The 121896-nt window shown below is 40.5% G+C and overlaps 1 protein-coding gene across 6 annotated transcripts; it reads right to left on the bottom strand.

Moving 5' to 3' along the window:
* Positions 1-1457: 1457 nt before the first annotated feature.
* Positions 1458-110574, bottom strand: IMPG2 (interphotoreceptor matrix proteoglycan 2). 6 transcript variants are annotated; one of them, XM_077482496.1, is made up of 21 exons: positions 110283-110574; positions 106757-107002; positions 58642-58808; positions 52120-52151; positions 51656-51679; positions 42765-42797; positions 36188-36237; positions 35075-35163; positions 29543-29701; positions 29276-29334; positions 29109-29129; positions 22918-23171; positions 17809-17894; positions 14791-17436; positions 13384-13603; positions 11958-12168; positions 11143-11331; positions 10355-10556; positions 9148-9227; positions 8504-8576; positions 1458-8094 (listed from the first exon to the last, which is right to left on the bottom strand). In XM_077482496.1, exons 1-20 carry the CDS (start codon positions 110359-110361, stop codon positions 8537-8539), a joined length of 4887 nt encoding a protein of 1628 aa, XP_077338622.1. In that variant the 5' UTR covers positions 110362-110574; the 3' UTR covers positions 1458-8094; positions 8504-8536. The 6 variants fall into 6 exon arrangements, with proteins under 6 accessions (XP_077338622.1, XP_077338621.1, XP_077338623.1 ...); XM_077482495.1 differs by having other exon boundaries at positions 29543-29704; positions 110283-110573; XM_077482497.1 differs by lacking the exon at positions 29109-29129 and having other exon boundaries at positions 29543-29704.
* Positions 110575-121896: the final 11322 nt, after the last annotated feature.

Below are 121896 nucleotides of genomic sequence, written 5' to 3'. Positions count from 1 at the left end.
ACACCAAAACTTGTTACAAACTGATAGCTGAAAGAAGATGAACTTTAATGTGAACCTGACATGTATGGTTTAAGTACTTTACGTTGTTATTGGGTACATATATTACATTATTACAGTGTTTTCTGTATAGAGTCTTTAATGTAGAGGTTTTGTTTATGTGCATTGATTCATTTTTTATCTTTTGTAAACACTTTAAGAAAGCTTCATTGTAATTTTCTTTCAAGATTAGGTCAATATTATTTTGATCCATTGTCATGGGGCCCTTAAATGGGGTGGGACCCATAGGCCGGTGTCCACTCTGCCTATTTGGTACTCCAGCAATGACCATGTAAAGCAGATGTTCCATTAAAATTTTGAGTACACTTTACTGACAACCCCAAGTCATCAAATACATATAGCCTAAAAAATACCTTGGCCCAGGCTTCTGACGCTGTTGAGAGGTAAGGATGATATCCCCACCCTTAACTGATGATTATCGATTATTAGAAAAGCTAAGAAGATGAAAACCCAGAAGAATGCACTCCTGCATTGTGCTTGGAACTTCTTACTAGGAAGTTCTTACTGTGGCACATATTTGAAGTGTTTAGATATTTATTCCATGCTAATACTCATTACTTAATTGGTAGCCAATTGGTCTTTACAAGAAGCATAATGTTTTGCTATTGTATAATTTGTAGTCATAATTACCTTTTAAAGGCAATGTATAGTCTATGTTTAAAGCTTTTTAAACATACAAGTGAATGTAAAAAATGTAAACATAAAAGTGAATGTAAAAGCCTGGTTTTATTGACACTGTACAATCTGTAATTGCATATGTACACAGAATTGTCATATTTGCTGTTAGATCTTGTGTGGATGGGTATTGTTTTCAAATACTGCCTTTTGCAACTTAATGCAGCACTGCTCCAACGGATGTGTTTAATTTCAGAAAAACGCTGAGCAAATTCAGGAACGCTATAATATCTTGAAGTAAATCATAGCATATAAGTAAAGAAAAGGTTATTCAAGGGCAATACCAAATAGCTTTGTTTGTTAGAAGATTAATGACACCATCAATTAACATTTCACAGGTTGCAGTTCTGCAGTTCAATTATGGGTCATCTGTCTGTCTGATGTAATATGCTTAAAATGCCACCATGCTTCCTATAGATCCAGTAATCTATTTCAACAGGCTTTGTGTAATCTCCTTTACGCAAAACTGGCTGAGCCATGGAAAAAACGATAAATGTGGTGAAATGTGTTTTGCAGTTAAAAACGAACGTGTACATATTTGTTACATTTTCACATAATATTTAACTGATATTTACTCTCTCTTTATTCTCATCTTTGCTTAGCCTCTTACCTTAAATTTAAATTAATAAATTCATGTTAATTATGTAGCATATATTACAGATTTGAACTTTGTTTAAATATAAGTCAGAATGCTCAATTAGTTGTACAAACTGAAACACACACAATTTCCTAATAAGTAAATATATTTGAAACAAATATCAAAATACAAAAACAGAAACAATTCAGCATGTTGTAGATACATATTGAAACAACCTTGTAACAAGACATCAGAAAACTTTGCTATTGAATAAGCCATTGGGTGACATTCATCAAGTAGTTGCAGGATCTGGTTGGCTTGCCATCATTTACACTAAAATTATATACAGTATCTATTGTATGTCATGCTTACGTATTTGAATATTTGTGGGCCTGGATGTTTAGCTGGCATACTAAATGTATAAATGACATTTACTTTGAATTATGGCATTTAAATGCTTTAGATATGACTCAGTGTGAATGCAATATAATGAAAGAAATAAACCCACAGCAATCAATGATAACTCAGCCTTTAAAATTGTAAAGCAGGCCATACATGGTGTGAATTTCTTTCCTGCAATCATAGGTTACAGGAAAGAAATGTGCACTATTCCCCTATCAGCACAGACAGTGTTGAAAGGGGAATCAGCAATTGTCTTCTCCCAGCAGGTACGGGCAGGGGAAGCCATCCCCGCTGGGAGAAGACAGTGATTATTGCTAGCCGCTATAGCAGCAGCTAGTGATAATCGCAAGAGAATCCAGCAGGCTGGTTGTACCCAAGTTAATTGATCAATCAACTTGGTACAATTAGCCTGCCCGTTAATGGTTTGTTAATTCCACTAGAAAACTCAAATGTAATATTTATCAATATTCTGGGTTACTGTACAACAGCAGCAGTTATCATACTGATATTATATAATACGAAATAAACTAGAAATATATGAATCCACTAATGAAAGCCAACCCACCAACAAATGATTAAATTGTATAACCAAAATCACAATTTTAAAAACAACTGTCCCTAATCAGATGGTTTGGAACAACGTTTATATTAACATCAGGCTTTACCCCATAGTCCCCTTTGCAAAGGCAGTGAGAACTTCATGCTACTGTTATGTACATTGCTTGATGGACTGAAGTCCACCCTAACAGATATAGTAGCGTCTACATTACCAAAGAATGCAATTTGATCTCAGGCTTTCTGGCTGCTGGAGCTGAAAGTGAAATTCTATCTCATTGTTTTTAGTTTTCAGAAAGCCATGAGTATAAAACAAATTATCATCTGCATGTGTTGTGGGGAGTTAATTATGGTAGAAAGTGCCATATTAGATTCTAATTTATTGCAAATGAAAGTTCCTCATGAAGTGCACTCTCTATATATACAAAACAAAAGAGATGTTTACCAATGCAGAAGGCACACCTTAAAGGTTACTTATCACTTAGCTTCAGTGGTTAATATTTTTTTTTCCCCTTCAAGAGTCAGAACCTTAATTTTCTCCATTTCCCATACATTTTTAATTTTCAAGTCCTCTCTTAAAATCCCCTCACGTTCACCCTATGAAATGTATAAACCTCTAATTCTTTTCAGTAACACCCCCCTGTTCTTCACCTCACAGTTCAGGGAATGTTAACTGTTAATGGTACCATTCTGTGGGCAACTCCCTAGTTTAAAATTGTCAGTGTCTTGGGATGAATAATGTATACTTAAAGTAGAACTATAGGCAAAATGTTCTTTTTCATTTTGGATAGAGCAATGGAGGGTTACAACTCCTGTCAGATTATTTTTTACCATCTGGGTACCATTGAGGAGATTTTCCATCACTTCCTGTCTCGTAGACAAACAGGAAGTGAGAGGAAATCCCTGCAAATAAGGGAATTCCTTCAGCCCCCCTAGGTCATGAGAACTTGTGTCCCCATTAATATCCCTTTCAATGATAATGGTAAACAGGACAGATATTTAAAGCTCCTTAATGAGGCACAGACATCAATAAAAATGGGTTGGTGTTCTAATTCCTAATTCTAATAAAAAATCATTGTGTCCACTTCCTTTGTACTCTTCTCTCCTGATTAAAGTGATAAATAATATATAAACTCGGCCATAACAATTTTCACCCCTCCCCCTCCTCTAGCTAGACAGCACAAAGCTAAGGGAGTTTAGGAACTATATATATATTCAAAAGTATATAAGCAAAGAGCGAACTGCAAAAACAAAAGCTGATTTATAGAGAGTTTATCTTGTATGTTCTTTGAATTCAAAAAAGTAGCACCATAGTAGAACAGAAGAGAGATTCTAGTTGAACGTAATAAGGGTTATTGTGCTGGGGGTGCATTATGACTTTTTTCTCAGTTTTCCCTTCTCAAGTGCTAGCAGCCCCTTCCATATTCTTCTTTTTCTCTTCTTCTAATCTGGTGGACTTCTTCAGCCATTGAGCAGCTACTAATGATGCATGTTCCATGCATAAATGCTAAAGTTACCCCAGCACCCTCCTCCCACTCTGAGAAGAGTGTAAGCTGTACATATGATTCAAGCAATGTACATGCAAATAAGATTGATTACAAAAATAGGAAAAGTAATTTTTTTGACAGTATGGATGAAGGGTTGATTTATGAAAATGTTTGTTAACCCCAAAAAATGGATCCTGCTCCTTTTTGAAACAGCACAGTGCTTGTGGTGTGTACGTTAGATCCCTGTAACACCTAAAAAACCTAGCTGATCCTGCCAGTTTCTCCCCTTTCCTATGTAAACTGACCACGATAATCATGACTGCTGAGCCCTGACAGCGTGGTCAGTTTATGCGCCTCCATCATCCGCAGCCTGCTCTTCTGTGTGTATGTCCTCCTCTGTCCTCCCCCCTCCCCTCTCTGCATGTCACTTAGTGCCAGTGCCAGTGCCGCCCCTCCTGCTGCAGGAATAACAAATTTAGCTGTATTCAATCTGTTCTGTCTCTTAATGCAGTGCCCCCGTCTCTGTGCTTTATTAAAAATATTCCTCTTTTACCATATCTCACGGCAACTCCCGGCGATCACGTGACCGATCCGCATCTCCTCTCGCCCCGCTGGCATCAGTAGGGGAATCGCGGCCCACTGCTTCTGTCAGACAGGCAGAGAGGAAACACAGCTGGTCACATGAGCGCTGGGTGCCTCCGTGAGATACGGTAAAGGAGACATTTTTTTAAATAAAACACAGAGACAGAGACTGCATTAAGAGACAGAACTGAGTATGTAAATTTGTGAAAGTGGGTTAACAACCACTTTAAAGGCAAATAGGCTATTCACTTTGCAAAAGAACCTACACTTTGGAAGGACATTTTCCACAAAATTTTGTAAATGTGGTGAAACTCCACTTTGCAGAGAATATCCAATCACAAGCAAGGAAAAAAAAATAAAAAAAATTTTACTTACACATGATAGAATGATGGAAGTCAATCAGAGCTTCACCTTATTCGCTAAGCTTTGGGGGAAATTATCTTGCAGAATGCAATTGCATTTGCAAAATTAAATCCATGCGGCTTTAGTAAATCAACCCCAAAGTCCCTTCTACAAACAAATTGGATCCCCTAAGAATTTTTTTCAGCTTTAATTGTGCTAATAACGTAAGTGCACTTTTATGTCTTCCCCTGTGTTGAGCATTTTGCTAAACGTTTATGCTTATCTGAACTACATGGCTCCAGTGGTCTTCACTTTACTTGCACAGCCTCATCTTAAAAATCATTACAGCTGGCCAGTGCACCAATTCTGCATGTATTCTGTAAATTCTGTTAATTTTAGTGGTAAAGGTGCATTTTCTCATAGTGCTGTTCGTAATTGGGGGAGCCCACAGTGCCTAAGCACAATGAGCACACTGGATGGCTGAACAGATTTGAAGAAGAAGTTGTGTGTGGCAGGTAGGTTGTACTGAAAAATCCCCAGAGCCTTATGGTTTAGTTCATTATATGCTATCAGCAAAATGATCTGCACTGGGAGGGGCCTCAAATAATTACTAGTCGTAAAGTGCACTTATCCTTTAAAGGCAGATAAGGATATTTCCATCAGCAGCATCTTCTATCACTATAAGGGTTTGAGTCATAGCTATTATTTGCCTATACTGGAACACTGCAAGGGAATTTTAAAGAAAAAAATAAATATTAAAAAATACAAATTGGGTTGGGCAGAAAGAGAGTGAAGAGAAAGAAGGTCCTGGCTGCTGAAAGAACACAACGCAATAGCCACTGAAATTAAGTGACATGTATGCAACAAAAAAACAATACTATACATTCTTATAGATCTTTACACATATATTTCAAATTGCCATTGTCTATATTTTTCTATCTCAATATTCTTAATTCTCAATATATATTTCACATCCTTGTGTATGGGAGTACCAGGTCTTCCAACTCAAATTTCCATTACAGATGATGCATTCCAACATGTCAACATTAATAAAGTGTGGCACAACACCTAATTTATGTCAGGGGTTTTGCTTGCCATGAAAAGTCATGGTTAAGTGAGCTCATTATTCTGTATGAAGTGTCTTGTAAAACAGGCAACATATTATGCACCCTACATTATACGCACCTGTTCAAACAAAGGGGATGATTTATTAAAGGCGACTAGGCTGTTCACTTTGCAGGTGAAGTTGCACTCTGCAAGCAAATTTTTCCCAGAGCTCAGTAAATGTATTTTTATTTTATTGCAGGTATTTGTATAGTTCTTTACATATATATTGTACATTTACATCAGTCCCTGCCCTCAAGGAACTTACAGTCTTCACTTTGCAAAGAATTCCCAATCACATGCAAGAAAAATAAAACAAACAAAAAAATAAATTTTTGTTTGCATATGATTGGGTGATGGAAATCAGCAGAGCTTCACCTCGATCGCTAAGCTCTGGGGATAATTTCCCTTGCAGAGTGTAAATGCACGTACAAAGTGAACAGCCTTTACTCCTTTAATAAATCAACTCCAAAATGACATCTTTTGATGGCGTATATATATGAGGGACAAGTACTGACCTACAGCAGGAATACCAATTCATACATTTGCCCCTCAGTAACAGCAAATTTGTCTGTGTGAAGCAACTTCAATCTCAGGTCTTTAGTGTGAATATTAATTGCCACTATTTCCTGTTTATGGTCTTGGATTATTAAAGCCCACCTCCAACTAAAAATACATTTTTGTTTTGGATGGACTGGGAAAATGTTATAGTTTATGCTGTGTTTATACTTCTGTATATGCCCCCTTGGGAAATTTTCCCTCACTTACTGTATCTCTGTGACATTTATACAGGAAATGGGAGAAGCAGTTGTCTTCAGGATAGAAAGGTATAGAAATCAATTAAAACAGTGGAAGAAAATCTAACCCTTCTTTATTCAACTAAAAATATACCATATGTATTGGTGTATAACACGCACAGGTGTATAACATGTACCCCAATTTTAGGAGGGAAGTTTAAGGGAAAAAACTTACATTTTAAATAAAGAACTTTGAAGCAAAATTAGGGTCACAGCTCATCAATGCACCCTGCTCGGTGCCCATCTGCAGCCTCTAAATTGTTCAACAATGCAGCCTGTTCAGTGCCCATCTGCAGCCTCTAAATTGCCCATTAATGCAGCCTGTTCAGTGCCCATCTGCAGCTTATAAATTGACCAACAATGCAACCTATTCAGAGCCCATCTGCAGCCTCACCTTTCCCATCATTTCAGCCTTGCCATTGTTGGATTATCCCTGCTGTCTACAAGGGAAGACCAAAATTTACAAGGGAAGATAAGGAGAGCAGAGCAGCTAAATTACACAGTGCCGCGATCTCCTGTGTACCAGGAGCACCGGTTACACAAGGAGTAGGGAGATTAGGGATTAGGGAGATTAGTCACCATTTCCTGTCTTGGCAGAATGTAGGGGAAAAGCTCTCCAATGGGGACCCAGATGGAAATAAACAACTGACAGAGGCTTTAAACCTTTCACCCTTTTGTAAACAAAAAATTAAAAAAGCTTTGTCTAGAGATGTGTATTTAACAATGCTTGCTCTGATTTGTTTTATGTATCATTTTCCAAAACCTAGAATTATTTCAAATCAATTATTAGCTCAAAACAGCCCTTGAACCTTACAAAAATATCTCTAGGAATTCTACAATTAGTCATTCAATCAGAATTAACACTTCATCTGAATACATACATTTCAGCAGTTTTACATAACACACACATAATTCCATAATCAGTCATTCTGATTCACTGTAATAAGTTATTGTTCCAATCCTCTTTTCTTCAGCTTTTATGCTTCAGCCATTGTCAGTCATGTTGCAATAGACCCAAAAAGTTCCCAAGCCATGGGGAATATCACGATCACAGCACTGGGAATTCAGGTGGGGATTCCTTGCCACTGGAGACCCCAAGATATTAACCAGAATGCAGTTGAATTTACTACCAACTACACTTAAATCGATCTCAGGTTTCAATCTTGACAGCAGCAGACCTCTTGATCATCCGTTTCTGCATAAAGTTACATATAACTTTTCGGAGAAATGTTGAGGTTCTGTACTGTGGTTGCAAAAACAACTACACAATACAAGAAAAGAAAATATACAAAAGTTGATAGTAGAACAATGTAGTTAAAAAAAAAAAACTCAACAATAATAATTTTCTTCACAATCTTCATATAAAGTAATCTGATACAGTCTTCAGAATTTCCTAATTTAGTACTACAGTATGTACAGTTGGGAATACATTTCTTCTGAATACAACATGAGGTAACACATTTCTAATGAAATGGAAAAATGTTTTCCTCCGGTCCTCATAGCGTTCTACATCACTCTGTAATAGGAACAAAGCAAACACATTCTTGTCACACAAAAGAACTGATATTTAGGCCAGATTATGAAAAGAGCAGCATGTTTTGAACACAGCACACAGTCCATTTTATAAAGTATATTTACTGTTGATTAACTATTAAAAAAATAAATAAGCAGAACTTAATCATAGGTTATATAACCATTTAATATTAATGGCGGCTTTTGATTATTAAAGGAGGTTAGGTGATTTAGCCAGTTACCTTGTATTAAATATTATCTGAAATGTTTTCTGAATTACAAGCTAAATTTAAAAAATAACACCTTTTACATAATGTCATTCATGCATTACATGGAACACTGGGCTCATACAGTATATAAAAAAATATGTGTCTGGATGTTAGAAAATCAATTCTACCCCAACAAAATATTACCTTTTTTTCTGTAAGATGAGGAAATATGAATAGTTAACTTGTTGGATTGGCATTTTTGACATTATCCACAGACCTGGTAATTAAAGAAAAAAAAAGAAGATTACAATGGATTTAGGCTTACTAGTTATAATATTATATTTATACAGATTGTAATGTAATATTAGGCGTAACTCTGTTGATGCAATACATCCCAATAACACAGCAGCTGAAGCTTTTGGATAATTAGTTACATTTTACTATTTCTTCCTTTGCAAGTTTAAATTGTTTTTGTGATTCATAACTTTAGCAAGCCTGTAAAGATAGTTTGCTAATATTAATGGGCTTTATCTATTATCTAGGAATGAATGTCCTCATGGCTTGTATGTAAACCTGAACATAGACCTACTGGGACTGCTAGAATACAACAAATAACTGACTTACTGACAATTGTATAGGCTACTTTCCAATGAATACCCAGAACACCATTTATTTTCTCTTCTTCTAAGGTATAAATATTGGCATGTTCTACATTGTATATTGTATGGTGAAAAGGCCTAAGCGATCCTTTTTGTTTTTTTACATAAACTCACAAAAATGAAATCAAACATAGAAGGCTTAAAAACACATTTACAGACATATTTCAAAGAATGAGATGAATAGCTTACATTTGATGCTGCCTCACAAACTCAGCAAACTGTCGGTCTTTTGCGTAGAGCTCTATTATTCTTATCCGGTCCTGAATTTCCTATAAATATTTAGTCAAACATTTGTAGGGTTAATTTTGGCACACTTTACTGCTGGGCCACTGTGATTACTGTAAAATACTTATTAATTATTGGGATAAAATAGTGATAAACAACTGTTCTAAGCATGGATTTGAAATCAGTTCACATAGCATTTATTAATGATTTTCTTTGCTAACTCTATAGTTTAATAATTTTTAAAAGAGAAGTATGGCTAAAGTTTTTGGGGCATATTGTTCTTGTGGGTCACAGGAATACACCTACTTGCTAAGTGCTAAGGCCAGCAGTCAACTGACATCACAGAGCCACTCCAGGCTCTGGAAGAATTCCAACTATATTGTCTGGATACACCCAGATGTCTGATTGACAGCTGGCTTTGACTCTCAGCACTTGACTGAAAGTCAAAGCCAGCTGCCAGTGAGCACTGCAGGGGCAGAGCGGAAAGTAGTGACTGACAGTCACTGATCTCTGCTCTGACAAGATAGAGAACTGAGAAATCAGTGGTTATATGAGCACGTAAAGCCCGGCAGAGGATAGCTGCAACATTACAACAATGCATTAGGGTAAGGTAAGTATGTATGGTTCACCTTTAAAGAGACAGTATCACCTTGCCCATTTGGGAAAAAGTGACAGCGTCTTTGTAAAGAGCTTCCCAAGCCACTGATACTCACCTTGCCAATGCTACTCCGCTACTCTTTGCTTTGTTGCAACCAACATTAAAATCGCCAGTGTCAGCTGTAGGAAATAATACAACACTATCATGTCAAAGTGCCTGAGCCTAGCAATTTGCTGCTAGACTTGTGCACTACTTTATGAGAAAAGAACACAAGCTCCCGCATACCCAGAAACACCAGAATTGTCACTGGCTAAAGCAGAGGAAGGAGCAGCAGGGGTGTGCTGGCAAGGAGTATAGGAGGTCGAGGAGAGACTATTATAAAAAGACACTGTCACTTTGTCCTGAATGGAAAAGTTGGCAGTGCTTCTGCTAGTAAAGTTTATAGCTAGTAAACTCCAGTGAGGGTGCAACTTATTTAAGCAAGCCAGTACTTTGTATTTATACTATTAAACATAATAACAAGTTGCTCGCAAAGAAGGCCCCAAAACAAATACGTTTTTGCATACAATATACCTCTTTTGTGAGTTCACTGTTTTCATAGATATGTCTGATCTCTTCACTGCTGAAGTCTGCAGAAGTCTCTGGACTGGTGGAACTGGTCGATGGAAGCTGTGGGTATCGCTTATAATAGTGACTATAACCTGTAGTGTCACTCTCATACATAGGGTTATATTTCACAGCATTCTCAATAGATGACAAACTATCAGTCTGTCTCCTGAGGATTAGAAAATATACAATCAGTGTTTTACAAATATAAAATAAATGCAATGGTCTTATTTGTATTGTTATCATGTTACTTAAAGGTATTTTGGCATGCAGCAGCTCTCCAATCATATACTCTGCATGTATTTGCCAAGCAGGCAGCACGGTGGTTTAGTGGAGGTCCTTGGTTTAAATTTTAGCCAGCACACTATCTGCATAGTTTGTAAATGTCTTGTGTGTTTATGTGAGTTTATTTCAATTACCTTCCACGCTCCAAAGACATGTTGGTAGGGAAACTGGCCATAGTATGTTTGTACAAATTGGCTATGCACACATGTTATCGCATTCTACTATCAGTTCCAAGCCACCCAAGAAATTGGGGTGGATTGAGGAAAGACTTTGAGACCTACCATAAAAAACTCACCAAGAATTTTTTTTACAAGGTATCAGACATGGTGCCCAGAGTGTTAGTCTAAAGAATTCTTGAGAGTCAGATGCAATACATATATACAGTACATCTGCCATGTCTGCCAACATCTGGATTAATGCTTCATATATGGAATCCTGAGTATGAGAAGCAATTGATTAAACAGGCTCACCCGCCAGATTCCTCAGAATCTCCCTTTGTACTTTGAACTCGAAGTGTCCTTGCTAAGAAAAATATAATAGCTGAAGCCACAAGAAGAAAACCTGCTACTGAAGCAATAGCAATGCCAACCACAAGAGGTTCTGAGACATATTCCTCACAGTGTTCTCCTCGGTACCACCAGTTTTCTCCAACACGACACCTGAAACGAAAGGTAACAGTTGTGTTTACAGTCCAAAAAATATATGGATGTGTGTATTCAATTTTAAAAGGCAACCAAGATAACCTTGAAAAAAACACTATCTTTGAGCATTCAACATCCTTCAATTTAGCAGTCCTTGCTCCTATTATCATTAATAAAGTTCACATACAAAAGAATGATGTTGGTGCACTCTCACTGTAAACTTTACATTTTCACACAGGTGAGCTTAATTGAGGTCACAGTGAGGTCATTTACAAAGGCCAGCTTCAGAGTTCCTGTACAGCAGAGCTTAGGCTGGCAGAGGGAAAAGGAGCACAAGGAGTCAATCTGGAATGCTACATTACTCATGTCCCAATAGTGAGCAAGCTGGTAGAAATATCATGCAGAGAAAATTCAGGTCTTCTGTCCTGCCATACAGGACTGTGTTGTGTGAATCTCAAAACTGGGTGAATAGATATACAATTTTTTTGGCATGTGAAACAACTTTTTTTGTGTGCCTGGAGTTTAGCTTTAAATATGATGGATTTGGAAATGACCTAGATTAAAAACTGTTGTCACTGTTCTACCTAAGTATCTGTAAACTGTATAAACATATTAAATGTTTTATTTCTAATCTAGGATGTTACCTGCAAATAGCTCCTTGTCCAGGAATAATATCACATTTGCCATCATTCTGACAAAAATCTATTTCCAGATCACAAATGCTCTGACAAGGCAAGCCATCAACGCTTACATATCCTGGGTTGCAAACACATTCGCCTTCACCAGTCCATTTGTTAATGAGACATTCAGAGTATTCATTGCATGCTTGGAATTTGCAAGTGTCAGCTACATCTCCTGATTATGCAAAGGAGAGAAAACATACATTTCAGTTTTAATGAGTTTCACATAGTTTAAGCATGTGTCTATTGTTGAAAATTCCCACTTACTTCCCTCTGATGGAGTGAAACAGTAAAAATTTATTTTCAGTAGAATGAGTGAGAAACTTTTTTAGGTTTTAATTACTAGCCATCTTGTCCCAGCAACACTTATTTTACCTCATTTCTTGTTCTAGTAATATTTATTAGTGTTACTTTTGATTACCAACCTCCAAATGCTGTGGCCTACTGTAGACCACAGGGACAGAAAATGAAGAGAGATCTTGTCAACACTATCCAAAATCAAAATAAGTTTTGGCTAGAGTTGGTCTCTCAGCAGAAACATTGTATTTCTACCTATTTTAATCAGGCAGTGCAATTTGACCAAAGCACAGCAATTTGACCAAAGCACAGATAAGCATCAGCAGCGCAATAGAAAATATAGGAATATATTACATGATGAAGATTGATAGAACTATAAGGGGGAAGATTTACTAAAACTGATACACACAGAACCTAGTGCAGTGTGCATAGTAATCGTTCAAACTCTAACTTCAGCTTGTTCAATTAAACTTTGACAATAACACCTAGAAGTTGATTGGTTGCACATTTGCACCAGATTCTGTGTGCACCAGTTATAATAAATCTCCTCTACATACGCTGATAACTGGTCTCAACAAAAATAAGGATTTTCAAATGAAAGCCATGGTTACATTCGTTTATCAAAAGTTAAAATGGAAATTATTCTTAGCAACTAAGAACAGTTTTTGTCCAAAATAATATTCCATTCTGATGAGCCGTAGAGGAATGATTTAAAAGGTCGGTCAAACTAACGCTGATATTTCAGATTCTGGTAGACCTAGATGGAGGAATTATTTGCGAAAAAAAGAAAAGAAAACGGCCTATAATTAATGACACCGATAACCACACAACAACCATTACTAGGTTCTACTCAAAGATTAAATGGTAATATGTATGTCTAAATACACCCACATAAAACTAGAGATTGGCAAAATTAGATATTTACAGTCAACCGCTACCTCAGACCCATTTGCCTTTTCCCTGCAGCTCTCTCATATAGGGACAGAGCGAAGTGCCATTAGAAACTCTTGCTGGAATAATGGGAACTGGTGATTCTGCAAGTATTAAGTGAAGTTACAGCTTATCAGTCACTTTGTAATCATTGTGACAATACCTGATTCAACATCCAAAGAGTACTTATCGATGGCTAGGTTCATAGTATGGTAAGCCGTGTTGCAGAAGTCCTCAAGAATGATGTAAACAGCATTTGTAACATTGCGTGGAACAGGTTTTGCAAACTTCATTCTGCTGTTTACAATGATGCTGCCATTTCGAAAATTCATTATTTCAAGGTTCTGAAACCCAGTTAAGTTGGACTGCAGATAGGGAACCAGCTGAAACAAAGAATACAAAAAAAGTAGTCTGTACAACATGCATTTTTCAACTTTTCTTCTATATTTGTGAAATGCATAGCTGCAGGAGACTAGGTAAGCAGATGTTTTTTTCAAGACTTAGTAAGCTGAGACTTTATATCGAAGCACACAAACTAGATTAATCTACTAAAACTGCACACATTAGTAATTAACTCTAGATTCCTACCAGCTTCTGTCTTGGAGACAACAAAAAAAAACAATTTAACTTGCACTGCCAAAAATGCACAAAGTAAGAGATACATGAGAATAAGGACGTCATTCAGTAGCTCCATATTTAAAAGAGAACTACATTACAGTGAAAGTTAGGGTCTTTCAGCTTAATAATCTTAATATATCTTATAAATGTGTCCAACAAAAGCAGTTATTCTGTAAAAGAAAAGTATTATATGTAATATACTTTTATTATAATTCCACTCTGCTGCTACAGCTTGCAAACAGTGTAACAAAACATCCAGATGACTGTTTTTCTCACTGGTGGCTTATATCTAGCAAAGACAGGTTGACGGGACATCTCCTGAGAGGTAAAGGCAGAAAAACATCCGAAAATAGAAATAGGCACCAAAGAAAACTTATATTCAGTTTGTCCAAAAGATGAATATTTAAGGCAAACATGAAAGTAAAAAAAAAATGCTGGCTTAAAAAGCCAAAGCTTACTTAATGACCAAATAATCAATCTCATTTTCAGAGATATTACACTTTAAACATTTCTAGAGGTGCAAAAAAAGCTCCTAAAAGTACAGCTATTCTTGTAATAAAAAATTGCATTATGTGAAAGAGCAATTAATAACATTTCAGAAAATGTCATAAATGTACAAAAAACTTAAATGCATGGTATTACGGTGCTAAAACAAGCAAAAGATGGTAGTATCTGTGCACCTAAATCTTTTGAGTACAGGAAGTCATCTGTGTGTTGGGTAATACCATCCTCCCCCACTCCACCTTCATTTTAAATATCTTTAGTTCAATTAATATTCTAAAACAATTACATACTGATTACATACAAATGTTATTAAATACTCTTTCAGAAATACTCTTTCAGAATACCAGTTTAAAAAAAAATGTAATTTCTAAATTACATCTTTTTATAAATCTATTTCAACATTTATAAATCACAATCACGTAACATATCATTTAGAGTTAAAACTTACCAGTTCTAGAAATCTTTGTTCCAAAGATTTATATTCAGGAGAGTGTTTATTAAACAAATCTTCAGAAAATATCATATTAGTCACACGCAAACTAAAAAACACCACAAGTGCTCGTCTCTGTGTAGAAACATTCATGCCACTCTCATGAGTAGAGAAGATTACACCTGACAAGTCTGTAGAGTCCCCCTTATTTGCCACCATGCTTCTCTCTTCAGGACTCATGTCTGGGTGAAAATAAACTGTACTTGTGTAATCTAACTCCAGGGAAATGTCCTGTACATCAACCGTGACCCCTGCATCTTGTATCAGTAGACTTGTTGGGACTACAGATGTTCCACTTGGACTTGACTCAGACTGCACTAGATCTGAAATGACTTCTCCTCTGTCTATCGTAGGAATAATGTTAGGTATATTGACTTCACCTACAGATTCAGAGTCACTGTCTGGATGTGTCTTTATTATATCCAATGGTATGGTATTTAACAGCTCATCCTGTGGTTTACTTGGTGGCACTGAAGTAAAATACAAATTACTGTCATTAGTAAGATCAGTTGTTGACATCGAAACAATTTTGTCAGAACTGGTTATAGTTTGGCTGCTATTTTCATTAGATGTTGGGACTGAACTAAGGTTTTGAACAGGGATATATGGTTGTAATGGTTCTATTTCATTAGAAAAAGAACTTTTTGTAATGTTAGCATTATAGTCCATTATGAGGTCTGTATGGGATGGTGGTTCTGCTGTTTGAGCAGTACTAGTAGTGCCTTCGGTATGTGAAGATAGATTTTCCAATGAGTTATCAAAGTGGCTGTCTACTTCGTTAACTGTATTTCCATTTGTAACTGAAGGTTGTGGTGTTTGCACAGATAGCTGAAAATTCAAGTATTCTGAAGTTGACAATACAGGCGAAAGGCTTTCTGTTTTCTCCAACAGGACAGGCTGATTTTTAATTTCTTCTGTAACAGCTGTACTAGGAGAAATCTCAATGTCTTTTGAGCCCTGGCTCAAAGTAGAGAGTACCTCAGTGATAGACAAACTTATATACTGATCAACTGATTTATCAGTAAAAGGTTCTTGAATAAGATCTTCATAACTTCTTGTTACCTCCGTTAAATCTATATCTATTGATTGTTTATTTAAGGGTTTAAAGGGTTCCACTGTTGTTTTTGTCCATGCCCATGTCACAGTTTTTTCTTCTTTGGACAACCCACCATATCCTGAGCCTGAACCATCATCAGGGGTAATACTATTTTCAGTGATGAATTTTGTAGGCAGTAAATTATCTTCCACCAGAATGTCCAGCTTGCTTTCAGCAGTTATCTGTGGTATTAAGTTGTCAGTGTTTGCTGCAGTTACAGGTGATAAAAAGCTGTCACGGTTTACTGCAGTTACTGGTGATAAAAAGTGGTCACCATTTGCTGAAGTTACTTGCGATAACAAGTTGTCACTATTTACTGCCGTTACTTGTGATAACAAGTTGTCACTATTTTTTGCCGTTACTTGGAATAATATGTTGTCACTATTTGCTGCAGTAACTTGGGATAATACGTTGTCACTATTTGCTGTAGTTACTTGGGATAATAGGTGGTCACTATTTGTCGCAGTCACTTGGGATAATAAGTTGTCACTATTTGCTGCAGTAACTTGGGATAATACGTTGTCACTATTTGCTGTAGTTACTTGGGATAATACGTTGTCACTATTTGTCGCAGTCACTTGGGATAATAAGTTGTCACTATTTGCTGCAGTAACTTGGGATAATACGTTGTCACTATTTGCTGTAGTTACTTGGGATAATAAGTTGTCACTATTTGCTGCAGTAACTTGGGATAATACGTTGTCAGTATTTGCTGTAGTTACTTGGGATAATAAGTTGTCACTATTTGCTGCAGTAACTTGGGATAATACGTTGTCACTATTTACTGTAGTTACTTGGGATAATAAGTTGTCACTATTTGTTGCAGTTACTTGGGATAATACATTGTCGCTATTTGCTGCAGTTACTTGGGATAATACGCTGTCGCTATTTGCTGCAGTTACTTGGGATAATACATTGCTACTAATTGCTGCAGTTACTTGTGATAATGAGTGGCCACTATTTTCTTCAGTGCTTTCAGAATAAATTGGTGAACTACTCAAAGTAGGTTCACTCAATGCAGGTTCTTCTGCAGCTACTGCAGATGTCACAATGTCTGAATAGTGCTCTACAGCTGATGAAATAGTAACAGTTAGTGGAGGATGGGTGGTGGTAATAGAACCGTCCTCCTTAGACAATGATATATCTTCAAACACAGATAAATATGAGGTGCCAATAGTAGTATAAGTATACAAAAAGATATCATTATCCCCAGATTCTTCTTGAATGTCTGAGTCTTGTACTGAAGCAGTAGCTTTATATATTAAAGGTTCCTCTGAGCGGAGAGATGTACTTTGCACAAAGTCTGAAGCAGTTGCTTGCGTAGTAAGCATATACTCAGGACTTGTAGAAGAGTGATCTTTAATAACAAAATCTTCTGTAACAGGGATTTCTGCTTCCAACGCATTCTGGGTTTGTGAAGCCAACTTGTCATGAATTTCTTCCACTGGATAAGTTTTCCTTATAGTTGAAAAATCAGTGGGGAGCCATTCAGCTTGCAGTGCATTATTCTATAATCAAATGAATGATATGTTAAAGGAGTGTGAAAAACATGACTATACTAAAATAATAAAGTGATAACATGGGATCTTTACAAACTAACACACATGGGCGGTAAAAAGTAAGGAAGGGTAAAATCTTACATTTTATCAGCCTTCTCTATCTTTATGAAAGAGAACTGTGGGAATTAAATTTGACTATTGTTCACAGCAACAGATCATATCTCTAAAATTAGGGAAAGTGCAATTATGTGAGAATGTTGGTGCACAAAAAATGTTATTTTGCATCCTTTCTGTTAGATATTTTAAAAGTATTTTTTTTTCTTTAAGTACTGCATTTTTAGAACCGTAGTTGGATCATAAATCAACGGGTAACATACTTACAACATCTGCTGTAGAAGGAATGGGAAAGGTTGGTTTCTCAGTGACTATTGTCCATTCTTTGTAAATATGTGATGGAACAGTTTTTACTAAAGACATAAGAAAAAAAAAGTTGTAAAACATAAATGCGTGTCAGTGAATATTATACTGTGACCTAAAAATTCTGTTTACAAGATAAATGTACAGATAAATGTTAAATGCCCCTAATATTTATTTTTCTCTAATGATTCCAGTGTTCTTGAATAGCTGCTGTATTATCATGTATGAATAAAGACAGTATATTCATTTATTCTCATTTTTGGCACAGAGTATTGCATTCTTATGCTATGTACACTTGATCGGACATTCCGACAACAAAAACCATGAATTTTTTTCCGACGGATGTTGGCTCAAACTTGTCTTGCATACACACAGTCACACAAATGTTGTCGGAAATTCCGAATGTCAAGAACACGGTGATGTACAACAAGTACGACGAGCCGAGAAAAATGAAGTTCAATAGCCAGTGCGGCTCTTCTGCTTGATTCCGTGCATGCGTGGACTTTTGTGTGTCGGAATTGTATACACACGCTCAGAATTTCCGACAACAAGTCTTCGTGTCAGAAAATTTGAGAACCTGTTCTCAAACAGTTGTCAGAAATTACGACAGCAAATGTCCGATGGAGCATACACACGGTCGGAATTTCCGACAACAAGCTCACATCGAACATTTGTTGTAAGAAAATCCTATCGTGTATACAGCCCAATGGAATGGAGGCATGACAGTAATGTTAAGTTGTTTTGTTTTTAATTCCCTGAATGAGCCAAGTCCTCTTTTGTCTGTGTCTCACCTGTTCCCCATCCTAGACAGTGGGAGAATTTCAGCAAACAGAAGCAATCCAAATGCTTTCAATCCAGAAAGCACTGGGCAGGACTAGGTATGGCCTGGCTACAAGCTTGTGAATCAGCAGTGACAATGCTAATAGCCATGTCTCCTGCAGTTTTTTTTATCCCACTGTAGTGCAAGCTGGCACAGCCTACATGAGAGTGGCAATGTTGCTCTAAGTTCATGAGCAGTGCAGAATCATTACCACATAGGGTTGCCACCTCATCCCTTTAAGGCCCCTTTCACACTGAGGAGTTTTTCAAGTGCTTTGGCATTCAAAAAAGTATCTGAAAAGCTTATGACAACTGCTTCCCATTAAAATGAATGGATACTTTCACACTACGGTGGTGCACTGGCAGGGAGGTGAAAAACTCCTGAAAAGCAGCATCTTTGGAGCATGCTTGGAGTGCTAATAAAAGTGCCTCAAAAGCACCCCTCTTCATTGAAATGAATGGCAAGCACCTCAAAATGGTTCTTGAAGAAGTTTTTGAATCATGTGACCTTCAAAAAAGCGCACAGCTAACGCCTCAAAAGTGCTTGAAAACCAGCTGAAAAGCGCCTCAAAAGCACTTGGCATTTTATGGGCAGTTTTCAAGTGTCTCATGGTGAAAGGGCTCTGAAACCGAACACATATTAATTACAGGCATACCCCACTTTTAAGTACACAATGGGGTTTATTTACTAAAGCTGAAAAGTGCAAAATCAGGCTCACTTCTACATAGAAACCAATAAGCTTCTAACCCTGGCTCATTAAATTAAGCTTTTGTAATAAAACCTGGAAGCTCATTGGTTTCTGTGCAGAAGTGAGCCTGATTTTGCACTTTTCAGCTTTAGTAAATAAACCCCATTGTGTACTTAAAAGTGGGGTATGCCTGTACACAGGTGGTAATTAAACTTACTTGGTGCCATATCTGCATTAAATTAGTCTCAGAACCTGTGACTTAATTTGTGTTCCGGTTTAAAGGGATGAGGTGGCAACCCTATTGTATTAGGGGGACTTCTCTGGCAAGCCTAACAGGTATTTGTGGGACTTTGCAAGGGAACTAAGAGAAAACTAAATGTTGCAGATGTATTTATAAATAAGTGCTACAAAACCTATTATTTTAATGGGAAGCTATAGTTATAATTAAGATAAACACATTTTAGAAAACAAATGTTTCCATCCTGCTGTGACATAAAAACAAATATACATATTAGACAAACATAATATTCTTCATATCTTTCATATCCCAGTGGTTCAGCCTCAAAATACAAATTAAATCAAAATTATAATAGGCTTAGATAGAGAGTTCCATCTTTCCTTGAGTATACAGTATACAATATGTGATTAACTCAGATAGCTGCAGATATATAGTGGAACTAATCAGTAATGAATGAAGTCTTCAGCAGTCAGCCCTCCAATCAAGGTGTTCAGAGATGGAATAGAGCCACATCCATTACATGGTGGTGGTAACACTAAGCCCTGTTACATGATCTCACTTTAGATGGACAAATTGGGGTCGATTTAATAAAGGCACATATGGGGGTTATTTACTAAAGGCAAATCCACTTTGCACTGCAAGCACACTTGGAAGTAAAGTTGCTGTAAATCCAAGGGGAACATGCAAAGGAAAATAAAAAAACATCATTTTAGCTTGCACATGATTGGATTATAAAATCAGCAGAGCTTGCACTCATTTCAGATCTACCCCTCAGATCTACAGTGACTGCACTTCCAAGCCTTTAGTAAATCAACCCCCATAGACTGTACACTTTTCAAGTGCAGTTGCAATCATTTTCTCCAGAGTTTAGTAAATGCGGCAAAGCTCTGCTGATTTCCATTATCCAATCAAGTGCAAGCAAAAATCCTGTGTTTTTATTTCCCTTGCACCTGTTTGGGTATTGTTTACAAAGTGAAGCTTTACCACAATTATTAAATTCTCAGGGAAATGTGCAATTACACCAGAAAAGTGTACAGTCTATTTGCCATTAGAAACTAAAACCACTGTTGCTTGACTTTACTGATTAGTTCTGCGAGATATGTGGAGCTGTGTCAGGTAATCTATTTAATCAAGGAGAGATGGAAGTATCGATTTGCCCCATGCTGCTTTTCTTAGAAGGTTATAAACCCTTATCTTATGATGCCTGGATGCTAGCTTTGATCAGAGTTTCCAGTATGGTGCTAATGGCAGGACAATTTAACTGTTATTAGTAGCATATTTGTAATTGGGGCCATTTACCTCACATGTGGACATGATCATGACATGATATTTACTTTTTATGATCACATTGGATCTCAGCCTCCTTTATGTACATACTATCCAATGAGTTGAAAACATTGGTGCATGCTACACCACCTGACATCAGTTACTATATTTCAGGATATGTGTGGGGGAGCTGACTGACGTGGTTATACTGTATACCACATTTTGCTTTATGCTACAATTGCTTTGCTTGATCTTTTTATGCATATTGCTTTTGCTACTTCAAGCTTTGATGCTTTTTACAAGGCCATTTAAACTCTTTTCTACTTGCACTACATATTGCTACAAGATGTGATCAGGTTGTTAATGGATAACTACGTGGACACAATAATTTGAGCACGCTATATCACTTGATATCATGTGCTATATTATCTGATGTGCCTGTCTGTGTAGATAGACATGCCTACATTGCATGTTTTGCTACTTTTTTTTGCACATTTTATGCACACAGCTTACATTTTTTTGAGCCATGATGCCTTGTAAAGTTATTTTCATTTCGATTCTGTGTCAGTCGAAATGAATGCTAGAAAGATGCAGCTCATTCATGCTTCTGTTAAACATCTACCTCAATAAAAGTTGCTTTTTTTTTTATTGCACTTGGAAGTGCAGTCGCTGTAAATCTGAGGAGTAGATCTGAAATGAGGGGAAGCTCTGCTGATTTTATTGTCCAGTCGTGTGCAAGCTAAAATGCTGTTTTTTATTTCTTTGCATGTCCCCCTCAGATCTACAGCGACTGCACTTCCAAGTACACGTTCAGTGCAATTTCAAGTGCACTTTGCACTTGTAGTGCAAAGTGGATTTGCCTTTTGTAAATAATCCCCAAAGTGCTAAAACAAGAGGGGAAACATGACAAAGAAGTAGCAAAGGTATCCTCCATGTCAGTCATAGGAATGCTTTGCTCTAAAGCAGAGGTAATCTCTGCCCTTTTTGGAGAGTCCACATGGAGTCCCTATGTTGCAGCATAGAAAGAAAGTAAAACACCACATAACACAAGGATATGTGAATGAGTAGATAAGACATCAAGAGTAAGAGCATTGTAGAGTGAATGTATGGATGTGCTGGAGTAAATGTCGTGAAGCAGCATGGCATACATGCTGCTGAGGTTAGGGTGAAAGAAAAAGTGAGTGTCAGATAAACCCAGTCAAGAAAGAACCTTATATTTTTTTTAGATATACTGCATATACCATTATGCCTTGTACACACAGTTGGACATTCTGACCACAAAATCCATCAGATTTTTTTTTTCCGGCGGATTTTGGCCGAAACTGGTGTTGCATACACACGGTCGGACAAATTTGTCGATCTTTTGGAACGAGGTGACGTTCGTTGCATACAACGGCATTACCTACAGGCTAGTAGCCAATAGTTTTGGGCTCGTAATTTAATCTGAGCATGCGTGACATTTTGTCAGTTGGAATTCTCTTCAAACGATCGTAAAAAGTCTGATCGGATTTTTGTGTCGGAAAATTTTAGATCCTGCACCCAAACTTTTTCCGTCAGAATTTCAGACGTAAAAAGTCTGATAGAGCCCACACACGATCGAATTTTCTGACAACATAATCCGATGGGACCTTTTCAGTTGGAATTTCTGACCGTGTGTACAGAGCATTAGATTAGACTAAAAGGAGTGGCTTTTTTAAATCTCTAGAAATAAAAGTACCTTTTGATGAACTTTTTAATGTCGCTCTCTGATCAACATGACAATTAGGATCATGTATTAATTAGAAAGGGTCTAGCTGATGTATGGGAATCTGTTTTTAAAAGGGGTTTTGTTTTTTTGTAAATACATCATTTTGATAGCAATTTATAAAATCTGCATGATGTTTATTCTTGACTGTTATTAATTATATTATAATAAGAAAATTATTGTAAAATATATAGTACATGCCAATTTGTTTCCCTTATATTGTTATATTTGTACCGTTTTCTTAATGCTATACCATGGTAACAATAATGGGTAAAAATAATAATAAAAACATTTTAAAATAATTGATACTTTCTTACCATTGACAAGCTGGAGAGAATCTGGGTCAAAATCAAGTGTGTTTTCTCCAGTATATATCCGTTTGTTCAGACCATCTAATATAAAATTCCTAAAGCTACTGACAGTATAAACAGCTGTTGGATTATCCTCAATATAATGAAGGGAAGTGTCTTCAATTTTATTGGAATGTAGATTCATAAGATCCAGAGTAGCATGGTTTATGGCATCTGAATCACCCTCAAAAATGACAGCATACTGAACTTCCATAGCAAGTCTGCAATTAACAAAATGTGTAAATAGATTTCTTGACAAAATATAAGACAACAGTTGTCCAAAATATTGAACTGAAGAAAACATATTTTTTTAAAGTGGACCTAAACTTGAAATGTAGGACTGCTTTTAAACATTAGTAAGGCATTAGCAATGATGAATTTTCCTAAAGTTTAAAAACATCTCAGTTAATCAAAAAAGCAGCTGCCATTGCCCTCCTCCAACCTGCCGGAGTCTTGTATTTTTAATATTGACATCAGCAGTCTTTATTAAAGTGGTTGTAAACCCTTACAAACCACTTTGACCTACAGGTAAGCCTAGATTAAGGCTTACCTGTAGGTCCAAGCAATATCTCCTAAACCTATATGGTTTAGGAGATATTTGCCCGAAAACGGGCACCGCTGTCTACGGCGCATGCGCCGTAGACAGCGGCGCGCAGGCGCACTGAGCGCGGCAGTTCCAAGAATGGAGCTGCCGCATTTGTCGACTCCCGTGCGCATGCGCGGGAGTGACGTCATCGTGGCTTCGCCGAATGACAGTGGCGGAGCTGCGAGACGCCACCAGCAAGATGGATGCGGCGGACTACAGGGGACAGCAGCGACTTCGCTGGCTCCTGTGTCAGGTAAGTGACACATAATGGGCTACTATGCGATGCATAGTAGTCCATTATGCTTTACCTTTGCAGGGAAAAAAAGAGGAAGTAAACTCATCAGGGTTTACTTCCTCTTTAACTTCTCAGTGCTTTGGGCTATGTCACCTGGGAGTACTGCACCATGAGAGCTGCTTTTTGCAATTACAGGTAGGTTTTTACATTAGATTCAATTTAAGCTTTAAATTTAGGTCTGCATTAACCACTTAAGCCCCGGACCAATTTGCAGCCAAAGGACCATGCCCCTTTTTGCAATTCGACACTGCGCCCCTTTAACTGACAATTGCGAGGTTGTGTATCGTGGCTCCCAAACAAAATTGGCGTCCTTTTTTTCCAACAAATACAGATTTATTTTGGTGGTATTTGATCACCTCTGCAGTTTTTATTTTTTGCGCTATAAACAAAAATAGAGCGACATTTTGAAAAAAATGCACTATTTTTTACTTTTTGCTATAATAAATATCCTCCAAAAATATATAAAAAACCTTTTATTTCCTCAGTTTAGGCCGATACGTATTCTTTTACATTTTTGGTAAAAAAAAATAATGCAATTAGTGATGATTGATTGGTTTGCGCAAAAGTTATAGCGTTTACAAAATAGGGGATAGTTTTATAGCATTTTTATTAATATTTTTTTTTTACTAGTAATGGCGGGGATCAGTGATTTTTATTGCGACTGCGACATTATGGCGGACACATCGGACATTTTTGACACTTTTTGGGACCATTGTCATTCATACAGCATTCAGTGCTATTTAAATGCACTGATTCCTGTGTAAATGACACTGGCAGTGAGGGAGTTAACCACTAGGGGGCGAGGAGGGGTTATGTATGACGTTAGTTTTTTTTTTTATTGTAGGTGGGTGTAGCCTGGCATGTGACATCACTGATCGTCTTTCCCTATATCAGGGAACAGACGATCAGTGACAACCACAGTAGGAAGCACGGGGAGAGGTTTTTTTTCATCCTTTGGGACTGTGACATCATAATGGGCGGGGACATCATCCGGCAATGTCCCTATATAAGTTGCTGCACGCCGCGTGCCTGTCATTGTGATCAGAGACAGCGACGAGGCAACAGCTCAAGAAAAGGAGAAGAGAAGAACAGAAGAACAGAAGGCGGCGGCGGCGGCGACAGAAGACCGGGCCACCGCTTGTAAAAGAGCTAGAAGAAGGCGCGGTGGCCCGTCAAGAAGAACCGAAGAGGGGGACAAGATGCCTGAAGTCAGAAGAAGAGGGCGGCGGTGAAGAAGAAAGCCGGGCTCTTCCGCTAGTAAAAGAGCTAGCAGAAGATAGCAGGGGAGTCTGGCGAGAAGACCCCCGAAGATGGAAGAAGACCCCCGGAGCTGTGCAATAAACTATTTTAACCCTTGTGTGTTGTGTTTTTTCATTTTGTTCACAGGTGAATGGGTAGGGGTACATTGTACCCCATACTCATTCACATAGGGTGGGGGGCCGGTATCCGGGGGCCCCCTTATTAAAGGGGGCTCACGGATTCCGATAAGACCCCGACAACCAATGGCCATGGTTGTCGGGAAGAGGCCCTTGTCCTCATCAACATGGGGACAAGGTGCTTTGGGTGGGGGGCCGTGGGCCCCCCCTTCAACAAAGCACCCCCCATGTTGAAGGCACATGGCCTGGTACGGCTCGAGGGGGGGCGCTCGCTCATCCCCACCCCTTTCCTGGCCAGCCGGGTAGCGTGCTTGGATAAAGGTCTGATATGGACCTGGGGAGGACCCCACGCCGTTTTTTTCGGCGTAGGGATTCCCCTTTAAGTTCATACCAGGTGACAGGGCCAGCGACGCCTCCTTTGCTGGTCCCGGCTACCTGGAGCCATGCTCAAAATGAGCGGTCTTTTCTCTGGGCGGGAAAAATCTGCTCATTTCAAAAGTACGGCGGACTAGCACACACACGGCTGTATTGTCTGCCAGACTAGCACACACACACGGCTGTATTGTCTGCCGACATGCGAGTCCGGTGGACAGATTGATGTGCAAAACTACTTTCTTAGTCCGGCGGACTTTTAGGTAAAAAAAGTCTGCCGGAGCCCACACATGGGCAGATTGTTCGGCGGACTTGAGTCCACCGGATTTTTCCACCGGATTGTTTGATCGTGTGTACGGGGCTTAAGTGACACCAACCAAAGGTTGTTATTTAAGGTGCATATCTTTAATATCTATCTCTATCATCATCATTTTTATGATTTTGAGATCAGAAACTAAGGCCGCGTACACACGGGCGGACTGTTCGCCCAACTTTGTCCGCTGAACAGTGTTTGGGCGGACAGTCCGCTCGTGTGTGGGCTTTCAGCGGACAGTTTCAGCGGACAGTTGGACGGACAAGGTTTTTCGGAAATTCCGAAAAACTGTCCGCTGAAACCTTGTTTGAGCGAACAGTCCGCCCGTGTGTAGGCTTGTTCCTCAAACAAAGTTGCGCGCATGCTCCGAAAGGATTTTCACGCCGAAAGCTATAATGCAGTGTATAGGACGTCGTATTTTTCGTCCCGTCGTACGTGCCGTTCACGTCATCGCGCGCGGTTTCAGCAAACTGTTCGTCCGTCGTGTGTGGCCATGTCCGTCCATGCTAAGTTTGAGCGGACTTTTTGCCGAAACTGTTGGACGGACAAAGTTGGGCGAACAGTCCGCGCGTGTGTACGCGGCCTTACAGATGTGTTGGATGCTGCAACACCCTCCACATCCTGTAATGATGAAGCAGACAGGGAGTGGAGTCACAACAAGCTGCAGAGAATGCGGTATCTCACACACAAGTAGCAGCCATTCATATGGAAGTTTGGAGACATAGCTTTCCCCATCGGTACATATTACTGTATTTTATTTGCAAGTAAAATTTTTGTAGCAACATGGTCACTTTACTGTTGCCTTAGCTGACATATTTGATACTGCATGAAAGCTGGTAAATCTATACCATATTACAGGGCCATCTTAATAGCATCAAGGGCCCCTGGGCAAAGTAATGCTCTGGGACCCCTGCAATGGAGACAGCGCAGGTAAACAGACATCAAGTAGGTAGGAGGCAGACAAGTGGAGCTTCCCCTTTTGAGTGGAGCTCCGCTTTAACTACATGAACAATCATTCTGTGCAGCAAAGAAACAGTGGGGAAATACTACATACATAAAGTAACAAAGCTGTCCTGTGCATATAATATATCTGCTAGAATGATGCTCAGGACAGTTGTAACAAGTATAGACACGGTCGCCAATAAAAATCATGAGACACCATCCAGCCTGACAGGGCCTCAGATACCCTCAACATTGTAACCCCTCTACATCTTATATACATCCAGCACTCCTAACTTCACCCAAGCAACCCCCACCCCCCCCCCCCCACACACACACACACACACACACAACACACACAAACATCAGGTTTCCCCCTAACATTGTTATCCTGTTACCACCTCCACACCCCTGGATTCTCGACCCCAAATAAATAACTCCCCATCACTCTGACCCCTCTACACCCTAGATATCCCCCAGCACTCTGACCACTCAACACCATAGATATCCCCCCAGCACTCTGACCCCTCTACACCTTAGATATCCCCCCAGCACTCTGACCCCTCTACACCCCACATATTCCCCCAGCACCTTCACCACTCTACACCCCAGATATCCCCCCAGCAGTGTGACCCCTCTACACCCCAGATATCCCCCCAGCATTCTGACCGCTCTACACCCAAGATTTCATCCTAGCACTCTGACCCCTCTAAACCCAAGATATCCACCCCCCAGTACTCTAACCCCTCTACACTCCAGTTATCCCCCTCAGCACTCTGAGTCCTCTACACCCTAGATATCCCATCAGCACCTTGACCCTTCTACACCCCGTGATATCCCCCAAGCACTCTGACCCCTCTACACCCCAGATATATCAGCATAAGTGCATATAATGTATAATACAAATTCAATGTATTTACGTCTGCAACTGCATGAAGGATTTGTCTTGAAATCTCTTATCAATGAATAGTGTGCACGGAAACAAAACAGAACTCCTATAGGCCCCAGCATCAGCTAATAAACTACAGATTTACTAGATTTAGGTGCCATAGTTTAACCACTTCTGGGCCGCCCCATTGCAGATATACTGCTACACGGTGACCTTCCTGTGCAGAATCATGTGTATATATGTGATTCTGCACTGCCACCAAGCAGTGCAGATTCAGATATTACTCACAGCAGAAGCTGATCTGCGGGTGCCGGACAAAGGATATCCACTGGCACCTGACGATAATCAGGCAGAGACACAGAACGGAGCTCTGCCTATGGAAAAAGATGTTTAACCTCTTCCCAGCCAGTGCTTTTCATACAGTAACAATGGATATTTGTAGTGCATTTAGCATATTTTTAGCACTGATTTCTGTATTAGTGTCACTGGGTCCCACAAAGTGTCAGATAGTGTCCTATTGTCCACCGCAATATCACAGTCCGAATAAGTCACTGATCGCAGACATTGCTAGAACAAAAAAATAAATAAATCAATGTAAGCTTATTGGGATTTTGCTTTCCTAAAAATATGTAGGAGAATCTGACAAAATTTATGAAGTGGTTAATAATTACTATTTTTCAACAAGCAAAAAAAAAAGGGGGAAGCAAAAGGCAGTATAAACATGGTGCTTCCTTGCAGTTAAAGGCAATGATAATAAACATATTTTTTCTTCTGGAGGTAACATTAACCGCTTCCGGACCAGCCGCCGCAGTTTTACTGCAGAAGGTTGGCTCCCCTACGCGAAACTACGTAACTGTATGTGGGCTTGCGGGGTCCAGATAGCAGGCGCGCACCTTCTGCATAGCGGGGTGCTGTGCTCGTGGCCAATGGTCACGATGAACGCCGGCCACGAGCGATCATGAAGAGGAGAGACAGAACAGAGACGAGTGTGTGTAAACACCACCAAAAGAAAGCTCTATTTATGGGTAAAAAAACAACGGAAATTGTTTGGGTACAACGTCGCACAACCACGCAATTGTCAGTTAAAGCGATGCAGTGCCAAATCGCAAAAAGTGCTCTGGTCAGGAAGGAGGTAAATTCTTCTGGGGCTGAAGTGGTTAATGAACACTTTTCACACTTACACTAGAGGTAAAGATGTGTAGGTAGAAAGAAAGGCAAAGCGGCTAAAACTTTAGAGTGCTGGAATGGTGTGTCACCTGTCAAGACTTTTCTACCACTGGCTGGGTAAATTAGTTATTATCTAAGTGGATTCTGAGCACAAAAACACATGGGAATTTTTTTAGTTTATAAAACTACTCAGAAAATAAACGTTAACGCAGCCACAATACCTGTCATCCAGTAGGGAAGGGCTGAAAAAAAAAATAAGTTGTACATTTTAAATATATAACATTGAAAAATAAAGCTATATTAAACAAATAAAACATATTTTTAATTTATAAAATTATAAAATACAAGCTTTAACAAAAGTTATATTGACAAATTGACCAAGTCATACCTTATTTTCTGTACTCTTATGCCTTTATAGCCTGGCAAAGCATGAAATACACTTTTCATCTGTAAAAGCAAAGAAACTGTTTAATTAATTTATCAGAATATATATCTTTAAGTAACAAATTATTCAAAATCAACTTTAATATATAGATTTTTTTGTTTTTAGTTAATAGATAAACAAATGAGTTGACAAAGATAGATAGATAGATAGATAGATAGATAGATAGATAGATAGATAGATAGATAGATAGATAGATAGATAGATAGATACCTCAGTAACAAACTTTTTAGTGAACTCTTTATGCTGGTCTGTGGACAAGTCACTTAGTTCAGGGCTGTACTGCTCATTAAGAATAAGGATACTAAATTCAACCATTTTGTCTGCTGGTTCCTTTGGTTCTTCCGTAACCCTGAAAATTTCATTGTCCAACTGCTGAAGAAATACATTAACAGTTAAGAGAAGAACAGTTTGTCTCTTATTTTATCCATTACAGCAAAGCAGGAAATGCCCAATCCTGTAACTCCAAGAATACCTATCTCTGTTTTGGTCATTTAAATTTGATTACATTTGGAGATTAAGTGATGTCCTTCATTTATTGGCTAGCTGATATAAAAAATAAATAAAAAAAAACAATCTTTTAGGACCGACTAGTTTCCTTCTTCAGTAGGAAGGAGCAAAATAGGTCTTGAAAGTAGTCATCTTTAATAACATCAGTAGGCCAATAGATCGTATCACTTAACCTTAAAATGTTTTGCATTAAAGAAAATTGATACTTGTGCACCATTGTGCTACTAATACAACTAATAGACTAGAATCTGTCTGTATTTGGATACAAACAGCACAAATATATTGTTTATTAGTGATTCCCACTTATCTTCAGTGAAGCTTATGACAATGTGAGGTTGATTTACTAAGTCTGGAGAGTGCAAAATTCGGTGCAGCTCTGCATAGAATCCAATCAGCTTCCAGGCTTTATTGTCAAAGCATAATTGAACAAGCTGAAGTTAGAAGTTGATGGGTTACCATGCACAGCTGCACCGGATTTTGCCCTCTCCAGTTTTAGTAAATCAATCCTAGAATGCTTACCAAATAATCCCAAATTAGAATCCTTTTAAGACCCCTTTCACACTGAGGGCGTTTTGCAGGCACTATAGCGTTAGAAATAGCGCCTGCAATCAATTGAAATCAATGGGGCAGCGCTGCATTACCGCCTGCAAAACGCCGCTATTGCGGTGTATTGCGGGGCAGTTTTAACCCTTTCTCTGCCTCTAGCGGGGGGGGGTAAAGGCACCCAGCTAGCGGCCAAAATGCGCTGCAAATCCGATGGTAAAACGCCAATGCTATTGGCGGCTTGGTGTGAAAGCCGTCTAACTCTAAAAATATGCACAGGTAATACTCGTACTTTCATTGTAAATATAAATGTTTTTTAGCTAACATCATTATGTCTTTAAATAATTCAAAATCCTTATAAGATTAATTTTATGTAGGAACCGGATATATTATATTTGCTAACAACTACTTCTTATAGATTTCTGCAACGGAGAAGTAAAAAATGCCCCCTTTAAGTCTATTGCAACTTCACATTATACTATGTACTTATCATCTCAAGGTTACATGTGTAAACTAAAATAAAATACACTGGGGGAATATATTAAAACTGCAGCAGCTGTGCATAGTAAAAAATCAGCTTGTTCAGTTAGACCCCTTTCACACCGAGGGCATAGCGCCTGCAATCCATCCCGAGGGCTTTCACACTGGAGCGGTGCGCTGGCAGGGAGTCAGGAAAAGCCCTGCCAGCAGCTTCTTTGGAGCGGTGTGTTTACCGCTCCTCCACTGCTGCTCCCCATTGAAATCAACAGGGCAGCGCGGCTATACCACCGGCAAAACGCCACTATTGCGGTGCATTGTGGGCAGTTTTAACCCTTTCTCTGCTGCTAGCGGGGTTTAAAAGCACCCCGCTAGTGGCTGAAATACACCACAAATCCGATGGTAAAACGCCGCTAAAAATAGAGACATTTTACTGCCAACACTATGGGCGGCACAGTGTGAAAGGGGTCTAAAAGCAGAACTAAACCCTACTATCTTTTACAGCCAGGGAAGCTGCCATTTTTTCCTCGCTTTCATTTGCAGTGGCCATTGTGCTGAACATGTGATCAGTTATGACATCATCCATCTGATGGCTTGACGGCTTAGTTGAGTGCATAAGCAACTGTGAAAGTCATCATTTATTGCATGCTTTGAATTTCACCGTATTGGGAAACGGTTAAATTGATGGATGTACTTCCACTTTAAAGCATAGCTATGGCCAAAAAAAGAGTGAAATATACATTATGATACAGTCTGTCCATACCATTAACACAGCAGTCTTTGTTTTTCTAAGCCTCTTCGTAACATAGTTTAATACTTGGTGATCTGGCCAGTGAGTTGCAAAGGTGACAGTTAAAAGGTTGATACAAACCATTTAACACAATGATCATCTTTTATTCTTTTATGTCAAAATCTTTATTCCAAAAAGAAAAAAAAAACTGTTGATGTAAATGCTTAATAAGTGTTAGCTAGAGCTTAGTTTTAACCATTTCCGCACCGCCCACCACATATATCCTGCAGCAGGGCAGCCCGGCTGCACAAATCACCGTACCTGTACATCGGTCCGTGCATAATATATAGTGGGCATGTGCCGTGGAAGAGCCCCCAGAGAGGTAGAACGGGGATCTACCTATGTAAACAAGGCGGATCCCCATTCTGACAGTGGACAATACTGAGATCTGCTGTTCCTAGTGATCAGGAACAGTGATCTTTGTGTTGTCCCAGTAAGCACATCCCCCACACAGTTAGAACCCAGGGAACACAGTTAACCTCTTGATCGCCCCCTAGTGTTAACCCTTTCCCTGCCAGTGTCATTTATACATTGATCAGTGCATTTTTTAAGCACTGATCACTGTAATAATGTCCCTGGTCCCCAAAAAGTGTCCCTTGGGGTCAGATTTGTACACGGCAATGTCGCAGTCCCGCTAAAAATCACAGATTGCAGCCATTTCTAGTAAAAACAATAAAAAAAATAAAATAAAAGTCTATAAATCTATCCTATAGTTTGTAGATGGTATAACTTTTGCGCAAACCAATCAATATACGCTTATTGTGATATTTTTTTTTACCAAAAATATGTAGAATAATACATATTGGCCTAAACTGATGAATATATTTGGTTAATATTTTTTTGGGGATATGCATATCCAGAGATTTTTTTTCTCAGAAAATAGGTGCAGGTAATCCCCCTTTTGAGTCATCCCTTGTCTCCGTCCCCTACTCACCTCCAAGCACTGTCCCTTGGTTCAATCTCCTACCCACCTCTCTGTACTGCCCCTTTTCAAGAGTAAAGAACCAAGTATCATGTTATGGTTCTAGGGAATTTGTTAATAACACGAAAAGCCGTCAAATAGATCCCCTGCAATCAGCAACAGTAACCCCCCCCCCCCCCCAGCAACTATAGATCCTCCAGCAACAATAAACCCTCCCCTGCAACAGTAGAAAATTCAGTGAAATAGATCCCCTGCAATCAGTAAAAAGTAACAAGACACCCCTTCCCCACAGCAGCAAAAGACGCCCCGCAACAATAGATCATCCAGCAGCCAACATCAATAGACCCTCCAGCAGCCAGCAACACTAGGCTCTCCCTCAGCTGTAGATCTCTTGCAGCAACATATGACTCCCCCCCCCCACTAACAATAGATCATCCACCAGTAACAACAGATCACATAGATCACACCCAGCAACAATAGACCTCCCCAACAACAGACCCCTGGCAGCAATTGATCCCCCATGCGATAACAGGTCCCCCAGCAACCAGTATCAATAAACCATCCAGCAAACCACAGCACCCCTAGCCATTATCATACATTCAGTGCTGGTGGTACCAGAACTGTGTTCCCCCACATTCCCTCTGAAAAAAAGCCCTGTGTATATCTATTATAGCACAAAGTGTTTTTTTTTTTTTTTTGTTGTTTTTTTAAATTGTCGCTCTTTTCTTGTTTATAACGCAAAAAATAAAAAATGAAGTGATCAAATATCACCAAAAGAAAGCTCAATTTGTGGGGAAAAAAAGACAAATTTTGTGTGGGAACAGCGCAATTGTCAGTTAAAGCGACACAGTGCCTTATCACATAAAATAGCCTGGTCATTAAGGGGGTAAATCCTTCCGAGGCTGAAGTGCTTAAATTGTCAGTGTATTATGTAAAGTCTATCAATATTTTAGTCTATCTAACACTACCCTCTCCACTGACTGATAATCCTGCCGTGGCTATGTTGCTCTTTCATAGATAGTGGAAGAGTGAATGTAGTCACCCTAAGACAGGAGGTATGTTACTGAACAATTACCATATAAATAAAAAAAAAGCTTGAAAAAAGAAAACAAATGCAGCCACCACACCCAATGTTTGGTAAACTACAATATATGACATTTTTGTCTTGGGGTTTAGCTGCGCTTTAAAGTATAACTAAAGACAAAAAAAAGTGTTCATTTTGGACAGAGTGAAGAGGGATTAGAACACCTTTATTGCTGTGTGTGGCCCCATTAAGGATATTCACCCTCTCTATTTGTCCTGTTTACCATTATCATTAACAGTGAAAGTAAAAGAAAATCCAAATTTTGTCCCAAGAAAAGTAATAGGGCGGGTATCTTCCAACAAGTACACTAGTGCTGGTGACCTCGGGGTCCCCAAGGAATTCTCTTAATTTTCAGGGATTTCCATTCACTTCCTGTTTGGCTATGAGACAGGAAGTGAAGGGTAATCTCCGCAATGGGACACAGGTGGCGAAAGAAAATCTGACAGGGATTATATCCCTCCCTTACTCTATTCAAAATGAAAAAAAAAACTTTTGCCCATAGTTCTACTTTAACCACTTCAGCCCCGGAAAGATTTACTTCCTTCCTGACCAGAGCATTTTTTGTGATTCAGCACTGCGTAATTTTAACTGACAAATGCACGGTCGAGTGACGTTGTACTTAAACAAAACTGACATTCTTATTTTCCCATAAATAGAGCTGTCTTTTGGTGGTATTTGATCACCTCTACAGTTTATATTTTTTGCACTATAAACAAAAAAAAACGATAATTTTGAAAAAAGGGCTATATTTTTTACTTTTTGCGATAATAAATATCCCCCAAAAATATATAAAAAAAATATTTCTTCCACAGTTTAGGCCAATATGTATTCTTCTACATATTTTTGTGAAAAAAAATAAAAAAATCGCAAAAAAGGGTATATTGATTAGTTTACACAAAAGTTATAGCGTCTAAAAAACAGGGGATAGATTTATGCCATTTTTGCTAGTAACGGTAGCAATCTGAGATTTTTATTGTGACTACGACATTGCGGCAGACAGATCGGACACTTTTGACACTATTTTGGGACCATTGTCATTTAAACAGCGATCAGAGCTAAAAATAGCGACTGATTACTGTATAAATGTCACTGACAGAGACGGGGTTAAACACTGGGGGCGAATGCCTGTGCCATTCTGCCAGCGTAAAACAGCGTGCGGCAGTCGGCATGTGATTAAGCTTTGAAAATTTATTTACAAGCTATGCCATGCACAACCGATCCAGATTCTGTCTGCTCCAGTCTTAGTAAAATCTCTGGACCTGTATGAATCAGTGCAGGTCTATTCCGTATAATTTAATTTTGTGATGTATAGATGGATCCCCAGATAATAGTGTATGTTTAGATATACTGTACCAAAATCATGCTATGTTCCTTTTTATATTTATACCAAACAAAAATTAAGAAAATATGTTTACTTACTTCTTCAGTCTCCGCTTGCTTCAGAAAAACAGTTGGTGAAATTTCTTTAACAGATATTTCATATGACAGTGGTACATTGGCAGCCGCATCTTCCAAAACAAAATAAACACAAAACACACATATTTTCAATAACCCCAAATGATGACACTCAATAGATATTTGGATCTAATATACTTTATGATAAAACTGTAAGTCAGTTTTTTTTAATGCAAGGGGAAATCCATCCACACAGAAACGAATGTAATTAATTTCTTTATATTAACATTTTTTTTGGCAATAGAATAGAATGTACTATATTTCATGCCAGGATGTATTCCCTGACAGGTTTGGTTAGTAGTGTTTGTTGTGTATTTTAGGACTTTGGCAGAACATAGATCCTAGAAACAATATATATCACATGACCTACTAGCCTCTGTTGGAATGGCTTTAAAATCCTTTAACAGGAGCCCTGTACAGACAGTCCTGTGTTTACTGTCAAATGGCCAACCCTTGGTGATCGTGTTATCAGAGGGTCCAACCATGCTTTGACAAAACAGGATGGTACTGTTCTAGAAGGGTAATTTTCCCACCTCCATTTTTGAGGGAGAGGTATCCTTAGTGAGGGGGGGGGGTTCCCCTGTGAACAGCTGTGTGTCTGCAGTGAGGCCCCAGGACCTGGAGGGCTAGCCACTTGTGTGAGCAGTGTACTTGGAGAAAGGCCCCAGGACCTCTGTGCAGGCTTTGTACATGGAGACCATGTGGCCTGAGTAGCTGTGCTAGAGTCAAAGAGCTGGAATGGAGTAATACTTCAATCCCCTATTTTTTGGTGTTTAAACTGCAGAGAAGGCTGTGTGATACTCTCTGATTCTGGGACCTACTCAGAAAATGCTAGCGGATAAGATTTGGAGCTCATAGAAGAGTTTTGGCCCTCTACCTCCTTCTGTCATTCCTACCTACAAACAAGGAGCTTTGCTCTTGTCTCTTGTACATCTTAGTAAATGCATATAATTTTGTATTTAAAACAGTGTCAGATTTGACCTTCATTAACAGAATGTGTAGATTATGTCATAACATCCCTCACTTTATACTACTACTATGCTATGCTATATATTCTACTATAACACTATAAAATACCTCGAAAAGTGGTCGTTTCTGGTGTTGAAGTCACTGATGTTTCATCTGAACTGAAAAACATGTAAGAAATTTGTCATGATGAAATAGACATAAGAATGACTTAGACCTTAGAAGTAAGAGGAATAAAGTATGATACTATTACAATCATTTATTGCCATAAAATTATAACTATGAAACCATAATGATATTGTAAAAATAATAATAATAATACAATTTATTATTATTTAGTATTAATACATATTTATTCCTTCGAGTTAGGGGCTAACTATTCTATCAGAATTTTCATTTTCCCAAAGGTTTTATAGCTCAGATCTGCTGAATTATTAAGGGAATGTTTTGTTATTGATGTTAGTGTTATTTTGTAGGTAAAAGCCAATTCCCACAAATTACAGCTTTTTTTAGGAAGAAGAAAATTGATCTGATTAAGGTGGAGGGCAAAATAATGACTCATAGAGGAAAATACTGATTTATGATAAATTTGGTCTTTCAATAATTAAATGCTCATTCCATGTGAACAACTCCATTCCACTGCACTATTTATTTCACTTAATTAGGGTTCAAAGGGCCAGAATATTCATTTGCATGCATAGCACAATAAGCCCCTCCAAATGAGAATGGCCTTCTGGATAATGCAGAAATTATCCATTATACTGAAACTATTGGTAGGTAGCAACCTGTCAAAAATCCACTCTAATAAAATTAGACCAGGGCAAGATAACTTCTGGATGGGAGCTGTAGACTACTGAATTTAGAAATTAGGATACTTTCTATATCTTCAGATATTTGCAGACATATATTTTTTAAGAACAGAAAAAAAGTTTGCCTATTAAATTGGAAACATTTAAAAGACAGGAATATGATATTTAATGAAGTAAGAGGTTTTCTCCTATAGCTTTGATGCCTTGGGTATAGCTTATGTATTTCTTCTGAAAAAAAAATCTTAAAAACCCAGTGTAAAACATGTAAATGCTTTGCCCAATATCTGATGTATCTTTTGTAGTCTAAAGTCTTATACCATTTAAAAAAAAAACGTACACATCTTAACAATAAGTAGTGACCATGGAATTATTATAAATAGGGGCACCGCTAAAAATAAGTAACTAAATTAAAATTCTTTATGTCCACCATGCATTGTACTTTTGTTTCTTGAGAGAGGGTTTGAAATACATAATAAATAAGAGGAAAGCCCACTTAATCTCAGACATCAAATAAAGACTAATAAAAAAAATGATTAAAACAAAACTAATCATAATGCAGGATTTAAAGAGTAAATGTAAAATGTACACTTTGAAATATGGGAAATAATTAACTATTCATATATACTTTTCCCCCTTACAGATGTAAAGAATATAGTTTATCAGTATTATTTAAGCATTTTCAGCTGGAAATATACTTTGTGAGAAGTATTTTCAGAACAAAGAGGTTATATAAAGATCTTCCTGCTTGAGGTGATTGTAGCCGTATTAGTTATATTGCAACAAGGACAATTGAGTAATGTCTGTGATACTTTTTCACATGCAATAACATTCAAATTTTTAGCACAAGCTTTTCGGGGTATACCCTCTTCTTTGGGGTCTAAGCAGTACTTGTTCTATAAAGATCCTCAGAAATCTAAACAAGCATAAGCCATTAAGCCATTAAGCCATTAAAGGCAAATTATCAAAGCAGGCTTCCTTTCCAAGTTTTTGGTCAGGCTAAACTAACTACACTATATTAAAGTGAAACTTTATTCTCTCATCAACATTGACTGTTTTTAATCTCTATCATGTTGCTAGCATTAGTAAATAGATAGGAAAGTGAATCATATTTGCTTGTTTTAAACATTTTATTTTATTTTTTTACATTTCTTTAGTTACTTTCTGGTTTCCAGGCCTAGATGAATGATGTCATACATTCCAGGAGTTTTTCAGGAGGGGTTTTCTCAGCTAAGCACACCCTCCTGCCTGCATCCTTGAGCTAAGGGCTAAATCATCTGCCCTTATTCAAGATGGCCATGGGGGCGATATGCTGGGGGGTGTTTTTAAAAATGATTGCTCTGCAAAATAAAGCATGGAGACATGGATGGATGAGTGTGAATGTTTTAATATTAGAAAATAATTAAATAGAATTTTTGGCTTGTGCTCAGACACAGAATAGTTCTGCTTTAATTTCATTGATCGTGTCCTTGGTCCTGTAAGCACTTTTACAAGCCTAAAAGCAAATATAGTAGGGTAAAATGTAGAGTAATAGGTACAGTATATATAAAGCTGCAAATGCGTATAGATAGAACTGTTTACTCTCTTATTATTCTAAGCAAAATGTACTACATAAATACTCTTGTACATTGTATAGCTAGCTACACATGTATTATGTGCGTATTGGTTTATAATTATGTATTATCTCTAGCACAAAGTAGACATGCCCAAAAACACATTACAACAAGCTGCAAAGCCAGTACTGATGCCAGGAAAAAAGCAACATAAAAAACACATTTTTAGAAACCTTTTGCCAATGCAAAACATTTCTAAAAGCGTGTTTTTTATGTCGCTTTTTCCTGGTATCAGTACTGGCTTTGCAGCTCGTTTTTTTAACGGCCTGTGTGCCTGAGGTCTTACAATTAAATCCAGATTGCTGTTCAACAACTGACAGAAAGTATACTGCAATAACAGCCATCCATTTTTGTTTCTATTGAAAAGCCACATCAATATGTTCATAAAGACAAAGGACAAATATACAGTACTATACAAATATTTTAAAAACACTCAAATCAGACTGACTATATAAAGATAAAGAAAGTTCAGAGAACTAGAAGAAAATAAATGGGTTAGACCGTCCATAGATATTATTATACTTTTTGCTGTTGTTTGTGCATTCCCACTAGCTATAACTGGCAAATACTGCAGGTGTAAAGGAATTCTAATGATTACATTTATAAACTAGGTACAGATTAAATCTATTTACTAAATAGGGAATCTGGATAAATAATGAGGATAAGCAGTGTAATTGCACTAGGCTAGCAACTCTGCATGGCATCCTTTAATAAGTAACTACCCATAGATATAAGACACTTAGAACAAATCTGGCTGCTGCCATAATATGTCAGCATGATTGTTAGTTAATAATTTAACTTTTAAAAACTTGTTTGGACAGCAGACATCAAATGTATTAGTCATATATTTTATCAAAATAATAGGAGAATTTAATGCATATGAAGTATAATCACTATGGGGTTAAAGTGGTTCTAAAGGCTCAAGGTATGGATGAAGGTAAAAAACCTTCTTTGTGAAGACCCCCAACCCAATACTTACCTGAACTCCATTGTGTTCCAGCCCTGGCTCTCCGGGGACTCTCCCTCCTCATTGGCTGGAGATTCAGAGCAGGTAAGTAGGACATGTTTGTTATTTTTTTTTAACTGCATTTAACCACTTGCCAGCCGTCTAACTTAAATATATGGCGGCAAGGTGGTATTGCTGCACTGATTCATGTACCTAGTATGTGATCTGTCACTTCCTGGTTGGGGGCGTGTGGGAGCTGATCTGCGGGTACCGCAGACTCGATGTCCACCGGCACCCTCTGATCATCCAAGGCAGATTGCTGTTCTGTCAGTAGGGAAGACATGGAACCTGTGTCTTCCCCTAGTAAAAGCAACTCCCACACTGTAAAAAAAACACTGGATAAGCACCCAGTAAACCTTTTGATCGCCCCTGATGTTAACCCATTCCCTGCCAGTGTCATTAGTACAGTGGCAGTGCATATGTTTTAGCACTGATCACTGTATTAGTGTCACTGGTCCCCAAAAAGTCCCACTATGGGTTGCTGATCGCTGCCATTACTAGTAAAAAAAGATATAAACAAGAATCAAAATTTCAAGTCCTCAGCTACTAGCCAGGGCTTAAGGATTACTCGCCACTAGTTGTCCCACCAGACCCCAACCATGCCCCGCCCCAATCCCACCCCTTAACACGCCCTCATAAATTATCCCATGAAATTACACAAATGTTTTATGCAGAATTAAGTTACAAAAATAAATATTAACAAAAACTTTATCAGTGCCCCTCAGCACAGTCTCACTAGTGCACATCAATACAGCGTGCCCAGTGCCTGTCAATACAGTGTGACCAGTGCCTGTCACTACAGCGTGACCAGTGCCCATCAATACAGCGTGACCAGTGCCCATCAATACAGTGTGACCAGTGCCCTTCAATACAGCCTCACCTGTGGCTGTCAGTAAAGCCTCACCTGTGCCCGTCAATACAGTCTCACCTATCCCCGTCAGTACAGTCTCATCTGTGTTCATTAATACAGCCTCACCTGTGCCCATTAATACAGCCTCACCTGTGCCCGTCAGTACAGTATCACCTGTGCCTGTCAGTACAGTCTCACCTGTGCTCATCAATACAGCCTCATCTGTGCCTGTCAGTACAGTCTCATCTGTGCTCATCAGTACAGCCTCACATGTGCCCATCAAAACAGCCTCACCTGTTCCCAGCGCCACTCATGTCACACAGTCCCACCTCCTCGCCAGGCACTGCGCACGTCACACAGTCCTGAGGAGGCAGGACTGTGTGATTAGAGTGGTGCCGGGAACAGCGCAATTCAAATGAAAGCTGTTGCAGCGGCAATCCCCGCTCTCTGATGATCGGCCAGCTCGATTATTCCCCTGGCCGGGAGAATGGCTCCCGTTCAACCCCACCTGCGGGTGGTGCACGCCCCCCCCCCCCCCCTCCTCCGAGGCAACCCACGCTCGCCAGCCCTCATTTTCCACTCGCAAAATGCAAGTAGGCGAGTGGAAAATTTGGGGGCTACCATAAGGTACTGCATGGCTGTATGGAAAGAATAGGGAAAGTCGACTAACTACATAGGAAGAGATTCATTTATATTATTGGAGGGCTATTTTAGCTAGTTTGGCTGCTGTCCCATCCACAGGAATCTTTATTTTGCTGCAAGGCTTTCCATATAAAAATGTAGGCTTTTGTTGCAGGTAGGTGTTTTCGGGGTTTAACTTTAATCTATTGTGAAGATTCTCAGCATCTTTATTAAATTTGTCTCAAAGCCTTCTCTGCCAAAAGCCATCAATTATTTCTTTGTTGTAATGAAATCATGTAATCACTTGAAATTACAAATGATTAGAAATGGGCAGCACCTTTAAATATCCAACTACAGTGAGAGGAGCACACATACCCCCCAACCTTCTGATATGATAAAAAAAAAGGACACCCTTTATCACACAGAATAGCCTCAGTTATATGGACCAAAAGAATGTAATATGTAGAAAATTATTGACTAAACCAAACAAGTGTTTTTTTACTTCTCTTTTTCCTTTAAATTGGCTTTTCAAAATAACAAATGCATAAAAAGTTTAGTGCAGCATAACACTTTTGGTAGTAAAACATTACATTTTGTATAGAGATGTATAAATCAGACCAAAAAGAGGAATACTTGAGGCCACGCAATGGAAAGGGGGGTTTGGTCTCAAAAGAGGAACAGTCCCCCCAAATGAGGGACAATTGAGAGCTATGAGCACATATTCTCCATACCGGGAGTGAAGAGAACAAACTAAATGAGGGATCCATCTAGACGTGCATTCTGCTTGCACCTTTGACTCTCTTGTATAACACATAATGTAGGAATGGACAGTCATGCCCACATTGAGTATTTTGTGATTGCCAATGAGTGCATTACAGCATGGACATCATCATTTATGGTTCCAGTCAGTTAGGACATTGAAATAAACCAATCGGTAGTACATGCCTTAGTTTTATGCAGAGACAGTGCATGCTGCAGACAAACTAAATGTTTACACTGGAATGGACTTGTGATGACAGCTCTCAAATTACAGAACAGAAAAGTTGGAGGTAATAGGTTATATTTGCATTTAGTTGGTACTCCTGTATATATTAAAAGTTCTACTGTGGTTTAAAAGTACAGTTATCCTTTAGTGTAAACATTTTGCTGGCAACACAACTCTAAATGCATAATGATATACATACAACCCATATGTTTAAAAGTGCATACCAAGTTCCAGCGTGGAAAAAAGCGGCCAAAAGTTAAGAGCTTCTGAAAACCATTGTTGCCTCCTGCTGTTTAGGCTGCTCTAGTGGCAACAGTCCAAGTATCATTTGAACATGCCAGAATCACAGCTATTGAACAAACAATGTCTAATGTCTATGGGCACCTTATACAGCATAGGACTCCACTGGCTTTAAAATCCATCATTATGTTAACACATTCTGATTTTTACATAGATACTTCCAAGGACTGTACAAAGTAATGCTTTCAATATTTCGAGTGTATGGTGAGCAAGAGGCTCATTCACACATATGAGAAAAGCATACAAAAAATGCACTGGTTTTGCATTGTTTGAGCATTTATGATGAAATGGGAAGAATTTCATCTTCAGGAATAGAGTATACTAATAACCCAGAAGGGAGAAATATGTAATGTACGGTAATGTGAGTACAGTTTTATGCTATCAGATATACATTAACACTGCATTAAATGCATGCCTGTGTGAATGAGCCCCAAAAATGTACTTGCTAAAAGCACTCTAAGATCTGACTGTATATAGTGACTTCTGGTAACTAAAGTTCCTGCTTACCTGCACCGGTGGACCCACGGAGCAAAACCTTTGCTGAACATTGGTTAGAATAAGACAGAGAGGGCTAAACTTGGAGGTGCAGCAGTGGTTATATTCAGTATAACAACAATAAATGTATGTTAAATGTATAACAGTTTCTAACAGCTTTCAATATCTTAAATATTATGTTGCAGTTGAAATATCACCAGCATAAAACTTATATGCAGTGAGATACTTGATTGCCATTAAATAAAATGAATCTGCCACTAAATGAGTGATATTAAAAAAAGGCAAGTACGTACGGTAATTAACAAAAGTAAAACTCTAAAGGCATTCTCTCTATTATACACATATAGTATATTTAATGTATAACATGTTGCACAACAAATACAGAGCAAATATATCTCCTCAATAGACCTAAAGGGGGGTTTCCCATGCTAAACCCTAATACGGGATAGGTACAGGGATTGGAAACGTCCTTATTCAATGCAGAAAGCACAATGATCAAGGCTTTATATCTCTTCTGCATTTTCCATGCTTCCAAACAACTAAAATATTTAAAGCAACCCACCTTTTTTACAAATGGTAACATTTTTTACAATTTTTTACAATTGCTTGCTTGTTTAAGTATGAATAAGCTTGGTTAAAGTTTAATTCCAGTCAAATTAAATAAAACAGGAGTGCCAGGACTCTGCGACAAAAAGGTGTGGTGCAGTCATGGCTGCCGATAGGGGGGAATGGGTAGTCCTCACATACTTGGCTTGGGACCCATAATGTCAGGAGGTCAGTGTCTGAACTTCAGTACTCCCTATCTCCATGTATGATCTTTACATGGCTCATTGACCACAAAGAATGGATGTGTGGGTGGAACTCATACAAGCTCAATAGAGTCTGCATGCCAATCAAAAAGCAAAGCGGCCCACACAGAGATATGTCCACTCCCTAGGTGGTTGCCAGGACTACATATGTGGTGTCCTTATGGTATGAGGCAAGGGCAGCTTGCAGTTTGAGGCTAACTAATAAGTGACCAACTTGTAAGATAAGTCAGAGGATATGGAATATGGCACTTGCCCTGTAGAGAGGGGCTGTCCTATCTAGCAAGTGAAAACTGGATTTACTGCCACACTTTACTCTGAAAGCTACCTCACTGCTATTTAGTGAGGGGAAAATGGATATTAGGGAGCGTGGGGCCCTATCAGGTAGGTTGTATGGTGTCCTATGTTTTCTTGAGGTGGCTCTGGCTGTGCACAATAAAACTGCTGAAAGTAAGACAAAGCAGAGTAAGGAGAAGAAGGGTCATTAGTCTGCTGTTCTTTACTGTCCAAAAAGCAGGCTAGAGATGTGTCCATGACCAAAGCAGGGGTACTTGTTCTAATGGCATTTTTCAAAGCAGAGATTTCCCCCCACTATGGGAAAATCTTCACTGCTTTCAGTTGTATCTCAGTGAGCTTGCTTACAGATGTGCCCTCAGCTATTCACTAATCATCTAAAAGCAAAAATTATTATTTTTTTCTCAATTCTTAGTTACAGTAAGGAAAAAATATGCAAAAACAAAGCAATTTTGTGTAACACAAATTATTCTAATAACACAGACTCATCAAGCTACAATTTATTATCTATACCTGGTTCATGTAGGCAATATGTGCTGTGAACTTTTAGGCTTTTTACAATTTAGATCATTATGAAAAAAAAAGGAGAAGCAAGACTTTTACTAGTTAAAATTCCGAAGTTTATTCACAAAACAAAATTCATATATCCATAAAAACTTTTCAATATAGTTTGAGATTGCATATAAGATGCTCCTTAGAAAAAGCACTAATTCTGCTAAGCCATAGAGCCATAACTAATAGATATTTATATATTGTAGCAGAGCGTCCCAGAGAAAGCCAGGAAAAGTCCTATTCGGGGGTTTATACATCACATAGGCTCCTCTCATATACGTTCAGGGATCTCTGATCTACGATCCAGTTTGAATCATGTATCAGAGGCCAATTTAACTCACCTGAGACAGACAGCCGATGCTCGTGATCTGGGAAACACAGGCAACACTGGTTTGTGAAAGCAAAAGGTTGGTAAAAAGCTGTATCTGTGGAAGCTGACAAGCTGCAGGCTTGCTCAGCCTGGTAGTTAGGGCCTGTATATATTGTGTAGTTAGTGCCAAGACACAGCTAGGTTTTTGTTTGCCTTTTTTGTTCTGTTTGCTTTTCTAGAACACTGTACAGCACCTGTATTTAGACTTGTATATATCACCAATAAACCCCACACTGTTTGTTTGTCACTACGTCACTGGATTTGGTATCTGTGCCTGAAAGACTGCTTATCCCAGGGAGCTTTGCACCTCCTACCTGTCCCACAGGTTACTATATATATATATATGTATCGGCCATAGCCCTTTGTAGGGCGGCCTTGACTTATTGGGCTTACCGGTTACCTCCGCTTGGCTTGTTCTTCCACATCTAAGGGTTCCCAGGTTGATACCCAACAACTTGGACGCTGACACCAATAAAGTCCTTTTGAAAGGTTTTATTTTGCAGGGGTAACATCCAACAACACAGTCTCATATAGGAACAGAGGGCAAGGGTGAAGAACTCAGGCACCTTGAACTGCAGACATAAAAAAGTTTATAATACCACCCAGAGAGTAGCCACTCACAGCTGGGCACTTCACGGCTGAACGGTTCTACAGCCAGAGATCATGGCAATCAGCCTACATAACCTACATAATTAACCCTCAGAACCCCATTACTGTTCTGAGGCAAAAACTAAATTTACACATAAATGACACTTTGTCCAAAATGTCATCCACTATATATATAAAAATATAAATATATCTATATATATCTATATATATATATATATATACATATATATATATATATATATATATATATATATATATATATATATATATATATATATATATATATATATATATATATATATATATAGTATAGTATAGTACTGTATATAGTATATAAGGTGCAAGCAATAGTATTCAGTCTGCATCAGATATATAAGGCCAGACTGCAGAGAAAGATTCAACAAATATATTAGGCCAGGCTGTGTTGAAATGTTTTTAAAGGAATTATGTTGTGAATAAACTTGAATTTTACCAAGTACTCACTTTCTTGGGGTTAAGTGTGGCACATTAAAAGTCCTGTTTCTCCTATTTTTGTTGTTTCCTAAAGTCTATGGATGTGGTGCCACGTCAGTGATCTGTGCATTATTTTTTTCTATATAAATATAGACCATTGTAAAGGGTCTTAGCATTTATACTATACAACAGATGGTGGGTTATTTAGCATGGGATTACATCTTTTTGACAAGTATGGTAAATAGCATTTAACCTAAAGATATTTACTCAGTCAATTAGACTAATTTCTGCTTACATGGATTAAGTGAATGTGGCTTCATGAAGCATAATTATAATGTTGTTTAGAGCTTGTGTTTGCTGGTAACTCATGTCCCTATTTTTAAGGGTGTACTGCAAGGCATCATTATTTCATGTTTAAACAAGGAGATGGGCACACATTGAGCAATGCTGGGCACAACATACTTCACCAAATATTATTCAGATTTGCATTGGGAACAGCAAACCTGTACTCATAATGATATGCACAAAATGATTTATTCTATTTTCTGGCTAAATACAAAGCATTAAAAAAGCAAGAGTTTTGGATAGAGTAATAAAAGGTCAGACCCTTTGTCAAGTTTTATTTCTGCCTGAGATAGTCCATTCATTCTCTTTTGGGGACATGGTGGGGGTGCCCCTAAACCATTTCCATAACTGTATCCCTGCTAGGTAGATTCAGTCCTAAAATTGTCTTGTTTCACAACAGCAAAAGGTCAAGTAAAATTCTCCAAAGGTTACACATTTCCTGAAACTCTAAGATTAGAGTTCTGTTAAGTTTGAAGATCATGCCTCTCATTTTCTGTCTCCAGCACAGGAAGAGAATGGAAACCTCCCCAGTAGGACACAGACAAAAAACATAGGTAGGAGCTTTAACCTTTCCATATCTAAAAGAATATGACTTGGTTCTACATATATGTTAATTAACATTCTACAGTGTTAAGCCCCATACGCATGGGCCGAATATTGGGCAGTATTGGCTGGTTCAATAGAAACCGTGTACAGCAACCAGTCTGACAGAAGCTGGCCGAATGTCCAGCTTCTGTCAAAGGAGCATGACTGAAAAAGGTCTGCTGATCGGCATCCAATCAGCGTTTTCAACCCTTGGCTGAGGGTGCTGACCGGTGTGTTCTTGCGGGGGCAGCAGTCCCCCTGTCAGAACACATTAAGGCTGGGTTCACACTGCTGCGGGGGGAGATCCGGATGTGATTCGCACAGCAAATCACATCCGATCTCCGTAGCACTGCGAGTTCAGCCATACAGATAGTATGGCTGAACTCGCAGCTGTCCCGCAGCAAACTCGCACAGGACCCTTTTTTGGGTCCGCAACGGAATCGGATCGCATGGGGGTTCACACCATGCGATCCGATTCCTGTGCGAGTCGGCAGATCGCACTGCGATATGCCGACGGATCTGGGGGTGTCATTAACATAACATTGACACCCCCAGCCGTCCGCATAGGGCAGTGTGAACTGCCGGCGGGAGGTATGCGATGCGGGAAAACGCCGCGGATTCGCGGCGTTCCCGCATCGCAATAGTGTGAACCTAGCCTCACTCAGCTTAGTGCAGCAGCTGCTTTTGAGCTCTTAATTTTTTTTTTCATTCAGCACACTGCACTGGGTTGAACAAAAAACAAAATGATAGTGTGTACCAGGCTTTACTCAAGATAATGGCTTTAGATATGTGGTTGATCAGTGATAAATAATAACATTAACCACTTTAAAATAACTGCCATTTAGACCATGTGGTGAATCAAGCTCCAAATGTGGTTAACACTATTTCCCCCCCAGCATATTTCATCTTCATTATAGGGAGGATACAGGAGACAGGGTAAATAGACCACTGGGTTTAGGACAATTTTGTTCTCAGCAAACCCCCAGTGCAACATATTTACATGGTAATGGGGATTTAATTTTTGTAAATATACTTTTCTGAAAAATGTCATTAAATCTTGTAAAAAAAAACTTCACATTTTCATGTTCTCTCATTATAAAAAAACTGTGTAGCCATAACACCATGTCTGTTCACAATGCTTTATTTAACGTTGTTGATTCTATTGGCTCCTGCCTGACACACTTCTCTAAATAACCATCAAACTCCCTTTCAGCTGTTTCAAAAACATTTTTCAGACATCCTCGTTAACCCCATTACTTAATTGTTATGCAACTATTACTGAGAAAGTAACAAACTGCAGTTTTGTGCAAATAAAGTTGCTTCCATTTTCATTATGAGGTCAGAATACAAAATACAATAGCTAATTATATGTTCTGGGTTCTTTTCCTTCAGAAGTATTTTGAAATATTCATTCATAGAGTCCTTTCAATAATGCACGCATGATGTTTAATACTGTGAATTATTAGCTTTTCTTTCTGAAATTACTTATTTGCATAGATTAGCTGAAATTACAATATGTATGTTTTTTATTTTTGTTGTATTTTTTTAAATGTATCCATATATTTACAAGGACCATCTCACAGGTTACTTTAAAAATGAAAAACTGTTGGACTAAGGCTGGCAGAAACTGGGCATAATAAAAATAGCTATTTTTTATTTTATTTTTTTGCTGATACAATAACAATGTATGAGGCTTTTAGGGTTAAATTACGTATTTTATGCAAGGAAAAAATGACTGCATGGCATAAGGAGATTTATGTTTGTGAACTGACCATTTTGAAAAAAAATGTCAAAAGACAAAACACCATACACAGTTTGAAAAAACTCCTACACGTTTCTTTGCTTTATTTTCTATGAGAAGCAAATACTGTACGTAAGCCAAAAAAAGTTTTATACTGTGCTGACTACAATGTAGAGCGGGTGGTCTTTTTGAGAGCAATGGAACCCAATCACAGCCGGGAAAGTAATTTGGTTATTTGGGAAAGGACTAAAGGGATGTTAGAAAGGGATAACATCAAGGATGGTCTGCGTTTAAAGTAAAAAAATGTTTTAACAATAAACATGGTATATTTATCTGCCCTGTGTAATGGTATTGCAGAGAGTGGCCCTGAACCCCCTCTTCTGGGGTTTCCCACTGGAGCTCTTGGCTTCTCCTCTTCCCCGTGTGCCACCATAGGAAGCCACTTCCTCTGGTGGTGCACCTGCAGTGTCGCTTCTGAGGCAGGTTGTGTGCGACCATTGACAAACACAGCATGGCTTGCCCTGCGCCCTACCTACTCTTCACAGGATTTTATTTACAACAGCAAGAGCCAATGGTTCCCGCTGCTTCCTCTGCCCTGCGAATGTAGGGAGAGAGAGGGGAGAGCCACTACAGACAGGCATAGCATAGTGCATGTGAGGACTCGGGGGATGAGGGAGGGATGCAAATACTGGGCCATTTTAACCCTTACAACAGTTTTAAGGCTTTCTCTCCTTTATTTTTATCTGGTGATCTCGGTGTTTCTCAACTCCAGTTCTCAAGGCACCCCAACAGGTCATGTTTTCAGGCTTTCCATTAATTTGCACAGGTGATTTGATCAGTTTTACTGCCTTAGTAATTACCACATCCATTTCATCTGAGGGAAATCCTGAAAACATGACCCGTTGGGGCGCCTTGAGGACTGGAGCTGAGAAACACTGATCTAGCCAGTAAGTCAGTTTTTTTTAACAGAACAAGCTGCTGTATCAGGTTGGGTAGGTAGAGATGGGATGACCTTAATATAAATTAATATAAAAACTCACTAATGATCTACTAACTGCTAAAACCAATGGCCTCTACTCCATACTCATACTACTAGACCTCTCTGCAGCATTTGATACTGTTGACCATCCCAGCCTGAAAAAAACTCCACTCTCTTGCCCTTTAAAATTCTTCTCTCTCCTGTTCTTCTCCTACCTATCACAGTGTTCCTTCAGTGTTACCTATAACTCTGTTTCCTCCTCTCCACTTCTTATTTCTGTAGGGGTACCTCAAGCTTCTGTCCTATGGCTTACAGTACCATCTCTATGCTGATGACACACTAATCTTTCTCTATACTCCTCACCTCACTCCTTCAGTCTCCTCACACATTACTAACTTACTAACTGACATATCAGCATGGATGTCACACCACTTTTTCAATCTTTCTAAAACTGAGCTCATAATTTTTCCACAGCCCATGCCCTCTCCCATGACTTCTCCATCAAGATCAATAATACAGCATTCAGTCCCTCCCCATATGCCAGGGTACTAGGTGTAATCCTGGACTCTGACTGCAAATCCAATCACTGTCAAAATCTTGCAGACTTCACCTCTGTAGCATCTTCAAAATATGCCCCTTTCCAACCTTGGAAACCACTAAGCAATTTATCAATTTATTCACTTTCTTGTTATCTCTCACCTTGACTATTGTAACTTCCTCCTCATTGGCCTACCTCTCCGCAAGCCTTTCTTCAATCTATCATGAATGTTGCTGCCAAACTCATCCACCTTGCCACCCCTCGCTACCAATTCCTCCACTGGCTTCCCATTGCCCAATGAATAAAATTCAAAACACTAACAATAACATACAAAGCCATTTACAACTCTGCACCGAGCTACATCACCAATCTTGTCTCAAAATATCACCCACACCATCCTCTCCTCCAATGACCTTCTGCACTCTAGTTCCCCTGTCTCCTCCTCCCATGCTATCTCCAGGCCTCCCCTATCCTCTGGAACTCACTACCCCAATCTGTCTGGATATCTCCTACTGTGCCTACTTTTAGGCGACCCCTGAAAACTCATCTTTTCAAGGAAACTTATCCTGCCTTCAGCTAACAACCTAATCTTCTACTTTCCTCATCAGTTCATTCCTCACAGTTACTACATTTTGTTTCACCAGACCCTCCCTATTAGATTGTAAGTTCAAAGCAACAGGGCCCCCTTAACCCTCTTGTATTGAATTGTATTGTTGCTGTACTGTCTCCATTTATATTGTAAAGAGCTGCGCACACTGTTGGCGCTATATACTGTAAATTCTGTATAATAATAATAATAATGTCTGGTTGTGCCTGTTTTCTTTTTTCTTATCTGTTAGGTATAACTAACAATAAATTAGAGTGTGCCTAATATTTTATGTCACTAGTTGTTGATGAACCAGGTGAATTATGGTACAATTCAGATACAATACAATAATGGAAATAGGATAGAGCAAGCTTACTGGATGTATATTAATCTTAAAGTGACTCTGTTGCTAAGTTAAAGAAATGTACACATATAAAACCTACAAAAGTATAGGCATTATACTAAATTGTTTCAATGCCCATTCCTCCGATTTTTTTTCCAAAGCTACTACTCCCCTGCTGCGAGCTGTGCTTCCTACTGCTGACCCCTACCTCACTACTGTGTCCTTTTGGGAAGCAGGGCCTGGCATGAGGAACCACAGTGCACAATAAAGGGACAAACATCTGACAGTACATGCCAGTAAAGAGGACATTTCTTTACAAAAAACCAAAGGAATGAAATGGCATTATCAGTACTGACTCAAAAAATCTACCCACTTAAAATATACTAAAGTACTTTAGCAACGCAGAAGAATTTGGAGTCAATAACTGAGGAGGTCAAGAGACACAAAAATCGAAAGCCAAAATCTATGCCAGTGCAGTGTTGCTCCTTGGAAACATGATGCAGTACACATCATGAATGCATGGCTATAGTATATGATTCAAACCCCACAAAACCCAGAGTAAAGAGTGAAACTGCCTCAGTTAAATCAAAATTCTGAGAACCAACTGATTTACCAAAAACATAACCGGTGCATATTTATCCTTGACAAACTGACAACAAAAAAAAGTACAGAGCTGAGTTAAATGATAAGCTAAGTACTTACCCACATGTCCAGTCAGTGCAAGAACTTAAAATATAAAAAATATATATATAACTAATAAATAACATTGGATCGGAAGCTATTAAAATAACGGATAATGTTTAGCAAATTAAAAATTATTATTAATAAATAAGTGTACTTTTGCCAAAATAAAGAGGCTTGAAACAGATTCTCAATTTCCAGCAAATCAGTAAATGTAATTCTGTACCTATAATGCAGAATAATCAAAGTCTGATCCCTACACCCTACCAATTTGTATTTACACAGTGATACTTGCCCAATGTGGAAATATGTATGCAGGCTGGACAATATTCACCATAAGAATCACCAACATGGTTCCACTGTAGACTAAGAGCTTGGACCACTGAGCATATACAGTATATGTTAATAAGATATAAATTCAGTGGTGGTAATCTTATTTAGGGAAAAGTTCACTTGTTCTTTAAATGTTATTAACTTTAACTTACGTGCTTTCTGCATGTTTAGTGAGAAGCAGTTTCTGCAAGAAAATAATAATAATCACTCAAGGCTTATTAACAACATGAACAAAAAATGTGTAACAAAAGAAAAAAATGCCCACTATTTAAAAATGTACAAAATTATTATTGCATTGGCAATGCTGCTGTTTTAATCCAAAGAAGATTCAACTGTTAATTAGCACTAAATTAGCACTACTAATTTAAATTGATAATATAGGTGAAAACATTTCTGGGGGCTCCATAAGCACTAAGGTGTCTTTACTCAAAGTACGAAAATACCATGTCCTGGGCAGCACTGCAAACACAGAACAAATGGCTTGATTTACTTAATAGAGAGTATTCACTTATCTTAGAGAAAAAAGTGAAAGTGCTCATCTTAACTTGTTTTAAACTGGTGGGTTGGTGTTCATGTATTTATGGAGCACTATTTTAAAACAGCATAGTTTACCACTTGTGCTCACACCATACACATAATGCCTGTGACTGCGCTTTGTTTAGATAACAAGCAAAATGTGCAGAGACAATCAAAGTGACTCTGTGCTTTGTGATCGCTGTGATGGGCAATCACAGTGACCATAAATGTTAACACTCCCGTGCTCACATTTGAGAGCCTTCCACTTTCTATCACAAAAGAGAAAAGAGAGGAGAGAGAATTTCATGTCTGAAGGGATCATAGGGGGGTAGGCAACAGCAGTTTTAGGGTGGGGGAGGGGTGAGGTAATAACTATTACTGTGGAATAGTTTTTTAACCCTTTGACTCACATTCCACCATACATCTCAGCTCTATCCTGTGTCTGTAGTGCCTGTATATTAATACCATCACCTCCCTTATGCTGTAAACGAACCCTTCATCTTCATCCCCCCACTGTATGTGACTTGTAAACCATTCTCCTCCTCCTCCCTCTGTGTATGACATCCCCTCCTCTTATGTGTAAATTAATGATGTGCTGTATCAAATGCACCATTACCAAACTCTATGTTTTAGCCACCTCAATACCAGCATGTTTCTTAATTTCCAAAGAATTGTGACAAAAATTAGTTCACCTCAGGGTTTCTACTTTCCAAAAAGGCCTCATCTTGGAGATGTCTGTACTGTCCAAGCATCTTTATTTGATATGTTTCTAACAGAAGGTAATGGTAACCCTTTCTTTCAAAACTTTTGATACCACCAATAGAAACCTCTATCTGTCTCAAAAAAAAAACTATAGCATTCATTTAGATACAGTGTTGCACGACCGAGTGATTGCCAGTCAAACTATCACAGCACTAAAATCTGAAAAAAGCCTGGTAATGAAAGGGTAAAAAAAAAAGCTAGTACTGAAGTGGTTAAATGCCCAGTTATGTGCAAGGGTAATCAAAAACATAAGATGTGGACAGTCTTTCCTAATTTAAAAAAACAATCCCAAAGTATTTGCAACATTTTCACAATATACACGTTCTGCTGAGATGTGACAAATTATCATTTTAAATATATTAATATTAGAATACAGTAGCAAGAAAAATTATGTGAACTCCTTGGAATTGACTGGTTTTCTGCAGTAATTTGTCATACAGTGTGATCTGAGTTCATCTTAGTCACAAACGATAAACACAATGTGCTTCAGCAGAAAACACACAAACAATTCTAATTTCTCGTGTCTTTATTGAACAAACCCATTAATCATTCACAATGATGGAGGAGAAAGTAAGTGAATCCTTGGAGTTAATAGGTGGTCAAAATTCCTTTGGCAGTAATGACTTCAATCAAGAACTTTCAGTAGCTCTGGATCAGACCTGCACAACGTTCAAGAGGAATTCAGACCATTCCTCTTTACAAAACTGCTTCAGCTCAGGGACATTTGTAGGATATCTGGTGTGTACAGCTCTCTTGAGGTAATGTCACAGCATCTCTATGGTTTTAAGATCTAGGCTCTGACTGGGCCACTTCAAAAGGCACATTTTCTTTTTCTGAAGCCAGTCTGTGGTGAAGTTACTTCTATACCTAGAGTCATTGTCCTGTTGATCACCCAACTTCTACTACTGGCCAGCAGACAGCCATGCTGACACTATCCTGTAGCATAGTTTGGTAAAATTGGCAATGCATTTTATGGCAAGTGGTCCAGGCCCTGAAGTAATGAAGCAAGCCCAAATCATGATGTTTCTGCCACATACTTCACTGTTGGGATTATATTTTGATTTTGGTAAGCTGTGACCTTTTTGCATCATACATAGTGCATAGTATTCTTTCCAAACAATTAAACTTTTATTTCATCCATCCACAAAACATTTTTGCAGTTGTTTTGTGGGTTTTTTCGAGGTGCAAACATCAGGCAAGCAGCATTGTTTCTTTTTTGAAAAGCAGCAGCTTTCTGTGTGGTTTTCTGTCATGTACACCCTTCCTGTTCAAAGACTCAGGCTACTTTCACATTGAGGCGCTGGGCGCGCTGGTGGTAAAGCAGCGCTATTTTAACGGCACTTTACCGTCGTTTTAGCTGCACTTTTCGATTAAAACTGCCCCGCTAGCGGCTGAAAAAGGGTTAAAACCCCTCGCTACAGCGCCCCAAAGATGCGGCTTGCAGGACATTTTTCAGCATCCTGCAAGCGCACGGCTCCAGTGTGAAAGCCCTCGGGCTTTTACACTGGAGATACAGCAGCGGCTGTTTGAAGACGCTTTGCAGGTGCTATTTTTAGCACTCTATCGCCTGCAAAGCGCATCAGTGTGAAAGGGGCCTTACATATGATAGACTAATGAACAAGGATGTTTGCCAGTTCCACTGATGTCTTCAAGCGTTTACCTTGTTTACCTCATTGAGGAGTTGTGCCTTGGGAGTGATCTTGGTGGGTGGCCACTTCTTAGGAAGAGTAGCCACAGAACTAAACTATCTTCATTTATAGACAATTTGTCTAACTGTCAATTGATGTATACCTAAACACTTTGGGATTACTTTATATCCCTTTCCAAGATTATGCAGATTAACCACTCTTGATTGTATGGCTTCAGAGAGTTCCTAAATGTTTGAGTATCTTTTATCAATCAAAGTAGCTCTGAACCACACCTCCAAACTAATTTCAATATCGGACTCTAGGTGTGCAAACTACTGACTTCAGTTATCTTTTGTTATAATTAGTAAGTAATTAGTCTGTAGGTTTGCCTACTTTTTCCTCCAGCACTGTGAATGTTTAATGGGTATGTTCAATAAAAACACCAGAAATTAGAAGTGTTTGTGTGTTATAAACTTAAGTATATAGAGTTTGTTTACTGTTGTGACTTAGATGAGGATCAGATCACATTTTATGGCAAATTACTGCAGAAAAACAATTAATTTCAAGGGCTTCCAGTTACACCTGCGCTTGGACCTCTAACCTAACCAATAGCAGCTTACACAATTTGTTGACATTCAAATTCAAAACACATAGCAATAAAGTGCAGCTCTCAAAACACATATAAATAGTGCTTATATGAAAAGCAAAGATGAATCCTACACTAGTTTCAAACAGTGAAAAACCTCAAAAGTTCACGGAAAGCAGACTTCAATGCAATGTTTCACAACCCAAGCAGGGAGCTAAAAGACTGTCTCCACATCATAGTGCCATGATGACAGTTGAAGCACAAGAGTTAGTAATAGGCACAAAAAAGCAGGGAAGCCAAAAAGTGTCCACAGGGATTGTGGGAAAAGAAATTGTACACAACCAAACCATTGCCAGGCACTCATGCTATAATGCGCCAGAATGTAAACTGTCCATGAGCCACAAGTGTGGGGCTAATGAACGTGATAATTAGAAGTCCAGAGCCCAGTAAAAAATAAGCCGGAAGTCAAATAAAACAGTTTATTCCAACAATGAAGCAGCAATAAAAACAGCAAGAAGCCTGAGCTGAATGTGGAACAGTATTACCAGAGGTGGATCCAATCCGTTCCTGTAGCAGCAGAGGATAACAAGGGAAAACCTGCATGTACCAGGAGATCTGAATGGAGGACAGATTCTGTGCGAGAAAGCTCTCCACTGCAGCCAAACAGCAGGGAAGCGCAGGTCACTGGAAACAGCGTGGTTGGAACACAGGGATCAGCTGTTCCACCAACACGAAGCTGAACAAACAGGAAGTGAAGTCGGTTGCCAGGACTACATGTTTTGGGACACACCCCTTGACAAATGGTGACCTGTGCTTCTCTGCTGTTTGGCTGTAGTGGGCAGTTTTCTCACACAATATCTGCCCTCCATCCAGATCTCCCAGTACACGCAGGTTTTCCCTTGTCATCCTCTGCTGCTGCAGGATGGGATCGGATCCACCTCTGGTAATGGTGTTCCACATTCTTGCTGTTTTTATTGCTGCTTCCTCTTATTCAAAGAGATTTTCTTCCTTCACTTGCTCTATTTTGCAGTGGAGCACAATTATTTTTGGTACAGAGGTTCTTAATAATTTAGCAAAATGGAGGTATTGCGATAGGCGCCAAATTCGTACCTAGTATGGCCAATTTATTTATAGTCAAACGGGAAAAGGACATCATCTTGAGAGTTCAGAGACCTGAGCTTATCATGAGGAAAAGGTACATTGATGACATCCTCCTCCTAATGGATTGTGACCTGGAATTTCCTAATGGTTTTATGCAGGATTTGAATAATGATAGGGGCATTGTCTTTCAACATAAAGCTAGTGTACAAGAGGTACACTTATTAGATCTAAGAATTATGATTAAAGAAGAATCTTTTTTTATCACTATGTCTTTTAAAGAAATGGACCATAATGGGTTTATTTAATTGGATAGTTGCCACCATCCTGCATGGTTAATATCAGTGCCTAAAAGTCAGTTCACTATACTAAGATGTAATTGTACTCACCGCAAGGATTATTTCAAATACACCCACAACCTTAAATCGAGATATTTTGGATAAAGGGTCTGACTTAGATATATTGGATCAAATTACCGGTATTATGGAAGTGGGTTAATATCATAGAAGTCAAATGTTATCAAGTAAATCTGTTAATGTCACAAACACTTTCCTTTTAGTTTTTCCATTTTAACTACATTTTCTACCCAACATTATGCTAAAAAACATTTCACCCAATGCTATAGATCCCCAAGAAAGCCCACATTTTGTCATAAATGTAGGATTTGCAAATTGAATAAACTAAGGTGGAGGAAGTATATTAGTTTCCAATCAAAGAGTACATCTAAAATCTATGACATCTGGTCTTTCATTACATGTTCTTCTAAAAACATAGTTTAATTGCTGTAGTGTCCATGCGGCCTGGATTATGGAGGCTGAGCGGTGAGGATGCTGCAAACACGTATAAGTGAGTGTATATTTGAATACATTGTATATTCTGTTTTTTATAGTACACCAAAAGGGTATTGTGTTTGCTTTTATGAGTTGAGCACATATGAGAGTTGGATGCCTCTGGACTGCTGGTGTTGAGTGATATCCAGATAGAGGGAGAAGGGGGCCTAGCTGAACCTTTGAGTGTGGATGAGGCCCAATAAATGAGATGAAAGTTGGGATGCTGATGGGATCTGGGAAGCTTTATTTAACAAGCACTATTTGATCACTCATTTTGTAGAGGGTCAACATTCTCTGGTAAGAGGCTATGTGTGCCCACTAATGGTGGATGGTCTGGAAACATTGCACCGAAGACTGCTTTCTGGGAACTTTGGAGTTGTTCACGGTTTCTGGACTTTTTCATTGAGACTGTTAAAAGATTCATCTTTGTATTTGATATCATAGCACTATTTATATGTATTTTGAATGCTGCATTTTATTGCTATATACATTCCAAGGGGTTCTGGAATGATACAAGAGAGACCCAGGAAGAGATTGGGCTGTGTTTTCTTCTTGTACAGCTCTTCTTTCTCACTGGCATGCACAGTAAGTATAAAGCATTTCTCCAGCACTTCTAGTCAATCAGAAGCTTTGGCAATGTTACATGCAGAATTATTGCCTACATTACAGAAGGTGCTTTCAGTATGGGGCAAAGAATCTGGCTGCCCCCCAGGTTCATTAGGAGGGTATAGAGCTGAAGTGGAGTCCAGAATAGAGTTGAGTAGCAGATGAGATCATAAGAAGTTGCATCGGGTCAGGAAAGGGCACAGGTGATTGAAGGGATGTGCAGATAGCTGAAGTGGAAGGCAAGATGTGCACAAAGGGTTGGAGTGATGAGCTCTACAGGCATCTCATTATCAAACTACAACACTGTCAGTTCCATGTTTGGGAATGGGTACTACATGCACCACTTTAAAGCCATTGCTTTTATTTCAGCAGAGAACTCACTGCTTACTGCTATTAGACCTCACTATTTCCCTGCCCCTCAACCTATCCCAATTTCAAGTTCAACAACTTTATAAGGTTGCTATTTATGCATATTAGGAGGATGTATGATGAAGTATGTAAACTCAATTTTTTATTAGACAAATTAGCGTTCCGGGTCTGCTTTTTATACCTAATAGTAAGGGAAACTATTGAAAGCGAACAGTGCTTGCTGCATGAAGATATTATAACCACTTGATAAAAAAATGCCTCTGTACTATGATAGTGTACCTGTTTGACCAATTTGTGATGGTCTTCCGATTTGCTGAAATTCTCCCCTATATCAAACACTGGCATGGTTCCTTCTTCACATAAATGCATCCAGTGCTGATATTCAGCTTGGTCCGGAAGTCGGTCCCAGAAGATCTTGAACACTTCCCAAACAGTTTCTTGGCACACTGTTCCAATATATTAACAAAAATGCATGTTTGTTAGAATACATTATAAAATCAAATATTTATGTATATATAAATATATTGCATACACATTGTGGCTGATGCATGTTAGTAAACTGCCAACAAAATGAATAATAGTGTATTTCTTTACGATCAATGGTGTTATATTTACTTTTATGCAATAAAAAAATACAAAATACATGAGTATTTGGTATTTTTTGGTTTTATGGCTAGTTCATGGTGCATTATACAAGGGCATCCTGAGATCAGTATATAATGATCTAATTACAAACAATACAGAGCTGATTGCAGATGTGGAAGTAAGGGATAACTTGGGAAAAAGGGTAATTATATTTGTCATACATTATAGGTAAAGGAGACAAGAGAGTGGGACAAGAACACTGAATTTCAAAAGAGCCAACTTTAATAAACTGTGCATCATACTACATGACACTAAATGAGATCAAATTCTTGCAACAAAGAACACTGAAGAAAAGTGGGAGTGCTTTAAGTATGTATTAAACAATGGCATATGTGCATTCTAATTAATGGGCAAAAAACATAAAAGAACAAATGTTAAACCAGGGTGGCTAAATACTATTGTAAAAAAGCATATTAATGAGAAAAAAATGGTCCTTTAGAAAAAAGGATGAAGGGTCACCACTGGCATTCCAAAACTACAAAGATGGCATTTAGAAATGCAAGAGCGCAACCAGTGCTCCTGGCTCCCTCAAGCCTCTTGTTATGTGAGCGCTCATGCACGCTTGATCCCAAGCCATACTCTGTGTGTCCATTGACAAATACAGCACAGCTTGACCCCACCTCCTGCTCCCTCCTCACACAATCTGATTGACAGCAGCATCAGCCAATGGCTTCCGCTACTGCCTCTATGTCCCTTGAGGAGAGAGAGTGAAAAGAACCACTGCTCTCTGGCACTGTGCTGGATCGAGATCAAGCTCAGGTAAGTATTTAGGGAGGAAGCTGGCCACATAAAGTTTTTTACCTTAATGCAAAGAATGCATTAAGGTAAAAAAGCTTCTACTTTTACAAACATTTTAAAGTGAACAAATCACCAGAACTGGATGGCTTACACCCAAGAATTCTCAAAGCACTTAGCCATGTGATAGCCAGACCATTATTCCAAATTTATAAGGACAGCTTGCTGACTGTAATGGTCCTAGTGATTGGCAAAAAGCAAACGTGATACCAATATTTAAAAAGGGGCTGACATATATTTCTGGAAAATACAAACCAGTCTGCCCAACATCAATAGTATGTAAACTATTGGAAGCAATGTTAAAGGACCATATCCAAGAATTTTCTGATAAAAAATAGTATTGTTAGTAACCAACATTGATTCATGAAAAACCATTCCTGCCAGACAAACCTCTTAACGTTCTATGAGGAGGTGAGCTGTAATTTGGATAGAGGAAGGCCTGTGAATGTAATGTATCTAGATTTTGCTAAGGCACTTGATATAGTACCCCATAAACACCTACTTTACAAGTTAAGGTCTTTTGGCATTGATGAGATTTTATGTACCTGGATAGAAAACTAGTTGGAGGTTACTGAGAAATAAAGGTGATATTTTAAGGAAGTTTTAACGCATTTGTTGTCTATATCTGGGTTGTCCCACAGAATCCCATCTAATAGAGGAACAAAAAGGTACTAAAAACTAGCCATATAATGGTTTTTTGAAATTCTTTTTTTTTTTAGACCTATAATGAGCTCTAGGGTGTGTTTTCATTTGGATGTGTCACTTTTGAATATGATATTGCCAATTACTATAGCAAACACATTTCTGTACAGTCAAGCCCTGCATACGCAGCCCGAAATATGATCGGTTCGATGGGAACCAGCTGAATTTCAGTCAGTGTGAACCGCTGCCTGTTCAACAGAAGCTAGTCTAACACTATCAGAATATAATAGAACAGCAGGAGCGATCCTTGTATCCACATCACTTGTGTTGATGCGGAGATCTGCCGGGTGGTTTTTTTTTGCGTTCACAAAAAAAAACACAGAGTCAACTATACCTCGTTAACATACAATGCAGGAGGGTGGTTTCAAATTTTTTAACCCTTTGTTAGGATACAGTATTCAAATCTATTTTACAGCTGATAATGCAGAACTGCGAACACAGAACAGCCAGGGTTCATTATGTTACACAACCCCTTCTAAGCCTCACAAAGCAAGGAGAGCATGTAAGAATTTTCAATCAAGTAAAAAGCACTTTAAAGATTAACCAGCAATCTTTAAATATGTTTTAAGTTATGATAAGTTAATGGGAACATGTATCAAATATAAAGTAGGTGTTATCCCAATTTGGCTGCAAAAATGGAAAAAAACTTTAAAGTCAAGAATATGGTCATTAGTCAACAGATTTTTAAACATGAGTTAACACTGTAAACTCCTACATGACTTTTTTTTTACATTGCTTTCAAATATCAAACAGTATAAGTCCACCAAATAGTAAGGAGAGATGCTGATCATCATTGATGCTACCTTCTCTTCCATTAGAATCTGTCATCGCTGCATCTGATGTTGTGATTCATCGCACTACTCAGTTTGTGCTTTCAATCTGATTGGAGGGCTGCCAAAGATATTCAGCCTCCCTCTAAGCTGTGCTGACCAGGTTACCAGCAAATGATCTGACTACTTTCAGAGCCAATGACATAAAACTGACCTACTTGGACTGATATTGCTGAGAATGTCCATGAAATTTGCATAAGCATTAACCTATAAAGGGTTACATTCACAGGTACCCTTTCAGGTGCTTGAATTCCCATAGACAGAGGCAGCAACAATCTATGTGCACTTATGATAACACAATATACCATTAACAAGGAGGGAAGTGAGGCAAACAAAAGTCTTTCTATTGAAAAGACAATGATATTGAGGCAAGCTAAAGAAAGCTTGAAAGCATGACGTCACACAAAAAAAGTTCTTGTCAGATACCATTTTTTAAAATTATAGAGCAACACCCTGCAGAGAACAGTACTGAATAACAGTGAAGGTTCCTTCACACCCCACATTGTGCAACACATAGCATATAATGCACATGTGCTGGTGTGTACATGCTATTGTGCACTGTGATGCTTTTTCCTTTTTATTTTTTATTTTTATTTTATTCTATGCTTTGCACAACGCTCTGCTTAAAATTGTAACATCCTACTTAATTAGACACACACCAATGCAGTGTGTTGGTGTGAACTAGCCTCAAAGGACATATGACATATTACCTTTTTCTTGCATTAGAACTGTGCCGACAGAAAATGTCCGATCTGACCGCGTTGTCGGATAATCCGACCGTATGTGGGCTTCATCTGACTTTTTCCATCGGAATGTCCGACCAACAAAGTTTGAGAGCTGGATATAAAAATTTTCCGACAACATGATGTTTGTAGAGAATTCCGATCAGACAAAGTGCCACCCTTGCTCAGATCAAATTCCTAGACCAAAGCTATTGGCTACTAGCCTGAACGTAGTCCTGTCGTAACTAAATAACGTCATCACGTTACGAACGATCGGATTTTCCGACCGACCACCAGTTTCAGACAAAATCCGACCGTGTGTACAAGGGCTTAGACTTGACTGTAATCCTGCATACTGAGGTACCTGCTGATAAAATAATAAATGTAGTAAACCCTTTACCAAACATGATGAACTGCATGGCTAGTTGAGATCACAATGCAGTTGGTTGTTTTGTAAAAAGTGGCCCTCAAGTTTAGTAACAGAAGGAAATTGTGGTGCCCAAGTGCTGCAAGGTGACACATTTGAAACGGAAGTTTTGCTGTTTTTATGGTGAAACATCTGCATTTCCAGGACGAGCCTAAGGATAAACACTTCCTGTAGTAAACAGACTATTATGGGAAAATAACCTAGTACCAAATATTTAAAGTGCATGTCTGTGCAAAAAAAAAACTTAAAAGCAAGCACAGTTTCCTACATTCTCCATGTTTAACCCATTACCAAGTGCAGCAAGTACAGGAAAAATACCATGAAATCCTGCCAGAAATCCAGTATGTTCCTAATTTTCTGCTGTTGGCTGACAAAACTAACCTGCTACAGTACATCTTTCCTGATGTACTAAGAACTCTGCCTTCCCCCACCCCTCCCCATCCCTCTCCACATACATATATTGATTTTTTTTTCCCAACAAAACAATGCTACACCATGTATAAGAAAAGAGCTCTTGGAAAATGTTCCACTGAAAGAATTGTATAAGCCTTGTTACAATGACACTGGAAGTAATAAAGCCTTTTTCCTGTTACAAGTTACAAGAAAAATGAAAGCTGAATTCTTGGATTTGTGGCCCACCCCACACTGCAAGAATTACCTGCTTGTTAAAGTGGTTGTTAACCCACAGGGTTAAATTTACATCATCCTCTCCGTTGATTCATCTAATGTCCCCTTGTGACTGTGCTTTATAAAAAAAAAATGCAGCTATATTCTCTGTTTACAGAGCGCAGATTGGTGCTTATGTGTCTCGCTGCCTCTCTGCTCTCTCGCATGACAGCTGCAGTGGGCTGGGCCGAGGATCTCCCCTGATGTCATTCAGGAGGGGAGGAGGAGAGAGGTGGCCCCGCTTGGTGCAGCTGTTATGAGAGAGGAGAGCCAATGGGTCACATGAGCATCGATCTGCGCTCTGTAAACTGGTATATAGCTGCATTTTTTATAAAGCAAAGTCACAGGGGGACATTAAATGAATCAACCAAGAGGATAATGTAAATTTAACCCTAGCTTGAGCAGCAGGAGGGGAGGGAACAGGCATGGACACAGAGCTGACAGGCATGGGAGGGGGGAAAGAAGGGAGGAGAGCACAGCGTAGAGATAGGAAACACAATGGATAATGGAGGCACTTAAACTGGCCACGGTGTCAAGGCTCAGCAGCCATGATATACCGTGGTCAGTTTATAGGGAGGAGAACAGAAACTGGCAGGATCAACCAGTTATTTCAGATGATAGAAGGGACCAAATTACACAGCACAAGCACTGTGCTGTAAAACATGCTTTAAAGGAACAGTATCTTTATGTTTTTTAGGTTAACAAACATTTTAATTTAGAACCCTTTAAAAATTTAACTAACTAAAACTAATTTTAAAAATGCTGCCTCCCTCCCTCTTAACACTTATGCTAACTAACCTGTGTAGAAAAGATGTATATACTTACCTATTTTCAGCCCACTCCGTCCAGTCACGTGATTACCCCTGTGTCAGTCAGTGGTGGCTACAGGGCAGAAAAGGGAATGGCAACAATGGATGGGATACAGGACTCTATGGGCGATGTCACTGCTCCAATCAGCCATTGTCAAGCACTCGCTCCTCTCTCCTGCAGCTGTCCCTGGCTGACACAAGTATATACATTTTTGTTTCATGGGTTAGTCAGCATAGGTGTTTGGGGGGGGAGAATTTTTAAGACTAGTTAGGTTTATCTTGAAAACCTACTTTAACTCTAATGCACCGTATACACGATCGGACAATCTACCCGTGTTTTGGCTCCGGCTGACTTTTTTTCCCAAAAGTCTGGCGGACTTAGAAAGAAGTTTTGACTCAAAAAAATCCGGCCATCTGTGTGCTAGTCCACTGGACTTTTGAAATGAACGGACTTGCCCGCACACGGAGAAAAGTCAGTTAATTTTGAACGCGGCTCCAGGTAGATGGGACTAGCAAAGGAGGTCAATGTTGCTGCCTCCATGGGCGAGATTGACACCTCATTGTCACCTGATATGGACTTAAAGGGGAAACCCTACGCCCAAAAAACAGCGCGGGGGTCCCCCCAAAGTCCATATCAGCCCGACCAGTCAGAAAAGGGGATGGGGACAAGTGAGCACCGCCCAGAGCCATACCAGGCCGCGTGCCCTCAACATGGGGGGGTGCTTTGGGGAAGGGGGGCCCCCCACCCCAAAGCACCTTGTCCCCATGTTGATGAGGACAAGGGCCTCTTCCCAACAACCCTGGCCATTGGTTTCGGGGTCTGCAGGCGGGGGCTTATCGGAATCCGGGAGCCCCCTTTAATAAGGGGGGCCCCAGATACCGGCCCCCCACCCTATGTGAATGAGTTTGGGGTACAATGTACCCTTACCCATTCACCTGGTGAAAAAAGTGTAAATAAAACACAACACAAGGTTTTAAAATAATTTATTCCACAGCCCCGGTGGTCTTCTGTCTTGGGGGGTCTTCTTGCAGTACTCCTCCACTATCTTCTGCTAACTCTTTTACTAGCGGAGGAGCCTGGCTTTCTTCTTCTTTGACGCCGCTGCCCGGGGGTCTTCATCTGACTTTGGGGGTCTTGTCCCCCTCCTCAGTTCTTCTTGCCAGGCCTCCGCTTTCTTCACCCAGCTCTTTTACTAGCGGTGGCCCGGTCTCCCGTATTCCGATAAGCCACCCACCCGCAGACCCCGAAAACCAATGGCCAGGGTTGTCGGGAAGAGTCCCTTGTCCTCATCAACATGGAGGCTAGGGTTGCCACCTGTCTAGGATTTACCAGGACAGTCCCGGTTTTGAATCATGTGTACAGGTTTCAGTCCACCTTAAACCCGGACACAATATTCATAGAGGAATGTGACTCAGAACAGGGCCTGACAGGAGGGTGAGGGAACACCATGCACACTACATTACTATTCTCTTTGGAGCACCCAAAGTTGTCCTAGGTCTGTTACAATCCTATAGTGTAGGCTAAGAAAAAAAATGATGTGTACCGCTAAAATGTTCGGGTTTGGCTTGATGAAAAAAGTGGAAATCCTACTGGAGGCAAAATCTGAGACAGCTGGCATTGCTGAAACACAATAGGGGATTTACTAAAACTGGAGCACACTGAATCCAGTGCAGTTGTGCATAATAACCAATCGGCTTCTAACTTCAGCTTGTTCAATGAATTCATTACAAACAGCTAGAAGCTGATTGGTTACTCTGTAGAGCTGCACCAGATTTTGTGTGCTCCAGTTTTAGTAAATCCCCTCCGTGTTTTTTCTTATTTAAATACAAGACCCAAACATAAACTTTTTGTGTACTGTTTACTTCATCTCATCAAGGTTAAAATTGTTATATAACCAATGTCCCACTGTTTAACGCTTTTAATAATCAGTTGTAAATCCTGCTTCTTCCATCGATGGCCAAGAGAGTTCTTTATCCAGCTTAGTTTAAGAATATGCTATAGTCTTAAAAACACTAAGAGCTTAGGTCTCCTCACAATACATGTGGCCACAGAATCACCTTATCACAATGGGTTAATTGTATGTCTAGTTTTTATCTGCAGTAACACTATTTTTAAACTAGCACTGGTCAAAACGAAAAAGTGTATCTAGTTTGGTTTTAATACATTTTATTGTCTGAGAATTGTAAAAAAAAATTTTTGCAATACAATATCACAAAAAGAATGCCTTGTTTGAAAAACCAGTATACAACGGGTAAAGTATGTATTGAGCATTTCACCATATTTTTAGGTAAGTATATTTCTAAAGGTTCTATTGACATGAACTTTTCACCACGTGCCATTAACAACCCACGCAATCCATATATACAAAGAAACCAAAACAAGCTTGTTCAAAAGTTGCTGCACAACATTTAGACAAGCCTATGAAATACTGGAAGAATATAGTCTGGTCAGATGAGACCAAAATGGAACTCTTTGGATGCCATAATACACACCATGTTTGGAGGTCAAACGGTAATGCACATCATCCCAAAAACACCATACCAACAGTGAAATTTGGAGGTGGGAACATCATGGTGTGGGGCTGTTTTTCAGCATATGGTACTGGCAAACATCATTTCATTTAAAATGCATTAATGTGCCTAAAAAAATTAAAAATAAACATTTGTAAAAATTATTTTTTTTACTCACCTCCAAATAGCTGTTACTAGGTCCCTCGTAGTCTGCCTCCTTCAGTGCCTGGGCTCCTGATGTCAGTTCCCCTCGGCGCAGGAAGGACTCAGCTCTGCTCCCCCCTCTTGTCAATCATCTGATTGCGTGGCCAATCAAGGTGCCGCTCGCGCATGCACAGTGGGTGCCCAGCTGTGAAGCCACAGCCGGGTGCCCACATTTACAATGCCGGCGCCACCGAACGGAGGGGGAGATGAGCGGGGCTTTGATCCCCCACAACGATGGACCCTGGAACAGGTAAGTGTCTGATTATTAAAATGTCGGCAGCTGCAGTATTTGTAGCTGCTGACTTTTACTTTTTTTTTTTTTTTTATGAATGGGAACCCCTCTTTAAGGAAGGATGAATGAAAAAATGTGCAAAGACATACTTGATAAAAATCTGCTGCCATCTACCAAGATGATGGAGATGAAATGAAGGTGGACATTTCTGGAAGACAATGATCCCAAACACAAAGCCAAGAAAACTCTCAATTGGTTTAAAAGAAAGAAAAAAAAGCTTCTAGAATGACCCAGCCAATCACCTGACTTGAATCCAGTAGAAAATCTATGGACATAACTAAAGATCAAATTTCATAGAGGGGGCCCATGGAACCTTCAAGATTTGTGTGGAAGAATGGACCAAAATCACACCTGAGCAATGCATGTGACTAGTTTCTCCATAAATGAGGAGTCTTGAAGCTGTCATTACCAACAAAGGATTATGTATGAAGTATTAACCACTACAATACAGGGCACTTTCGCCCCCTTCCTTCCCAGACCAATTTTCAGCTTTCATCGCTCTCAGACTTTCAATGACAATTGCATGGTCATGATACACTGTACCCAAATGAAATTTTTATCATTTTGTTCGCACAAATAGAGCTTTATTTTGGTGGTATTTATTCACGACTCCGTTTTTTATTTTTTGCGATATAAGCGCAAAAAGAGCGGAAATTTGGAAAAAAAAACAATATTTTCCTCTTTCTATTTTCAAAGAAATCCAATAAAATCAAATTTTGTCGTAAATTTAAGCCAAAATGTATTCTGCTACATGTTTTGGTACATATGTTTTTGGTACATATGTGTGCAGATAATCATTGGGACATGTGATTTTAGTGGGACATATGTGGGGGACATGTGTTTTTATTATTTGGGGACATATCTTTTTATTATTTGGGGACATGTGTGTTTTGGGGATGTGTGGGGACATGTGTGTTTTATACTAGACTGGTGATCAGTGAGTAAAAAGCTGTAAAAACAGCTCATACTCACTGATCACCAGCCGGCTGCAGCGATATGCTCTCCTCTCCTCAGTGACAACTTCCGTGTGAGGAGAGGAGAGCCGATTGCCTAGCAACCGGCTGTTTGTTTACATCACATGATGGCTGTGATTGGACACAGCCATCATGTGATCAGGAGGGCCAATCACAGAGCCCTCCTGCTGATCCGAGATGCGCTGTGTCCTTCTGAAGGATGTTCCTGAACGTCCAGTCAGAAGGAGGAGGCTCCCACCTGGCTGTTTATATACATTGGCTGGGTGGGAAGTAGTTAAATACATTTCGGTTAGTGTGTTCAATACTTTTTTTCCCCTGTGTCATTCCATTCTATTACACATAAAAATTTGTGAACTTATTTGTTTTTGTTTCTTTGTATGCATGGATTGCATGGATTGGTATGAACACGTGGTGACAATTTCCTGTCAATAGCACCTTTATATATTATTTACCCATGGACATGTTCCATACTTATTTTACCTGCTGTATGTATTATTTTTTTTATCTTAAGTAATGACAAAGTTATTGCCCAATAAACAGGTCCATAGCAGAATTGTAAAAATTGCTCTGGTCTATAAGGGGTGAACAGATGTGAGAAGGGAAGTAGGTAAAGTAACTAAGACCATCTAAACTGTATGGTTAAGGTGGGCCCTGTCTGATGGGTGGTCTCAAAACATAGCCAAAACACAATACAGTAAGATTGTGCAAAAATAATCTTACATTGTTAAGATAAACCTTGAATTGGTTGGACAGAGAAGGGGGGGGGGGTCTGATAACAAATCTTTCAAGATTCATTTAAATAACTTTGGAAAAACTACAGCATCTCCTGCCTCGGGAGGTGATAGGAATCCAATTATTTTATATTTTTCTTCACAATGTAAGTTCTTTGCACACATTATTGCATTTTTGGCTATGTTGACTATGCATTGTTTTAAACATAAAAACTAAAATTTAGTCCTCCTGAGTAGGGATGAGCCGAACACCCCCCGGTTCGGTTCGCACCAGAACTTTCGAACGGACCCCAAATTCGAACGAACGTTAGAACCCCTAAGTCTATTTTAACGGTTAATATGCAAGATACTGTCCTAAAAAGGGTTTGGGGACCTGGCTCCTGCCCCAGGGGACATGGGTCAATGCCTAAAATGTTTTTAAAAATGGCCGTTTTGGCGGGAGCACTGATTTTAATGACGATTAAAGTGAAAAAAAAAGTGAAATATTCCTTTAAATATGGTGCCTGGGGGGTGTCTGTAGTATGCCTGTGAAGTGCCACGTGTTGCGGTTTTAATGTTATATCTGGTTCCTGCAATATGGTTGAAAATCATTGAGAAAAATGGCATGGGTAGCCCTCCCTGCCCATTACCAACCTATTTGGGTCTTGTACGCATATTAAGGGGAACCCTGTACCCATATTAAAAAAAGGAAATGCGTGTGGCCCCCAGGCCCTATATACTCAGAACAGCAGTATACAGGCGGTGCAAACAAGACAGGGACTGTGTAGGTTTGTTGTGTTAAGTTGAATCTGTTTGTAATTTTCAACTGGTACATTTTTAAAGTGTAGCTCCAGTCAAAAAAACTATTTTTAAGCTTTTTGGAAAACATAGGGAAGGGTTATCACCCCTGTATAATTTGTTTTCTCGTCCATCTTTTTTCTTCTCACTTGCTGTTGTCTCCTTCCGTTTGCAAGTAGGAGATGTTTGTAAGTTGGATGTTTGAAAGTAGGGGCCTGCCATATATGCTCTGCAGAAATGGCGGAACAAGGTGTTGGTTTTGCCACAACATTGTAAGCCCTGAAAGTGACTCTTGGTGGGCGCTGGAGCGCCCTGCTGTGAACGATTATATCAAGAATTGTAATTATATGCCATTGTTGAACAGTGGTAGAAAAATTGACCTTTGGTGGTTGTGGTGCTGGTGCCACAACACTATAAGTCCTCACCGTTACTCTGGGTGGGCACAGGAAGGGGCCCTCCTGTGAAATATTATATCAAGAATTGTAATTACATGTCCCTGTTAAACAGGGGCAGAAAAATTTGGCCTTAGGCACTGCTGCTGGTGCCACCACACTGCAACCTCTTCCATATACTCTAGTTTTATTGCAGGAATTAGCCCTGCTACAAAGCATTGCATCAAAAATTGTACTTAAACGCCCCTGTTAAACAGGGGCAGAAAAATTGGGCCTTAGACACTGGTGCTGGTGCCACCACACTGCAACCTCTGCCATATACTCTAGTTTTAATGCAGGAATTAGCCCTGCTGCAAAGCATTGCATCAAAAATTGTAATTAAACGCCCCTGTTAAACAGGGGCAGAAAAATTGGGCCTTAGGCACTGGTGCTGGTGCCACCACACTGCAACCTCTGCCATATACTCTAGTTTTAATGCAGGAATTAGCCCTGCTGCAAAGCATTGCATCAAAAATTGTAATTAAACGCCCCTGTTAAACAGGGGCAGAAAAATTGGGCTGATGGCATCAACCAGAACCAGAAATGTTCTTCCAACATATCAGCGGAGGAGGAAGAGGATAGACAATCAACATAACAGGACAGTCACTCAGCATCAGCATAGGCAGTCTTGAAGGGATGTGGTATTTCAAAAAAAATTATTCGGTTACATCAGCTTCAGGTGCTTGGTAGCTGTGGGTGATCCAAGACTGATTCATCTTGATGAAGGTCAGTCGATCAACTGATTCAGTGGACAGGCGCACCCTGTGATCGGTAACAAAGCCACCAGCAGCACTGAAGGTGCGTTCCGAAAGAACGCTGGATGCAGGACAGGCCAGTAGCTCAATTGCATACTGTGCAAGCTCTGGCCAGTGATCCATCCTCAAGACCCAGTAAGCCAGAGGATTTTCGGTGGGAAAGGTGTCCAAGTCTGACCTTGCCCCTAGGTATTCCTGCACCATGTAAATCAGACGCTGGCGATGGGTGCTGGAACCGATCATACCTTGGGGCTGCGGACTAAAAAATTGTCTGAAAGCATCAGTCAGACGGCCACCTTCTCCACCGCTCCTTCTGACCGATGCCTCAGCAACACGTTGTCCAGGACCAGGAGTTTGTAACCTCCCAGTCTCTGGGAACGCATTGCACAGACCTTTCTGCAAGGCCTCCCGGAGATGTCTCATCCTCTGCTCCCTCTGCGATGGCAAGATAAGGTCGGCAACCTTACCCTTGTACCGTGGATCAAGGAGAGTGGCCAGCCAGTAATGCTCCCTCTCCTTGATCCGAAGAATACGAGGATCCTTCCGCAGGCTTTGCAGGATCAGGGAGGCCATGCAGCGTAGGTTAGCTGAGGCATTCGGTCCGGAGTCCTCTGGGTCACTAAGGACAACATGATCCGCAGCTACCTCCTCCCAGCCACGTACAAGTCCACGTGTTTCTTGGGACTGTAAATCATCCCTACAAGACTTCTGCTGCTGCTGCTGATGCTGAGTGCCAGCCTCCACCTCCATGCTGACACAATCATCCTCCTCCTCCTTTTCCTCCTCCTCATCCTCTTCCTGTGTGATGGGTGGCACAGCAGGAACACTGTCTGGATAAAGGGGGCCTTGAGAGGCAAGGAAGTCCTCCTCTTCCTGCCTCTGTTCTGCCTCAAGTGCCCTGTCCATTATTCCACGCAGCGTATGCTCCAAGAGGTGGACAAGAGGTACAGTGTCACTGATGCATGCACTGTCACTGCTCACCATCCTTGTGGCCTCCTTAAACGGTGACAGGACAGTGCATGCATCCCTGATCATGCCCCACTGGCGTGGTGAGAAAAAACCGAGCTCCCCTGACCCTGTCCTGGTGCCGTAGTCGCACAGGTACTCATTGATGGCCCTCTGCTGCATGTGCAGCCGCTGCAGCATGGCCAATGTTGAGTTCCATCTGGTGGGCATGTCACATATAAGGCGGTTCTTGGGCAGGTTCAACTCCTTTTGGAGCTCAGCCAGCCGAGCACAGGCATTAAATGATCGGCGGAAATGCACACAGACTTTCCTGGTCTGCTTCAGGACATCCTGTAAGCCGGGGTACCTGCCCAAGAACCGCTGCACCACCAGGTTAAGGACGTGAGCTACACAGGGCACATGGGTCAGTTGTCCCTGTCGGAGGGCGGAGAGGAGGTTGGTGCCATTGTCGCAAACCACCATTCCTGGCTTAAGCTGGCATGGCGTCAACCACCTCTATGCCTGCCCCTGCAGAGCTGACAAAACATCCTCCCCAGTGTGGCTCCTGTCCCCCAAACAAACCAGCGCAAGCACGGCATGGCAACGTTTTGCCTGCGTACTTGCGTAGCCCCTGGAACGCCTACGGAGCACCGCTGGTTCTGAGGACAGAGCACTGGAAGAGGCCATGGAGGAAGAAGAAGAGGAGGGGGTGGAGGAGAGAGGTGTGTCACAACCAATAGTAGCATTTTGGAGGCGTGGTGGCGGAACAACCTCCAACACTACTGCACCTTGTCCTGCATCCTTCCCTGCAGCCAGAAGAGTGACCCAATGGGCCGTGAAAGACAGGTAACGTCCCTGTCCATGCCTGCTGGACCATGAGTCAGCGGTAAAATGCACCTTACCGCTGACCGCCCTGTCCAGCGAGGCAAGGACATTGCCTTCCACATGCCGGTAGAGAGCCGGAATCGCCTTCCGTGAGAAAAAGTGGCGTTTGGGGACCTGCCACTGAGGAACCGCACATTGTACAAACTCACGGAAGGGGGCCGAGTCTACCAACTGAAAAGGCAGCAGTTGAAGTGCTAGCAATTTAGCCAAGCTAGCATTCAACCGCTGGGCATGTGGATGGCTGGGAGTGAACTTCTTCCGCCGGTCCAGCAGCTGGGGCAGGGACATTTGCCTGCTATAATCGGACGTGGGTGTACCGCTAGCAGAGTTCCCGGAAGCACTTGGCTGTGACACACCTAATTCTACACCTTCATTCCTCTCAGAGCAGGTTTCAGAGAGGACTGAAGGTCTAGTGGGGTTGGAGATGCCAGCTGATGAGGAGCAAGGAGAGGTCCGCTTTGTTCTTTGGTGTGGGTCTTTGAGGTACGCTTGCCAACGAGCTGCATGGCAGGTCAACATATGTCTGGTCAAGCATGTGGTGCCCAAGCGGCTGATGTTTTGGCCACGTGAGATACGCTTGAGACATATGTTGCAAATAGCAGCGGTGCGATCTGATGCACTCGTCTCAAAAAAGGCCCACACCAAAGAACTTTTAGAATAACGCGCAGAGGCAGCGCTCTGCACAGGCGGAGCTCTGCGGTGTGATTCAGTCGGTGTGCTGCCCCTAAGCTGGCCCCCGGAGGGCATCCTGCCTCGTTGGACATGTGCCTCCTCCTCCTCCTCCTCCTCCTCCTCCCTCCTTCCAGGCACCCATGTGGAGTCAGTGCCCTCATCATCCCCTCCCTCTTCATCGCTGTAGCAAACCTGGCAGTATGCTGTAGCTTGTGGAACATGACTGCCAGATTGTTGTCCTTCTTGAGCATCCCCTCTCTCTGCGCTCACGCTACTGCCTTCCTCTAGCTGAGTGTCATCATCAGAGCCCACAAAACACTGGGCATCCTCCTGGAGCATGTACCCAACACTGTGCTCAAAGAGTTCAGGAGACTCCTCAGGAGGACGTGGTGGGTCTAGGGAAGGAGTCACTGATGATGACATTGAGAGGAGGGAAGACGATGCGTTGGCAGCTGCTTTGCTACTACCCTGAGACTGGGTGAGAGAGGATGAGGAGGATGAACAGGGCTTGGTCATCCACTCTACCAAGTCGTTGGCATGTTGCGGTTCAACATGTCCAGCTGCCGAAAAGAAGGACAAGCATGTCCCATGGCCACGTGCTGATGACAATGCACCGCGTCCACGACCAGCACTGTTGTCTCTAGACACAGAGCCTGCTTGCCCTCTTTTATCGGCTCGCGCCTGTCTGCCTCTCCTTGCTGGCCTTCCAGACATGGTAATGGCCTGAAGGGAGTTGGGTAAAACAGCAGTTGGGTAGTGTATATTGTGCTGGAGGCACACAACACCCACTAACTCCTGCAGATGCCTTTATTATAGAACACCAGAGACAAAGGGGTATATACAGATGTATACTGTGCTGTGCTGGAGGCACACACAACTTCCAATAACTCCTGCAGATGGCAAGTGGGCTCAAATAGAGAACAGCTATGTAGGTGGATATAGCGGAATGTACTGGGTACAGAGCACGCAGACAGCACGCACTATCTCCTAACACTACTGGGTACAGAGCACGCAGACAGCACGCATCTCCTAACACTACTGACTGCAAGCTCTATTATAAAAGATAGATCACTACTACTAGCTATATAGGTGAGGTGAATATAGCAGTGTATACTGCGGTCAGGGCACGCAGACAATAACCAGAGAACACCAGAGATAAAGGGGTATATACAGATGTATACTGTGCTGTATTCATTCATTCTGAATGTAAATTTAATTTTTATGAAGTTTTTGGTGTGGATTTACTGAAAGCAAATTGACTGTTCTCTTTGCAAGGGAAGTTGTCCTAGAGTTTATTGAATGCTGACTTAAATGCAAACAAAAATGTTTTTTTTTTGTTTCTTTTTCCATGCAGATGATTGGAATATCTTTGCAAAGTGAAAGGTCACCACATTCACTAGGCTCTGGGGTAAATTTGCTTGCCTATTTGCCTTTAATATATCAATCCCTTTTGTTTGTTTTTTTGTTTTTTGTTTTTTACAGATACTTTGGTAATTTTAAAGACTGGAAAATTGCTTTCAGGTTACTCATTGTCCCCTTGTACCTGTCCAGCCCAAATTATCTCAAATCATTGTATTTATCCAGATCATGCTTGTAGCGGTTAGTCAATTTTGTACCTAAAACAAGTTGGTTCCACAACTTTCACACCTTACACTTCCTGTTTTTAGGCAATTAACATCTCTATTCTGGCATTCCATGAAGATTGGATTAAGGTGTCTGTGCTATCAGACTGAATAGCTAGGATATGTTGTTATCACTCCAAAACGTGGCTTAGATAAGCTGTCTTCATCATTATAGAACAAGTCCAGTTGAATGTTTTAGTCCAATTGAATTACAACAATTTTATAGCTTACACTGCACATTCTGAGTAGAAGCAGACAGCGCAAGGGACCTATGTAGTATGTTAAAACTGTGAAATTTTATTATATGGATTTTGGGGGGATCCCTGTGCCATTTTTTTTTATTTTGGCACAGGGTTTCCCTTAAAATCTGTACCAAACCTGAAGGGTCTGGTATGAATTTTGGGGGGACCCCATGTCAATTTGTTTTTTTCATTTTGCAGTGGGGTTCCCCTTAAATTCCATACCAGATCCAAAGGGCCTGGTATACAACTGGGGGGGGGATCCTACACATTTTGTTTTCCTTAGTTTTTGAATAGCTGGATTTTTGTAATTCCACACCATAATATTTTTTAATAATTACATAACTGATGTGCATTTGCTAAGTGTGCTGCTGAGTACAATGTAGGTTTTCAGGAGGTGATACCATGGGTGGGATTCAAACCCATGGCGTGAATCTTTGAAGGTAGCAGGGCATACCACTACACTATAGAGCTGAGCACAATCATACATAGAAAATACTACTACTAATGTTTGATTCTTTTCATTCTATACAATAATGTTTTGCATTTGAGGCATTAATATTATGGTACCAACCATACTCATGTGCCATAGGCTATTGAGTAGGGATGAGCCGAAAACTCCCTGGTTCAGTTTACACCAGAACTTGCGAATACGCCAAAAATTTGTGCAAACACCAATAAAGTCTATGGGACACGAACATGAAAAATCGAAAGTGCTCATTTTAAAAGCTTATATGCAAGTTATTGACATAAAAAGTGTAGGGGACCCAGGTCCTGCCCCAGGGAACATGTTTCAATGCAAAAAAAGTTTTAAAAACATTATTTTTCAGGAGCAGAGATTTTCATAATGTGAAACAACAAAAATGTTATATTCCTTTAAATATCATGCCTGGGGGTGTCCTTAGTTTGTTTGTCTGTAGCCTAGCGCATCTTTCCCATGTTTAGAACAGTACCGCAGCAAAATGACCCTTTGGGTCTGGTATTAAGGTATTAATTATTATTATTATTATTATTATTATTAATAATTAATTAATTATGGTATTAAGGGAACCCTGCACCAAAATTTGAAAAAAAAATGGCATGGGTCCCCCCAACATCCATACCAGACCCTTATCCCAGTACACAACCTGGCAGGCTGCAGCAAAAGAGGGGGGCAAGAGGGCGCCCCCCTCCTGAACCATACCAGGCCACGTGCCTTCAAAGTGGGGGGGTGCTTTGGGGTCCCCCCAAAACACCTTGTCCCCGTGTTGATGGGGACAAGGGCCTCATCCCCACAACCCTTGCCCGGTAGTTGTGTGGGTCTGCGGGCGGGGGGCTTATCAGAATCTATCAGCCCATATTCCGGCCCACCTATGTGAATGGGTATCAGGTACATTGTACCCCTACCCATTCACCCAGAAAAACAGTGAAATGTGACAAAAAACAATAGCCGGTTTTTGACAATTCCTTTATTGTAAAATAACTCTGGGTGGTCTTCTCCCCCGAGGCATTTCTCCCTCCGTCATCTTCTCCTGGTGCTGTCTCTCTTGCCGTTATCTTCTGTCGCCCTCTTCTGACACCGTCTCTCCTGCCACCGCCTACTTCTCCCGCTGCTGTGTTCTTCCTCATCTTCCTCTATTGTGTTGTCCCCCAAATGTCTGGCATATCTTACAGTGACCACCCGTTGACATCACATGGAAAGTCCGCCCCTTTTCTCCAGAAAATAAAGGGGGCCAGCTCTGCATGTGACGTTGTATTGTTAGTAAACTGACATACGGCCACCATTATCTTTCGATCTGTCTCTTCATGTATGTCTAAAGTGATTGCACCTGATGAGCAGATAATACTATTTGCAACTGTGTTAGCCCTTGGCTATGTGCATCAAATCTCCAACTACAGGCCAAAGATTGAAGTCCATTTGCATACACATAAACAATCAACAGTTTTCTAAGCATACAGTATCTTACAAAAGTGAGTACACCCCTCACATTTTTTAGATATTTTATTACGGTATATTTTTTCATGTGACAACACTGAAGAAATGACACTTTGCTACAATGTAAAGTAGTGATTGTATAACAGTGTCAATTTTCTGTCCCCTCAAAATAACTCAACACACAGTCATTAATGTCTAAACCACTGGCAACAAAAGTGAGTACACCCGTGAAGTGAAAATGTCCAAATTGGGCCCAAAGTGTCAATATTTTGTGTGACCACCATTATTTTCCAGCATTGCTTTAACTCTCTTGGGCATGGTGTTCACCAGAGCATCACAGGTTGCCACTGGAGTCCTCTTCCACTCCTTCATGATGACATCACCGAGCTGGTGGATGGTAGAGATCTTGCGCTCCTCTACTTTCCGCTTGAGGATGTCCCACAGATGCTTAATGGGGTTTAGGTCTGGAGACATGCTTGGCCAGTCCATCACCTTTACCCTCAGCTTCTTTATTAAGGCAGTAGTCATCTTGGAGGTGTGTTTGGGTTCGTTAACATGTTGGAATACTGCCCTGCGGGTCAGACTATGAAGGGAGGGGATCATGCTCTGCTTCAGTATGTCACAGTACATGTTGGCATTCATGGTTCCCTCAATAAACTGTAGCACTCATGCAGCCCTAGACTATGACACTCCGTTAAACATGCTTGACTGTAGGTAAGTCAAACATGTCTTTGTACTCCTCAACTGGTTGCCACCACGCACGCTTGACACCATCTGAACGAAATAAGTTTATCTTGGTCTCAGCAGACAACAGGACATGGTTCCAGTAATCCATGACCTTAGTCTGCTTGTTTTCAGCAAACTGTTTGCAGGCTTTCTTCTGCATCATCTTTAAAAGAGGCTTCCTTCTGGGATGACAGTCATACAAACCAATTTGATGCAGTGTGTGGTGTATGGTCTGAGCACTGACAGGCAGACCCCCCACCAATTCAACTTTTGCAGCAATGCTGGCAGTACCCGTATGTCTATTTCCCAAAGACAACCTCTGTATATGACGCTGAGCACGTACACCCAACTTCTTTGGTCGATCATGGCGAGGCCTGTTCTGAGTCAAACCTGTCCTGTTTTACCGCTGTATGATCTTGCTCACTGTGCTGAAGCTCAGTTTCAGGCTCTTTACAATCTTCTTATAGCCTAGGCCATCTTTATTTAGAACAATAATTCTTTTTTTTCAGCTCCTTTGCCATGAGGAAGATTCATTTTCTCCACCAGCTCATCCCCCCACAGTTATTACATTTTGTTTCAACTTGACCCTCCCTTCTAGATTGTAAGCTCTAACGAGCAGGGCCCTCTGATCCCTCCTGTATTGATTTGTATTGTAAGTGTACTGTCTGCCCTCATATTGTAAAGCGCTGCGCAAACTGTTGGCGCTATATAAATCCTGAATAATAATAATAATAATGAGGTACCATGTTGAACTTCCAGTGACCAGTATGAGAGAGTGAGAGCGATAAAACCAAATTTAACACATCTGTTCCCCATTCACACCTGAGACCTTGTAACACCAACGAGTCACATGACACCAGGGAAGAAAAATGGCTAATTGGGCACAATTTGGACATTTTCACTTAGGGGTGTACTCACTTTTGTTGCCAGCAGTTTAGACATTAATGGCTGTGTGATGAGTTATTTTGAGGGGACAGCAAATGTATACTGTTATACACTACTTTACATTGTAGTAAAGTGTAATTTCTTCAGTGCTGTCACAAAAATTTACAAAAACATGAGGGGTGTACTGATACTGTATGTACCCGTGCAGTGTAAACCCTACAATTTTAAATGTCCAAGTCCCTGGGCATAAGTGCTAACAAACATTAACATCAGTCCCTGGCTGCAATGAGCTTCCAATCTAAAGTACAAAACTAACTTTCTTAAATTAGAAAGTAAACTCTTAAATAAGAATTAGAATATATTAGAATATTTCAACAGGAGACAAATAAAATACCAGCATGTCTTTGGATTATGGTAAGAAACCCACACAGGGAGAACATATAAACTTCAGCACAAGCATTAGCATGTTGGGGAATTGAACCAGCAACCCCAGTACTGCAAGAAATAATTTCTACCCATTTAGCCAATGGGCAGCCTCACACATGTTGTCTGCATCTCTGTGGTGTGAACCAGCCCTAAGTCCATAGTCATGCTCAGTGTCACATGCAATATACAGCAATTTATTGGCCTAAGTATTTATATGCACATGAACTGTAATGGCATCACAGTCTTAGTCCGTAGGGTTCAAAATTAATTTGGCCCACGCTTTGCAGCTTCAACTCTTCTGGGAAGGCTGTCCATAAGGTTTAAGAGTGTGCCTATGGGAATGTTTGACCATTCTTCCATAAGTGCATTTGTGAGGTCAGGTACTGATGTTGGACGAGAAGCCTGGCTTACAGTCTCCAATCTAATTCATCCCCAAGGTATTCTGTTGTGTTGAGGTCAGGACTGTGCAGGTCAGTCAAGTTCCTCCACCTCAAACTCACTCATCCATGTCTTTATGGACCATGCTTTGTGCGCTGGTCCAAATCATTTGGAGGAGGGGGGAATACAATGTGGGGTTGTTTTTCAGGGGTTGGGCTTGGCCTCTTAGTTCCAGTAAAGAGAACTCTGAAGCCTTATACACACGATTGGATTGTTGGATGACCAAGTGTCAGACTTTTGCTTGAAGGGCGTCATACTAACAGCACACAATTGTCGGCCAACAAACACGAACATAATGATGTACTAGACAAACTACGAACTGATAAAGAGGACGTTAAATTATCAGGTGCCCCCCTTTGGGCTCCTTCTGCTAATTTAGTGTTAGTAGAAGTTTGGTGGGTGTTGATTTGTGCTTTTCATTTTGTGCTTTTCATTTCGCACTTTTCAGTTCGCTCTTTTCAGTTCGTGCTTTTCAGTATGTTTCTGAATGCCCATTTGTCAACCAGCGATGTTGCAGAGTCAGAGGAGAGAACCTGCTATTATTGGCCTTGGAGTTATTGCTTTGATCCAAGTCCAGTCCAGGAACAGACGGAGGAGGATTTCTTGGACCAAAATTGGCTGCTTTAACCATTACCAATTATGTCATATGCTGCGGGAGCTCCAGGAGTATTATCCGGATGATTTTTGGAATTATCTCCAAATGATGGACCCCTGCTTTCAACAACTTTTGGCATTGTTGACCCCCTATCTTAAGAAGCAGGACACATGCATGAGGCTTTTATTTTATTTTTTGGTTGAATAATGATTTGATTTTTTATATTTTCTATATTTTTGGATGCATAGTATAGATGGGTGCACTTTTTGGTTAATTTCTATGGCAGTTAGCATGTCTAATTTTATTTGTTTTCTTTTTTTTTTTTATGCACAATAAAAAAAATTGTGTAGAATAATACTTGGCTATGTGCTTTACTTCAGATGACAGTTTGGGAGTAGGCAAGTACGTTTTCAAAAATACAATGTAAAATTAACAAGGGAAAAACAACATAGTTGTATCTGTGAGGTTTTGAGATTAAAAACTACAGGATAATAGTGTTGTGGTAACAAAAAAAGACAAGCATAATAATACTATTCTTCCATCAGTATCACCAGCAAAGCAGCTTCATTATTATCCCATTAACCTCCCTGGCGGTGTAATTATTTCAGATTTTTGGTGCTGAAAGCGGTACAATTATTTTGCATGGAAATTTGGCGTTTTATATTGTAGGCCTGTAATTCTTAGGAACAACTCACTTAAATCTGTCCAAACCAGAGTCTAGTATGATAAAGTTTGAAAAACGAAATCATAAATTATAATATAAGAAATAACTATAAATAATTATACTAAATAATAATATAATAATAATAAAAATGATTAAATAATGTAATCAAAACAAAAACACTGAAATTTGCACAGTTGCAGAATTGTCGCTGTCATTACTTTTCAGTGTTTGATGATGGATCTCCCCACAAATCACTATCGCTCAATACTGCAAGTGATTCTAATTTATTATTGCTTTTTTCTGGCTGGTCTAAAACCACTTTTCATGTAAAGGGACGGTTTTGGTTGCTATGGAAATCTCCAGTTTCCAGGCAGAAAAAAACGTTTTTTTTATAATATAAAACTGCATGCAGGGCACAGGAGAAACCACAAGGGACAAAAGGGAGGTGAAATAAATACATACAGTAAGATTACAGTGTACTGTATGTATAGCGTGTGTTTCACTTTTTGAATTTGGTGCCGTACTCCGTCCCCGTGCATCACAGCGTTCATAGGGAACGGAGCTCAGCTATGTGATGAATCAAGCGGAGAACGAGCCTCTCACACTGCGGGGAGAACATCGCAGGATCCAGGGGACAAGGTAAGTAAGCCCTTCCTGGATCCTGCGATGCGATCCCAAGTCTGGCACAGGGTTACCGCTTTTGGTTCTGAAATTCCACCCCAAGCCAGACTCGGGAATACCGCTAAGGAGGTTAAAGAAGAAGATTGTGTGCTGCATTTCGACAATTCATAATTTGCCGCGTCAGGAATGTTAAATCTCCATTACAAATGCTAGTTTACAAGACCGACCGCTTCTGGCTCGTCTCTTCCGAGCATGCGTGTTTGTACTTTGGACTTTTGATGGATTTGTGTACACATGATAAAAAAATCTGACAACAGACCATTGTCCATCAGAAATTTACTAGCCAGCTATCCAACATTTGTTGGGGGAAGTTGGAAACAATTGTCTGATGGAGCGTACCCTGCCGAAAATCCGCTCATGTGTATGAGGCTTTAAGGCATCAGCATACCAAGACATTTTGGATAATTCCATGCTCCCAACTTTGTGGGAACAGTTTGGGGATGGCCCCTTTCTGTTCCAACATGACTGCACACCAGTACACAAAGCAAGGTCCATAAAGACATGAATGAGTGAGTTTGGGGTGGAGGAACTTGACTAGCATGCACAGAGTCCTGACCTCAACCTTATAGAACAACTTTTGGCTGAATTAGAGCAGAGACTGCAAGCCAGGCCTTCTTATCCAACATTGGTGCCTGTCCTCACAAATGCACTTCTGGAAGAATGGTCAAACATTTCCATAGACACACTAAACCTAGTGGACAGCCTTCCTAGCCTTCCCAAAAGCTGTTCTAGCTGAAAGGGTGGGCCAATTTTTAGCCCTACAGACTAAGACTGGGTTGCCGTTAAAGTTCAAGTGTGTGTAAAGGCAGGTGTCCCAATACTTTTGGCTATATAGTGTATCTGGCAAGATTTACAATGGTGGTGGAACCCTCCTACACATAAATACTACATTTAGACATAGTGTTAGGATATGGGAGATCAGACAACTTCTCTACATGAAGCGGCATGTCTGGGATTTGAATCCAGACGCTCATGGATGCTTAGCAGAAGTTATAACCTCTAAGCCACAGAGCTGCCACATGCAAAAATCTCCTACACATAAATACACATAAATACTGCATTTCTTTGGACATACAGGTGATGGAATTACATTACTCAAGAGTTATTCTTCTTGATTTATTCTGTGATATATGCTGGTTCTTTGTGGGTGAGTGTAGAATAGTGATATTACCCTCACATTTTTGGGAATTACATTTTAATTTCTGATGTTGGTACACATATTTTTTGGGCTCAAATTATGATGATTTGGAAATAATAAAAATCACAAAAAAGTGTGACTCATTTTAAATTTGCATCAGCAAATGTATTGTTTGTGGATTGTAAAGACACCTGTCTCAATTTGGGTAAAGATTGTTGTGAGATGGAGAGTAACAAGTGAAAGTGACAGAGAAAAATATATTTTACCAAAACATCAAAACATTCCACATTCTAGCATTCTTAAAAACAAAATAGTTGCAGAAGAAGCAACAATGTTGCAAAGGAAAATGTATTATAGAGAAAGATACATTTCATCTCAACATTAAAAGGATTTATTTGGGGAAGTTACAATTGTACCATTAGAATCAATGACTAAAACTTTGGGATTTTAAAGGCACCAGTAATATGTTCAAAAGAAATTTCTTTCTAATCAATCGGTATTCATTTTATATAAATTTATTCCAAAAATAGAAAATCATACAAAATAGAAAAAGTTAAAAAAGACTGTTAGACATAAGAAATAGATCTACACGCATAGGAAGGCTGCATCAGTATACATATCAAAGTTCAAAAAATACAGAGATTCCATATCTATACAGGGGAGCTAGTCACCCAGAGTGGAACAAAGATGGATCAATAGGTATTATGATGAAAGACTGATGCAGGATCCACAGGACATGCCCTCTGCTCTTTAACACAGCGCTCATTCTGGTATTTACTATAGCACCTTGTAAAAAACACACTGGAACTAAAATGAGAGCTATTTGCAGGTCTGAGCATGCTCAGTTCTGCTGGCGCCTAGTTGTACAAAATCTCTACTCAGACTTTTAAAGCTATTTCAGTGTAGAAATCACTTTTTCACACAGTCTAAAAGAAGATTATCTTTAAATAATATACCACATATTTCAGTACCATTTAGGATATTATATCATGCTCTAAACATTATTTCCATGTGCGCTACTCCAGGTTTTAGCAGAGTAATGCCTCAAACACACAATCAGATTGTTGGCCAACAAAATCGTGGAATTTTGTCCAGAGGGTGTTGGCTTGTCTTGCATACACATGATCACACAAATGTTGGCCAACAATTACGAACTTAATGACGTACTAGAAGTACTATGTGGTTTTTGAGCTCTTTAGCACCACTCTTTGGGCTCCTTCTGCTAATTTTGTGTTAGTAGAAGTTTGGTGTGTGTTGATTCATGCTTTTCTTTTTTGTGTTTTTCATTTAGCGCTTTTCAGTGTACACTTTTAATTTTGTGCTTTTCAGTTTGTTTCTGAGCGACCGTTCGTCAACCAGACATGTTGCAGAATCAGAAGAGCAGAGCAGTTTCATTATTATCCCATTAAAGAAGAAGAGAATTGTGCGCTGCATTTGGAGATTTCATAATTTGCCACATCACGAATGTTAATTCTCCAATACAAATGCTAGTTTACAAGACTGACAGCTTCTGTTTCCGAGCATGCGTGTTTGTACTTTGGACTTTTGTCAGACGGACTTGTGTACACACGATAGGAAAGTCCGACAACAATTGTTCGATGGAGCATACACACCATCGGATTGTCTGCTAACAGCCTGACATCAAACATTTCTCATTGGAAAGTCCGATCGTGTGTACAGGGCTTAAGGGTTTGGGCACAATTTCGTTTCAGGGAACTATAGTAAATTCGATTTTGGGAGTATTTTTTTACCAGCGCTATAGTGAATTTTATCAGTGCTATATATTTGCCATAATCTTGGTCATTCATATTTTTACATTAACTTTACACCAAATAAAGGGCACTTTATGGTCATATGCTTCAGTGATTTTTCTGATGTCAAGCCTTCTTTTACAGTGCCCCCTCCCATTTTTTAAGACCAGTTCACTTGCAATCCATTAGCAGACCAATTCCTGTGTCTATGTACTTATAAGTGGAAATTATGAAATATATTTGACTCTCTATGGCTAGCCTATCACATACCACTGCTCGTTGAATTAAAGTGATTGTAAAACCAGAAGGTTTTTTGTCTTAATGCATTCTATGCATTAAGATTAAAAAAAACTTCTGTGTGCAGCAGCCCCCACCAGTCCCCCAATACTTACCTGAGCCCTCTCTCTGTGCCACGATGTCCATGATTACCTCGGCAGTTCAGGACTCTCCCTCCATTGGCTCCTGCTGCTGTTAATCAAACTCAGTTAGCCAATCGGGAGAGAGAAGGGGCAGGCCAAACTGCAGCTCCATGTCTGAATAGATACAGGGAGCTGCAGATGCCTCCATAGCAAGCTGCTTGCTGTAGGGGCACTCAACAGGAGGGAGGGACCAGGAGCTCCAGCCTGAGACCTGAGAAGAGGAGGATCTGGGCTGCCCTCTGCAAAACCACTGCACAGAGCAGGTAAGTAAAAATTGTTTGCTATTGTAATAGAAAAAAAAACCGAGACTTTACAATCACTTTAAGGGCCACCTAAGATTTTTATCATTGCTTTGCTGTCAATCCAGGTTGTCGTTTTTACTTTAAGCATGTTTAATTGGTATATAAAGTGGATTTTTACCAATTTTGTTACATTACAGCCTTTAGTTCAATGTTTTTTTAATCTGAATTATATGTGATGGATCATAACACAATAGTCTAAGTTGGTGAAGTAAAATTAGAAAAATGTATACATAAAACTATTTTTCAGAAATAAAAAAAATTATAATTGGCATGTGCGTATGTATTCACCCCCTTTGTTATGAAGCCCATTAAAAAGCTCGGATGCAAACAATTACCTTCAGAAGTAATATAATTAGAGAAATGATGTCCACCTGTGTGCAATCTAAGTGTCACATGATCTGTTATCACATATTCACACCTTTTTGAAAGGCCCCCAGAGGCTGCAACACCTAAGCAAGAGGCACCACTAACCAAACACTGGCATGAAGACCATGGAACTCTCCAAACAAGTAAGGGACAATGTTGTTGAGAAGTACAAATTAGGATTAGGTTATAAAAAAAAATCCAAATTTTTGATGATCCCTAGGAGCACCATCAAATCTATCATAACCAAATGGAAAGAGTATGGCACAACAGCAAACCTGCCAGGAGACGGCCGCACACCAAAACTCACGGACCGGGCAAGGAGGGCATTAATCAGAGAGGCAGCACAGAGACCTAAGGTAACCCTGGAGGAGCTGCAGAGTTCCACAGCAGAGACTGGACTATCTGTACGTAGGATGACAATAAGCCTTATGCTCCATAGAGTTGGGCTTTGTAGCAGAGTGGCCAGAAGAAAGACATTACTTTCAGCAAAAAACAAAAATGTATGGAGGAAGGTTCTCTGATATGATATGACTAAATTTAACTTTTTGGCCATTAAAGAAAACGCTCTGTCTGGCGCAAACCCAACACATCACATCACCCAAAGAACACCATCCCATGTTTTTCAGCAGTCAGGACTGGGAAACTGGTCAGAGTTGAGTGAAAGATGGATTGTGCTAAATACAGGGATATTCTTGAGCAAAACTTGTGCCACGCTGTGTGTGATTTTAGGCTAGGACAGAGGTTCACCTTCCAGCAGGACAATGACCCCAAACATTGCTAAAACAACACTTGAGTGGTTTAAGGGGAAACATGTAAATGTGTTGGAATGGCCTAGTCAAAGCCCAGACCTCAATCAAATAGAAAATCCGTGGTCAGACTTAAAGGTTGCTGTTCACAAGCACAAACCATCCAACTTGAAGGAGCTGGAGCAATTTTGCAAAAAGGAATGGCAAAAATCTCAGTGGTAAGATGTGACAAGCTCATAGAGACTTATCCAAAGCAACTTGGAGCTGTGAGAGCGCAAAAGGTGGCTCTACAAAGTATTGACTTTAGGGGGGTGAATAGTTATGCACATTGACTTTTTTCTGTTATTTTATCCTATTTGCTGTTGGCTTCACAATAAAAAAAATCTTCAAAGTTGTGAGAATGCTCTGTAAATTAAATGATGCAATGATGATCAATCCACGTTAATTCCAGGTTGTAAGGCAACAAAACATGAAAAATTCCAAGGGAGGTGAATACTTTTGCAAGACACCGTTTTTTTCCAATTTAGGCTTTTTATACTGATGCTCTGTGTTAAGCCATTTTTACAAAGATAAATATACCGAGTATTCTTCCCTGGCCATCCAATGGTAATATTGTAATGACCTGTCCAGTATTAGCACAAAGGGCCCATTCACTGCTGTTAAATGAGGTAATACTTTGTTGCCTTTTGATCAGTAGATGATACAGCATTCTGAGGAAAGTCTATACATTTTATATTTATTCTCTTTCTTTTTCCACTAGCCCTTTATGAGTTAATACACTTATACCACCTTTATTATATGGAGCCATATTATTTTATATATTATATATCCAAGATAGGAGATAATACACTGTATCCTGTTCTATAAGTTTTTCGGCTGTATATTAAGGGTTAGCATATCTTGTGTTCCCCATACTTCATTTAATTACTAAACAATGCTGTATGTAGGATTGTAACATATGCATCTCATTTTATATATGTCTGGCATTCGCATAACAAATATTTGATTAGGCTTCATGCACACTGCAGCTATCAAATGTCCATTTTACAGGCGTTTTACAGGCGTTTGACTTTTTTCCTAACCCTAAAAGTCTGTCTATGTTAGTCCACGTTGTCCATGCTTTTAGAGGAGTTTAGAGGCAGGGTGTTTAGGGGAAAATCTGAGCGCACCAAAATCTTGTTCAGGAGAGGAACGTTTGTGCCGAAAAAATGCCTGATGCACCTAAATGCGTCTAAACATGCCTAACTAGATGCATTTAGAACTTAAAGTGATTGTAAAGTCTTGTCTTTCTTTTATTAAAACTAACAACAACTTACTTGCTCTGTTGCAGTGGATTTGCACAGAGCAGACCGGATCCTCCTCTTCTTGGGTCCCTCTTCGGCTCTCCTGGCACCTCTTTCCTGTTGGGTCCCCCCACAGCAAGCAGCTTGCTATGGGGGCACCCAAGCCGGGTGACAGCTCCCTGTGTTAATTCGAAAATGGAGATGTGGCCCAGCCCTGCCCCCCTTCTATTCTCATTGGCTGACTGACTTTTATTGACAGCAGTGGGAGCCAATGGCACCACGCTGCTGTCTCAGCCAATGAGGAGGGGAGTTCCAGATGGCTGAGACATACCTACAACATCAGCAAGAAATGGGGAGGGGTTGTGATTGCGCAGGTGAAAGTGAAAAAATGAAAAAACAAAAACCATGAAGAAGCAAACTCAGGTTTTCTGTGCTCAGATTCAGTGTAGTTCTGCTTAAAACATAGGGCTAGAAGGATGGAAAAAATCCATATTATTATCTTCCCAAACAAGGGTGTAATGTGTCCAGCTGTAGAAACTGTGCATTGTAAGCCATGCTATTTATGTAATAAGGCTGACTAAATAAAAACAGACTTCAGGGGAGTGTCCTGAATGTTTACGGTGTTTTCAGTGAGAGAATAGAAGGATCCCATTGGGCTGGTGAGCACTGTAGAGTCTGTAGAGCACAGAGGTTAGCCTGTGGTTAAACAATTGCTCCCTAATCATGGTCATACACACATAGAATTTTGTCTGAAACTAGTAGTTTTCAGAAAGATCATTCAACCGTTCATTCATACCGTTATTGGAGCTAACTTTAGAGTCGATTTGGACAGTAGGCCTGGCTAATGTCGATGGATGCAAAGTGAAAGCTTTTACTGTTTCAACCAAAGTGTATATGTGTTATATACAATATATAATATGTTATATTTAAAATTTAAAAAATCCTCTCTCTTGTATTGTACATGTCCTTGAAATATAGGTGAACCGGAAGAAAAATCTGTGAACGAAAGGATGTGCGTTCGTGAACTATGCTTATTCCTTCACACTATCATGAGATGTATGTCCGAAAACAATCAAAGTCTGATATCTGTGTATATATGTATACAGTGGGTATATATTACCAGAATTATAAATAAAATATATGAATTATTAGAGACATAAATACATTTACGTAGGTTTGTGTTTCCAGGGCCACAAGGGTCATTACCCTCGTTTTTGGTAATTATTCAAAACAATAATTTATATTATTATTGTTATCAACTGATCACTTTCGATCATGGAAACAAGGTTATTCTATCAGTTAGTGGACAATTCGCTTTCGAGCGATATATGCTCACTCTTCAAACAGAGGATATTCTATACATGTATGGCCATCCTTAGACACACATTATTTTTTTTCTTTGCTTTATATGCTTTTGTGTTTGTTGTGTTATAGAAAAAATCCAACATCGATTTCAACACCACACTAAAGCTGGGGTGATGAAAGCAATGACAGATTTTACTTTAAGGAAATCAGATAATGTATGGTGTTCATTTGACCCCAGAGTAGCAGAAGGATAGCCACGTGGCATAATGCGCATGTTTTCCTTAAGCTTCACACGTTTCCAACATTTAGCATGGCAAGAGTTGTTACAAGGAGACAGTATCCCAGAGTTATGTAATGCTTCTTAAGGACTGCATCCCTGTTCTATTTAGTTAGAAATAGAGAGCCAGAATGCCAGCCACCATGTCATGTCAAGTCATGAACTAGTGAGATACAATAATCCAATTAATTAAAGACCAACGTTAAGATACTAAAACATGCTCTTAGACATTTTACCTGATCTTAAACGTGAAGTGAACTTTCATGGTGGAAATATGGGCTCTGTAATTACCAACTCTTTGCCTCACTAAATAAGGTGGTCAGAGGTTAAGTGAAACAGGAGGGTGAGTATGGCAGCCAGAGAGCTAGGTATCTTTAAAATAAGTCAGCAGTGACAGCACTTAAATTTGCATCATCGGTACATATATATATATATGTACATATATATATATATATATATATATACATTTGTCTGGTTGGAAAAATACACAAGTCTATCCAGTTCCACCCACAGAGAACAAAGACCCCACACACAAATCAAGAACCTCCATGTACACAATCCTATATCCACAGTTGATCCAGATGAAGGCAAAAAAAAAGCATGATCCAATTTGCTACAACAGGGAGAAAAATCCTTCCTAATCCTCCAAGAGGTAATTTTTCCTGAATGAACTTTACCTATAAATATTAGTATTCATTTATATTTTGTGCATTTAGGAATAAATCCAGGCCTTTGTTAAAACTATCTACTGAGCTGGGCAGAACTAGCTCTTGAGGGAGTCTATTCCACATCTCTTACTGTGAAGAAGTCTTTCTGTATTTGGCGGTTAAATCTCTTTTCCTCTAGACATAAAGAGTGCCCCCCTTGTCCTCTGCGATGATCTTCAATTGAATAACTCATCATCAAGTTCACTATATGGACCACTTATGTATTTATACATGTTGATCATATCTCCTCCTAATCTCCGTTCCTCTGATCTTTCCTCATAGCTGAGCTCCTCCGTGCCTCTTATTAGTTTGGTTGCTCTTATCTGCACTTTCTCCAGTTTCCCAATATCCTTTTTGTGAACTGGTACCCAAAACTGAACTGCATATTCTAGATGAGGTGTGGCTAATAATGTGTTCAGGGGTAAAATGATATCTCCCTCTTCCCCCCTCCAGGCCATGCCTATCTTAATACAAGAAAGGAGTTTGCTGGCTTGGGAGACTGCAGCTTGGCATTGCATGCTATTATTAAACCTATGATCAACCAGAACACCCAGATCCTTCTCCACCATTGATTCCCCCAGTTGTACACCCCCTAGTATGTATGATGCATGCATATTCTTATTCCCCAAGGTCATAACTTTACATTTATCAACATTAAACCTCATTTGCCACATAGCTCCCAATTAAACAGTGCACTGAGGTCGGCTTGTAGGTTGGAGACATCCTGTAAGGATGTTATTCCACTGCATATCTTGACGTCATCCACAAACACTGAAATGCTACTTTTAATCCCAGACCCTATATCATTTATAAATATATTAAAAAGTAAGGGTCCCAACACTGAACCGTGGGATACACCACTGATAAGCTTAGACCAGTAAGAATCATTATCCATTACTCTCTGAATACGGCCTTTAGCCAGTTTTCTATCCATTTACAAACTGATTTTTCTAAGCCTGTAGACTTTACCTTACATATTAGCCGTGTGGGGGGAACTATGTGTCAGGTCACCTGAAACCAGGTGACAGATGCACGCCGTAGAAGTCAGGAGTGCACCGCTAAGGTAGTGGACCCTAGGACTGACTGCTGCGGATTGAAACCTGGGAGGTTCAGGAAGCACGTCTACTGGATCACTAACACAGATCCCAATGGGAGCTAGAGCATAGATTCCCCAAGGCGCGGAGTCTAAGAGCCAGCAGGTGTTCACCAGAGCCTCTAGTGGTGAGGATGGACTGTGCTGCAGTCTAGCTCCAGGTCGCGGCCTCCAGGGTCTCACAGCTCACGCTCATGGTAGACTACAGGAGAAGGAAGCAGCAGGCTGGAACAACAAAAATAGTAAGGGATAAGAGGTCAGGGTGACTAGCAGACAGGAACAACAGAGGACACGCCAAAGGTTCAGGATCACAGGCAAACAGGGATAGTTGGGGACACGCCAATAGGTCAAGGTCACAAGCACACAGGAATAGTCGAGAGCATGCCAAGGTTGATAGCAGAGACAAACAAAGAGCACACAGCAAGCACGAAACAGGAAGCAAACACACAATGAATACACAATGGTTGATCAGCACCGCTGGCTTGCAGTGCACAGGTTAATATAGTATTCCCTGATAGGGCCTGGGGTGGAGCCATGCTTAGAGGAGAGGTTATAAAAACAGCCAGGTGAGAGTGGCTGGCTTCTTAGTCTGAACACATGAGGAGAGGTAAGCTGACAGAGAAAGATTACTGCATAGCCATGACACTGTGTCATGCGCTTTTGCAAAATCCAATTATACTACTACATCCGCAGCCACCCCTCTGTCCAAGGTTTTACTTACCTCCTCATAAAATAAAATCAGGTTTGTTTGACAACTTCTGGCTTTCATAAATCCATGCTGTCTGTTGACTAAAATATTTTTCTGGCAAAAACTCATGTTTTATAAAACTCTCCAGTATTTTCAGAGCTATAGAAGTTAAAGTCTAAAAATGCTTTACCTCATTGCATTTCTTGCATGAGCATAAAAAATATTTAGGGTTCAGCATCGCTCCCTCAGCTCCCCTTTACTTACCTGAGACCGCTTTCGATCCAGCGCCTTGCATGTTGACAGATCGTTTCTCTGCCCAGATTCTATATCTCGTTGGCTTTGCTGGGGCACCAGGAGCCATTGGCTCCCAGTGAAGCTGATGATGATGGAGCGGGGGGCAGGGCCGGGGCCCTCTGTCAGTGTCAATGGATGCAGCAGAGGGACTCAGTGACGAGTGCCCCCATGGGAAGTGGCACTGAACAGAGGGGAGGGACCAGAAGAGTCGGTGAGGGATCCGAAAAGAGGAGGTTCCCGGCCGCTCTGTGTGATTCCATTGCACTCCATTGTGTAGGTAAGTATAGTAGACAGGTTTTTTTTTTTTGTTTTTTTATTACCTTTACAAAACTGTTTAAATGAAGAGGTTTGTAGTTACTTGGTAAAGACTTTGATCATGTTTCACTTTAAATTATTTAAAGCAGAACTCCGGGAAAGAAAACATTTCCCCATGCAGTGGAGCTGTGTCCACACTGCATGGGTTAACTGCTCATTTTGTCTAGGGTAGAGGATTGCTGCTGAAATATACTCACCTAATCCACCAATCCTTCCAGATCCCTGTGACTCCTGTCAAGCCCCCCCCCCCCCCCAGCTGTCTAGTGGTCTTGTGTGGTGGAGTGTTGGTGACATCACCACTCCTATCCACCAGCTCTGGATGTGAGGACGGCAGGAACCTGTACACTGCTGGACATGAGGGACACCATTTTCCTGGGGATCGAATGAGTATAAGCTCTGTGTTAACCCCTAGACAAAATGAACAGTTAACCCATACAGCGCTGACACAGCCCCATTGCATGGAGAAAAAAAAACATTTCCATAAATTCTGCATTAATGTGGGAGTAAACTTCCATGCATGAATTTTATCTATAGGTAAGCCTATAATAAGGCTTACCAATAGGTACTGTAAATATCTCCTAAACGTGCACCGTATAAGAGATATTTACTGTAGATGCAGCTGGTGATGTCACCAGTGCATGTGCTCTGAAGGAACATTCCTTCAGAGCCCTGTGTCGTAAACAGCAGCTCCTGCATGCATGTGCGGGAGTGACATCATTGTGGCTCGGGCCAGTCACAAATCCGGATTCCACAAACTCGGGTGAAGATGGGAGCCCCTTCAGCTGTCACTGGAAGGCTTAGATTTCAGGTAAGTTTCAGATACTAGCACATTATGACATTTCAGTTTTTAAAAAAAAGAAAACAAAACACCCAGGGATTTACTACCCCTTTAAAGCTACTTTTGATGCACAGTCATTTACTGCAGATCAGTACATTCTTTTGAAACGGCATTTAGCAAAATTTATGTTTTAATAGGATTTTTAATATTAAAATAGGAAACTCTAGCTCAGGTATACTGTAATAATAAAAAAATAAACTGTTAATAACAATAAGGAATAATAAAAAGTATGCAGAAGTCATAAGAATTGCTTAGTCATGTTAAAATGTTAAACAAAAACTTAATGGAAATCTCTCTTGAGAAAATAATGGAGGCCATTGCTAAACTCTATTTTGTCTTCATTGCTGTCTGATGCTGCATACACACGATCTGACTTTTCGACACCAATTTGATCATGTGTGGGCTTCATCAGACCTTTGCTGTCTAAACATCAGACAGACTTTAGATTTAAAACATGTTTCAAATCTTTCCGACAGACTCGGGTCCAGTCAAAAATCAGTTTGTCTGTATGCTAGTCCAACGGACAAAAAACAACGATAGGGCAGCTAGTGGCTACTGGCTATGAACTTCCTTATTCTAGTCCGGTTGTACGTCATCACGTTCGAATCCGTCGGACTTTGGTGTGCTTGTGTGTGGCCAAGTCCGTTCGTTCTGGAAGACTGTCGGACTATCGAAAAAGTTTGGTCGTGTGTACATGGCATGAGTCTGACCTGGAACAAATGCAACTATAAGGAAGTCTGACACATTTTTGACATTCATTTACATGTTTGTTCCATGTCTGTGAATTAAAAGTTCTTAAGTCACATACAGAGAGCCAACCAGCATTTTTAGAAGAAGGCCAGTGATTTACCATTCCCCATATATTTCTCTCATGAATTAAGTCACTTTCCTAAGTGCAATGTCAGCAAAATGCTTGTATCTATTGCCAGCAATACAAAAAGAGCTGATGGAGGCAGTAAATAGGTACATTCGATGTGATATATTCACATATCCACTATTGTGTACTACAACAAGGCAAAAATAAGGTATGAGAAGCCAGTCATTTCAGGGTAGTTTTTATAAAAATTGTTAGTGTAGCACCTTCTAGTGTGCTAGAATGTCAGTGTAATGTTTTTTTTGGGCCACAAACAACCCCCACTCCCCCCCTGGCCCGCCGGTCAAGCGGCACTAGCACAACTGCCTACCCCCCTTCCACGGCACAGCACTAACACCCCCAGTAAACCCCCCCCCCAACCATTTTCCTGTCCCTGTCCTTAAGCGTGGTGGCCTTGGGGGAAGCTGCTCTGATGTCCTCTTCTGGAGCAGCTTCCGTGGTGCATCTCCTCTCCTCCCAGCACTAGGCGAACAGTGGATTGTGGCAGGGCAGTCAGTGAGCAGGATGTAGTAGCAGGACTGTCAGGGAACAGTATGTAATGGTAAGGCTTTCAGTGAGCAGCATGTAGTGGCTGGGCAGTCACCCGTCATCAATCATCTATTGCACAAAGGAAATGTGAATGCTCTTACCGAAACAGATGGACTCCAATGTCAGCGACACAGAGCCTAGTGGGCAATGTGTCACAAATGACAGATGTTCATGGTGGTCCCCGTTCCCGAAGCAGGGTCCAATGAGAATGTGGAAAACCTCCAGGTCGGCCTCAAAAGGTATCTGTCACAACTGGGACTCGATGGTAAGTTCCAGGATGAACATCACACAAAATGGGGATTTATTTCTAAAAAACGATATTACAAATGAAGTGATCACTGATAAATAAATAGGGCCCTGTAGAAGACCGATTGGTCAAAACGCCTAGGGCTTGGCGTTCAGTCTCTTTCCTCATTGTCTTGTTTTTATTTATTTATCAGTAATCACTTCATTTGTAATATCAGTTTTTAGAAATAAATCCCCATTTTGTCCTAAAGCATGTGGAAGCCCTTTTTCTTTTTTCCACAGATTATCCGGATGTGAATGTGTATGGTGTTCCTCCTGGAACTTATCATCGAGTCCCAGTTGTGATGGATGCCTTTTGAGACCAACCTGGAGGTTTTCCATGTTCTCCTTGGACTCTGCTTCAGGAACCGGGACCACCATGAGCATCTGTCATTTGTGACACATTGCCCGTTAGACTCTGGGGGTTATTTACTAAAGGAAAATCCACTTTGCACTGCAAGTGCACGTGAAAGTACACTGAAACTACACTTGGAAGTAAAGTCGCTGTAGATCCAAGGGGGACATGCAAGGAAAATAAAAAACAGCATTTTAGTTTGCACATGATTGGATGATAAAATCAGCAGAGCTTCCACTCATTTCAGATCTACCCCTTACATATAGAGTGACTGCACCTCCAAGTGCACTTTCAATGTACTTTCATGTGCACTTGCATTTTAAGTGGATTTTCCTGTCGTTGACATTGGAGTCCATCTGTTCCAGTAAGAGCATTCACATTTCCTTTGTGCAATAGATGATTGATGATCCAGACGGGTTTCCTGAAAAGGATAGAGTCTTTCTGTTCATCCATCTGAGAAGTGCCATCTTCTGGTGTTTGATGCCATACTTTTTGCCATATATTGCCATTGTTGGGACATTATTTTGCACATTGTTTGTCCACATTTCATTATAGATGGACTTTTGGAGCTGTTTATATTTTATTAGCATTGACTCTATTTTCACATATCACGACATTGTTATATAGTGTTTTAGTGATGCATTTTTTCTATTTGTGCCCCATGTATACTGATGTGCCCCATGTACCCTGATGTGCCCCGTGTACGCTGATGCACCCCATGTATCCTGATGCGCCCCATGTACCCTGATGTGCCCCATGTACTCTGATGTGCCCCATGTATCCTGATGTGATCCATGTGCTTTGATGTGCCATGTGCCTTGTGTGCTCTGTGCCCTGGTGTGCTGTGCCTCAATGTTACATAGATACATGGTTATTCAGGTTGAAAAAGGACACAAGTCCATCCAGTTCAACCACAAAAAAATAAATAAAAAAATAAAATAACATCATACAATTCCATATAACCAATTCTATATGCACAGTTGATCCAGAGGAAGGCAAAAAACCCCAGAAGAGCATGATTTAATTTGCCAAAGCAGGGGAAAAAATTCCTCCCTGGTCCCCCGAGAGGCAATCAGATTTTCCCCGGATCAACTTTACCTAAAAATGTTAGTACCCAGTTATATTATGTACACTTAGGAAATAATCCAGGCCTTTCTTAGAAGCAATCTACTGAGCTGGCCAGAACCACCTCTGCAGGGAGTCTATTCCACATTTTCACAGCTCTTACTGTGAAGAAACCTTTCCATATTTGGAGATGAAATCTCTTTTCGTCTAGACGTAAAAAGTGCCCCCTTGTCCTCTTTGTTGACTGTAAACTGAATAACTCAACAGCAAGTTCACTATATGGACCCCTTATATATTTGTACATGTTGATCATATCCCCCCTTAATCTCTCCCCCTAGAATGTATGATGCATGCATATTCTTAGCCCCCAAGTGCATAACTTTACTTTCTCAAGATTAAACCTCATCTGCCACATAGTCGCCCAATTAGACAGAGCATTGCGGTCAGCTTGTAAATTGGAGACATCCTGTAAGGACACTGCATAGCTTGGTGTCATCTGCAAAAACGTAAATGTTACTTTTGATCCCAGACTCAATATCATTTATAAAGATATTAAAAAGTAAGGGTCCCAGCAGTAAACCTTGGGGTACAGCACTGATAACCTTAGACCATTCGGAGTAAGAATTATTAACCACTTCTCTCTGAATTCTGTCTTTTAGCCAGTTTTCTATCCATTTACAAGCTGATATTTCCAAACCTGTAGACTTTACCTTATACATGAGCCATGTGTGTGGAACTGTATCAAACGCTTTTGCAAAATCCAAGTATACCACATCTACCGCCACCCCCCTGTCCAAGGTTTTACTTACCTCCTCACAAAAAGAAATCAGGTTTGTCTGACAACTTCTGTTTTTCATGAATCCATGCTTAAACTAACAGGTCTATAGTTACTTGGTAAAGACTTTGTTCCCTTTTTTAATATAGGCACCACATTGGCAATGCGCCAATCCAGTGGTACTATTCCTGTCATTAAAGAGGAAGTAAACCCTGATGGGTTTACTTCTTCTTTGTCTCCCTGCAAAGGTAAAGCATAATGGGCTACTATGCATCCCATAGTAGCCCATTATGGCATCCATTATGGCTTGATTTCCTTTTTACATATTCTGTTATATTCTTTGTAACATTTAAATGACACTAGTGTTCCTTCATTTTTATATTTTCTAAAAGCTCTTTTCTTCTAGTTTATAGCTTTTTTAACTTTTTAAGGTCCTGTGCCCTGATGAACTGTGCCCTGATGTGCTGTGTCCTGTGCCATGTGCCCTGTCCTGTTGTGCTGTGTCCTGTCCTGATGTGCAATTCAATATATAAAACAAAGTTGAATAATGATTATTGAAAAAATTAACAAATAAATAACAAAATTTAAAATTAACAAATAAATAAGGCTGCTGCTCCACTGTGGGACACACACACATAAAAATGGAAACAAAATAAGAAAAAGAGCTGCGCCAAAAAAACATATATAAAAAAGAACTACACCAATAGAAAAGTAAATAAATAAACCAATACTATAAATGAAAGTCCATAGAAAGTTTTGTGTATTGAAGAAAAAGTCGATCGCACCACAGTGATTCCACACTTCCTTATCACTACTGTACCCAGCCACCGACAAATAAATGCGCTTACCGGCCGGTAAAGCGTAAGGAGCTTTTATGATATCAAGCTAATGACAGCCCCTCGCCTCCACCAGATGCCTTGTAAATCAGGAACAAACGATCCATGTATCGAGGATTCATATGACGCTCCACATTTCCATTAATACCCAATGTATACGCTCAGAATATAAAAAGAGAGAAGCTTCTCATAGTGTAAAAAACTTCAAAACTCATTTAATTATAATAGAAATACACTTACATAAAACCAAAGATAGATCGCACATAAAAACAAGCCGGCCGGCAAAACAGGAGCCCGTCCTCCTCTCGTAACACGTGGTGACGTAACAGCGTGCCCTCCCTACCCTGATGTGCCATGCGTCCTGTACCCTGATGTGCCACGTGTCCTGCACCCTGATGTGCCCTGTGTCCTGTCCTGCACCCTGATGTGCCATGTGTCCTGTACCCTGATGTGTCATATGTCCCGTACTTCGATGTGCCATGTGTCCTGTACACAGATGGGCCATGTGCCCTGATGTGGCCTGTTGTGCCCTTATGTGCTGTACCCTGATGTGCTGTACTCTGATGTGGCCTGATGTGCTGTGCCCTGATACGCACTGTACCCTGATGTGCTGTGCCCTGGGCCAGTCTGGATTAAGTCCAGGGCCACATTTGTGTCCCAGTCCAGCCCTGCCCATTATTTGTATTGTTTTGTTGTTTATTTTAGTAGGGCGGGGAACCTCAGTCAGGTTTTAATTGTTTTAATTGTTTGAGCTGTATAAAAGACCCAAATGTGTGTGTTAGGTCCAAAAAACATTTTTATTTGGAAAAAAAAAATCATAAAACTAAGGTGTTTCAGAGGTTCCAAGGGGAACACCTTTTGGTTTGGTTTGGTCATTTGGTTGATGATAAAGTGGTTTGCTTTGGACATTGTAAATCAATAGCATCCTGGAAGACAGATCGGAGTGTAGAGCTGCAAAAAAACAACATCTGGAGCACTTACAGAGAACTACTTATTAGCACACAAAAAACACAACATAAACTAAAGAATCAAAAGACACACAGAGATTCTTCCATGCTCCTAATACACGCACACACCCCTGAAGCAATGTATATAACAACATGTGTGAATATAAACATATAACTTAAAGCGTAGTTCCATCCAAAAATGGAACTTCCGCTTTAAGCACCCTTACATGGCACATTTGGCATGTCATTTTTTTGGGGGGGGGAGTGGGGGCTTCGTTAGGAGGGGGAATTCCTGTCCCACTTCCTCCTTCCACCCAGGGACCACCAAAGCGACTCCTCCTTTCGCCTTAAGCGGACCCTCCCTCTAGGCGATCTCCTGGGACACGTGACAGGTCCCAGGAGATCACCTGTCCACTAAGGGAGCGCAGCGCGACTCCCACATGTGCTGTGCGTGCCCAGCCGTGAAGAGGAAAGCTGTCACGGCCGGGTACCCAGAGTAGCAATGGAGGCGTCGGCGGCAAGGAGGGGGAGAGGAGCGACCCTCCATTCGGCCGCATCGCTAGTCTGTGGAACAGGTAAATGTTTGTTCATTAAAAGTCAGCAACTACACTTTTTGTAGCTGCTGACTTTGAATAAACATAAAAATCCTGGAACTCCGCTTTAAGTGCTGAACAAAGAAAACAATACATCAGTGAAATTAATTTCAGTATAATAAAATAGATAATTAGTTCTTTAGCAAGTCTATTCACAGTTTGCAATACCCGTATAATGCGAAAAAATAAATACTTTATAATCTGTTCTTGCATTAGATTGCTATGCTACAAAACCACATGCACACGTGCTGAAGTGCAATTTCAAAAACACCTCAGTGTCCCACTTCACACAGAAATTAGCTAGAACTCACCTCCTTACATGGACCTTATAGTGCAAATAAGCTTTTATAGTACACTGCTAGTTAAAAATTGGATCAGAGGTAATGGCTCATTCCAGGTATGTTTATCTTTCCAGAAATTACATAATGCTTTCCATATTGCAGACATCTATAAAAGCTCAAAAGCTGTACACTTGCAATTCTGTGCACTGGATCTGCATCAACGAGAGTTAATCTACAACTCCACCCAGTTTATTTGCATCACATGTAGCTCTGCCCTACACGTTGCATCTTACAACTTCTTCAGGGGTACAGAGCTGGTGATATGCTTCTCATCATTATGTATGGATTTGTCACCAGATCGGTGGAAACATACAGTCCAGTAGATGTTACTAAGGCTGCCACCTCCATGACAAAGAAAGACTCTAACACAGCCAGATTCGTAGAAACATAAACAAATGAACAGCCAACACTCCTCCCAAGGAGATACAGACGTCAAATCTTCAAATAGCAACCCCTTAGTGCTAACATAACAAAATACTTAATGAACTCTTAAAGAAGTTGTGTGTTAAACAATCTTGAAATTGTATGATAAAAGAACATTTAAAACAAGGGTTGATCAAATAACACGATTCTTATACCCCAGAAGGAAAGGATCTTAATTATACATATATTTACAGATTATAAACAATCACCCTGCAAAACAGACACCTTAAAATTCAATTAAATAAAAAGAGGCTAAAATATACAATGGTCAGGGATCATTTTTGATAACATATCAACCTTAGGTGGAGTATTCTCAACCTCAGCATGATGAAAGCCCTTCTTCTAATGTTATCATTTATTCCCAGCCCCTAGACCAGTGATTCCCAACTGTAGACCTCAAGTATCCCAACATATTGTCAGGATTTCCTTCAGTTTTTACAGGTGCTTTATATTAATGCCAATGGCTTTGTATTCTTCACAGCTATGTTATCTAAGGGAAACACTCACAAATTATCTTGTTGGGGGATATTTGGGGACTGAGCTTGAGAATCACAGACCTAGACCTGCCTCTATCCAACTCCAGGCTTCATTTCTACCATTTACAAACTCCTTTCTTTACTTTTTCATGTCAGCCATAATATTTTTCTCACCTTACTTTGAACTCCTTTTCTCTGTGTATGTGACCTAGTTGTATTTCTTAACTGTAGTTCTTAATTGCAGCAGAGAAAAGTTAAATTATCAGTATAGATATGCTGTGTGGCAGAACTGTGGATTGATAGAAATGCAAAAGTACCATAGCTTCCATATATGTACTTCAACTGTGTATTAAAGTGGATGTAAACCCGATTCATGAAATTTGTTTTCCTATCTCTCTTCAAAGCACTGTGTCTCATAGCTTTCTCCTGCCCAGTTCCTCTGTTATCAGCCTGATAGCTTTTGACAAGTTCTCCGAGATGGCCGACTGAAGTGTGTGTCATAGGAGGTTGCTATAAATAGATCAGCAGAAAGCTTGTTGTCTCAGAGCACAGATATGTACATTCCTTTCTTCTTTTCCCACAGTGGAGTGGGGTTGTGTGCCTTTCCTCCAAACAACTGTCTTGGCTGTATGCCAATAATCTACTCCCAGTGGTAAACAGGAAGAGAAAATCTGTAACACGAAGAGCACTTTCTAAAGGATATATACAGCTGAAGACAGCAGATATACAGTTGTGTGAAAAAAGTATGTGCCCCCTTCCTGATTTTTTTTTTCAAGAACAGATTAGAAACAAAGTAATGTACATGTATTGATCTAGGAAGGGTTTAAAAGCCATTGCTATGGCTTTGGAACTCCAGTGAACAACAGAGAGAGCCATTATCCACAAAAAGTGATAACTAGGAACAGTGGTGAACCTTCCCAGGATTGGAAAATTACTCATCCAGGAGGTAATAAAAGAGCCCAGAACAACATCTAAAGAACGGCAGGCATCACTTGCCTCAGGTAAGATCAGTGTTCATGATTCAACAATTAGAAAGAGACTGGGCAAAAATGGCATTCATGGGAGAGTTCCAAGGCCAAAGCCAGTGCTGACCAAAAAGAACACAAATGCCGCGTACACATGACCGAACTTTCCAGCAGACTAGGTCCAACGGTCTTCCCGACTGACTTTCGGTGGAGTTCCGATGGACTTCCAAACAAACGGACTTGCCCACACATGAATGGACTAAGTCCATTCGAAAGTCCGTTAATTTTGAATGTGATAGAGTAAGACGGGACTAAAAAAGGAACTTCAATAGCCAGTAGCCAATAGCTTCCCTTGCATCGTATTTGATCGGCCGGACTAGCATACAAACGGTTTTCCCAATAGGAATTGAGTCCGTCGGACAGATTTGAAACATGTTCTATTTCTAGGTCCATCTGATTTTTAAAAGAAAAACGATCGGAATGTCCGACGGACTGATTCTGTTGGACCTAGTCTGCCGGAAAGTCCAGTCATGTGTACGCAGCAAAAGGCTCATCATACATTTAACAAAAAAAATCTTGATTATCCCCAAGACTTTTAGGCAAATATTCTGTGTACTGATCAGACAAAATATTAACTTTTTGGAAGGTGTGCGTCCCGTTACATCTGCCATAAAATGAATACAGCATTTCATAATTTCATAACAAGAACATCATAACAGCAGTAGGGATGAGCCAAACACCCCCCCTCCCCCCCCCGGTTCGGTTCACACCAGAACATCCTTACATGCAAAAAAGTTTGTTCGTACACGCGAACACCGTTAAAGTCTATGGCACACGAACATGAAAAATCTAAAGTGCTAATTTTAAAGGCTTATATGCAAGGTTTTGCCCTAAAAAGTGTTTGGGGACCCGGGTCCTGCCCTAGGGGACATGTATCAATGTAAAAAAATGGCTGTTTTTTCAGGAGCAGTGATTTTAAGAATGCTTAAAGTGAAACAATAAAAATGAAATATTCCTTTAAATATCGTTCCTGTGGGGTGTCTATAGTATACCCGTAAAGTGGCGCAGTTTTCCCATATTTAGAACAATACCAGAGCAAAATTACATTTCTAAAGGAAAAAAGTCATTTAAAACTGCTTGCGGCTGTAATGTAATGTAATGTAATGTATTGTCGGGTCCCGGCAATATGAGAAAAAAGGCATGGGTTCCCCCAGCCCATTACAAGGATCTTTGGGTCTTGTATGGATAATAAGGGGAACCCTGCACCCAAATTTTAAAAAACAATGGCGTGGGGGGGCCCTAGGCACTATATACTCTGAACAGAAGTATATATACTATATGGTCTGCCCTAAATACTGTGCAGAAAATTGGGCCTTAGGTGTTGCAGGTGCTAGAACACTGTAACCCCTCACAGTTAAGCTTGTTGGGCGCAGTAATGGGCCCTGCTATGAAATATTATATCAAGAATTGTTATTACATGCCTCTGTTAAACAGGGGCAGAAAAATTGGGCCTTAGGCAGTGGTGTTGGTGGTGCCACAACACTAACTCCTCACAGATATGCTTGTTGGGTGCAGGAACGGGCCCTGCTATGAAATATTATATCAACTGATTAATTTTTCTATGGATGTGGGATCCCTTGAAGACTGCCTATGCTGAGTGACTATCCTATTCCTCCTCAATCTTGATGATGGTAGCTTCCAGCAATATGTTTGCTTTAGGGCATCATCATCACTGCCTAAGGCCCAATTTTCTGCCCCTGTTTAACAGGGGCATGCAATTACCTCCCCTCCCTCCTCATCACTGGAGCAAACTTGGCAGTATGCTGCGGCTGGGGGAACATGACTGCCAGTTTCTAGTCCTTCTTGGGCACCCCCTCTCTCTACGCTCATGTTATTCCTTTCCTCAACCTGAGGACCAACATCGGAGCATTCCAATCGCTGTGCATTATCCATCAGCATGTACCCGACATTGTGGTCAAATAGTTTGGGGGACTCCTCCATGCATGACGGTGGGGCTAGAGAAGGAGTGGCTGTGGACAAGGAGCTGGTACAATAGGCCACTTTGGCAGTTGCATTGGAAGGCAAACTACTCTGAGCCTGGGTGACAGAGGATGAGGAGGATGAGGAGGATGAGGATGCTTTGTTATCCACTTCACCAACTCTTCTGCATGTTCTGGCTCAATAACACGGCCAGCAGCAGAAACAAAAGGACAATCGTGCCACACGGCCACCTGCAGAGGATGCACCATGTCAGTGACCAGCACTGTTGACTGTAGACACAGAACCTGCTTGCCCTCTTTTAGTGGCCTGTGAGCGTCTGCCTCTCCTTGGTGGCCTTTCCGGACAAGATGTATATTTTACTTGGCAACATCACACTGCACTGTACTGAATGCTGTGTACACCACCAGAAAGGTAGTAGCAACTGCACTACGGTTGCACTGTATTGTGTAATGTATGCACCACCAGAAATATTATAGCAACTGCACAACGGCTGCACTGTATTGTGTGATGTGTACACCACCAGAAAAGTAGTAGCGACTGCACTACAGTTGCACTGTTTTATGTGCTGCATACACAACCAGAAAAGTAGTACCTGCACAATGGTTGCACTGTATTGTGTGCTATGTACACCACCAGAAAAGTAGTAGCAACTGCACTACGATTCCACTGTATTGTGTGCTGTGTACACCACCAGAAAAGTAGTAGCAACTGCACTATGGCTACACTGTATTGTGTAATGTGTACACCGCCAGAAAGGTAGTAGCAACTGCCCTATGGCTGCACTGTATAGAGTGATGTGTACACTACCAGAAAAGTAGTAGCAACCACACTATGGTTGCACTGTGTTGTGTGCTGTGTACACCACCAGAAAAGTATTAGCAATTGAAACCATCATTTAAAAACTGCATTTTATATTTACTCAGATTATCTTTGTGTAATATTAAAACATGTTGATAATCTGAGTCATTTAAGTGTGACAAGTATAGAAACAAATAAAAAATCAGAAAGGGGCAAATAATTTTTCACACAACTGTAAATATTAAACAACTATCTGTACATGAGGGAGATTTGTTTCATCTCTGTGTATTATTTGAGGCTATTCACTTCACTGGGTATATGTGAGGGTTTACATCCACTTTAAGATCCTTGCCTAGAGTTCAACACACTTGGTGAGCAGCTACATAGGCACCCAACGCTGTGACATGGGCAAGGCAAGACAGTCTTCAGCCATTTCCAAGCTCCACAACACAATTTAGAGCCTGCACTTGGCTTTTTTTTATTCCATCCTTAATCAAACAAGTCAGAATGGGAGCAAAATGAAAATTCACGTAAGCAAGTGTTGGCTCCAGGAATAAAGTAAACTTGTTGCTTTGCCCTTCATGGGCAGAGCACTGTTCCCATAGTCCCAGTCAGGTGCTATTCTCAAAACCCCTAAAGGACTGCACCATACTCTCACACGCAAAAAGTTCTCATACACGACTCCAGACAGCAAAAAAACACTATAGCACTATAACCTCCTCATCAAAATAAAGATACCATGACAAAACTTCATCGATGACCCATCTCTTCTAAATGTTAGAAGTTTATTTGTGATCACTAAATTAAACTTCAGTTTATACTCAAAATAAGAAAATACCTTTCCCTTCAAATGGGCCTTTAGTGACATTAAATATCGGGGGAGTTCAGTTTACTTCATTTTTTTTAGACACCTTGATGATGAACTTCCTTTCCCTACTCACAGCCATCAGACAATATGTTACACGATGGATTAACAGTTTTATAGTTACGTTTCTATATCAAGAGTGACTAACACTATTCTGGGCAGAGACAGGAGTATTATATATTAAGTTACTTTATTTCGCCTAAGATGTATTTTGTAGCTTGAGCTGGCCACTTCCTCAGTCTAAAGGTGAAACACAGATGGCATCCTTGCTGTAAATGTATATACAGACATCAGTGTGTCACCTCTAAACTGAGGAAGTAGACAGTTCAAGTCACAAAAGATATCTTTTGTTAAATAAAGTATCTTGACATTCATAAAATACAATGACTTCAATTCATCCCTAAACATACCATAAAACCCATTCCAATGGGTGCCTCTACCAGTATGAACCATTGATGAGTTTGTTACCTTCTCTCAAACAACGGCTCTAGGGGAACTCTACTACACATTCATTGGAAATGTCTACTTCTGCATTCATTTTGGATAGAAATCCAAAGACTGATCACATAACTCACAGTGACAGTACTCTGGGATGACCCCATGGCCCTTTTCCTTTACATGACCCAGCACAAAAAAATCTCTGCTCATTCACCTTAACAACAAAGCAAGATCATGCATACCACTGAAGTAGAAGAGTACTGAACCTCCTTCTAGGAGGTTCAGTACTCCACTAGGCCTGTGGATTTCAGTAGTTAAAGAGATCAATCATATGGAAGATCTTACTGCCACTGACTCGTAGAGAAGGCAAATTTATTTGCACCTGATTTTACTGGAATTATTTCAGTTTCACACAGGAAAACACACAGGAAAACCTTCCTGTGTGATTAAGTTCCGTAATAGTGAGACTTAATCGGATATTCAAAGAAACCTTTGGCTTATATTTCTGCTGACTGGCCCTCAGGCAAGGGACAATCAGAGGGAAGCTCTTTCCTGGAGTTCCCTCTTTTTCCTTCTCAATTTTTCCACTTTCTTCCTTGCCATACCTCCACCTCCCACAAACAAACAAAAATTCCCCCTTTTTGCTTTATCCTTTTTCTTTTCTCTCTTTAGAGTTCTATTCAATAATAAAACTTTCATCCACATTGACAATTCCAAGAAGCCACATGCTAACCTTGTGTCTTCAACACAGAAACACTATAAGCAGTGACCTAATTTCTAGCAAAACATAGAACTTATTAACACCAGGATGTGTGTCTGTTCCATTATTATTTAAACATTTTGTAAAGACTGTATTATATCACATGGGCTTTTTTTTGTTGTGGAAAGAATATGCTATAAAAATAACAAAAAAAATTGACAATTTACAGTGTGTTACAGTAGACAGATATTGCTGACATTCAGTGAAATACCACACACTCACCTTTTTTCTAATTACGTATTACGCATGTATAAATGTCTGACATGTATGACAGTTACGTAATTATTTAGTAGTAGTATTTGGTTTAGACAGTGTCAGGTGCTATTTATGGGAGCTAACCACAGCAGGGATATGCCTAATACAGAGTTCATCATCAGAATTAATCTCCCTAAAGATCCCCGTAGTGCTGATTAATGCTATCTGTCACTAATACATTGGAGCTTTGGAAACCTGCCTGAAACACAATCTATTTCACCGAAGGAACTATAATAAACATACTTGACATGCTTTTTTTTTATAACTGTCTTTATAAAATGGCATTTGATTCAGTACATATCTGTTGTATTGAACACTAGTAGCTTACCTCTAAGCTTAAAAAATTTCATATGATTGATAAGGGCCTGATCAAATGTTTCTTCAGGGCACACTTTCACTCCACTAGGAAATAAAATGGCCCTCTTTTTTCTCTTCAGGAAACCCCTGTAGTGTTGGCTGACTGATTCAGCAATAGGTGGATTGCTTTCTGGCAATAATCCACTCCCTTCTTCCAACCCATGCTGCACGTCTGTAAGTCCTCTATATACAATACCATCAGAAAGTGTTCCCGAATCTGCAACAAGATGAGACAAAAAAATAGAACTCATGAACTCCTCAAACCTGTAAAGTAAAGCTTAAATGAAAAAATAATATACAATACAGCCAATAATTACCAGTGCTGGTAGAGAAATACAATTTGCATTACCTCTAGCACAGGACATATTTTTAAATATTTGTAAAAATGGTTATATATCTTCATGGGAAGCATGTGGTACAATTAAAAAAAAGCTTGTAACATCTAGAGAAAGTTATTTAAGAACTTAAGATATTGTATGGATTACGGGAAGCATTGGTATAATGCCATCCTAAAGATTTCAGAGGTGATACTACTGACATGGTGTTGTATTTCTGATCAAAGCTTCCCTACTGTCTAAGCTCCTGACCATTACTCAGCAATGAAAGAAGAATGAGCATGACAGCCTTGCACCTTTAAAGCAGATCTAAAGTCAAATTGCATATATATAGTAGATATTTCCCTTCCCCATGCTGACCTCCAATCCAGGCATTAACAGCCATGGGAGCTGCAGAAATACATTTTAGGAGATTTCATTGTCTGCTTACTAGTGGATCGCTGCTTCTGGGTCTGATCTGAAACTTAGATCTGTGTCGGCAAAATCATTCATTGGCTGCCTTTGCCTGATCTTCCATTCAATACTTCTGCCAGCTCATTTATCTTACCCCAGTTGTGGCTCAGGCCTTGGAGCAGTGAACCAACAGTAACACAATTATAAGTATTTCCGCACTTCCTGGCAGTCTTAGTGTTGGCTTAGGTTATAGAATATCAGGGAAGAGGGAAATAGCTAGGTTTGTAGTATGACGTTAGGTCCAAACAGGCAGGTATGGAAGACATAAATGAATGCAGCCCTGTGTTGGTCACTACATTATTAAATGTATTTTGTAAATGCAAGCAGTGTAAAGCACTTGAATTTGACCCAATATCAGCTTCTTGCTGTTCATTTTACAGCAGAGCTTAAACTGGAAAAGGAAGCTCAAGCAGTCACATGTTTATGTGTTGATGGAACGTGTTGAACGTGCTGGTAGGAGGAGAGAGCTGTGTGATAGAGGGATGAGCTCATCGGTCAGCTGCTTCTGCTTTCACTGTCTAGTCACACGTGGCGGAGGGGGGGGGGTGGTTGAGGGCAACTTGAGGCTACTTAACCGCAATAGAGAAAAACAAATCAAGTCTCCTGTCCTATTATATAGAGCTGTGTTGTATGGAAGAGCTGTGTAAATTTAAAGTTAATGAACAGGACAGCAAATTATTTGGCAGGTAGAGCTCCCTTAAATGTCTTCCATTGTGTATTTAACTGTTTGCCTGGAGCTCAGCTTTAAAAAATGTCAGCAGGGGAAGCACTCATATTTCCTTTCTGACAGCTTTGCTTTAAAACTAAATAGAAGATGAATGTGCAAAAAGAATTGTCATTTGTCAGATTGTCAGAATAGTCAACATTCTGTTACAGACATATATAAAACTTGCACAAGCGTAAAAATTACTGCATACTATTTCCTAAATTAAATCTACTCTTCTCTAAAGCATTTATTATTTATAACATACAACTTTACTTACTTAAAAGGTTAATGCTAGACCAAAATTGTTATGTACAGCAAGCTTCAGAATGCATTAGTTCTATCAGAGACCCCTCAATGTTCTTGTTATATTACCATTGCTGTGCTTTGGTCACCTAGTCCTTATGTTCCACTAACAATCCAGACTTGCAGATTGTTGCTCAGGTTTATTAATTGGAAATAATTTAAAGTAACCAGTCAAATTACTTATTGTGCTGTCATGAAAAGGCACTAGTAAACTCTCTTTCACTGTGTAATATTAGAGAAAATGGTCCATTGATAGAACAGCCTGAGTCAGGAATTTTTAAATATGCTTTACCCAACTATTAGAGACTGTATAACAAAGGAGTACGAGTTCAGCATTTTTGGCCACTTTCCTCTGAATTCACACAGTGTGCCAAGTTTTAATTAATAACATAAGCATGTTTCTTTGGTTCGGTTTGGCTGAATATTACTATCAATGTGTACTTGTTCTTAAAAAAGCTGCCCTTTAAAGAACGAATGTACCTAAAAGTAAATAAATAAACTCTATATGCACTGTGTAAGAAAGCTACTAATACTGAGAACATTTAAATCTACATGAGTGGAAAAGAGGTATGCGGCCAACCATCACCTCCTCTCCTTAATTATTGTAGGTCTGTAGGACAAGTTAACCAATAGATTCAGGATGTCCTAGTTGCTGGGAGCAACACAAGTTACTCCCTTTCTAGGGTTTAATTCTCTAGCCAGGCAAGCTCCATGTTCTTATGGCCAAATGTGCCTTGTGATTATACAATTACCATATGTCATTCGTATTGGCCCAATGTCATATACATTATAACTTACGTAAATGTGAAATTAAAAATTCCAGACGTTTTCACATATTTATCTATGAATGACTCACTAGAATCTTCTATATAATAATATAGCACCTAAAATTATTGCAGACTCAACCAATTCACTCTACAAACTTTATGCCATTGCAGTTTCTGATTTATTTATTTTTTGCCAAAAGTCACACGCAAACCGATCTATAGATTATAGTATCATTGCTATTACACAACATACAAATGAAAACAACTATTATCAATACCAGAAATGGTTTCATGTCTCACTAGCTTTACTAATGCAGAGGTGCCCCATGCTATCTATATGAGAACAATATGTAGAGGGGCCTTTTTGTTTTACTGTTTGGAAAGGCTTTTTAAATTTCATAGCTATATCAGTTATCATGTTGGCAGCACAAATTTTTTGATTTCCATATTATATCTATATTTTATTTTGATGAGTCCTTTACAGCAAAAAAAGATGTCAGAAATATTCAAATAGTTTTCAATGGACACTTCAATATTTTCATTTTGTACTTTTATATCTAACAACTTTTTTCAAGTAAAGCTCACATAAGTAATTTAGAAATTTGTTGAAAGTTTACCATGGAAACTGGAAAGGTTAACTGCATTTGGAGACAACATCCTGATTGAGGTTATGGACTCATAAAACAAAAGTTTTACATGACAAGTTAATGAAAAATAGTTGAGAGCTATTAAAAAATGTAGACTATACGTACTGTGCTACCATTAATGGTGTAAACACAATTTATATTAAATACATCCTTTTTTTGACAAATAAAATATGCATATATTCAGCTCAGCATGGCATATGCCTAATATGTACTATGATGCAGCATAAAAAAATAACAATTCAATTTCTTGACATAGGTAGGTTTTTGTTATAAATCCGAACATTACCTGTTAAAGTTTGTAGCTGTCCTTCCAATATTGTCACAAAGAAAAATCCCAAAAGTATTTTCCAAAAAATATTAAGCATTCTTCTCGCTACAGCTTCAGAAGAAACAAAAACAATAAATGTATTTTTATTTTACCATGAAGGTAAAATTGTATGAAGGCTAAGCATGAATACAGATAAAAAATATTATACAAAATATAAAAAAAACAGTCTTCAAACTTAGTTTAGACTGGCAGCTGAATGGCGAGTGACAACTCCTTAACAGATGGGAGAGAAGACAGTTTTTTTTTTTTAGGCTTAATCTGCACTGGTAAGCTCTTTAGCCGAGCCTGTCAAGTTGTAAAGAGACAGCCCATTGATAGGAAGAGCATTTTACACCTAATTAAACATGTTTATCATTCATTCAGTGTCACAGCAGTTTGTGCAATAGCAATTCACAGATGACAACAAGAACAGATAAATACTAAAGCGGGCAATATTTAATAGCCAGTGGTCAGATGCTGGTAAAAAAACAGCACATTTTTGGGGAGGTTTGTTTTATTTTATGTCATCGTCAGATATTCAAATTATATGTAGGCAACAACATAGGGACACACGTGTAATATAAATCTAGGGGCATATCAAACACCCACTATTTTTATCTTCAGAGACCATAATCTCTTAAACAAAACTATGTAGCTCAGCTTTTGACATATTTACCTGAGTACTGCTGGCCAATGTTGTCTGGTATGAAGTTCAGAAGGCACCATAAATAAGTCAATATTTAAGGCCCAATCACATTATTGCCCTGCCATAATGCAACAATTATGGCAATCAGTGGAGGCCCATCCATAAGGGGCACAGAGGCGCCACCCCCTTAATCCATGCGCCTGGCCCCTAATCTACATGGAGGGCACCAAACCCATAGATTTCAATGTTTTTTTTTTTCTGGAAGCACATGATTAGATCCTGAGGCTCTAACTGGCTTCAAAAATGGGTGGGCTCCAGGTGCAGAGCACTGTTCCCTGAGCCCACCTAGTTGTGTGCCAATAGCAATTTAATATTCTCTATTGTCTTCCTGATTCTCCCCCCGGCCAATCGGGAAGCGGGTCTTAAGACCAGTTTAGCTGAGAGGAGAATCGACCATATTGGCTGCCGAGGAGGAGGAAATGCAGGGGAAGCTGCCAGGAAGCTGCCAAGGAGGAAGAGACTCAGCAAGGAGCCAAAGCTGCCGTGACCTAAATGGGGTAAGTGTGGGGCTGGTGGGTGGATGAGCGAGCGATGTAGGAAGGATCGTCTGACCGACCGAGCGATGTGGGAAGTGGGGGGATCATCCGAATGGTGTAGGTGGTGGCGGGTGGTTTGTTTGCCCCCCCCCCCCAAAAAAAGTAGCACCAGCCGCCACTGATGGCAATACTCATTACATATGTTGGTGCAATGCACTGCCGTTCATTTTGACACGCAACAACAGACTAATGTAATTCCCACTTCCACCTGATCCTAAGTGTCCATATGCCACCTGAAGGATTTTTCCAGTATCTATCCATGTGTAATAATGCTTGTTAATTGCTCTACTTTCAGCCTGGATTTCCTCCCTGTCCTGATAAAAAGGAATATTTTTTTTTTTTGCTTGTAGCTGAGAGTTTGCTTTTGTCTAGATAGAGGAACTCTGGGAAGATTTTGTATTATGTACAAGTACCACAATTTTTTATTTTTTACTTAAGTCTTTAGATGATGCTTCCTTTCATAAATATATAAAACTTGAAACACTAGCTTACTAGAGTGCTGCCTATTCTTTATTTATAGTATATTATTCCTGGGTCTTTCTTGAGGAAGCCCAGTCTATGATTCTAGCACCCTCATTTATGTAATTAACTTTTTAAGTATTGATGTTGCAATTTGTGTGTGTATTAGCCTATTATTTTTTTTCTAACAGCACGGAGGATTAAACACATGGAAAGGTTCCCCAAGGGGTTTTTTTAGCAGCAAGATAACCATCAAAAAATATTTTGTTAAAATTCTTTTATTTAATTGGTCAAAAAAGGATTCAAGTGCACAAAGAGTTTAAAATATGAGCCCTGGTTTGTAAGATAAAAACAAAGTGGCCCTCATTGATAATGATATTACACCATGAAAATAATGTTTGCAATTACATTACCCCATTGGATGCACAAGAATACCCCAAGGCATTTCGATCCCTACATTCATGGTCTTCTTCAAGGGATTTATTATTCATGCAATAGATGGATATCACATAACCAAAGATTAAAAATTATTGCATTCAGGGATTCTGAGATTTTTGTGGGTCTCCTCCATGTCCCCCAGGCGGGCCCCCAGTCCACAGGGCTTGCAAGGAGTCACACACTTAGGCCCCTGAGAGGAGGAGGAGGACAGAGCACCTTAATTGGTGAAAGAGTAACAGTGTGGTGTAGAATGCCTAGTTAGGCAAAGGTGTACAGCTCTTGAAACAAATATTCAGAGTAAGGTCATCTTTTGTACTCCAATCTTTTCTGTCTGGGTATTGACAGTCTTCCAGGGATCACCTCCATGGCATGGAGGATTAATATGATGCTTCAGGCCAGGATGAAAAAGGTCAGCACCAAAAAGGAATGACTACACACGAATGAATAAACCTGAACCTGAAGTAGCGAAAAACTGCTCAACCAGGACTCGCTAACAACCAGTGAGATAATTTCCCAAACAGGAGAGAAGGACCAACAGCATGATATGACCATTCAAACAAAACACTGGGAGAATGCCCAAAAGAAGCAGATGCCGAGGGGAACATGAAATCTAACACATCCTTTCTGACACCCCTAGGTGACACTTGGGCCTACAGAAGAATGCAGACAATGCTGCCTAAGCTAGGAAGCTCCTGATCCCCACAGGTCCAGTCCAGTGAAGCATCATCAGCTAAAGCATGGGACACAAAATTTAGCCGAAAAGCTATGAGCATAGACATGAATAAGGGCAACACAAGGGAAGGTATCTAGAGGACCTGCTGCAGGATTCTGCCAGTCAAGCAAGGAAGGAGGACCATTTCCAATGTAGAGGTCCCATGAATAACTATAGAGAGTATCTGCAGCAGGAATCTAAAGTGTCCATCCTTCTAACAATCCAGGGAGGCACAGGGCCTCACAGAGATGTTCTCCAAAGTTTCCAAGGCAATGTCCTTCTAAAGGACCATTCCAGTGAGGCTAATGCTCTAAGCATCATCAAGCATAGGGGTCAGGCAACTCTCCTTGTTGCTGTGGGAACTTCGACTCTTTCTAGGTGGTGAAGGCATTGCAAAATCGTTAATTAAAGTTAATGGAATTGCACAGAAAAGAGAGGAGAGACTACTCCAGTCACCTGAAGAGGTTGAAGAATTAAAACAGAGAATACTGTATGTAGACTACTGAGATAAGGCCACAGACCTGCTCATAACCAGAAACTGAGATGGACAGAGCTGGGAAAGAATAGCAAAGAGGAAGGTCATCCTGGGAGGGATTCTGCTGTGGATCTTTTAAGAGATGGTTTAAGCTGGACCGCCTCACCCACTGGTGTCAGATGACTGTCAAAACTGGAACCCAGCAAGACCCGAACTGTACAGATCTTACATAAGTTGGGGAGATGCTGACCACCAAGCTTCATAATGAAAATCTCTTTAGTCTCTCTATGAGGTCACAAGAGCATTCCTCAAAGGGGGTGCCACTGCCAGATGAGGGTACATGGCTGAACACATGAGCCAATGTCCTGAGAAGTGGGGAACACCTATCAAACCACGTACTGTAGGTAAAGGAGTCCCTCTGGAGTACGTTTAAGGGGTTACATATACCATGAGGGGGTTTTCATGTCCAAGATCAGGGGGTCTTCCTGAATAAGAGTGCAGTGGCACGAACAGGGCACAGCTTCAGACTTGGGAAGGTGCAGGGCCTTGTGCAGTAACAAGGGGGCCATATTAAGGAGCAAAAGGGGCCCCAGAAGCAAGGGAAGCTGCTCAAGGGCCCATCAAGATGCGCAATCAGCCCTCTATTTGTTGAAGTGAGAGCAACCCTTTATGAAGAGGGATTAGTTGACCTCTGATTTTGTGCCCTGTGGGCCGAGCTAGAGCCAAGAGAGTCTGTAAGCAACTATTGCAGAAGTAGGAAAAGGGTGGGATACAAATCACCTCTCCCTAGACTGGGTGGCAAGGGTGGGCCCAGAGCACACCCTGGCCACCCATGACATAACTGGTCACATTGTCAAGCACAAGGCCAAAGAGGTGATGTAAATCAAAGGCCAAACAAGTCAAATACTGTTTGAATACTATATGTTATATGTCCTACGCACTCTCTGAAACAGGAGTCCACCACAGCTATGGGAAGATCGTATTGGAGTGAAATTAACCCACTTTGACATGGTCTAACATAATTACGGTCACTACCAACAGAGGGCAGCCAGACCAGTTAACACTGGGATTTCAGGAGGAATTCTAATTGCCAGTTAATAAAATATTTAACATAATCTTGTCTTCCAACTAACTAGAAGTGTTCCTATTAAGGCGGTAGACTTGTTGATTAATAAAGGGAACAGTCCACCATTTCACAACTTTTCTCACAAAAGAGAACATCCCACCCAGTATGCATAGAGGAATGACTCAAATCATATGTATATTTGCAGCAGAGCTTTAAAACATCCAAGAATGGAGACAACAGGCTGATCCTCCAAATGCCAGGTAGTAGTGATAGCAAGAGACTGCAGTGCTTCAAATACATTTAAGTCAGATCTGCTTACTGATTAAATGGTGTTGGGGGGGTCACAGATAGATTCTGCAGAGGATGGGCCTGGAACACATTGAGAGCCTCCACAGTCAATGTGTACAAAGGGATGAAGGCATGAAGTCAAAAAATCCTAACCCAACTGAAGTAAGGAAGATGCAAGGGAAGAAGACCCTATAAAAAAAGTGATACAAGGTTCTAGCTGACAGGTGCCCTCACATGATACCATAAATGTTGTATAAACTTGCCGAACCACTGGGAGAGCATGGGCTGGGGTCACCTGTAGCAGCAGGGCTGCCCCATGTGTCTTCATATAGTTGTGGCCACTAGAGTTGGGCGAATGGTTCAGCTCAAGCATGAGTTTGAGCCGAACATTGGCTATTCACCCATTCGACAAACACCCGATTTATCACAACGTATCGATCGTTGGGCCTGCCAAATTACCACAATGCACTCTCCGCCACACGGTGCATTGGAAGCCATGATTGGCTAAAGCAATGAAAGCTTTGCCCAATCAGGGCACATAGCACTCTCAGAGCCATGATTGGACACTGTCATGATCACTCCAATTATTATTATCCAATCATGGCTTACTGCTCTTAGTCCCACCCCACACTATAAAAATATTCTTCCCATTGTGGCCATTTGCAGTGTGATATTTGTGTGGAGAGAGATTGAACAGTGCTCTGCACTAGCGAGTGCTCTGCTACTAGCGAGTGTGCTATAGTGATTCTATTGTGTGTGTAAAGTATCAGAGTTTATTGTGAATCTATTGCAGTGTGAGTGTAGTGGGATCATTAATTTTTACTTTAGTGTCACATTAGTGTGAGTCTAGTGATAGTACAGCGTGAGAGTACTTTCATTTTTATTTTAGTGTAATTTTATTTTGTCAGGACAGGCCTCCTGCAACATATTTCAGTGCATTACTGCACGTTTACCCCAGTACTTTGCAATGCATTATTGCATGTTTATGGCAGTATATTTCAGTGCGTTATTTCAAATTTAACGCAGTATATTGCAGTGTGTTACTGCATGTTTAATGCAGTATATTTCAGTGTGTTATTGCAGGTTTACTGCAGTATATTGCAGTGTGTTACTGCAAGTTTAATTCAATATAGTGCGTTAGTGTATGGTTAACGCAGTAAGATTCAGTGTATTATTGCAGTGTGTTAGTGCACACTTAACGCAGTATATTTCAGTGTGTTATTGCACATTTGCTGCAGTATATTGCAGTGCGTTACTGAACGTTTAATGCAATATATTTCAGTGCGTTATAGCAGGTTTACAGCAGTAGATTGCAGTGGATTAGTGCACGTTTAACGCAGTATATTTCAGTGCTTTTGTGCACGTTTACAGCAGTATTTTGCAGTGCCAATTTTTTTGTAGTGGGAATGTTCATTTTTACTTTAGTGTCACATTACTGTGCATCTAGTTATAGTACAGTATGAGAATAGTGTGACCATTCATTTTAACTTTAGTGTCATTTTATTTTGTCAGGGCAGGTTTCCTGCAGTACATTTCAGTGCGTTACTGCACGTTCACCACAGTATATTGCAGTGCGTCATTCCTGGTTTACCACAGTACATTTCAGTGCGTTATTGCACATTTACCATAGTATATTGCAGTGAGTTACTGCATGTATACCACAGTATATTTCAGTGCATTATTGCAGGTTTACCGCAGTATATTGCAGTGCATTACTGCACATTTAACGCATTATGTTTCAGCGCATTATCGTAGGTTTACTGCAGTATAATACAGTGCATTAGTGCACAGTAAGCAGTATACAGTGGGGCAAAAAAGTATTTAGTCAGCCATCAATTGTGCAAGTTCTCCCACTTAAAAAGAAGAGAGAGGCCTGTAATTGTCATCATAGATATACCTCAACTATGAGAGACAAAATGTGGAAAAAAATCCAGACAATCACATTGTCCGATTTTTGAAAGAATTTATTTGCAAATTATGGTGGAAAATAAGTATTCTGTCAATATCAAAAGTTCATCTCAATACTTTGTTATATATCCTTTGTTGGCAATGACAGAGGTCAAACGTTTTCTGTAAGTCTTCACAAGGTTGTCACACACTGTTGCTGGTATGTTGGCCCATTCCTCCATGCAGATCTCCTCTAGAGCAGTGATGTTTTGGGGCTGTCGCTGGGCAACATGGACTTCCCTCCAAAGGTTTTCTATGGGGTTGAGATCTGGAGACTGGCTAGGCCACTCCAGAACCTTGAAATGCTTCTTACGAAGCCACACCTTCATTGCCCGGGCAGTGTGTTTGGGATCATTGTCATGCTGGAAGACCCAGCAACATTTAATCTTCAATGCCCTTGCTGATGGGAGGAGGTTTGCACTCAAAATCTCACGATACATGGTCCCATTCATTCTTTCATGTACACAGATCATCGTCCTGTTCCCTTTGCAGAGAAACAGCCCCAAAGCATGATGTTGCCACCCCCATGCTTCACAGTAGGTATGGTGTTCTTTGGTTGCAACTTAGCATTCTCTCTCCTCCAAACACAACGAGTTGTGTTTCTACCAAACAGTTCTACTTTGGTTTCATCTGACCATATGACATTCTCCCAATCCTCTTCTGGATCATCCAAATGCTCTCTAGTAAACCTCAGACGGGCCCAGACATGTACTGGCTAAAGCAGGGGGACATGTCGGCACTGCAGGATCTGAGTCTCTGGCGGCATAATGTGTTAATGATGGTAGCCTTTGTTACGTTGGTCCCAGCTCTCTGCAGGTCATTCACTAGGTCCCCCTGTGTGGTTCTGGGATTTTTGCTCACCGTTCTCATGTTCATTTTGACCCTACGGGGTGAGATCTTGCGTGGGACCCCAGATCAAGGGAGATTATCAGTGGTCTTGTATGTCTTCCATTTTCTAATTATTGCTCCCACAGTTGATTTCTTCACACCAAGCTGCTTGTCTATTGCAGATTCAGTCTTCCCAGCCTGATGCAGGTCTACAATTTTGTTTCTGGTGTCCTTCTACAGCTCTTTGGTCTTCACCATAGTGGAATCTGGAGTGTGACTGTTTGAGGTTGTGGACAGGTGTCTTTTATACTGATAACAAGTTCAAACATGTGCCATTAATACAGGTAATGAGTGGAGGACAGAGGAGCCTCTTAAAGAAGAAGATACAGGTCTGTGAGAGCCAGAAATCTTGCTTGTTTGTAGGTGACCGAATACTTATTTTCCATCATAATTTACAAATAAATTCTTTCAAAAATCAGACAATGTGATTGTCTGGATTTGTTTCCACTAGGGATGAGCTTCGTGTTCGAGTCGAACATTGGCTGTTCGTCCGTTGGGCGAAATCCGAACACTTGGTCCGTTCGCGTCAAAATTCGTGTGGCGCGCACGGCCCACAATGCACTGCGATGGCGCAGTGCATTGCTGGCTCATGATTGGCCAAGCATGCACTGTGACCCCACATGCTTGGCCAATCGCAGCGCCAGCAGCGAGGAGAGCCATAATTGGCCACAGGCATCCTGCCTGTGGCCAATCATAGCTCAGGCTGTGTAGTGCACGCCCCACACTATATAAGGCCGCCATTGAGGCGGCCTCGTGTAGTGTGTTGGCATCTGAAGCAGTGGGTGTTCTGTGTACCTTCAACACAGTACACACCGATCGTTTTTGGCTGATTTCCTATCTTGCTGTTGTGTAGTGGTTATTGTCTGTGCCCTGACCGCAGTATACACCACTATATTCACCTCACCTATATAGCTAGTGATCTATCTTTAATAATAGAGCTTGCAGTCAGTAGTGTTAGGAGATAGTGCGTGCTGTCTGCGTGCTCTGTACCCAGTACATACCGCTATAATCCACCTACATAGCTGTTCTCTATTTGAGCCCAATTGCCATCTGCAGGAGTTATTGGAAGTTGTGTGTGCCTCCAGCACAGCACAGTATACATATGTATATACCCCTTTATCTCTGCTGTTTTCTGGTTATTGTCTGCGTGCCCTGACCGCAGTATACACCGTGATATTCACCTCACCTATATAGCTAGTGGTCCATCTTTAATAATAGAGCTTGCAGTCAGTAGTGTTAGGAGATAGTGCGTGCTGTCTGCGTGCTCTGTACCCAGTACATACCGCTATAATCCACCTACATAGCTGTTCTCTATTTGAGCCCAATTGCCATCTGCAGGAGTTATTGGAAGTTGTGTGTGCCTCCAGCACAGCACAGTATACATCTGTATATAACCCTTTATCTCTGCTGTTCTATAAAAAAGGCATCTGCAGGAGTTAGTGGGTGTTGTGTGCCTCCAGCACAATATAAACTACCCAACTACTGTTTTACCCAACTCCCTTCAGGCCATTACCATGTCTGGAAGGCCAGCAAGGAGAGGCAGACAGGCGCGAGCCGATAAAAGAGGGCAAGCAGGCTCGTTGTCTAGAGACAACAGTGCTGGTCGTGGACGCGGTGCATTGTCATCAGCACGTGGCCATGGGACATGCTTGTCCTTCTTTTCTGCAGCTGGACATGTTGAACCGCAACATGCCAACGACTTGGTAGAGTGGATGACCAAGCCCTCTTCATCCTCCTCATCCTCTCTCACCCAGTCTCAGGGTAGTAGCAAAGCAGCTGCCAACGCATTGTCTTCCCTCCTCTCAATGTCATCATCAGTGACTCCTTCCTTAGACCCACCACGTCCTCCTGAGTAGTCTCCTGAACTCTTTGAGCACAGTGTTGGGTACATGCTCCAGGCGGATGCCCAGTGTTTGGTGGGCTCTGATGATGACACTCAGCTAGAGGAAGGCAGTAGCGTGAGCGCAGAGAGAGGGGATGCTCAAGAAGGACAGCAATCTGGCAGTCATGTTCCACAAGCTGCAGCATACTGCCAGGTTTGCTACAGCGATGAAGAGGGAGGGGATGATGAGGGCACTGACTCCACGTGGGTGCCTGGAAGGAGGGAGGAGGAGGAGGAGGAGGCACATGTCCAATGAGGCAGGATGCCCTCCGGGGGCCAGCTTAGGGTCAGCACACCGACTGAATCACACCGCAGAGCTCCGCCTGTGCAAAGCGCTTCCTCTGCGCGTTATTCTAAAAGTTCTTTGGTGTGGGCCTTTTTTGAGACGAGTGCATCAGATTGCACCGCTGCTATTTGCAACATATGTCTCAAGCGTATCTCACGTGGCCAAAACATCAGCCGCTTGGGCACCACATGCTTGACCAGACATATGTTGACCTGCCATGCAGCTCGTTGGCAAGCGTACCTCAAAGACCCACACCAAAGAACAAAGCGGACCTCTCCTTGCTCCTCATCAGCTGGCATCTCCAACCCAACTAGACCTTCAGTCCTCTCTGAAACCTGCTCTGAGAGGAATGAAGGTGTAGAATTAGGTGTGTCACAGCCAAGTGCTTCCGGGAACTCTGCTAGTGGTACACCCACGTCCGATTATAGCAGGCAAATGTCCCTGCCCCAGCTGCTGGACCGGCGGAAGAAGTTTACTCCCAGCCATCCACATGCCCAGCGGTTGAATGCTAGCTTGGCTAAATTGCTAGCACTTCAACTGCTGCCTTTTCAGTTGGTAGACTCGGACCCCTTCCGTGAGTTTGTACAATGTGCGGTTCCTCAGTGGCAGGTCCCCAAACGCCACTTTTTCTCACGGAAGGCGATTCCGGCTCTCTACCGGCATGTGGAAGGCAATGTCCTTGCCTCGCTGGACAGGGCGGTCAGCGGTAAGGTGCATATTACCGCTGACTCATGGTCCAGCAGGCATGGACAGGGACGTTACCTGTCTTTCACGGCCCATTGGGTCACTCTTCTGGCTGCAGGGAAGGATGCAGGACAAGGTGCAGTAGTGTTTGAGGTTGTTCCGCCACCACGCCTCCAAAATGCTACTATTGGTTGTGACACACCTCTCTCCTCCACCCCCTCCTCTTCTTCTTCCTCCATGGCCTCTTCCAGTGCTCTGTCCTCAGAACCAGCGGTGCTCCGTAGGCGTTCCAGGGGCTACGCAAGTACGCAGGCAAAACGATGCCATGCCGTGCTTGCGCTGGTTTGTTTGGGGGACAGGAGCCACACTGGGGCGGATGTTTTGTCAGCTCTGCAGGGGCAGGCTGAGAGGTGGTTGACGCCACGCCAGCTTAACCACTTGCCGCCCGCCCTATAGGGAATTGACGGCGGCAAAGTGGTTTCATAATCCTAACCGGACGTCATATGACATGATCAGTCTGACACCCGACGGAGACTCTTTACCATGTGATCAGCCGTGTCCAATCACGGCTGATCACAGTGTAAATGGGAAGAGCCGGTGATCGGCTTTCCCTCACTCATGTCTGTCAGACGCGAGTAGAGGAGAGCCGATCGGCTGCTCCTCTGACAGAGGGGGTCTGTGCTGATCGATTATCAGCACAGCCCCCCCCGAGGATGCCCACACTGGACCACCAGGGACACCACTAGACCACCAGGGAAAAGGTAATAAAATCCATAATCCTCCCTAGACCACCAGGGATGCCACTCAGCACAATGGGTGGCAATCAGTGCCCATAATGGATGCCAATCAGTGCCCACAATGGGCATCACTGATTGGCATGCATTATTGTTTGGCACTGATTGGCATCCATTACTATAACACCGATGCCGCCTATGAGTGCCCACCTGTGCCGCCTATGAGTGCCCACCTGTGCCGCCTGAGTGCCCACCTGTGCCGCCTATGAGTGCCCACCTGTGCCGCCTATGAGTGCCCACCTGTGCCGCCTATCCATGCCCACCTGTGCCGCCTATCTATGCCCACCTGTGCCGCCTATCCATGCCCACCTGTGCCGCCTATCCATGCCCACCTGTGCCGCCTATCCATGCCCATCCGTGCCGCCCATCTGTGCCGCCCATCCGTGCCAGCTATCAGTGCCAATTTGTGCCACCTATCAGTGTCCGTCCGTG

The sequence above is a fragment of the Lithobates pipiens genome, unplaced genomic scaffold (genome assembly GCF_037356315.1).
Source record: "Lithobates pipiens isolate NorthernLeopardFrog02 unplaced genomic scaffold, aLitPip1_a1.2 Scaffold_16, whole genome shotgun sequence".
Classification (NCBI taxonomy): Eukaryota; Metazoa; Chordata; class Amphibia; order Anura; family Ranidae; genus Lithobates; species Lithobates pipiens.
Note: the sequence above shows the minus strand (reverse complement) of the source record. Positions and strands in the feature narration are given on the sequence as shown.

Bases quoted from the DNA above. Each gene is read 5' to 3' on its own strand.
- IMPG2 (XM_077482495.1), bottom strand. From the start codon at position 110,361: ATGCTTAATATTTTTTGGAAAATACTTTTGGGATTTTTCTTTGTGACA. The intron at 29,335-29,542 runs GTATCTATCTAT...TTGCTTTTACAG, and splicing joins CTAAAAAGTTTGTTACTGAG to ATGAAAAGTGTATTTCATGC. The intron at 9,228-10,354 runs GTATATTGTATG...AAATATTTATAG, and splicing joins ACAGTGAACTCACAAAAGAG to GAAATTCAGGACCGGATAAG.